At 36.9% G+C, this 144,179-nt stretch overlaps 2 protein-coding genes across 2 annotated transcripts; both read right to left on the bottom strand.

Moving 5' to 3' along the window:
• Positions 1 to 20,119: 20,119 nt before the first annotated feature.
• On the bottom strand, positions 20,120 to 30,151 carry LOC139723421 (uncharacterized). The gene is made up of 8 exons (XM_071634668.1): positions 29,924 to 30,151; positions 28,011 to 28,096; positions 27,260 to 27,376; positions 26,516 to 26,575; positions 24,633 to 24,785; positions 22,517 to 22,693; positions 20,791 to 20,857; positions 20,120 to 20,238 (listed from the first exon to the last, which is right to left on the bottom strand). The coding sequence occupies exons 2-8, from the start codon at positions 28,083 to 28,085 to the stop codon at positions 20,120 to 20,122; spliced, it is 768 nt and encodes a 255-aa protein (XP_071490769.1). The 5' UTR covers positions 28,086 to 28,096; positions 29,924 to 30,151.
• Positions 30,152 to 38,798: 8,647 nt separating this feature from the next.
• On the bottom strand, positions 38,799 to 122,224 carry LOC139723420 (uncharacterized). Its single transcript, XM_071634666.1, has 48 exons — positions 122,104 to 122,224; positions 119,897 to 120,099; positions 117,287 to 117,431; positions 116,247 to 116,403; positions 115,320 to 115,385; positions 111,762 to 111,911; positions 107,771 to 107,848; positions 106,919 to 107,053; positions 106,221 to 106,370; positions 98,140 to 98,352; positions 94,385 to 94,459; positions 92,825 to 92,893; positions 86,047 to 86,237; positions 85,365 to 85,464; positions 81,275 to 81,481; positions 79,590 to 79,759; positions 77,525 to 77,622; positions 76,648 to 76,885; positions 75,446 to 75,577; positions 74,728 to 74,838; positions 72,682 to 72,839; positions 72,057 to 72,229; positions 71,331 to 71,548; positions 70,899 to 71,033; positions 69,907 to 70,094; positions 68,422 to 68,575; positions 67,849 to 68,012; positions 66,940 to 67,002; positions 66,158 to 66,260; positions 64,829 to 65,008; positions 60,252 to 60,385; positions 59,562 to 59,702; positions 58,026 to 58,178; positions 57,392 to 57,619; positions 56,641 to 56,800; positions 55,437 to 55,614; positions 53,683 to 53,768; positions 53,075 to 53,170; positions 52,425 to 52,594; positions 51,333 to 51,506; positions 50,711 to 50,880; positions 48,945 to 49,088; positions 48,230 to 48,415; positions 47,382 to 47,476; positions 46,175 to 46,239; positions 45,521 to 45,589; positions 44,474 to 44,600; positions 38,799 to 38,986 (listed from the first exon to the last, which is right to left on the bottom strand). Exons 1-48 carry the CDS (start codon positions 122,222 to 122,224, stop codon positions 38,799 to 38,801), a joined length of 6,909 nt encoding a protein of 2,302 aa, XP_071490767.1.
• Positions 122,225 to 144,179: the final 21,955 nt, after the last annotated feature.

Raw genomic sequence — 144,179 nt, 5'->3', positions numbered from 1 at the left:
ATCCTGAGAACACTACAAAAAAAAAATCATCTGTTTCTTGTTTCATCATCAATTCCCCCTGCAATTTTCATTCAAATTCTTTCAAACCTTCCGAGTTATTTTGCAAACATACAAACCAACGCCGGAGATCCTTTACCCTCCTCCTGAAAATCTACAAAAATATTTCGCACTGCTAGTCAAATAATGGTAACCTAGATTATTACTACAGTTGGAACTTCATCCAAACAGAGTACTGTTCAATGTTTTGGTCCTGAAAGCCAATGCATTTTCTTCTTACAACTATCAACAAAGGAATTCTTAAATTAAAACCGAGGTGATTAAAAGGAAGCCAAGAGTGTCAAGAGTTGTGCAAAAGGAGTTTGTCAATTTGTGATATGTATGATTAAGCGTGCTGAACACAAACCAATTATCAAAGTGACAAGAAAATATGGAATGCTTTTGATCATAACTCAAAAACATTCCTTGTTATGCAACAAGTGGGGATTTGCTGCAAAGGGTTTATTTACCTGTATCTGATGGTGAACCTACTTTGAAATGTTAAGACATGGTGCTTAACGAGTTTTGCTCAACACACTCTTTAGATGTAAGTGGCCCCGTCATTTACTCAAGTTTGAGGAAAAAGAGAATAACCAACGCCAAGGTGAGAACGATGCTGGGTGTCACCACGTCGTTGGAATTGCACAGGTCGGAATCGCAACAATATGTGCACGATCCGGTTCCGAGTACCTTGGAGCATCCTTGAGAACATGTCCCGGTGACACAGTCTCGCGTTACAGAGGTAACCTTGCCCGCTGCTTCACTGACGAGTTTCTGAAATTATTTACAAAAGAATAACACAGAAACAAAAGAGAGATGATTAAGTAATTGAGAATGTGAACTGGATAACAAAGCAGGAGCTATTTAGAGTACAGTTTTACGATACATAGCCAACGGCATTCTGAGATTTAAACTAACTAACTTGCTAGATAATGACTGTGTACGGTTCACAGCTCCATGGACCCACAGCACTTGTCGACTTTGAATTGAAGTCTTTCTTTGATCCTATCATGATCAAATCATCATCGCCACCAAACGATTTTGTGCATCTGCATGAGAGCATTCAGATGCTTGGATGATGACAATTATTTAATCGTGCACCGTCATTGTCAGAATAACCGTTTCCCTCACTTCGGGCTCATTAAACTATTATGTGCATCTGCATGAGAACATTCAGATGCTTGGATGATGACGATTATTTAATCGTGCACCGTCATTGTGAGAAGAACCGTTTCCCTTTCTTCGGTCTCATTAAACTATTATGTGCATCTGCATGAGAACATTCAGATGCTTGGATGATGACAATATCTAATCGTGCACCGTCATTGTCAGAAGAACCGTTTCCCTTTCTTCGATCTCATTTGGCTCAGGTGCCTTTTGCCTTTAAAATGAACTTCAATGATGGGATGCGGCAAACCTGAAAGTAGGACAATTCCCTGTCACAAAATTAGAAAGTACTGTGAAGTGGACACTTGTGGAAAGTTGCTTAATGCATGTCGTCATACGTCACATAATATTGCCTACCGTTATTATAAATTTGCTCTTTAAAAATGCAGTTGTTTTGTTATTTTTTAACCAGACCGGCTATTGGCATTGAAGATGAGATCAAAGCAGGCAAATATGCTTTAAAAATGTGTTTTTTGTGTGACTTTTTTGACTAGAAGAGATGCCTTAATTGACTTAAACGAACGATGGATATCTATGTGTGTATACGTTTATTTGCACATTGTTCATTATTCGCTGACGGGCTCAATTATTCGTCGTTTTATAATGTAATTCAGCGGACAGCGAATGGATATCCATTTAATCGGGCCAAGTAGGAAATTCCACGCTACAGGGTCTCTAAAGGAAAAAGTGCCTCTTTAAACTAAAGTATTCAAATGAATCACTGAATATATGCATTGTTGGAATGGCCACAGTTGGAGTTTTTGCTGTCACCTTTGCGACCCCTTGCGAAGTTAAACCACTAATAATGCGGATGAATGCAAGACTGTTTTACATTTCAGTTCATCTATATGGTATTCCAACATAAACTGAAAGAAAAAAGAGTCATTCGTGTATGGTTGCACACCTCCCCTTTAATTTTCTCTATTTTTTGTTCGTTCGTTTGTTTTATACACAACTATACACAAATCGAACGACTTGAAATGCAGTGTCTTGATTCTCATGATACTTCTCCTGAGTCCTTACCCGGCATTTTCCGGAGCAGGTAGCGTTGTTTAGAGACGATTCATCCCCGGCAGAGATTGTCTCCCCGCAAGCCTGGTTGCCAAGACCCAACACCAAGCTTGTGCAATCGTAACATGTAATTGCTAAGGCTGACCCAGCTTTGAGAAAGAAAAACGATAAAATATGAAACGAGATTGATGGCAGAATTAAAGTTACAAGTAAGCGTTATTATAAAACATTACGAAGGAAGTACATCATCACGTAATTGATACAGTAAACTACAACCTTTCCTGCAATCTTACCTGCTACATAGGGATTATCAAGTCACATTTGCGAAACACCCCCCCCCCAAAAAAAAAAAAAAAAAAATCCATAGTTTCTTACTTTCTTGGAATATTTTTTGCCGCTTTAATCACAGACAACGCAACTTAAAAGAAAAAAAAAAAGAGTTAAAAACTCTTTTTTTTTTTTCATACATCAAGCCATCCCGGAAAAAAAAGAGACACCATTTGTCTATTTAAAAAACTTTTCGCTTTCTCATTTTTCGTCTTTTTTTAAGCCTTCGTCTTTTTCTAAATCATTCGTCTTTTTGCACACCTATCATTTTTTTTTTCACAGCCATTTTTTGTCTTTTCCACATCCATTCATCTCCTTTTTTTCCCCACCGATCGTCTTTTTGAAAACCATTCATCTTTTTGCACAACCATTCGTCTTTTTGCAAACCATTCATCCTTTCCACAACCATTCGCCTTTCTGTAAGCTGTTTGTATTTTTGTGATCATTCTTCTTCAAGCAAGTCAGTTGTCTTTGTGTTTGTCTCTTTCCGCATGATTCTTCTCACCAAACCATTCCTCTCACAACCCTCGTTCTTTTGAATCTTCGGGGATTCAAAACAGAGTACGTTAAAACAATTGTCGCTTTCGATTCCATTGTTTGCTCACTGTGTCTTGCATTTGAAAGAGCTAGTGCTTGAGACTTACTTATTATTTATAAGAAGTTCCGTGAAAATTTGAAAATATGTTTCCTACAGCTGACAGAGTTGTGGCGGTCGCGAACATTCTGTGGGCTCACAGTCCATCAATGATAGACCCGCGCATGATTTTTGTTTTTAGTATTTTTTCTTGCTTTGGCAAGCTCTTTTTTTTTTCTCTCTGCTGCATGCAAGGGCTATGACTAGACCATATTAGATATCATTAAGCTAATTGTGGCTTTTCTTTAATAGCCAAACAAGATACAGGATACAGGGTACACGAAACAGGATGAACATTCTGTAAACTTATCTTAAATCATGAATTGTAACGTAATTCATGTATCTGATTGCTGTAAAAGATTTTTATCTTTCTGTTGGAAATGGTTTAAAAAAAATGAAAAAAATAGACAAATAAATGGCTGATATTGGTACTTCCGTACGAGAAATGTCTGGATCTTGGCCTTTTTTTGAAAGAAAGCATGCATTCTCTGTCAATGTTAAGCAAGTACACTTTTTGAAACTTTGAGGAGTTGTACAATGATCGGAGTGAGACTGACACTGACTGATGGTGAGTGCTTATTAATAAAAAGATTAATAAAAGTTTTGGGTTTTGAATGTTCACATGTTCTCTTTCGAGCGTTCCGATATCACCAGCGGCAAAGTGAGTCGCAATGATCGAGGGGGAGGGGGAGATGGAGTGAAGGATCGTGGGTGTTAGGTGTGCGACTAATCTTTGTCTGGTTGCATAGAGTGTAGTGTATTGAACGATTACCTCTTTTTTATGTGAATAACCATGGGAGCCCTCCACCCCTACCCTCGGCGATGATGTAATGAAAAGAGGAGACTACATGTAAAAGAGAAGCCAGTGAAAGGAGGGGAAAAATCTTGACCTCTACGCCACCATCCACAATAAATTGTGTGTATACACCCGCATTAATTAAAAAAAAAATAAATAGATAAGATTTTCTTATTCTGTCAATGAGGGACCACATTAACGTGAATCTATTCTGCCCAACAACAGAGCAATCCCAATAGCAGCAGCAGCAGCAACAACAACAACACAATTCCAATTCCCGACAGTATTACGCATACAAATTCCCCTCTTCTCCACTTTTGCATTGTAAGGCTCAGGCTAAGATGATAAGATGAATATTACATAGTAGCTGATGCATGAACAATGATGACATCCAATTCCAATAATGATAATAATAATGATGATAATAATAATAATAATAATAATAACAACAATAATGATAATAATGATAATAATAATAATAATAATAATAATGATAATAATATTAGTAATGATAGTAGTAATAATGATAACAATAATTATAATGATAACCACGAACACTACGACTGACTGATTTAACTGCGTTTAGCTTCTCCAATGCTTGCACTGCTCTTCCACAGGGATCTGCTGCAGTCCCAGCTATATCGTGCAAGGACGTCACGAGCACCCGAGAAGAATCAAACTCGGTCGAGCGTCTCATCCACTGTAACACGTGACTCTATGTGCCGTTCTTCGCTCTTCTCTTCAATTATGAGTTTAAATCAAGTTTACAATAAGTCTCTCCAGCTAAAAAAAAACACACACACGCGGGCAAACACACACGCGCACGCAAACCCACGCACACACCCAAATAACTAGCATGAAATCATTTATCAAATCATTTTACCTACCGAAACAAGCAGTCAAGGCGGCGGCAAACAACATTGACACTTTCATTGTGATAAGAGGTGGTTTTTCCTTGCGTGCTTTGAGAATGTTCTGCAAAGTTTATAAAACAACAACAGAAGCATAAAGCAGGAATTACGGAAATAACTTTGGCAAACGTGTGTCATTATGCAAATGTGGTCTGCTTTTGGAGGCATAGGTAGGCATTGCCCCAGAATCTTCGGGTCATCCCACGAGTCACAAAGCCCACGAGTTCATTACTAGGTAAAAACAGCCAACGCGTCCGACATTGCAACACTTGTCAAACGCATAACTGTATGACTCGTGGACTGTATAACACGTTGCCTGTATGACTCGGGGGCTGTATGATTCGTTGGTGTCGGTCTGTGGCGTGCACCTGAAATCTCCAACCCATACCACAAAGACCAGAGAGCTTGCACCCAATCAGAATCGGGGATTCGTCAAATGGAATATTACAACATGTTTGTTTGTATGTTTCATTTCCATCTTTGAAGATGGCTGGATAGCTCATATTAAGCTACTATACCTGGTCTTCCACGCGGGGTACAGTTGGACCACTCCATCGGGTTAAACATCCTGATTTTTGCGATATATAAATGGAGCGGGATGTGGTACATGCATGAGTTGTGATTCTCTCACACAGGGGACCTCCATTATGTCCTATCCGTGGGACGGAGTGATTTGCCTCTTACTAGAGGGGACATCGGGATTACACACAACATCGCTCAGTTCAGATTCGGGTTCGAACCGGGGTCCTATGGATCGTTAGCCTTTTGACAAGGCCTTGCCAAAAGACAAGCCACGAGGCCTTGCCAAAAGGTTAATGGATCGTGAGACAGTCTAACGGATGCGATACCGATTGAGCTGTTAACACTTCCCTTATGCGATGCTACATGTTAACAAAAACTTTGCTTTGTTCACCGTTACATCATATTTCATCAAGACCATTATAATAAATACAATACAACACAACGCACAGAACACAATAATACACACAGTGTCATAAGAATTCGCATTCATTTTTACAATCAAGGAAATGTCCGTATTAAAGAATGTATGGACACTTAATGTAAATCGCCCATCTATGGAAGTCATTAGAATCTTGATTTTGTATTAAGACAAAACGAAATCGACTTTCTTTGAACTGAATCTTTCCAGTTTGACGAAAACGAAATGGATAAAAACCCGGGTTTTTTTTTTTTTAACACATCAATATCGCTTGAAAATATTCTCTTCTAGGAGTGGGCAAAATACTCGTTAGCCCTACCGCAAACACAGACTCAGACACAAAGATGTATCAATTCACATAATAGTGATATCACAACGCGTTTGCGTCTGACTTTAACTGCATCCTCCCTATTGGATTTGCATGCAGTATCAAACCGGAAGCTTTCATCGCTCAGAAATCTTAACAAAATGATGGAGAGATACTGGTGTTACCTCTTGCGGAGACGACAACTTGGGATTATTTAAGAAGAGATTGCTTACCTGAAACGACAGGAAATATCCGATGGAATATACAGACTAGGATAGCTATACGATATCCCAGCCTCACTGTGTAATCAGAGACTGAGCATAGGACGTTCGGCGTCTCCAGCCTGGAAAGCAAGTTCGTTCAATACTCCGATGGGATTGGTCAATGTCCCACCACTCCCTACATGACGTGAGATGGGCCTTGGGGAGTGCCTGGTAGCTGCAGGGGTGTATTATCTTAGGAGGTAATTAACATTCTCCGCCATGGCCTTGAGGCTCCTCACCTTCCCGCTGTATTCACTGCCCTTCGTATTTCATTCAATTTGTGTATCATCTATTTTTTACAGTTGCTGGGCGACGGCTATTAGACTCGCCAGGGGCGACCACTGGGTCGCGCGGTATAAACGGGCAACGGAAGTGCAGATGTCTCTCGATTATTGCGACATCCAAAGTTGATTTTACATACTCATTATCATTATTTTTGCTGTGTCGCCTCTCTAGATAATGAGCATAAAGCCAATTAGTACATGGGAGCACTGAAGCGACAATGACAGGAATCCGGTCGGTGGTCCGTGACTTAAAGTGTTTGTTTATTTATTTTTTATTTATTTATTTATTTTTTTTTGGGGGGGGGGGGGGTGTTGTCATTGTCGTTGCTGCTGCTGTTGTTGTTCTTCCTGTTGCCTTAATTGATTTTGTTCCCTTTAGGCTAACAGTTTTGTCAAAATGGCGAGCTTGACCCGGATACATATTGAATTGGTGCATGCTGTGTGTATACAGTTGGTTGATGACAATTACAGGACCCTATTGTAGAACAATATATGCTGTTGTTGAGGACAATGGCTGTTCCCGTATTAACTACTGAAATGTGATATCAATAACATTGGAGTACTTGATAGGTGCATGAGTAAACATTGTCCCATTTGTGTGGGGAGAGGGGGACACCGGTATCGTCGAAGGAAGGAGAGGAATGAAATATGAAATAAAGTATACATGTATATGGGATTTATATTACAGTACAAGGTGCAATGTGCAGTTTTCATTATATACGGGTATATGTGTAGTATTGAATATATGGAAACGGGATGTCAAGAAAAGTTGGCAACATATTGCCACTGTGGTTAGTGGTTCCACGAAACATACGTGTATTCCGTGGTGTGAAAAGGGCATGACTTTGATAACTGTAGTTTAACTTAAACGATTACGAACAATTATGTAATAACATTCATAAGAAATCATAAATATATTTTAGTCTTTAAATACCCGAATTATTTTTTGTGTCATCTTTTTAAATAGAGTGTGTCATTGAAATCATTTAACCAGGAATGGTAACAATATTTTCCGATTACTATGCTTTTTTATAACAACAATGAAAAATAATATAAATTAGTAGAGATATTACACTGTAACAGACACAGAACAACAACTACTACTACTACAAAACATCACTATTACACTACTACTACTACTACTACTACTACTAACTTAACTACTATCTCCTACGCATTATACCTACTACTACCACTACTACCACTGAGTACTACTATTTCTAGTACCATTACTATTACTACTACTACTGTTACCACTTCCACCACTACTACTACTACTACTACTACTAGAATTAGTAACCACTCCATAGTCAACATTCTGAGGTGCTCTACCAGATAAGCGGACAGCCTGTGTTATTTTTCCTGTTTTTCAACTATATCGCAAGAGATGTAATTAAGACGAAACAGAACATGGTGAAATCCCAGGAAGCGATCAATCCACAGGTCACGCTGTGAATTTTACGTATCCCTCCTATATCAATTAAAAACTACAAAAAAGAGGGATTTGGCTATCAGCCCAAGAGAGATCGCAATTAATGAGGACACGAGTCATGGCCGATCTGATTGTACGTGAGCGATCGGGAGGATTTTCGTTTTTGTTTTTGTTTTTGTTTTTGTTTTTGTTTTTGTTTTTGTTTTTTTTTGTTTTTTTGTTTTTTTTGGGGGGGGGGAGGGGGTCTTTCTTTTATCCCATTCAGGTGTGCAGACATTTGCCCATTACACGTTGTGATTCTTTACACATAAACAGTCAGTGGCATAAACTTAACAGAACAGAGCGAGCAATTAGCGAGGAAAATAGCTTACAAGTAGCGTCTGCAGTTGCCGTGACAGCAGCTGCTGCAGCACGCCTGCCCGGACCCGAGGCCGATCCGGCAACAGCCAGTGTGTTCTTCAAATTCATGAAACTAATTTGAATAATTACGCAGTACCCGCTGCATGTCATAAGCATTAGAACCAACACTTGCTGTCGGGCGAAAGCTCGGTGGTCTAGTAGAGATGACGCCTGTCCGGTGATCAGGAGGTCGTAGGTCCGAGTATGTACGCCCATTATTTTTTTTATCATGGCTACTACTAAAAAAAATTAATAATAAGATAATTTAAAGAACACTGATCAATTCAGTTTTAATTTCCGTTGATGTAGGGCAATTTGTCAATCACCCTGTGTGTTCTTTACCCTTTGCCGATAGAGGGCTTGGCAATTTATACCTATGACAGTGGTAGTAAATGAAGCGCTCGTTTACAAAACCCGCACTATACATAATCATTTTCACTTTATTACCATTTTCTTTAATCTGTACTTCATCACTATAGCCCCAAATTGACACTTCCAGTTTATTGAATTTAAATTTAGAAGTATGAAAATTGTGAGAATTTAAAATGACGTCGTTTCCAAAACATGCTACATCCAGTCAAACAACCACTTTCTCCACTATCATTTTAAATCAGTAAACACCATTTTGACCTATTGACTAACCCCCCTGTGGAGAGTGTGGTCAATACATACACACTGGGAACATACATTATTTGGCTCACTGCTCAATGTCAAGTTGTGCAAAATATGTTTGCAACAGCAGTAAAAGGTTTGTTACCATGGTAACAGCACATAACAGTCTCAAAGTCAGTTGAAATAATTTCAAATTGATTTTAAAGATTGAACCATTGTCAAACATAATGTGTACAGTTTTAACAGCAGTGTTTTGCCGGCTAACAACTCATCGTATCATATCCTCAAGATCAGGTAAATGGCAAATCGAACTATTCGTTCAGTTTCAAGAGACTGTAAAATGAAATTTGCCACACATGATGTTGAGTAATAAATGGCCATGAAAAACAGTACATTCTGGCTTAAAGATCAGGTAAACGGCTTCCGGATCGAACTGCTTCTTTGGATTTAAGCGATCCAAAAGAAAATTGGCACACATGAAAAGCTCCACATAAAATTGTGCAAGTCACTTATTTTTTTTTTCCAGTACTGGAAAATACGTAGTCTTGCTTCCAGAACCCCTGCTCGTAATATTTTGCTATACAAGATATTGACGCCCTTAACGTCGAAAAGTGGGTTAGGGTTAGGTGGTTTGTTCCGCAAAGGCGGCGACTTCGTCGCGGGACTGCAACTTTCGTCACCGCGGAGTCCAGTTGAAAAAGGTCTGGAAACCAGACTAGATAATATGTATCTATGAAAGCTCATCCTTATCTTAGATCTCTAATCATTCCATACTGTTCTGCTCGCCCTGGACTACGTTCACGTGCAGATAACACCTTACTCCATGTACCCAAAACAAACAGTGGAGCGGGGGACAATGCTTTTGTGACGGCTGCACCGCGATTGTAGAATGATCTACCTCGGTTCGTCCGCATTTCCCCATCCCTTGATGTCTTCAAGAGGAATCTTAAGACTTTCCTTTTTGATGCCAATCTGTGACTGAATTTTGTTGTAAAGTGCTGTGAAACCAGACATTAACTGTGTAAGGGCGCTATATAAATGATCTGAATGTATTGTATTGTATCTATGATAACTGCGGATTATGCCCTCAAAATCTCAGGCCAAAGGCTTGCAAATCTAATACCTCTTAACGTTTCCACGTATGTTGCTGCCGTAAGAGCACATTCCTTTCTGTTATTATTCTCGGCAGTTTACATGTGCAGCAGAGTTAAGCGGGGATACTATCCATGTTTAGTTGTTATCTCAAGTTTACACAGTCATCTTCCTGTAGCAGTAATATTCGCAGTACAATGAAATAGTTAGCTAAAGCGTTCCTAAAGTTTAAACAAATTATATTTCTACCAAAGTTAAATACTATTCTTATAATCTTATTAGTTTGACCTTTTACCTCTGACTTCAGGTGGATCTCAGCTACTCGTCACGGTGCACCTTTCTGCCATTCGCGTTAACGAGGAAAAAAGCCAAGCATATTCAGGCAAAATTTCTTGACGTTCAACCTTGAGCATATCTCGCTCGAAATCTTATGGTTTTATATATTTCTAGTTTTGCACCATACCTGTACCAAGTTTGATGAAAATCAACGCAGATACAAATTGAATTAAAAAAAAAAGAAAATTACACTTCCATTGACCTTTACCGTTATTTCGACCTTAAGCAGATCACATCGAAAGTCGAATTAGTTCATTTAATTTGTGTTGGTCACTCACATAGGCCTATTAAGTTTGATAAAGATCCACCCACACGGTCTCACTCAGACCTTTGACCTACGACCTTTGGCAGATCCCACATGATACCCACTAAGTTCATGTGCTCACTACGGTGCACGCTTGAGTGAACCACTTAATGATACAGATTTCCAGTACTGACAGACAAATACATTGTTTGTTTCCAAAACATGTTTATTACATGTTTGCTTCCAAAAGCAGGTAAATCCACAGAATTCAAATCAAAGTTTAAAAGCCATTGCCACTGAGTAATGAAAATTAAACTACCCTAAGAAAGGCAAAAAAACAACAACAACATGAAACCCAAATATAACCACAATTATATGATTTAATCTGACTCGTGTTATGTGTATATCTTCCTCTTAATTAATCTTTCTTCATTATACCTTACCCTTTATGCATTAAAATGCTGAGCATCATTTATACTTTGTTGTTGCCTTGTCTGAATACTTGTGATAAACTTAATAGGAGGTTCATGTACGTGTCACCTATGACTGACGTTTCACACCTGCATAAGAATTTGACCAGTTTCGTGTAGGGAGAAAGGTTCAATGATTATGATCATCAAGTTAACTGTTTCTGAGCCTTGTCCGTTTCATAAGACATTCTTACTTGCACAAAATAGAGAGAGGGGAAAAAATCTCCCCCCCCCCCAAAAAAAAAAAAAAAAAAAAAAAAAAAAAAATATATATATATATATATATATATATATATATATATATATCCCTTTTATAGGCGGCTCGCAATGGACTCGCATACGGGGGTGGGGTGGACTCGCGCGCACACAGCAATCGGATGTGAGCAAGCTATTCTCGCAGCTCGCCGGTCGATCGCTGTTTGTACGTGTGCTGAAATTATAGTTAGCTGCATTTGCAAAAGGCTATCCCTCTCGCTTCCAGAGACTTTGAACAGTGAGTACAATATGTTGTGGAGCTTCTGAGAAATTGTCACAGGGAGCACTCAGAGCAGCTATCAATGATATAGTGTTTATGATTGTGAATGCATTATGTATAGTGTGCATAATAGACCGGGGGCCCAGAGCATTTATTCAGCTGAAAAGGGTCACACTTTTTGATGGTCTCATCATATAAGGATGTGGCTAAGGGTCAATAAAATGAATTGCTGGCAAGTCACATCCTGTACCGTAAGCCTAGGGGCCACAAAAAGGGACCCCGAAAAATGGATTTATTCAGCCGAAGGGGGTCACGGACAAAAGTTGGTGGATATTGTTCCTTTGGGTGTACTTATCATGAAAACAGCAATGCCAACTATTTCATCCTGTACGGGGCCCCAGACAGTAGCCCCAAAGGGCCCCACAAATATGGTGTTATTCAGCTGAAAAGGGTCACGGCTAATTTCTTTTGCAATGGAAGTAGTTCCCATCAGAGATATCCAAAACACCAATGCCAGCTATTTTATCCTGTACGGGGCCCCAGACAATAGCCCCAAAGGGCCCCATCCTCCATAAGCCATACGTACAAACACACACAAACACTGATTTTATTCAGTTGAAAAGAGTCACGGCTAATTTCTTTTGCAATGGAAGTAGTACCCATCAGAGATATACAAAACACCAAAGCCAGCTATTTTATCCTGTACGGGGCCCCAGACAGTAGCCCCAAAGTGCCCCCCCCCCCACACACACACACACACACACACATACTCACACAAGAGTTTCATTCAGCTGAAAAGGGTCACGGTTAATTTCTTTTGCAATGGAAGTAGTACCCATCAGAGAAATCTAAAATACCAAAGCCAGATATTTTATCCTGCACGGGGCCCCAGACAGTAGCCCCAAATTGCCCCCTTACCCCCTTCTCCACCCCCCCCCCCCCCACACACACACACACATTGATTTTATTCAGCTGATAAGGGTTACGGCTGCTTTCTTTTGTAATCGGAAGTAGTACTCATCAGAGATATCCAAAGCACTAAAGCCGGTTATTTTATCCTGTACGGGGCCCCAGACAGTAGCCTCAAAGTGCCCCTACACACACACACACAAACTAACACACACACGCACACACACACACACACACATGCAGATAGACATTCGTAATGTCCTTCAAAACGTACCTATTATAGCTTTTTTAATTCTTCAGCAGTTTTTTTTTCTGATATCTAAAATACTGTTCAAGTAACCACATTCAAAAAGTTCATGTATAAAATCATGTTTGATTTTATGACAATTTTGTATCAATGAAAACAATCTAATACTTTTGTGAAAAGTGCAAACAAAAACTAAATGTTTCCTTTTTCATTGAATAGGAATGTTTATTCTTACGCAAACCATCAGAATGTACCCTGTTAATGCAAAATCATGTAAAAACAATCTATGCCAGTTATTTACTAAACAAAGTCTATAGGGGGTACTACATACAAGGAACTACGTTTCAGTCAGAGAACCAAGATAAGTATTTTAAATACTGTAGAAACAGAAATGCTCATGTGCATTTTAATGTCGTGAATTTAGAGACAGCCAAGTTTTGGGAAATTAGAATACCCATGCGAAAGTTCTTTAATATCTACATTATATGCATTGAGTGCAAGTGGCGATTCACAAAAATTTCATACTGTGAAAATATCTAGCTTTACAGTGACTTATAAAGGGTGTGTTAGATCAAGGAGGTACACGTGTATATGTACCTCCGCAGATAGATGATGTATTATAGTAATAAGCAGACAGCCAGCTGTTGCTTAAAATACATATCATTTTTGTTTCAATTCTGTATCCCAGTTTTTGATGATGATTTGTGTGGGTTTACTTGTTATAGCATTATCAAATATCACATAAAAAGCTAGCCATGAGAATAGCACACAGATGTTTCATCCGTTCCACTGGATATCTGAATAGACCTTGATTATCATTTTTTTTCAAAAAATGAAAAAAAGAATAAGAAGAGAATAATGCATTACCGGCTGGTATGCTATAGTGATGGGAGGGGTTGCATAGGGTGTCATTGTTACAGATGCTCATTTTGCTACCTTTTGTGTGATTTATTTGTTTGTTGGAAGTGTTAAAATGAAGTTTGTAGTACAGACAACTGACCCTGAGATAATCACAGCATTTGGGAAAGGGACATCATGGTAACTGGATGAAAATACAGAATAAAATATAAATAGCAAACTTTCCACATGTAATGAGAAGAGAGAGAGAGAGAGAGGGTGCGTGTGTGGGGGGGGGGGGGGGGAGGGGTGGGAAGAAAAAAGGAGACAGGTTCAAGTTTCACACTTATCCCCTGTAATAAGTGTCAACATCACCACGGATTCTCCCAGGAATCGCACCTCTCAACCGGTTTTATCCTGCAAAGAGAATTTATGCCGGAGACCACATGTTTCCCTGGGTGTGTTGCAATGTGGTGTTTTTGATATCTGTGTTGCAATGGTTACGGCTACTTTCTTTTGTAATCGGAAGTAGTACTCATCAGAGATATCCAAAGCACTAAAGCCAGTTATTTTATCCTGTACGGGGCCCCAGACAGTAGCCCCAAAGTGCCCCTACACACACACACACACACACACACACACACACACACACACACACACACACACACATTGGTTTCATTCAGCCAAAAAGGGTCACGGCTAATTTCCTTTGCAATGGAAGTAGTACCCATCTGATATCCAAAATACCAAAGTCAGATATTTCATCCTTCACGGGGCCCCAGACAGTAGCTCCAAAGTGTTTTGCTTTATTCTCTTTATTGTTTGCATCTCTTCTTCTTTTTAAATATGCTCTCCTTCGTCTTCATTTTCGCGACAACGACAACGTCCTCCTCATCATCATCAGTTTTGCTGTTCTGGCAAACATTTTCCAGCGTATCGGCTACGTTCGATTTTAGAGCGGCGAGAGCGGAAGACATGCGTAATTGAGTCTGGGAAATTGTCGGAACAGCGTAGCTAAAGCGGCCAACAGCGTTATCGAAGCAGGAATGAAGCGTCGTAGGAACAGGCCTTGATTTTATACGAGAGTAGAGAACTTAGTGAGAGCGTCGTTAAAGTGGGAAGGTCGTGCTTTGATCAAGAAAGCGGCGCAGCAGCGGGACCATGTCGTCGGTGTCTAGTTTAGACTACTTCCCGTTCTTGTGCCGCTGTTACTACGTTCAGAAAAACCTGGAATTGTTACGCTCATCCTACGGTATTACACTGTCACTGCTCTCTCCCCGTTTGAGCTACGATTCAAAATAGGTCAATCTTGATGGGGAGATGAGGAAGAAATTTTGAACCAGTTCAAAATTTCTTCCCGATCTGTAAAATTGCCAGATCCCACCCCATCACCCAAACGCTGCTGCTACGATGCTCCCGGTCCCAGTACCATTTTGCCGCTCTCTCCCGATCTGACAGATGGAATAGATCGGGATGCAGATCTTGATAGTGGAATTACATGTGGGGACACTTTAGGAACACTTCGTGGGGCCCCGTACAGCTATATAACTGGTTTCGGTGTTTTTGATACATCGTTGAGTACCAAGGTACTTCCATTGCACAAGAAATTATAGCAGTGATTCTTTTCACTTAGAATAAAATAATACGGCAGCAATTTCCAGCTACTGGCTGGGGGCCCCTTAAAGAATGAAAATAACTGGATGGGTTTGTGTTTTACGTATCTCAGCTGATAATTCCACTGCCAAGGAAAATATGCATACATAACTCTTTTCAACTAAAAACACTTAATTCATATGGGGTGGGAATACCTTGGTGCTATACCTGTCAAGGGCCCTGCATCCGGGCCAATTTCGCACCTCTTTTAATCGAGTTCTTTAATGTTGAATTAAATTTAGCAAAAATTTCGCCTAGATGACATGGTAGTTCAATGTCATAATCTCTTCATTCAAATTCATTTTGAAACATTCACATTACCTCTAACCTTATTCTAAATAACACTTTTTCAACTGAAATCCATATATAAGACAAGCACCATTCCACTATCTGTTCATTCATAAATTCATAATGATATAGTCACGTGATCACATGCTGCGCTCGTTCATTCAAATCAATTTCTGGCCTTCTAATTTAACATGTTCTGCAGTCTATTAAACAGATATGTTCATGCTTGACCTCTTTCCTTATTTTCTTTCATCGTAGTTATTGTTTTGTAAGCATCATAACATTTCATGTTTTCGTATTCGTTTAAGAGACTTTGACAGCAGTTTTTTTTTTGTTTTTTTTTTTGTTTTTTTTTTTAACGTGCTTTTTAAATCCGAAGAAGTAAGAAGCCACAAATTATCTGGCCGTTACGAGCGCTTTATTACGAACGGTCGGCCTGTTCCAGGAAGTCAAGGTTATGATCCTCAATTTTTTTTTAAATAATTCTTTCTATGTTTTCTAGAGATATACGTCTGTATCTATTGTGCTGTCATGACTGTAAAAAATGAAGTTAATCTGCATTACTGGTACACGTATATGCCTATAATGACATGTATAAATGAAAGAGAAGGAGCGTTACAGAACAACCAAATCCAGTTATACTAGATAAGAAATATGATACTTTTACTGCTTTATAACAGTAATTTATAGATGAAACGAAAACACACATAGAAAGACACGTTAAAATGATCTGAAACAAAGAAATAGCATGATTTGAATATGAATGAACACGTTTGGAATTTGACTGTCTTTCGCGAAATGTAATGACTGAAATACCCTTTTCGGCAAGTCAAGGTGAATTTGAATGAACGTAGGGTACCAGCCAATTTGAATACCCATTTTACGAATTCGAACCTTCTATCAAATGAACAGACAAAAGTGCGAAATTGGCTGGGAAAACCTAACTGGCTTTGATGTTTTGGGTATCTATGATGTAAACTAAGGCCTACTTCGATTGTAAAAGAAAAACAACTATGACTCTTTTCAGCTAAATGTTGTCATAATAATCATGTGGGGAGGGGCACTTTATGGCTACTGTACTGGGCCCAGTACAGGATGAAATGACTGGTTTTCGTAATATGGTCATCTCGGTTGTGCACTATACAGAACTATGCTTCCTTTGCAAATTTCTTGGGTGTTTTGCTACTGTAACCTATAGGACCCCGTATACAGGATAAGATGACTTGCTTTGGTGTTTGTGATATCTCTGTTCAGTAGGCCATGATATTTACGTTACAAAAGAATTTGTAAGACCATTTTCAGCTGATTCACAGTACATGTAAAATGGATGGGACACTGTGGAGCTAACTGTCTGGGGCTCTGTACAGGATAAAATAACTGGCCTTGGTGTGTTGAATATCTCTGATAGGTACTTCTTCCAGCGCAAAAGAAATTACCCGTGTTTGGGGCTACTGTCTGGGGCCACGTACAGGATAAAATAACTGGCTTTGGTATTTTGAATATCTCTGATGGGTACTACTTCCATTGAAAAAGAAATTAGCCGTGACCCTTTTTAGCTGAATGAAACTATGTGTGTGTGTGTGTGTGCCGGGGGGGGGGGGGGGGGGGGGGGGCTCCTTTGGGGCTACTGTCCGGGGCCCCGTACTGGATAAAATAGCTGGCTTTGGTGTTTTTGATATCTCTGATGGGTACTCCTTCCATTGCAAAAGAAATTAGCCGTGACTCTTCTCAGCTGTACGAATAAAGTTAATGTTTGTGTGTGTTTGTACGTATGGCCTATGGGGGTGGGGCACTTTGGGGCTACTATCTGGGGCCCCGTACAGGATAAAATAGCTGGCATTGGTGTTTTGGATAACTCTGATGGGAACTACTTCCATTGCAAAAGAAATTAGCCGTGACCCTTTTCAGCTGAATAACACCATATTTGTGGGGCCCTTTGGGGCTACTGTCTGGGGCCCCGTACAGGATAAAATAGCTGGCATTGCTGCTTTCATGATAAGTACACCCAAAGGAACAATATCCACCAACTTTTGTCCGTGACCCCCTTCGGCTGAATAAATCCATTTTTCGGGGTCCCTTTTTGTGGTCCCTAGGCTTACGGTACAGGATGTGACTTGCCAGCAATTCATTTTATTGACCCTTAGCCACATCCTTATACAATGAGACCATTAAAAAGTGTGACCCTTTTCAGCTGAATAAATCTTCTGGGCCCCCGGTATAAGGTTCAGACGAAAATGGTGTTGATTTTTTCATCCGTTGTACATTTTGTAAGCTTAGCTTTGCTCTCATGCATTATTGTAGATATTGACAGAATAGATTCAAAAATGGAAAGAAAAAGGCACACGTTCAACCCAAAAGTGTTAGAAATATTGGAGAAAATTGTTCTTGTTTTTTTTTTTCTTCAGATTTGTAAGTTCATTTAAGAAACTATGCAAACCTATCATGCAAACAACATAAACTGCATTGATGTTACATTCTGGTAAACCTCGAAACAGGACAATTTATGTATATGAAAATACCCGATGTTATTTCTCATGTTACATCATACGTCTCTTTCAAATGTCGTTTATACCGTGTAATATCAATTCAGTAGGCAGTGGAACCGATGTTTCGCTGCAAATAACACAACTATTTACACACACACAAAAAAAAATAGAATACCACATTAAAATAGCAGACCGTGCAACAAGAAAATATAGTTTATTGGCAGAGAGCCGATGCCATGATTTACACACACACCCAAAAAAACATTACTTTTCAAGAAGTGCTCGCTCGTCATTGGTGATGAAATCACAACAAAATATGTACACCTAAAGTATTACAACACTGCTGGTGATAGATTTAACTCTTGTTTATCCCACCTCATTGTAAAAGGTGATTAATCGCATGACTCTTAGCGTCTCTCCTTTGTTATCATAATGAAAGCTCCAGTGCTTGACAAGGGATACGCTCTTTTTCTTTTCCTCCTTTTTGAGTTATGATAATATGCTCCTTATCAATAATATTGATTTAGATTCATCAAGGGGGGTTAATGTAGTGGCAGGTTACCGCAGTCGTAATAGTTTTGGAGGAGAACGAAATGCGTTTCCCTGGAAAATGACCTTGTATAACATACAGCAGGTTGAACATCGAAAAATCTGTACAATTTTCATTGATGTTTTGAGAGATTTTTAGTACGCTTCGTGGGATAGGATGTGATGGAAGAATGAAACGTATACTTTTGTTACGAAACGATATATTCAAAATAGAGCTGGTACCTGATTGGGAGTTTGTATGAAGTCAGGAATTATTCACAGCATAACAAAAATTATATGAACTTTGGAGCAAACCGAAACAAAAAAGGAAAAACAAACCCAACCAAATTGAACTAACAAGCAAACTAGCAATCGAAAAAATCAAACACAAACACCCCCCCCCCCAAAAAAAAAATGCAATACAACACAATGCAAAATGAAACGAGTGTTAGTTCAATAATTCTGGTTTTCGCCTGGTCCATTAGTTAACATTGAACAGAATATGCTCAGGTATTTGCATTCCTGTTCAGAAGGAAGACCACTCCGTCTGCGGTTTATGTGACCGTTCACCTCAAAACGAACATTAAGTCGCACACACTGATTTTGCGTGAGGACTGAACATAAGTGAAATGGGTCAACCTAGCCGAACTTGACTTTTTCATATTTTCTGAAAGAGCGGGTCTTCTTTTACATGATGCTAAAATTTGGTATCATAAAACGGGCAGGAAAGTGTGTTTTTTTAACCAGTTTATCTCGAACATTTTAGGTAGAATAGTGTGATTAAGTGTGTCTTTAGAATCCCTTTTTCATTTCAGAAAAACCTTGTCCACACTCTTCACTTTCAACTCTAATAACTTTTGAAAAGATAGTGCTACTGCTTTGAAAGTTGGCATTAATTATACACAGAATGTGTTAATGAGGCATATCTAATTTCAGTTTAATCTAATAATCCCTTCATTGCTGTTACTCTGGTGGTTTACTTCCTGTTTTTTGTCCCATTCATCGCACAGCCAGCACAGTTTGGTAGAGATTAAGCGCTTGAGTAAATACTGTACTTTAGAGCCTCCTTTCTCAGTTCACACTTTTCCTGAGTTTGTGCTTTCTTTCCAATATTTAGATAGGTTAAGAGAGTCCATTTGATTTGAGTTACACATCATTTTAAAGCTTAAAGTCTGCTCTTTCTCAATACGGTCTTAACTAAAAATTCATGTCTGGCGACTTTTTGTTTGTTTTGAGGTGCAGGGTCACATATGCCCGACCTCAAGTTGCGTTTGTGAGCTTACTGGTTTGTATGATTGTATCTGTCTATTTAAATGACTCTGCTTATTTTGTTATGTTTTATATTTTTGTAAGAATAATGTCGTTTTCCGTTATTTCTCCTTTTTGTTGTTGTTGCCTTTTTTTTTCTTCTTTTTTTTTACACTCCCGCATGCCCTTAGGGGTCCGAGCATGCCTGTGGTAGTGGCGGGATCTTGCTTGTGAGCTGTTCTGGCATCGCTTCAAAGACTCTATCAGAAGCTTCTTTCGCAGTCTCGTTTTGCCAATTTCCACTGCCTGTGGAGAACAAAATAACGAAACAAAACAGTTATAAGGCTGCCCCTTAAATATCCGAACATATTTCAATAATTTAAGAGCGTTTGATCTCTTGATATTGTCGTGTGACCGAGGTGTATCCCTCATCGATCCTGACGGACACAATTTTATTTTAAGCAAAAGATGGATGAGTTTACAAACAAATTTAACGTAGACCAAAAACTACAGAATTATGAAATAAGAAAAGTTAGTCATTAAATGTTCTGTCGTCATCTCTCCAGATCGCACGCTGTTCTTTCCGTCGTCCTGTGCAACAGATCGGACGCTACCTGAGGAAAAAAAAAGCGGGCTGGGCATCTATGGCTATAAGAGTCAGTACTCGTAGTTTGATCATAGGTAAATAGTACCTCCTCTCAAGAAGTTTTTTTTTTATCTTTTTTATTTTTTATTTTTTTTTTGGGGAGGGGGGAGGGAAGGGAGGTGTGATAACTATAACCCCAAGTATAGGGAGATGCCTTCAATATCCAATGCAGTCTATACACGCAAAGCAAGACTTGAAAGAGTCCCTCTTACCGTAATAGGTTTGTAACATTTCGATCTTCTGGGGATTCTGACGCTGAGACTCTTGTGACAAAAGAGCCTGTAAGGTACAATGGAATAAAAACACATGAATTTAAAACAAATGAAGTTAAATAACATGTGTAAACTGAAATATTTACCGACTAATACAAATGTTTTTTTTTTGTTCTAAGAAAAAAATGTAATTAAGACATTGTTAACTTTAGTCTACTCGTTTCCATTGCATTAAGATATAGCACTTAAAAAAATAAGACGTGCATTATTTTTTTGCATTTAGAACTCATGGAAATGACTTAACACTTTTAGGATAAAAACAAAAATCTTATCTCAATAATCTGTGTACCATTTATATGGGCCTACCTTTGTTGGTGGATTTGAGCTGTTTACATTGAACTAAGATTTGATTTCTTTTTTTTTACAAATACTGATTGAAAACCTTGAGGCTTAAAGACGAAATTGAGAATCTAAAGTATATTTCTTGTAAATTTCAGATCTTAATGACAGATGACGTTTACAAACGGATCAATAGAAATTACAAAAGTATACGTATGGAAATGAATGAATATCGTAACATACACACAATAAAGCAATAATCAAATTACAGTCCATCACTTTACAGGGAATGTTCAAGTATTTTCTCATCAAACATTGTTGACGACATAAAACACGTGTTTGAATAATAATTGCTGTTGTAAACAACACATATTATCTCTGAAGAACGTTCACTAGTATATTCCAACTGATTTATGAGCATCTAGTTATCATATAAGATAAACAAATATAACAATGAAAGTTTAGGCACGATCGCCCACAAGAAAAAGAATATGTGTTTTATATGTGATATTTCAAAAAAGAACCAATTTCAACCCATCTATTTCTAGAACAGAACAAATGATAATGTTTACTTAATTAGTTGTATCCGTATTTAATTAAATGTTTGTTTGTTTTTGATATTTGTAAAACGCTTCCAAACATGTGTGTACATCTGTCTATGACAGTTTTATTGTTATTTAATGATTCATCCCCATCCCCATTCCCCCCCCCCCAAAAAAAAAAATATATATATATGCATATCTGATAAAACAAAATAAAGTGTTTTGACGGCAACCACTGTGGTGTTGTCAAAAAAAAACACAAAAAAAAACCTGCAGGCATGGTTAAAGGAATGATATCGTATTGATTGAAATGAGGATTCGACTTTTAACAATTAGCAAGATTCTTAGATACCAAGCTATGAAATGTTATGGAGCGTAAAATTTTCAGAAGAAGACAAACTTAATTAAATGAAGATAGGTTTTTAAAATGGTTGAGATATCCTAACACAAAGTAATGAGGGTACCACCTTTTTCAATGGAATGTCTTGTGTGGAATGATAACTTTGAATTCCATTGTGAATTATATGCTCTTTCATATTTCATAACAGATTTATCATTTCATATTTCATAACAGATTTATCATGTTAAGAAAACATCATCAAATAAACGTTAAAAACCTTAATGCTCATCTCCTCCTAATGTGTACCATCCCTTTAAGCAATGGCATTTTCCACTCAACTCAGATAGGCATGATATATTATGACAGTTTGTCGATGACAATCAAACAGATACGTAACTTGTTAGCAACAAAAATAATTCGTGTCTGTTTTCATAATTTGTCTGTTTTGTTTTGCTTTGCCTATCAATGTAAATTTTAGTGTGGCTTGTCAAAGAGCAAATCCTACCGAATACCCCGGGGGTGACGAACTGTAGCATGTGTCGGTGACGCATCGTGCACATGCGTCGTCGGTATATGTCGTCATCCCGATGAATCGCAATGCGCATGCTAGAGAAATGAGAGTGAGGGTGAGCAGGTAGATTGAATCGACAACCACGAGGATATCCGTGGTCCTTCGCTGAGACTGAGGAATAAAGATCAAAATCCAACACAACACGTGTACACAGACAGGAAAAAAGATTGGATATTAAATGGAGCTAAATTGAAATTGCCGCTAATACATGGCTTGTAATATAACAAAGAATCATCTATATAATTATACAATTACAGATGTTCTCCTTCATGTTCTTACAATTTTTCTTTGTTTCTGAAGTTTTGTATCCAACAATCTCGACTCAACAAGAATGGAGTTCACTCGGTTTACGACCAAACTCTTCATATTTGTCACTTCGAGTCATACGCATTGATTGCAAAGTTTTCAATTATATATATATATATATATATATATGTATATATGAAGAGTTTGTTCGCAAAAACCGATAAGTCCATTTTTGATGATTTTGAAGTACAGTCTCTCTCATAAAGTACAAAATGATATCTTTTAAATGATATACTGGTCAGTCCATAAAAAGGAACATTTTTGAAGTTATGGTCAAAAGAAGCAAAACATTTCTTAGTATTCTCTTTATTTTTCTTGACTTTTAATCGCAAATATCTCCATTTGGCAAATATGGACTTATCGGTTTTTGCAAACAAACTCTTCATATATATATACTGCTTTTTTGAAAAAAATGAACAAAATGCATCTTATACCACTAAATACTGTATGTTAACGAAAAAAAATGTTCTTTTTTTTAATTTAGAACAATCAGATATACCTATAATTATTCTCCCCTAAAAATTGTATTTAAGGTACAGTCCTCAGACTACACACCCTACGCCATCTGTGTCCTACTTTTGATAAGTCCTTAGGCCCCAGATCACTGATAAGGCATTGAAGGAGCATTGCTTCCTCTTTTGAGCAAATTCTCGCTAAAGATACCTCAATTTTGGACGATATTTGTCATATGGACAGTGATATATATACGAAGAGTTTGTTCGCAAAAACCGTTGAGTCCATTTTCGAAGATTTTGAAGTACGGTCTCTGCCATAAAGTACAAAATGATACCTTTTAAGTGATAATTATATTTGTCACTACAAATAAAAGTACATTTCTGAAGTGATGGTCAAAAGGAGCAAAAAAAATCATATTATTCTCTTTATTTTTCTTGACCTTTAATCGCAAACATATCCATTTGCAAATATGGACTTATCGATTTTTTCGAACAAATTCGTCATATATATATACATATGAAGAGTTTATTTGCAAAAGGGGCTAGATCCACTTTTAGTACTTAAGAGAAAAATTGGTTTGTTCGTGAGAATTTGTACACAAGTGTACGGAAAATCAAAATCTAATTTTGCAAGAATTTCTATTCAAATGGTTGTCTGGAGTTGAAATTTTCACTGTAACTAATTCAGATAAAATTCTGTGCAGTGATGCTAATAACAAAATTTTCATCAAAAATGGATCTAGCCCCTTTTGCAAATGAGCTCTTCATATATGTATGTATATATATATATATATATATATATATATATATATATATATACATATAAGGAAAAATGAGTTTATGTGACTCAAATTTTCGGTGGCCTCCACCTTCTTCAGGAGTCTCGACAATGACGATACCAAAACACAAATTGAACATGTAGAGCGCGCACTATGTTCAATTTGTGTTTTGGTACCGTCATTGTCGGGACTCCTGAAGAAGGTGGAGGCCACCGAAAATTTGAGTCGAATAAACTCATTCTTTATTGGCAAAAACATGCACTACCACTTCATTTCTTGATTCTTCGTTATATTGGAGTTAATACGTGAATTCTCAATACATATATATATATATATATATATATATATATATATATATATATGTATATATATATATTCTTGTATATATATATATATATATATATATATATATATATATATATAATGGGTGGGTATTGTTGGTTTCGTTGCCTACTGTTGGTGGTCATCCTAAACGAAGACAGAGCAACAATAACAAAATAAAGCACTTACTACTGGGGAGCAGTTTTTGGCGGTTCGATGAGGGAGTATCGAATCCGGCTGACACCACAGAGCCGACTCCCTCCTGGCTGCTATAATGTAGACTACGATCAGCACGCACGACATCAGGCATCCAAGGATCGAAAGTAAAATGACTGCAATTGTCTGTCAGAGATAAACGATGACAAATACAACCTAGCCCAGGTAACAAGTCACACCTTTTCATGAAAGTTAGAATTTTCCTTCTCTCTTTCTTCCCTCTTACTGCATGGGAACGACTTGTACTGATTTGTCCAGGCTGTTTGTTTAGGGATACTAAGTAGTTTAGGTCATACGTCTTGTATTGTCTGTCTGGTAAATCCGCTTCTCCGCTTCTAATGTATAACAACATGTTAGTTAGATGATTTGTTGTATTAAGTGTGGGAAATACACCCTACACGCATTGTTTTAGCATTCCTCCCCATTTACGACACTTTCATTTACCTTTAAAGCTCTGCAGACATTGATTGTTGTTATCATACACTGTGCCATGCATTAAATATCTTTCAAAATGTATAGACAATATCATGATTGAATGTATGGATGATTTATGTCAGCGAGATCGCTTATAATAAATACTTGAATGCAATGCGTGATTTTTTATTTCTTTTGTGTGTGTATTTGTTTGTGTGTTATGTGTGTTTGTTTCAAATGCCACATTTCAAATAATGTTCAAGTAATGAACAGTTAGTTCCAGATACGTTTCTATTGACAAAGCTTTAATGCAACGTGGATTATCCGCACGTGAACATCAGATTTTACCGTGAGATCAGTCAAATTACAATGTGATCAAACCGGAGTGATTTCATTTTAATGATATGGCTCACTTTTTCAGTGTTAAAAATTCAAAATATCCTGGCTTTGCACTTTGAGAATTACAACATACTTCATTTCTTTTAATGAAGGTATGAAATGACAAGGAAGAAGGGTAAATCGATAAACACGAAAGAGAATACTAAACGATATTGGAAAACAAATGGACTGTCCATTTTCTTTTTGGATATATTGTAATGACTGCGTTTGAACAATGAGATTTGGAAAGTAAATTGAATCAGGCATGAAACGCAAATTCATAGAATGTGGTATTTGACAAAGAATATGAAGTTGCAAAAAAAAAAAATCAGAGGTAATTCTCAAACAAGAATAGTGGGCAATGTCAAGGAATGATCAAACTTTTTCCCTCAATCAAACAGTAATTGTGTAAAAATCAAAACAAGACAAAACAAAAGGAGAGAGAAGTTTAGTTGTTATCCAACAGTAGGTAGTTGGTACTAAAAGCGGATCAAATTGTACGATTATTCAGTAAAAAGTGTCATGTACATGATTTATCACCTGTATCAAAAACAAAGGTGCCTACTATGAAAACAGAGAGAAAAAATTAATAACTGAAGATGGGGAAACCCCACCACCTAACGTGTGAAAAGAAAACTGGCGGTAGGAGTTGCACCCCCCCCCCCCCCCATGTGCTGCAAACTCAAAAGCACATTAACAGTAGGATTCACATTTATCAGGTGCTGACATATTCAAGGAAGTACATTTATTATTACATTCAGTAAAAAGTGTCATGTACATGATTTATCACCTGTATCAAAAACAAAGGTGCCTACTATGAAAAAAGAGAGAAAAAATTAATAACTGAAGATGTGGAAACCCCACCACCTAACGTGTGAAAAGAAAACTGGCGGTAGGAGTTGCACCCCCCCCCCCCCCATGTGCTGCAAACTCAAAAGCACATTAACAGTAGGATTCACATTTATCAGGTGCTGACATATTCAAGGAAGTACATTTACTTTTTTTTCAGCATCATTAGGGCCCAATAATCACATGACCACGTACGTGACCTCAGGAAACCTTACCGTTGATCGCTTTCTTCTCTCGACCGCCATGATTCCAAGGATACTGTTGGGGACGAATATCTGTAAATCAATAAGTTGATAGCAGTAGCAATTACATAGCAAAAGTAATGAATATGGGATACTGCTGGACCCCATTGGTCCCTGATACATGGTACCAAGCTCTGACTGAAAGTAGCTAGTATTGCAGACAACAAATTCAAGTTAAACATGTCTCTTCACATGCAAATCATACAAGCTAATCGATATGCTTGGAGAAGAGTGCGATTCCAACTGGGAGAGATGGAGAGAGATGGGGTGGGGGAGAGAATGGGGCTTTAACATCAGAAATAAATCTGACAAACCACTCGTCATAAAGTCCACATGAGGTTGATGCAATGATATCCCGAGTTCCTCATTAATTTATTTGTTATAATCCTTTACAGGTGATCATGAAATTGGAACCGATATCAAACTATTGAAATGTAAGACAGATTGGCCATTTCCGTACAGATTCTGTCTCATATCGTAGATCTAAAAGAAAAGTGAAATGCAGGCAATGAAAACAAATTTGATTATTTTCCAATTTAGCAAGTCGGTTGTTACAACCATCAGGAACGTGGTTCACAGGGAAGAACGTTATCTAATATAAACATTTTATGACAAAAACAAAATAAAGATCAAAATACATGGGAGCTTAATAACATTTTAAACGTAACGGTCGTTAAAGGTATACGCATTAAAGGGAGATGGCTCAAGTTTGCTTACTAGTAGAGAGCTCCAAATAGGCATGGCAAAGTAGGAGAAACACGCCATCAATGGTATTGAGAAGATGCCGAGGAGGAGAAGAAGGAAGCCACCACCTAGCTGCAACCTCACGACAAGCTGGAGAATGTAACATATTGTATTAAAAATTTAAACGCTGAAACGGAGTCAACACCCAAGCATGATAAATCTTCACAACCGAAGCTGACATCACGAACAGTTTATTTTGTATTTATAATGCAGTGTCATTCAGGCAAACGTTAGCATAAAGCGACGCCTGACTTTGATCTTGTTGCTGTAATCAATGGATTGATAAGCGCTGGACAGAATGTAGGCTTACTGTGGCAATGCAGTGATCTGTTAGGGGTTTAACTTCGTCCAATGATGCACATATTGGGGAAAAAGGCTATGTAAAATGAAATTAAATAATGTAACGGCATATACGAAGTATCATCTATGCCTCATAAACTGAACTGTGCAATCAAAATCAAACAAAAAATGGAGAGAAATAATTAATGATAGAAGTATAGGTATTACGGCTTATACGCAAATGGCCCATTCGTGCTCTTCAGATTGCTATATTCGCAGTTCTTAGTTAATCCAGTATTATATGCATTTTGTAAACAAAAAGATTATGAACGTATTGACTTATTATCTTCAAAAACATTTTTTTTTTTTTTTTTTTTTTTTTGCAGTCAACCTCGTGAAATGAAATCATCGTTTGGGTGTCATTACACAATTACGTTACGTTTACCTTTAGGCCTTCAAGAATAATTCGTTCCTTCTTCTCGCTGTTAAGTGAGCCCAATAAACTGGAAAAAGCTTTCATGTTGACGATTTCTGTAAAAGAAAAAAAATGACAGCCATGGTACAACAATAAAAATAATACTCGTCCCATTTGCAAGATTTCACAGCAAGCAACCGGTCATAATTATTTTCAAGGCACGTGAGAAGTAGGTGTATAGTTGTGAGGGAAGGATGTGTACTTTAAACCAATTAATCACTAAATGTAGGTGGGTAAAGAATGTAAAAGAAAATAATGATAATACTAGTTGATAAAAATGATAAAAATGAAGCCCGACAATTATTCGTCTTTGATTTTGAAGAGATGTACATGTCCTTCGTCATCGACTTAAAAGTATAAAACTTACTCCGTAATGAAAGTATTTGTATCGGACTTCTTCACTCGTAAGGAAACCTCATGAACGCTTACCTCTTTTCATTTCAATTTTATATTTATTTATTTATTTTCTTTGGGGGGGGGGGGCTCAATTTTATGACTTGTGCCCTCACATTTCAAGCAGGTCGCTAGTGCATGTTCATCGCAGTGTATATGCACAATTCCCCAGTTGACACAACTACTCATTCATTTTGCTCGGGAAACGGAAAGCTTGTGCATTACAAAATAAGGGGCAATTGATGTTCAAGACGGGAGAAATAAATGCGCGTGTGTAAACTAAATCAACTGAATTTACACCAATCGGGACCCCGTGGTATGACCTATGTACTTAGCACCATGCAGTCGGTAAAACGACATAACAATGTATAAACATGAACTTTAAGCCTTGAGTTTCTTTAGAAGGGAACTGCGTAGGCCTTTAGATTGCGAAGTGCACACACTGTTAAGACCCAGCACCAGATCACAATGCCATGTAAGCCTCCTGCAGGGCAATTAATATGAACCGGTTTGTGAATAGCAGAACAACGTGACCGGAAGAAAAATCCATAGGCATAAGTTCCTTCCTCTCCGCATACCGTTTTAGACTTGAGTTTCCTTTTTATGAGAGGCAACTTATTCCTACGTGTGATCATTTTCGTGGCATGAACTATCATATCATCTATACGATCGTGTAAACAAGAACCAAAATGTGCCTAATACGTGTCAATTGGATCAACAAATTTAATTTCAATTTACATGACATTTATCTAAAGCACTGTGGTCAATGCCCATTTGTGCAAGACTCAAGATAAAATTTCGACAGTAAAGAGAGTTGAAAACTAATACACTGACCCCCTGGCGATCGCTGGCCGGTGCTTTCTGAATGTCTATTGCGTAAAAACGGAATTTTGCTAATTGCGGATCTCAAGTAGTCACTATTCAGACCATTCTTTCGCACATACTATAGCAAACTGTGTTTAGAACAGATTGGTTATTGGTGTGAATATGGAAATGAGAAGCACATTGATGAGGAAAAAAAAAAGATTTAGAAAATAATTTGAGCGTGAAAGTACTACACTGCACTGTACCTTCATGCTTCGAGTATCCCAACCCTGGAGTCAATATTATGTCATACATTAGAATATAATAACGAAGGATTAAACACTGGCAATAATGTAACCTCACTTATGCAATACATCATTGCTGATACAATGGCACACCAAACCGTATTGTCGCACAGCTCTCCATAAAGTCAGGTTATACACCAGCACCAGACCATATCAGATATGAATAATAACTGAATAATCATAACTTCGAAATATCTTTTGCACGGCATGCAGAACCTATTACACTGTAACGACATGCCTATAAATAGTCACGCATGACATGGGCGAGGTTAGAGAATTGGAGATGACTTTCGTTATACTGGGTTTCGAAACATAAGAAATCACAATATTAAGACGTATAATACATGTATCTAATCCCACACATAATAACGTGATACTTACGCCGTGTTTTCTTTAGATCCCGAGGTATAGATCAACGTAAGGAAAATGGCTCTCAGAACACTCTTGTCATCATGTGAAAATCCGTATCAGAAACCTCTGGTCGTTATCTTGTTAGCTCATCCATAATCATCACGTGGGCATCACTATCGCCTTAGGAAACTTGGTAATATGACGTATACGACACAAACACTTGAGTTGTTTCTTGAATTGTGGGGAATTTCAGCAATTCCACCTTCCTCGAAAATACTCAACTACATGTGACCCTGCTATGGTTTTAGCAGGAAGCTCGCACACACGAGTTGGAGAGACAGAGAGAGAGAGGGAGAGAGAGACAGAGAGAGAGAAAGAAAGAGGGAGAAAGAGCGAGATAATCGGATACTGTCTAATACATACAATTTTCTCCGTGTTTTTGTTTTGTTTTGTTTTGTTTAGTATAAAATCATATTTTTGGAACACCACGTCTTGCTAAATACAATGAGAACAAACATCATACAATTATATATTACTTGTTGCTGTTTTCTGTATTCGAATGTGTTGTTGTACAAGCGCAAAGTATGTGTCATATCACTTTACATCATTGAACGGCTTCGAGTTATGGCAAACGTTTGTATTTTTTTTCAATCATTGAATTGCCTTTGCAAAAAGACAGGCAAAGATTGCAGAAAAGCCTCGGAGATCTACTGCCACCAACCGTGTATATAGGATTACGTTCACAAAACGAAAGACAATTAAAACACACTGGAAAGAGGGAAAGAGAAAGAGACAGACGTGCTGAGAGGGACAAACAAACACACGCAGGAATAAAGAGGGAGATAGTGTGCATGTGTTAAGTTAGTCTTAAACTCCCTTTAACAAATTTTATACATTTGCATTTTCCTGGTACACTGTGCCAGTTATAATATAGCAACATCTTAAAATTGCTATTGACATTGTAAACATCATTGAAGAGGTCATACCTATGCAGCACGTTGTCGTTAAATGGAATAACAGTTCATGTGATTGGCATGAGTGTGCCTTATATTGTGTTCATCGTATGATAAACTAACACATGCCACCCCCCGTCATGGAGGACAAGTTTAATAGCCCTCCTTTTTTTGCATGCAAACAAACTAACTTATATGAGTGTTTGTCCGAATGGCATAATTATTCTAACATTTTCTCGTTGTTGTTTTTTTGTGATGTTTCACAATATCTATCAGAAAATGTTACAGTTTCTGATTCTATTCCTGTCATTCCATTATTGGTGCACACTTTCTATTGCCCATTTTGGTTGCGGCTGTTTTAAGAGACTTAAAACCAACCACATACCATAGCCAACGATATAAGAATCGGACACACTTTTGAAAGTTTCGCACATGTTAGTTAAAGAAGTGTACAGGAAACTCTTTCGATGCCCTAGTTTGTCTCTAGAATTGGGCTCCTGCTAAAAACAGTCCACATAGAACAGGACTATAGAGTGAAAACAGAATGTGGTATTATTAGCCCAATTTCAGGAACACCAAGCTGGTTGTTACACGTAAGAAATGTTAGATTTCAATCACATACTTAGGAGCGTGCTTATAACTCCGACAGGAAAATGTATTGTGTTTTATTTTTCTATGATTATCTATCATGTTGACAGATCTATTCAATTTCTGAATAGTAGATGCATATTGGACCATTATGTGGATTCTAAAAGCAGAAACCAAATGCAACGTGCGGGACTAAGTGGATTTGCGATGAAATAGAGCTCATCGTTAGAATTCCGAATTAAATTTTGAAAGGTACATGATTATTTGCTCTGAAGCACTTAACATAAAACTGAAGAGTTTGTTCGCAAAAACTGATAAATCCATCTTTGAAGATTTTGAAGTACGGTGTCTGTCATAAAGTACAAAATAATACCTTTTAAATGATATATTGGTCATTACATATAAAGGTACATTTTTGAAATTATGGTCAAAAGAAGCAAACATTTTCTTATTATTCTCTTTATTTTTGTTGACCTTTAATCGCAAAATCTCCATTTAGCAAATATGAACTTATCGGTTTTTGCGAACAAATTCTTCAACTCATTGGTTTCTGGTTTCAGAAGTGTGAGCTAAGTCTCATCGGTTTTTTATACTATCATTTTTTTTCATTATTCTTTCGTTTTCCTTCTTTTTTTTCGACAGGATCACTTTCAGACTGCATATGTGTACTTATTATTTGAAGTTAGCTTCACATAAAAGTGATTAATATTGTCACACGGATTAAACAAAAATGTACCGTACTGAAGGAAAATTCCGCTGTGTGCGGATTTGCAGAGAGAGCGAGTTGTTATTGCTGTTTATTGTCGCTTTTTTATTCAGTATTCGAATGGTACACAGTACAATTAAAAATAAAAGTGCAAACACATTACCAAAGAATGGAGGATTGCCCTTTTAGCCGTATATTGTTAATAAAGTACGATTGGTCTTCCTTGTGACCCCATATTTATTACACAGTGTGATAAAAAACATAACAGTAAAGAGCAAGAAAAAGAAAGAATATTTAACCCCCCCCCAAAAAAAAAAAAAACGAAAACAAGCACAAGAAATAAAATTGGATGCTACGTTTGCTATGTCATCAGTGATCAATGTGTATAATGTTTTACTTCAAATATCAATTTAAATACTCAGATAATAGCATTTAAAAAAGCAGCGAGTCATGAATGCATTACGAATTTTATGGTGACAGGTTATAAGATTGTTACATTGTATCATATTCCGAACTAGACGATGATAACTATAGCTTCCGATTGCAATAATTAGAATTTGGCTTAGGGAGATTCAGCTATAGTACAAACAAAGTGCATTGAAAGTTTTAGAAATATTATCATATTCCGCGATGCGGGGAGAAGGTGGGTGGGTTGCATCTCTATCATTGTATTCATGCTTTTTGTTTGTTTGGTTATTTTTTATGAGGGCGTTCCAGTCGAAATATATTCTCTGACGATCAACAAAATCTTGTGCTAATTGTTTTTCAACCAATACGTATGCCAACAATCATTGCAAGGCAAACTAATGTCTTGTTTGCCTGTAAAATAGGTGTGGAAAGACAACAGAATGCGATAATCAAACTTTGAGATAGAATCAGTCTCGTTGTACGACTTAGTATGTATCTAAAGGCAACATATTCATAAATTACAACTCGTATTCATCAAAGAAGGAAATATTACATTCCTTGCACACACACATATTCAATACGAACACATATCTATATTCAATACACTGTACATTATGTACAAATTTATGTAGCATTAACATTTTACAGAATAACATATCAGGTCTCTGTGTGGTTAACTTTCTATTTTGCATAAGATGATGTAGCACAGAGTTGGGATAAGTATAAATCATAAATTTTGATGTCAAAATTAGGTCTTCAATAATTTGAAGTCAACATCGCTAATGTGAATTTAATAAAAAAAAATCACCTTGTTGACTTGCGATTAGAGTGACGAGATCACAATATTCGATCACCTGTTAACCAATAAATTATGTATACATGTTCACAACTCAAGTATATCTCTTCATTCTGCTTTGCCTGCGTTTTCCAAATGTCGAATAATTCTTATGACGAAATTTTATGCAGTGATGAATCTCGATACAGTGCACCCGCGTTATAACGAACACGGCTATAACGAAATTTCGGTTAAAACGAAGAAAAAATTCAGACCGAAAATCAGCCATTCTATGTCATTTTATTGTCTATGTGTTCGGTTATAATAAAATTTCGCTAATACAAAAGAAACCTAACGGTTCCAAGGACTTCGTTATAATGGGGGTCCACTGAAGCTTCCATTAAGAGGTAAACAAACACACGTCGTAAGCATGTCTACAAACAAACAGACAAACAAATTGGTAAAAAAAAAGTATAATACACTCATTCAACAAGCCTACATACCAAGGCATACATTCATCTGCAATGATTTTTATTTTGACGATAAATCATTCAAAATATTATTACTCTCTGCTTTTCTTTCTTCATGTATTTGCTCATTCGTTCATTGCTATTGCTGGGTACGAAAAATTAAAGGTTTTTAATTTTGTATTTCCCCGGCATTAAAAAGGGAGTATGGAGAAAAACATTCGAATGCAGGCTAATTAAGGTCGTGATTGCGGAGACCCACAGGCCCAACTAGACCCAACGATAGACCCACGTGAGCGTTCTCTGACTTAGATATTAAAAACACATAGTCAGTCTTATCTGGACTTTTCTTCTTCTTCTTTTTTTTTTGAGGATTTTAAGCCCTCTGGCTACTTTATAAATGGCATGTCATTTTCTGTATAAGAATTTTTCGACTCCCCCATACTCCACCTCCATCCTAATCTTTTTCAGCAAATTGGGTAAGGCATGCGGTGATAGGATATGAAAAAGGTTCCCTTAAATGGGACCTCCGGATGATTTTCAGACTTTCACATTTGAACAACTACAAATTAGTTAACTCTTAATGTGCCAGGCCCAAAACCCCTAACGTGCCAGAGGTTTTTACTTAACGCCAGAATGTTTCGAAACAGGACTGACAATGTAATTTAAAACTGTCATATCTTTGAAACTATCGACTGTTTTGAATTAAGTTCTACACAACAATTGTCAAGAAATGATTGTTCTTTCGTGCCCTGTAGTCAGTTTGCGGTAATATCTATCTGAACTTGAAATATTGCAGAAATTATTAATATCATCAAAAAATTAATAGAATTTTTTGTGTAGTATGAAAAGAAAGAGTCAGTCGTGGTTTTTCTTCAATAGAACGCTCCCTTGACTCTGTGTGAAAGTTTTAGAGCTACATCTCCCCTTTCAAATGATAGCAATTTTGTCTTCTAGAATTGTATGATTCCAAAGATACAAGCAGTTTATTTTGTCTTAGCAATTTCTCTTTCTGCCTCAGTAATTCATTCCCAAATCTGAGTCCTTTAGTCCCAGATCCTGTATTTGAAACTAAAGTAATTGTCCCGGGGCCTGGAAAGTGTCTTTTGTCCACTTGAGAAGGAAGCACCTACTAATCCTTCTTTTGTCTATGCGAACTGCGGGCGGACGTACTCTATTGAAATCGGCAGGCCTTTGTCAGCGAAGGATTTGTGCGCGCGCAATTCCTTGGTAATGGCGGAGATAATCCGAGTACTGATTGAGTACAATACATACTAGCGGTTGCTAGGGGCAGCTTGGAGGATGAACATAACTCCTGATCGAAAGCGAAGATGCTGCCGTGATCTGACTGATAAAAGTGTACACGCCTTCCGGATTTTATTGTTCTAACGCCGTACCCAATCAAGAATGTTGATCCGATCAACCTATCGCCAGCCACTGTCCTTCCGATCACAACATTACTAAAATATTATAACAAAGTTAATTCACGATAGTATACCACTTACGTGTTTATTATATTGCCAATACAGGGAAATCAAACTGAAGTGGGTTTTGCTAGATCTGACCTGTTCAATCTCAGCACCACGAGGTCAGTCGCTCGGAGTAGCACACCACGTGCTTGCAAGCCCAGCGCTGTTTTTTTGAAGCCACGTGCGTGCAACTGGAAAAGCTCACCATTCATTTCATGTTTCGGTAAAATAGCGCTACGTTGGGCGGAGCCCTCTCATTCTCGAAACGATCATCCCACGTTAAAATAGTAAAGTTCAATAGCGCTGTAGGCCTACTTGTGAACTATGCAGCCAGAGTTGTGAAGTAATTGCATCTTGCAAACGAATAAATTCAGTCAGATTTGAAATTTTCAAAAGCCAGATCAGAACAGCGAAAATAACAAATTGTGACAAGACACTGAAACATGACACAGATAAACAGTGAAAAGAGAAGCAGCTTGCACATATCATGATGAAGGGGCAAACAATGCAATTACAATTAACAAAATGATTATGGTAAAGAATAACACTTTGAAAGAATCAAAAGCCCCCTGACAGTAGGCCTGATCTGCATAGCAAAATTGGTGACAAGAAGACAAAACTGTACGTGGTGATATATTGAGCCTACACGTGCGTAAACGACAAACATGAAATCAAGTTTTACATTACTGGTATGCTTTTTCAATATTTGCTGTCTTTGATTGTCTTTAGTCTCATTCGCTAATCACATTTGATTATCTGAATATGAAATTATTCAGCGGCACATTCCGTACTTTCACATGGCGTCGGAAATCTCTAGCTCCTGCCAATATAGGTTTCATACCGAGCGATTTGTTACCATCAGAATCATTTTGATTGTTCATGGAAATTATAACATCACTCTACTACTGAAGTTCCTTCATCCGTTTATAATAGCCGATGGATGTTAGTTCCGTAATTGAATTCAAACCTATCATTTACCTTCATTGCGCTGTGACACAGTTGTCATGAAGCAGCATCATCCAACATTTCTTTCTTTTCTTTTTTTTTTCTTTTTTTTTGTGTGATCTCCAACACTGATTTGCTCCAAGGACTGAACAGCGGGATCTGAGTTTGAAGTTTTCATGATATGCATACTAACAAATAGTTTGAAGTTTTCAAGATCTGCATGCTAACAAATAGTTTGACGTTATTTTGCGTTGGTCATGCTCTCTCTATCTCTCTCTCATCTAAAGTTCTACGTAATAATAATTGTGAACGATTTGCTTGAGTTTGAACATTTTCCTCTTCACCTGCGACTCGGGGAAAATAATATGTCTCTATGATAAATGGTAGGAATAAAACGATAAGCAAAGCTCAACAAATAATATAAATACGTAAATATACTTTAATTCGGTGTCTCACTGAGCGATGAATGTTTGGAAACCTATCAAATTTTAGGTTTCGAGCTTTCTAAACAGTTGAAATCAAAATCAAACAAGAAAACCCGTTTGCGAATTTGATATAGGCTGTCTACGAATTACTGATCGAATTATGTTCTACTTTATTGAGCCTGTGCTGTAGGGATTGTGTCTGCATCATCGCTTGGCGATAAACGATAAACAATACTGCTTCGATTTTTTCATCATGAAATGATAAATAATTATTGATCCTTTTGCGTGGTTGAGTAAGCAATTTCTATGATACACCAATCCACTGTCGATGGTACTTTTTTGCTTGTTTTGTTTTTGTTTTGTTTTTTGGCCAAATGAAATAAAATATATATTCTTGACGTTCGCAACGATTCTGGTCGCTAATTCGAGAGTACGTAGTTAGAGACATTTGCTGTTCCCATAGCCAAGGTTATTTACACGCTATTTATAGCAGGAAAGCTACAAGAACCAAAACATCCTCCAAAATACGGCAGCACAATGACAAATTATACGGATACGGAGACATGCACAATGAGTGAAAAATGGTTTTCTTCAAAATGTATAGGGAATGAAAGAAGCAACATAATAAGAGAGAAGGCACGCCGAAAAACGTACAGTATGAAGACCAATTGAAGAAAAACCCTAACAGAAAAAAAAAATGCAACGGTGGACACAAGCACAAACACAAATACTAGTACATAAAAACAACATAGTTTGACTGCTTTTCACGTGCACAACGTCACATACAGAGAATCAGGCGCTATAATGTACTATCATATCCGTGGAATAAAACCAATACAGTCAGTTGGCGCCACAATCACAGAGAATACCAGGTAGGTTTATTTCCAGTCACTTTCGTAAGTTTGAGAAGAAAAAAAAATCGGTTTTGGGTCAAAAGCAGTGTTGATTTGTATTTGTACTATTTGCATTTAGTCGCTCAAAACAACAGCTCTCTTCGCGATTTGCGAACGCTGCCTACAATTTTGAAACTGAACTAAGTAAAATAATGTTCATCTTTTACGCTCTATATTTTGTACTTTGAATTTCAATTCGCTTCGAACTAGGAGAAGATGATCACGCCAAAAACAAACTAGGAACTACGTGTGGTACCAAGCGGCATAGTTTACAGGTCTACTTTCCGTTCATTGCACACGTGCATAGACAAGAACAAAAGCGTTTTCTTCTTTTGTACGCTAGCGTGGGGCGATTAGTGAAGTTCACCAAAACAAAAGGATGAAAGACTTGACCGACGAACGAAAGCTGACCTTCTTTGAGGGACAAAATCAAAGCAGCTTCCCACCGGACAGCATCCAAGCGGAACAATACAAGTGGAACCGCATAGACAATACACGCAGATTCAATAGCATACACACGCGTGGTTTACCAATGAGACTTTTCATCTATACACATCTCGCAGAGGGTGCGCTCGCTGCAGATTTTCCCGACGCGAAAAAAATACATCTAGCCGAAAAATCACATATTTACTCAAAATTTTCCAATGTAAGCATTCTCATATTTTTAGTGGAAACGATGGCTATACTAGTCAGCTACCAGTACATATCATTGTCAGTTTCTTGGTGTAACAAATAATGGTACCACAAGAACTTAAATGATCAATGTTTTTCGCGCTCTTCTTTGTCGCCGATCGGCGACCATGGCACGTCAGGACTAAGGTCGCCGTTCGGCGACCATGGCACGTTAAGAGTTAAACTGAGTACAGAGTTTCCGAATTTTTAGTGATTGGGATGAGGAATGAGAATGTTTTCAAAATCTGTAACAAACTGCAATGAACAAGGATGATGACATGGCAGCCTCCCCAGAAGAATGCATAAGTTGGGGCTCAAGGAAGCAGAACAAAAGAAGACGGCATGCACAGATTCTTCACAGCTGAACTTGTTGAGCAAGCGGTGTTGTAGTGGAATACCACTGCTGCATTTCTGAAATATGTGTGGCTCTGATGTCATCAACACTGTTCAGTGTAATTTGTTTAAGAATATCATTTTATCGGTTTCTCTGATCAAGGACCACAATACATTCTACGAATATATGCACGGAGCTGTCGATTTATGTACTACATGATGTGAAATTATGCAAATCGTCAGGAATGCCCCTTTAATAGGACTGTAGCAACTACAACTCGGTGTGCTCGAAATGAACGTCGTTGTTGAACACGCTGCGCTTTTTTCGTCTCCGTTTGTTGTTCGGATGTGCTCGGCCGAATCTCGCGGTGTTGAAAGGTGAGTTCTTGGCGAATGTAATATTGCCGACTATGAGAGCGTCGTTCTGGAAGCTACTCCTATCCTTAAGTATCGAGGAACCTAAAGAAGAAAACAGAATAGTAGGTGGTGAAATCTGGTGTCCCTTCTAACGGAGATAGACAGTAATGTCTGAAATCATAATGCTCTTAATTTAATCCTAGTACAAGCTACAAAATGGCGATAAATGTGTGACAGCTGATAGGATGGTGCACGGCGAATGACATTTATACAGTTGTTTTAGCCATACAAAGTTTTCGATCAGGAGGATAAGAAGTTTCAGCAACACGAACTAGGAAATTCCCCTTCTTTTTTCAACAGATGGTAAGATTTCTTGCTTGAATAACGCACACAAAATGAACGAGACGTTCAGTTCAGTTCAGTTCAGTTTTTATTTCTGCATTTCAAAATCAATACAAATCAACAAATCAACAAAATACTTACATAGTCATTTACACAGCTAATGTTCGTAACGTTTGGATCTTACATACATTTTCTTTTTTTCAAGAACGAATATCATATATGAAAGGAAGCAATAGGAAATGATAAAAATGAAATGCAGGGGACCATCATCATAAGCCAAGCTTGACGAGGAAGATGGCCCCAGGTAAAGAGATACATAAAGAAAATCTTGCCACTCACTGAGTGGGGGGTAATTGTGCAAAGGGCACAATAAAGAGATACATAAAGAAAATCTTGCCACTCACTGAGTGGGAAGTAATTGTGCGAAGGACGTGCGGTGCAGTGCGGTGTGCATTGTGTTGGGATGAATCTTGGTTTGTACGTTGAGTGTTATTTTTTGTGTATCAGTGTGACGAGGTGAATGTTACTTCAGTTATGGCCGTGAACTCATTGTTTAGGGTGTTTGTTGACCAGGTGGTATGAATATTTATATATCAGAAGTATACTGGATTATGAGGGTGTTTTTTTTAGTTCTCGTTTGAAAATGTTCAACGACGTACATTGTAAAGAATTCCAAATATCTGGTCCATTATGTTTTAATGATTTTTGAGCTAAAATGATTCTGGGGTTTTCGAGATGGTAATCGGACGACTGACGTGTTGGATATGAATGAACGGTGGAATTTGGAGTGAAGAAGCCATCAAAAATTTTTGGAAGACAATTAAATGTATATTTATACATAAAAACAGCAGTTTGAAAGGTGTGAAAATCCTCAATTTTCAATGTTTTTAGTTGACGAAATAGGGGATTGGATGGGGATAAGTAACGGGAATTGGTAATCAAACATACAGCACGTTTTTGGAGGGTAAGAATTGGATTAATTTTAGTTGAGCCACAGTTTCCCCAAACGATATTGCAGTATGTGATATGTGGTAAGATCAATGCATTGTATAGAATAGTCAGGGAATTTTGAGAAATGAAGTTTTTCAGTCGATATAAAATTCCTACAGTTCTTGAGACAGACGTGTGGATATTATGAATGTGATCGTTCCAAGTTAAACTCGAGTCAATTGTGATTCCTAAAAATTTAGTAGATCTTACTTCAGTTAAGGATAATCCATCAACATTAATATTATAACTGCTGTTAATGTTCTGTGAAGCAGTAGGTTTGAAACGTATAAAATTTGTTTTAGAGACATTAAGGGATAATTTATTACATATGAACCATTGGGAGATTTTGTCTATTTCCGTGTTCAGAGTATTAAACAGTGTTTCGAGGTTCTCATGGGAGTAAAAAATATTAGTATCCGCAAAAAGTATAAATTTAAGAGTTTTTGATGTATTTATTATATCATTGATATATACAAGGAACAATAGGGGGCCAAGAATTGATCCCTGGGGAACACCACATACAATATTAGAATTCGGAGATTTAGATGACTTGAATAGTACATATTGCTTTCTGTTGGATAAATAATCAATAATCCAAGAAAGTGCTAAACCACGAATACCATATCTTTTTAATTTGTAAATTAATATATCATGATCTATGGTATCAAAAACCTTTGATAAATCCATGAAAATTCCTCTAAAGTGTTTTTTATTTGCAAAAGATTCAGTAATCTTATCTAACAATTGAATTATAGCTAAATCGGTGGAATGGCCCTTTCTAAATCCAAAGTGGTTAGGTATAAGTAGGTCATTTACATGAAGAAAAATGTACAGGCGTTTATGAATAATTTTTTCCAGAATTTTAGAAATACTAGGTAATAACGATATTGGTCTATAATTTGTTAAAAGAGAAGGGTCGTCTTTTCTTTTGAAAATTGGAACTACTTTCGCAATTTTTAATGAGTTTGGGCATATTCCAGAAGACAGTAAAAGATTGAAAATGTAAGATAAAGGTGTGGTTATTTGTTTGATGATTTTCTTCAGTATATAAACACTTATTTCATCATGGCCACTTGATCTACTTGGCTTTAATCTGTTAACAATCTCCAGTATTTCTTCCTCATCTGTTGGGGTAAAGAAAAGGGATTTGTCGCAGTTTGGTGGAAGAAATTCAGTAAAGTTTGAATGAACATGTTTGTTTTTTTTTATTTTTGAAGCTAATTGGGGGCCAATATTTGCGAAATATGAGTTAAAAGCATCAGATATTTCATCAGGGTTTGTGAGTTCTTTGTTGTCATTATAAAAAACGGACGATGTTTCCTTATTATTTTTACCTGTTATTTCATATATAGTTTCCCATAAGCCATTTACGTTATCCTTTTGATTATCAAACTTATCAGAATAATACATTTTACGAGAAATACGAATCAAATTACTGAGTATATTTCTATACTTTTTGTAATCTGTAAAATGTTTTGTATTGTGGGTAGTAATCGCCATACAATTTATTACGGGTTTTTATTGAATTGATGATTCCCTTTGTAATCCAGGGATGTTTGTTCTTTCTAAGTGTTTTTTTTTCTTAACTAAAGGATTGTTTTTTTTTCGATAATAATATAAAAGTTTATCTAAGAAAATATCATAAGCTTTATCGGCGTTATTTTGAAGATACACTTCTTGCCATTCTCCCTTCACAAAGTCAAGATCAAGTAATTCAATATTCTCGTCTGATTCTTTTCTGTACATTATTGACCTGGGTTTTGAAATACTTTTGACGTTTTCAGAATAACGAAGAATAATGAATATCGGTAAATGATCAGATATATCATAATATAAGATACCATTAATGAATTTATTTACAGAAAAGTTATTAGAAAAAATATTATCCAACAAGGTTTTAGATGTTTGGGATATTTTGTTGGGTTATCAATATGGGAATGGAAAGCATATGAAAAAAGAATAGTTTTTAATTTCACCGCTAAAGTATCTATTTTCGTCATGTCAATATTATAGTCGCCCATAATATGAATTTCCTTATTTTCTTGTGTAATCGTGTGGAGACATTCATCAAAATTTTCTAAAAACGTTTCGGTTTTATGATTTGGTGGTCTGTATATAACACCAATTATCTTATTTTTCATTTTATCATTGATGATTTCCACAAGCAGGCTTTCACAACCTTCAATATCAATATCAGTTCTTATTTTTACTCGCAATTCGTTATATATATATATAGGGCTACCCCTCCCCCTCTACCTCTCTTACGATCAGAGCAAAATATTTTATATCTATCAAGGCTAAACAAATTTGGAGACGTGTGCCCTAGCCAAGTTTCAGTTATACCGATTGCGGAAAAGGGAAAATTTTGTAAAGAAAGAAGAAGTAGTTCAAATGAATCAAAATTTTTGTTTAAGCTTCTAGCATTCCAGTGGAATAAGCTAAAATCTTTAATCGGGTTATAATTAGTGTCATCATTCCTATTTGTGGAATTACTACGGGAATTATTAACATGACTTGCAGTGGAATCAAATGAAGATTTGAACATATTATTGAAATCCGAAATTGTGTAGTATTTACTGTGATTACTTATGATACCCTGGTCAGGATGATCGTTGTTATGAGTCATTATGAGGATTTGAGTGGAAAGTTGAGAATGGTTGTTCTGGGGCCATGTATTTTTGTGTAGTACGTTGCAATGTCTGTGCGTGAATGTAAATGTGAGTGTGTGCATGTGTGGGAGTGTGCGGTGCATGTGAGTTGATAATAACAATAATGATACTGATACATTTTTACGTTATACAATAAAACAAATGTTACATCATATAGTGTCGCTAAATTTATGTCTACAAAAGTAAATGAATCCTCCTACACGTAACGTTGGTGAGGTAAATTCGTATGCGTAATATGAAATAGCAATGATTATAAAAAAGACAAGGCGCTTATATGGTAATAACAGAAATATGATTACTCCAATAATAGCATACAAACGAGGTGTTCTAACAGTTAAGGTAAAAAAAAAATAGATTGGTTGTTTTACAGAGTCATGCTGACAAGCCCCTTCGAACGTCTATGCATTTACGTAGAGATAGTTTGTGAAGGTGAGACATGAAGGAGGAATGTACATCTGGAGGAAAATTCTTGTGTCAAACTACAATGAAAGGGTTCACAAGTTTACAAGAGTGCAAACGGGACATTCTTGAGTGATTTATAACTGTGCACGGACACTGTCTTGACAAAAATAAAGAATTCATTCCGTATACATTATCTACTGGTAGTTTAGGAAAATCCAGACCAATTGAATTTGTCCCGATCGTCAAAAACATCAGCCATTTGTTTATCTTATATAAAATTGTTAGAATCTGATTTAAATGTTAGCTGGTATGTTATTTAATTCGTCAGAAGCGGAAATAAATGATACTCTGCTGATCAATAGTGCTCTATGGGGAAGAAGTTCAGTTAAAAAAAAACAACAACAACAAAAACAAACAAACCAAGATGCGGCCAACTGATGTCATTGTCAATATCAAGGTTGAAAGGTAAGTGCAGTTTAGGTATAATCAGATATGCACGTAAATAGAAAGTCTTTCCGGTAATGCAGCGGCGCCGGCAGGGCGCCGCTGTTACCACCCGCTAATAATGCGGCTACAATGTTTTCTTTCGTTTTCTTTAAATTTCTTTCACTTCGTTCCTTTCTTAACATTTTTTTTATAACTGCAACTCCTTACAACTTAAATGTCATCGTTTATTTGTAATGACGAGTCTACAGCCAATTAATTCCCTGGGATTCACTGATAAAGTCATTGTGATTGATTTTATTCAGATTTTTCATGTCACAAAGACAGATTATTTGGTTGAGATACACATCATTGGAAAGGGAATTCCTTGAGGTACATGTAATAGTGCTGTTACCTCTCCCTGTGATTATACAAGTGAAAATATTGTTCGGAGAATTATTATGCAGTGCACTTCCATTACATGAACACTAACAAAATTCTTGTTACAAAACATCCAGAAATGTTATCATCTATAGTTCATTTATTTCCATTACTAGTTGGTTATGATCATATTTCGATGTAGCGAAAGGACACTTCCATGCCTGATCATTTTGTTAGAATAGAAATGCTCTGTACAACTGCCGTATCCTTTTTGTTTTCTTCATTCCCTAACTATCTTTGTCTATGTACGAAATATATGACATGTCGCCAATTTTGCATGGGAATTTTCATTCTGTCTATGAGTGCCAATCTGCACCTATACCTCTCTCATGTTCGTCCATGGTGAAGTGAGCGGTGATGATTTTATTCTCGTGGTGGAAAGAGAAACCAGCTTGCTTCATACCCGCCTCGATATCGGACTGAAAGAGAACTGTGTGGAAGATGGCCACCTTGGAACCAAAAGCAAATGGACAATCAAACGATGAAAAAAAAGCAAAGAAACTGATAAAGTGGCTGCTAAATAAAGAAAAACAATAAATGAAAATGACGTATATAACAAACAATGCACGGGAACGCCTTAATTGCCTTTCAGTTTTACTTGACCTGCTACCTATGTAGGATAATATGTGACAACCAAGATTGTATATCATGCAATCATGCATTTGTCAATGAGGTGCAAATAATATATTTGATAATAACTGAAAACTCATCGACCGATGCGCAAAATGTACTATTTTCTTTCTTGCGGCTTTTTTTAGGAAAATATTTTCCTTACATCTGTCACGCCTAGGTGAGTTACGTTACTCTGCACGTACCCATATGTCATTGTTGTTTTTTCTTTGTTTAATAGATATTATTCTAATGTTCTAATTTTACATGATTCTGTCTTCCGTCCATTTCCCTCTTTTACGAGGAACCAATTCCATTAACTTTCCGCATGCTACACTGGTTTCCTGTCCATCACATGCATCCGTGTGAAATTTGTGCGCATTTGACTCATAAGTATAGAAAAGTGCTCAGTGTACGTTCTTCCATCTAAAAATTAATGTAGTGTAGTGAGGCACGATCAAGTTCAATTTCACATCCGTATGTCCATCATATTTTTCCTTCAATTCTGAGTGTAGAGGCATGTTCTTTGAATTCAGTTAAATCTGGTACTTACACTTTTTTTCTTTTTTTTTCGTTAGGTTTTTCAGCAGAAAGTAACATTTCTAAATGGTAATTAATTGGTTTTTCTTGTATGACCCATCCTGTAATCTGCATTATCATACAATATTCAACGTCAGACACTATCAGATGATGTACACTGTGGATTTTTCATGCTTGCTATGCAATCCCTGCTATGAGAAAACTTTGTTACGCTACTCACCTCATCGAATTTCCCCTTAAAGAACCTTCCTGAACTATCGTGACCGAGGTACATTTTTGTGTTTGAATCCTGAATGGAAGAGACATCAGTGATCAAAATTTTTGTTGTTATCGTATTCGTTTCTCTTTTTATTTCATTTTTTCTTAAACAAACAAAAGAATGCGACGCTACACTACCTGATGAGCGGTTAAAAAGACAAATAAAAGACGAAAGCAATTTAAAATATAGCGAGACAAAAGAAAATCGTAACTTTTTTGGGGGCAGAAAATATTCTTTCTTAATGATCAACACAACAAAGTGTCGATTTCTGTTTCAAAGTTTTCAAACGGCGAAACTGAATTATTTTTTCCCTTTTTTTGGAATATAAATGGTGTAAACTTGCTTCGAATTGCACTGTAGAAGAACTCATTTGCTATAAAGCGCTAGCACGTTTAATACACACACTTTACATGCACAAATATATATACTGACGAGCCCTATAATTTGCTAGAAGATTAATTCAAAGCAAGACATATCATATTTTGCAGAATTTCTTGATTTTCATTTATGTATGTGTTTTTTATTTCTTTTATTTATTTATGTACGTATCTATTTATTTATTTATTTATTTATTTATTTATTTATTCATTTATCTATCTATTTTTACCAACTCACCCAGCCTTGGATCATTTGCAGGCTTGTCGACTGCATTACCCCATCAAGGTACACTCTGAAATCAACTGTACATTGGGAGTAAAAGAAAACTACTTTACATTTTTTACCCCGAGTGAATCATTATAGTAAAGGAAGCAAGAAGAAGAAATGAGGTAAGGGAGAATAAAAGAAGAAAGGAGTGAATATGATGTAATATAATGGAAAAAGTGATGCAGATTGAGATTGGATCTTGAGGAAGCGGTCTGATTGTTGGAAAGAAAAAAAAAAACGAAATTTGCATTATGCAAAGGATAAGATAAGTATCACAAAAGACTAATGGCGACAGTACCTTGAAAAATATGATTGAAGTTAAAATAATTGACCTAACTGTTTCACTTATGCTACTAATAGATAATATTTGTTGGGACGGTATAAGGGAATGAAAGCTTTCTTTTTTCTATCTGTCACTAATAATACCTATGCCTGCCTGCCTATCTTTCTATCTTGAATTAGATAAAACGGATTAAATTTCTTCCGTTTAATTTTTGCATATCCAAAAGAGAAATCAGAAAGAGTTAAAGGTACATACGGAACAATTTCTGAGTATAAGAGTCATAAACATATGAAACCTGCACCATGAAAAAGAATAAAAAAGTCGCCAGACATAGACTATTAGTCAAAGGCAGATTCTAAAAGGACAGATTAAGCTTTAAAGTAATGTATAACCAAACTCCAATGGACTCTCCTAAATTATCTAAATTTTGTAAAGAATGCACTCTGGATAAAACAGGCTCTGAAGTACGATGTATATCAATTTCAGCTGAATCTTACAATCCATTCTTTGCTGTTGCTATAGTGGTTTACATCTTTCTTTCTTTTTCACCCCCACTTCTGACAAAGAGAGAGAGAGAGAGAGAGAGAGAGATGAATATATTTTGCATTAAATTGATACTTTATACACTGGCATAACTAACTTTATCTTTTATCTTTTTGAGACCATACAAAAAAAAAAAAAAACAGGCATGTTCCCCATAATGAAATAGGTACGTCTTAAGGAAGACTTTCTCCCTCAGGGAAAAAAAAGTAGGGGAAAAAAAAGTAGGGGAGAGAAAAATCAATTAGTTAAATGTCACCCCAATCCCTAAAAACAAACAAACAAAGAATAGTATTTATAAATATAAAAGACAATCATTTGCATCCCACATATAATCACGATGTCACTTCTCACCGCCTGGCTGACAGGAGACCGCCACGTAGATCCATTCATTATAAGTGACCCCTGACATCTCAGCTGTGACGTCACCATAACGTCCAATGAGCGTACTGCAGAGGATGAATGTTGTGTACGTAGATTATTTTGAATAAGACTGGCAATTGAATAAGACCAGACAATCACAAACATTTCTTTTATTTTTTTTAAGCCAGCTTAAGATTACCTCTTGTGCACATTAATGTTTGTTTCTTCTTTTCTTTTTCACATGTGATTATATGCATTTCACTCGTGATCAAAATATAAATCCTATTCAAAACCAACATCACAGATACTGGCCACACACACACACACACACACACACAAACACACAAGAAATCTTAAGGTACCTGCATGACGGAAAATTGTGTCGAAATTTTTGTTTCAACAAAGAATGAATTTGCGCACAGAATGATCCGTCAATATTGGCATTTCGGCAGATATCTATTCCATGGTGTTGTACTGAATGCCCAACAACTTTTCTTTTATTTTTTCTATCTATTTTGTCAGATAACATCATTTTTTATCATCAGGTGGATATGCTGGGAAGCACTATTCATAGAGATGACAGGAATACTTACACCACGGATGCTGTTAATCTCCTAGTGAGCTCAAAAACAATGTGCCTAATTTTACGAAAGCCCTTCGTTGTCCTGGGCATTATTACTGAAAATTGGACATTTTAATGATTAATGTGGACTGGCCTGTAATACAAACTGTAGTCACTGAAAATGTAATTTGTAAACGATATGTTTTTGTTTGTTTGCTGTATTTCCCCCTTAGGGCTTTACGAAGCATATCGACGAGTACTTGAAAAATAAACTTACTGGTTCTGGACATACAAATTGAAGAATCCGTCGCTGGTCCCAAAGATAGGAAAGATCTGAGAAGGATCCGATCCATCGATGAAACACCAGGCAATCATGGTCAGGTGAATGTCTACTTTTAGTTTGGTGACGTCACCGAGCATGACGTAACCTCCTACGTCACCGAAGACGATGGCATCGTTGATACTACAGGAAGATACGAGCAAGACGTCAAAGTTCCGCAATCATTTCACACACACATACGCGCGCACTGTCGCGTACTAGTACACTTCGCACATATTATTTCAAATGGTAACAGTGAATTCATAAGGAGGTTAAATAGTCGAAGAACGCAAATGGTTTTTGGAGTCTAGAATCTAGCGTTTTCCGGATCAAGAAAAAAAAGTGAATGAATAAATGAAAGAGGAAAGTGAATGCAATGGTAAATCCCAATCATAACAAATTAGTTGAGTGAATAAACCGATATTCTTCCATTTTATGGATAATTAAATGTTAAAGTCTATCATACAAACACAAAGCAATGGATTCCTCTACGTTGATTAACATCGATCTATTGCAACGACGATAACATTTGTTTTCCTTTGTTTAGCTGCAAATGCGGTCATTGTGGATTTAAAAAAAAAAAAACCCGTTTTATGGAGGAACATTATGATTTTCGATTAAAAGGAAAAAAAAGACATGAAATCATTGGGGAGGTGAAATATTTTTTCCATACCTTTCCAGGCACTGGTAATTGAGATTCGACCAGATGATATTGTGTTGATCCAGCTGAAAGAGTCCCACCTTACCACCTTGAAACGCGATGTCAAATACTTCCCCCGAGTCAACTATCAGACCATTGTTTGAATAGATGTACAGCCTTTGAAATGCGGGGAAATATAAGACAGGGAAAATGCAAACATTCTATACAGTTTAAGCTCTGCATTGTAAAGATATGCGAGGCAATTACAATTTCCTGTTGACGTGAACGCCGGAAGACAAAAATAATGCAGATTAGGTGTGTTTGGACAAAAACACAAAAAGGAAAAAAATAATTTATGGAAAATCTAAAGTTTCATATAGTGTTTATAATTCCCTCTTTATTCTGCTCCGGGAGATATAACGTTGATGTCTTAAGAATAATTTGAGATCTTTATAAGGCACGCTACCTCAATATTTTTGATTGATCCCTTCACCAGATAAGGAAAAGAAAAGAAAGCTGAATTGTAAATTGGAATACAATGACTCGTGCAACAGAGCACAGAACTGTCACAACCATCGTAAATTGAATAACAATCTGTTAAGCAATTTGACATGCCCAGAGGTTACATATGGTTGTTCGCTCATGTTTTCAGACAGTCCATAAACTTAACTCTTTATGTGCCACGGTGGAAACCCCTCTGTGCCACATTATTCTGATATATTAAATATTTATGGTATATTAAAACCATAGATTTGGTTTGTAAATTACCGTGAATTTTCATCACTATTGTCCAGGTGACTTATCGACAAGACCCGCTTCGCTACAATGGCATTTAATAACCGGCTTTTTGAATAGCTAATTGTGACTCTGCACCTCAAAACAAACAAAGAGTCGCCAGACATGAATTTTTAGTTAAGACCATATTCTAAAAGAGCAGACTTTAAGCTTTAAAATGATGTATAACTCAAATCAAATGGACTCTCCTAACCTATCTAAATATTGGAAAGAAAGCACAAACTCAGGAAAAGTGTGAACTGAGAACAGAGGCTCTTAAGTGCAGTGTCTAATCAAGCGCTTAATCTTTACCAAACCGTGCTGGCTGTGCGATGAATGGGACAAAAAACAGGAAGTAAACCACCAGAGTAACAACAATGAAGGGATTATCAGATTAAACTGAAATTAAGCATGCCTCATTAACACATTCTGTCCATAATTAATGCCAACTTTCAATGCAGTAGCACTATTCTTTCAAATGTTATTAGAGTTGAAAGTGAAGAGTGTGGACAAGGTTTTTCAGAAATGAAAAAGGGATTCTAAAGACACACCTAATCACACTATTCTACCAAAAAGGTTCGAGATAAACTGCTAAAAAAAACACACTTTCCTGCCCGTTTTATGATACTAAATTTTAGCATAATGTAAAAGAAGACCCGTTCTTTCAGAAAATATGAAAAAGTCAAGTTTGGCTAGGTTGACCCATTTCACTTATTTTCAGTCCTCACGCAAAATCAGTGTGTGCGACTTTATGTTCGTTTTGAGGTGCACAGTCACAATTATGTTCTTCTGTCTTGTCGACTTTCATACTGCTTTGCCTTCCTTAGCATGTTGTGTTTTTCACTTGCGAAGCAACGGAGGAGAGTATCCTTGACGTACCATCGTAGAGAAGATATCGTTGACAAGTTCTATTTTGAAGAAGTTACAACTATTACAATCAGAAAATTCATTCCCAACAAAGAGTTAATTGGGTCTCGTGGTTGTCGAGAACTAAAGTTATCTTCTCACTTTGATTAAGTGTATACCTAAACATGCCGATTGACGGTCTAAAAATGAGACGCCAGCGGTAAGACGTGCGGTATTCCCACGTCGTGCTTGGCCTGTCATGCCAGAGAACCTTGGTGTAGCCGCCATGATTATCATGCCGATAGAGGGCGTAGTACATGGTGTCGCCTGCGTTCGGAGCCTGCACTCTCTGAAATAATAATTAAAAAAATGCGGACAGAAGTTACACGTATACAACCGGTAATACGAGACCATAATGCGTGATAGTCATAGGACATTTTTAGTGTTTTCATCACAATGTATCCGATGGGTGTTTTTTCCTTCTTTTTTCATTCGCCACTGTTAAATCCTATCTCTGTTCACTCACCACAGCCAACTCAACTGCATGACAATACAATATTGTGTAATGAATGTTATTTTTGTTTTTCTTTATTTTGCAATCACTAAATCAGCATAATTATTATTCTACCTACACGTTTTTATTACAGAATAATGATTACTGAACAGCAATAGAATACGTATCATTATGATGTTGTACTAGAACGCGAATTTCCATACCTTTATCATAACTCCTTTCAAGGAATGGATGTGTCGGGAATACGGCGACCAACTCAACAAGCGGTAGTCCCGCCACCACTGTACCAGGTAGAAGTCGTCGTTGCTCTGGTAGCCGAACACGATCCCGATGGAATTGTCCTGTCCCGACTCTGGCGACTGGTCAACGTACATCGTTCCCGTGAATACCATGTCCCCGAGATTGTCCCGGCTGACCAGGCTGGACGGCTCGGCGTTGAACGGACCAGTGACCTCCCGCCCCTTGTATAATGATAAAATATTATGTTCATTCCGATAAAAGAGCAACTGCTTCTAGTTCTACTCCTTCTAAAAATGAACAGTAATGGTACTTTTGCAGTGCAGGGCATTTGAACTTATGTTGCAATGGTTAAACGATTGATAAAGAGAAGAAGCCTGATTCTACTGTAATCATTATTATTATTACATATCTGGATGAACCAGGACGCATCAAATTAAGAATTTAGTTTTACTTGCCAAAGTTACGATTGCAAAGGAAGAAAAAAAAAGTAGAGGAAAAATGGAATATTTTTTTTTCTTTTTCGCATCCTCAACTAGTTTCAAGCTTCATAAAAAAATGCACGAAATGGGCATATTTTGCTCAAACGCACAACCGTGATCATACAGATCAGTAAATCGAAATATTACAAAGTACAAACAATCAAACGTCTATTTGTCACACAATTCTGTCTTCCTTTTAACATTCATTTCGTAGAAACGTTAATATCAGAAATGCCATGCAACTCACATCACATGATTCTTACAATTGCCTTATAGATTTTTGCTGCATGGCATTTCTGCTATTACCGTTTCTACGAAATGAATGTTAAAATGAAGACAGAATGTCTACAAAATTCGTTCATGTCTATGTGGTTTCGGAATGCCGGCAAACCGCATGAAATTCATCGCGGCACACTGAGTGATATCGTATGTTGAGATTCAACATTAAATTAGTCAAGACTACATATCAAAAAAAATAAATGAAAAATAATAATTAATGTGGAGAGAGAAAAAAAAAATTATCTCTACGATACAAAAAGCATGCCTACTGGGTGAGTTCAATTAGTGATCATTGGGTGATCACTTACCAAAGGCAAATTACAATACGTTTAGCTGATACTTAAAAATAATTATCATGAGTATAATGAGCATGTCACGGACCGCGTGTTTGAAGTACCACGTTGGGGTGTATGCGTTGGCTTTAAGATTCGACGAGTATCCGTCGATGAAAGAAGCTGTATGATACTGTTTGCTCCGGGGACAGTTGTCAAATGGATCCGGATATCCGTCCCCGTCCGTATCCTCTTCGCAAACGTCACCAATCCAGTTTTCTGAAGAAAATCATGATTCAACTTCAGGTTTCGTTCAGTCCAAAGATAATATTACAATTATTAATATTCAAATAATTGTTCTCATTGCTTTTGTTGGGTAAGATAAGACAAAAATCTAGTATAAATGTACAATTATAATTATACGTGCATTAATCTATCGTACCGGATAGGCACGTTTAAACAGAGATACCATGGATACAATTTGATCGCACCCTTACAGTAGTGTCACTTGATTATTACTCTGCAGTACGCCACAGTCTCTCCAACAGAAAGACTTTGTACATGCCACTCAAAAACTTGAAATACAGACTGGATACAATTATGGAATCCCTACAACTTCATTGGACGAAATAATAATAGTTGACATGAATTCCACAAAGACGCTAGATCTACAGCCAAGAAAGAGAGGCAGGGAAGGAAATTAAGAGAGAGAAAATAATAGAGAAACTTATTCAGGGTGGGAGTGAGACAAATTATTACGGTTGGTGTCTTCCTGATCAGCATTGGCCACCAGAAGGCAGTTGTCATTTTCATCGGGGATACCATCGCCATCCATGTCATCGTCACATTCGTCCCCTGCATTGATTGAGACATTTACAGTTACATCGCAATGCAGGCTGGGACAATGTTGTCGGCCGAATTGAAATTTCATACAATACGACTCATTGCAGATGTTGCCTTGTCAGAGCTCTCACAAATAATGCAGTGTTTTCTGACCCGGGTCAAGAGCTATCGCATTCTCAGTAATATGTCTTCTTCTTCTTCTTCTCTTTCTTCTTCTTCTTCCTCTTCTTCTTCTTCTTCTTCTTCTTCTTCTTCTTCTTCTAATATTTTCAGGGACACTTGTTAGTGTTAAAAACAGAAGGAAGGCGCAAGCTATTGTTGTTTGTTTTTTTGCTTTCTTATAAATATAACTCAATGAAAAACAAATGTATGCATGTAGTATATTTTGTTTGTTTAATACAATTAATAATTTCTTTCTTTCTTTTGACTATATGAAACGCCTAAAATACGCCTGATTTCTTTAATCACTTGTGATAAAAATACGAACAAACAAAGACGAATGTGTCTGCGTAAATTGTGTTCACCTATTCCATCATCGTCCGTGTCCGTTTGGTCGCCATTCTGCACGCTAGGACAGTTGTCATCATGGTCGAATGCTCCGTCACCGTCCCTTTGACGAAAAACAATGAGCCTTTTAAACATTTTACCTTTCCTTATACTGTGCTACTGACGGGTTGAAATAACCAGTAACATGCCACACCATAACAGATGTAGATACACATTATGCAGTGTGTCCAAATGCTGTGCGTTTGCATGTTTATGTTAATCTGTAAAGGCAAGCTACATTTATTTTTATTAGCTACGATGAAATGTTGTTGTCAGTATGGTCATCAGGATTTGCCGTTATCATGTTTGCACAGTGTTAGATAGCTTTGAATTCAATCAGGACGGATGCAGCATCCTTTCTTTTTTTACTTTTTTTTTTTCGTACATGCATAGCACATCAAGTATATCCAGAGTGCATAACGTTAAATAAAAATAAGTAGGTAGTATGCGTTTTGGAATATAGAATTAATTCTGAAGAATGGGAAAGCAAATGACAAATGGATCTAGTCAATGAAACAGATAATTGTTGTATTCATCACTGGTATCTGAAGGACATAAGAAGAAATCTCATCACCCCATTCACGCTGTATAAATACGTCATACCACAGCGTCGCCAAATTTAACTTGCACGCATTTCACACGAGGTATGACCATAGACTGTCATCAAGATCACGTGATGCCATGTGCGCCGTTCCGGAAATGTACTGGCCAAGTGCGTGGCAAGATGGCAGAGGGGTGGCTTCAAAGCGATTGATGAATGAAATATCCAGGTACTTATAATAGAGATCATTGGTACGAATGTATACCTACTTTTCTGATGATGCTGGATATAATTATGATTGATACTAATAATATGGATAGTGCCACTGCTGCTCAGGTTGTTTAGTTCTTCTTTCTTTCTAATTTTCGTTGAGGGCGGTTTTTTAACATTTATTTGCTTGTTTGTTTGTTTTTTTGTTTGTTTGTTTCTTTATTCCATCTGAGAGATGGCTGAATAGCCCATATTCAGCTACGTTAAAGGACAAGCTCACCTTCATATACATGTGGATTGAGTGAATGCAGCAATATCAGTAGAACACATCAGTGAAAGTTTGGGGGAAATCGGAAAATCCGTTCATAAGTTATGAATTTTTAAAGTATCTGCCCGTTACTGTTGGATGAGAAGATTACTACAGTGTATGATATCACATGCGTACAACGACATGAAGAAAATAAAAAGAAATTTCACAAAATTTTACTTTTTGCAAAAAGTGTACATTTCCTCAACTTGTCAGGGGCATATCATAAGGGTGATACTATTCCCCTTGCCTTCTGAAAGAGGGGAGTCAAAAGACCTTTTATTAAGCGAGGAAAGTGAAAATATGTTGAATTTTCTTTATATGTTCTTTATATTGTTGTACTGATGTGACATCACAAGCTATAGTAGTCTTCTCATCCAGCCTTCAGTGAGCAGAAACGTCAAAAGTTCATAACTCTAGAACGGATTGTCTGGTTTTCCTCAAACTTTCACTGATGTGTTTTACTAATATTGCTGCATTCACTCAACCCACATGTCTATGAAGGTGAACTTGTCCTTTCAGCTGGTCTTCCATGGACTCATAACATAATGTTATGAGTCCATAAAGCTAATCATGACTGTCAGCTATAAACTTTGGGAAGCCTGCACACTTAAAAATAAGTAAATATATAAACAAATAAACAAGGCCGGAGCGCCATACGTGGTGTATCTTACTCATCAACGTTGGAATCGTCATCGCACGCGTTTCCGTAGCCGTTCTTGTTGGAATCCGTCTGTCCGTTGTTGGCCTCTAGAGGGCAGTTGTCACAAGCGTCTCCCACGCCATCACCATCTGTGTCAGTCTGATCAGGGTTTGGCTTTTTCTGACAGTTATCCGAGCCGTCACTGATGCCTGGAATCGGGAAACGAAGAAGAGGATAAAGCCAAAAATAAACAAAAAAAAAACAACCAACAAACAAACAAACAATCAAAACAGATAATCAAACAAACAAACAAGCAAAAAAAAAAAAAAAAAAAAAACAGCCAAAAAAGACACACATGCACAAAATGTCCAAATTTGTTGTCCCGGAAAATGGGGTTTATAATAAGGCGATTAGAATATCCAAACGCTTTCAATCTTGGGTCTTGTTCAGCTTTATTGTCTGCAAGGCAGCCGTGTGTTTGTTTCTTGGGTTGTGTTATAAGCAGTTTTTCTACAACCCTTTTAGTGGGAGAATAGAATGATCAGGTATGTCTCGGAATCCCCATTTCATTTCTTTAAATCCTTTCTCCACACTCTTCACTTCCAAGTCTAATAGCTTTTGAAAGGATAGTTATACTGCTTTGAACGTTGTCTTTTATCATGGACAGAATGTGTTGATAGAACATGCCTAATTTGAGCTTAATCTGATAAATCTCGTCATTGTTGTTCCTCCAATAGTTTACATCCTGTGTTTTGTCCCTTTTAGAGCTGCAGCACGGCTTGGTAAATATTAAGCGCTTGAATACACACTGTACTTCAGAGCCTCTATTCATAGTTCACACTTCTCCAGAGTGTCTGCTTTCTTGTTGGTATTTAGATAGGTTAGGGGAGTCCATTCGAATTAAGTTATATATCATTTTACAGCTCAGAGTCTGGTGTTTAATAATCTGCCCTTAACTAAAAATCCATGTCTGGCGACTTTTTGTTGGTTTGGTGATGCAGGGTCACATATCTAATATATCGTGTCATAGTAGATTAGATATCGCTTGGCAGTTTCGTTTATTTTACTAAGTGAAGAGCCGTGTGCCATTATCATGTGGATGGTAAAAGAGAAAGGGATGCAAATTTATTTTGATACGGTATTTTTTGTTGCTATTTTTTCCGCATCAAGGACAGTACATACTTCAGTTTGTATCCTAATCCTACTATGTGGGTGAGTCCTTTATAGTCGCGTACCATCGTTGTCGTCGTCGGAGTCGCATGCGTTCCCACTGGCGTCATCATCATCGTTATTCTGTTTAGCATTCGAAGTTCCCGGACAATTGTCGCAGGCATCGCCGACTTGATCTCCATCGCTGTCTGCCTGGTTATAGTTGGGCACTAGAGGGCAGTTGTCCTGATTTAAAGTTTGTAGAACAAAAAGAAATCTTAAAAGTAAAGAAACATCAATATTAATGGAATTATGCTAATCATTTAAGGGAAGATTTCGTGATCACTTTTTTGAGAAACATTATAAATCACAGCTAATTCTCGTTGATTTTGCAACCGTATCTATACCCTGTTTCATAGAGCTGTTCATAAAGTTACACACGACGTATGTGCCAATATGTGTGCCCACTTTTCCCCCTTCCCTAAAGTACGACTGTAAGTCATTATTTCATGTTCATTGGGACAAAAATACTCTTTCAATGAAACGATGTGTAAAAATGTAAGGATAATCATTATCATCCGCAAATGTCAGAACCCACTTGGCTTGCCATATTCCATTCGTTCGTGAAGAAAACTGTTGTGCGTGACTTTGCGAACAGCTTTATAAAACAGGGCAATGATCTATTCATAGTGCTGATGTCCAGAAAACATTCTGCACATTCAGTACACTAAAAAAAAAAGGATACTTAAAGCCCCCCCCCCCCCTTCTTCAACAAATTAACTTCTAGATAGGCCTATCAAGAACGAACAGCAATACACAAAGGTTTGGGCTCCACACCTCGTCGTTCTTGATGAAGTCGTTGTCGGCATCGGGGTCGCAGGAGTCGCCAATCTTGTCATCGTCGGCGTCTTCTTGCCCGCTGTTAGGATACCCGGGGCAGTTGTCCCGTACACAGCGAGTGTCGTTCGGCTGTCGGCACGCAAGCCTCGTGTCAACCTGCCCGTCCAGGTCTTCATCTCGACCGCAGACATAACCGTCCCCAGCCCAGCCCATGTCGGCATCGCACTGTGGATGTCATGAAATCAGTCGAGAACAACCAATATCGGGTGTTAGTTTTTTTCGTGGTCTTAGAGAGAAACATTACTGCCCTGTAACGCTGAGTACATCCATAGAATTTAGATTATTTGATTAATAATTGACTACTTCCTTTGATTTAAATTAACAAGAAAAATGATAATTGACTACTTACTTTGATTCAGATAAAAAACAAAAACAAAGGTAGGTTAGAAACGTAAATCAAAGAAATATAGGACATTCTACAACTGAGTAACGTCACAAAATGTGAATAGGTTAGAAAGCTGGTTCCATCTTTGCAAGGCTTACGTACTTGGCAGATTTGTATTATTAATGCTAAGTAAAAAGCTAAAGATTGCAAAGTACTCCAGACTGTATAGCTCGGACCTTCAATTACCTCGCAGTAGTACGTTCCTGGGCCCGTGTACGTGCAGATGGCGTTGGGGTCGCACTCACTAGAGCTTTCGGCGCAATGGTCTATGGGGAGGAAGCAGCCTTCCTCGTTCGTCCCGACGTAACCATGGAGACAGGAGCCGCAGAGATGTCCTCCCTGAAAATTGAACGCATTCACACGTTCGGCAGTTTGCTCTTTTCTGATACTATAAGCCTACTGTCAATTCAAGTGATTTGTGTTATTTCTCTCATTGAAATGAAATGAAATAAAATGAAATTAAATTAAATGAAATGAAATCAAATCAAATCAAATCAAATGAACTAAAATAAAATAAAATAAAATGAAATGAATGAAATGAAATGAAATGAAATGAAATATAAAGGCGAAAAAATAAGGGCTACTTTGCAGTGGCTTAGTGGATCATTATTGACCCCTCATAGTGGCTGGAAATTTCGAGATCTGGTGCTTTTTTATGACGGTGGCGAAAAATGTTTGTGTTTCCATTGTGAAGCTCTGATGAGACCTAAAACCATGGGATATGTGGTATCTCGTACTGTTTGAGCATCTAACTATACTGGACCTACAAGTTGTTTACTTTATTTGGTTGGTAAAAAAAAAATCTAACACGTTTAAAATTCCAAATGACCTGTCACCATAACTACAACAATAGAACGCAGGTGTTTGAGTGGTTTCAACAGATCTCTATCTTTGTTTACACATATTTCTGTCAATTAAAAATTACACCAGATTAGATATCCGAAGGGAGAGGGAGGTAGTGTGTTGCCAGCCATATTCTGAGATTGACAAAATTGACTAAAAATGTTGACGGTCTTTTTCCAACGCATACTGCTCGATGGAAGCATTATGGCTTAGTCACATACAGTTTTTTTTTTAATATATGGGATTCACTAAATATTAGTATGTCGAACCTTGCAGATAGGTAAGAAAGACAAGCATACAATAAAAATACAGTCAATGACATATAAATCATGACTACGCACAAGATGAAGGAAAAACGTCACCTGCGTATTTATGCACTCAGCATTTGGATCGCATCCTCCATTAGACATTTGACATTCGTCAACGTCATTACAGACCTGTGAAAAAAAAAGGAAGTGAAAATGGTCCAATAACTCTAAGAATCATTGTCAACTTGAAATCTGGTACCTGTTGCTTGAACCCCCCCCCCCCAAGAAAACTCACATTACTTTTAAACAGCGTTTCTTTCTTTGTGAAAAAAAGTGTATCAATAATCCAAGCTATCATGTCTTGCCCGAATTTTCCCAGGAAAAAAATAATGAACGGGTAAGTGAATATAATGATTAAAATGAATAAGTGAAATGAAGTAGAGAATATAGAAAAAAATTGACCACATAATCAAAGGAAACTAATCCAGAAGCATCAGAGGACAAAACATACTATACATGATCACTATAATTGGTAAGATAACCTTGAGTGCTTTTTTATTTGTATTTATTTATCCTTATTTCTTTTTAATGCCGCTGCGTATGACATTTATTTGTGCCTTTCCCACGTTACCTGGCGATGGTTTCTGGTGTGTTCCAGCCCGTAGCCGTGGGTGACCTCACCCTCGTACCCAGCGGGACAGCGTCCGCAGACGTATCCGGGTACGAGGTTGAGACATTCTGCCGGCTCCCAGCACGGGTTGTCGACGGCACACTAATAACGCAGAATAATAGAGAAAAAATGAAAGCAATAAAAAGAGTCCATATTTTCCTAAGTACAGTACTATTCATTCCTATCACAATAAACACGGATATAACGAGATTCTCGTTATAAGGAACTAGAAATTCAGGTCCTAGAATTACCATCTCTACATTTTTTGTAGATTGTACTTTATTATTTGACTGTAATAAATTTCGATAATATCGAAAGAAAACTGTAGGTTCTGAGGACTTCGTTACTCTCAGAGTCATCTGTAGCGTTAACATGAGACGTCATGTTAGTGATTAGCTCTTTTTTGATGTGGAATTCACATTTACCTTTTGGAGGAGAGATCTCTTATAGAAACATACAGATACTGTACCTCTCGTGCGTGCTTAGAAGTTTGTGATTACACTTTCAAAACGGTTATCAATTTCTAGTCTAATCGGGACTTTCACCTATCAAACATTTGACGTTTGAACCTAAATTACAAATGCATTCACTTCAACTGGAGGAATTAAATGAATAGATGTTCTTCTTATTTACGTTCTCTATTGATCTTACCTCATCGATATCAGTACAGTTGCCTTCTGTGCCATTATAACCGGGCGGACAATCCAAGCAACGGTGCGTGCCGCTCCCAACGTTGACACATCGCACACCTTCAATACACGGTCCGGGCTGCTGCAAGCATGGACCTGTTAAATGCCACGTGTTATCTTAACGGTCCTGGCATCATGTAATTCGCGTTGTTAATGGTTTGACCAGATGATGATGTATGTGTTTGCATTTGTACGACCATTGTTCCCTTATTCCAGGACTGTCTTTTTGTCGTAATATTTTCAATGCATAACAAATTAGTCTTTTTTTTTTCTCTATTTGACAACAACCAACAAATAAACAAACTTTAAGCAAAACAAACTGGAAGGAACGTAAACATGACTATTAACTTAGAGGCTCGAGTTACGAAAATGCTTTTGAATAGGCCAGCGTGAAAACTTGTCGCTAATACTGTCGATTGATCGTGTAGGACGTCGGCACGAGAATAGCATGTTCCGATCTGAATATAGTGACTTTCATTTAACAGAAGAAAGTTTTCAAAACCTTTACACAAAAATGTATTTGGGGAGAATAGATGAAACAGTATTGCTCATCAATCTAAATAAAAGTCTAGACGTGACAAAGTGAGGGCAAAATATGAAGAGTTTGTTCGCAAAAACCCATAAGTCCATATTTGCCAAATGGAGATATTTGCGATTAAAGGTCAAGAATAATACAGAGAATAATAAGATTTTTTTTTAGTTTTTTGACCATAACTTAAAAAATATACCTTTATATGCAGTGACCAATATATCATTTAAAAGGTATTATTTTGTACTTTATGACAGAGACCGTACTTCAAAATCTTCAAAAATGGACTTTTCGGTTTTTGTGAACAAACTTCTCAGTTCAGTTCAGTTCAGTTCAGTTTGTATTTCTGCATTTCAAAATCAATACAAATCAACAAATCAACAAAATACTTACATAATCATTTACAGAGCTAATATTCGTAACGTTTGGATCATACATACACTGCAAAAAGTCCGGTGTTAAATAGTAAACACCAAGCTGGTGTTAAATTTTCGGTGCTCATTTATGGTGTTGAATTAACACCTACGGGTGTCATTTCCAAATTTGAAACTGTTTTTTGAAGAGTTTCTTTGTAACTGCACTTCTTGTTGATTTTTGATTTAAACAAGACGATCAAGAATTTTACATTAAAATACTACATTTTTGAAAAAATGTGAAAATAAATTCACACCAAAGTAACACCAGCTGGTGTGGTCCCTTATTGAAGCTGGACGGGTGTTAAACCATTGATATTAACACCAGCAAATATCAAATCAACACCATGTGGTGTCATTTTTGAATTAACACCAGTACAGTGTCAAAATAACACCAGGTACAGTGTCAAATTAACACCACGAAGTGTCAGGTGAACACTTTTCAACACCAACACAGTACATTTTTAACACCTGTGGGTGTGGTCCTTTATTGAAGTTTGATCGGTGTTAGATTTAACACCCGTGGTGTTAAATCTAACACCGATGTTTTTACAGTGTACATTTTCTTTTTTCAAGAACGAATATCATATATAAAAGGAAGCAGTAGGAAATGATAAAAATGAAATGCAGGGGACCATCATCATAAGCTAAGCTTGACGAGGAAGATAGCCCCAGGTAAAGAGATGCATAAAGAAAATCTTGCCACTCACTGAGTGGGGGGTAATTGTGCAAAGGGCACAATAAAGAGATACATAGAAAAATCTTGCCACTCACTGAGTGGGAAGTAATTGTGCGAAGGACGTGCGGTGCAGTGCGGTGTGCATCGTGTTGGGATGAATCTTGGTTTGTACGTTGAGTGTTATTTTGTGTATCAGTGTGATGAGGTGAATGTTACTTCAGTTATGGCCGTGAACTCATTGTTTAGGGTGTTTGTTAACCAGGTGGTATGAATACTTATGTGTCAGAAGTATACTGGATTATGAGGGTGATTTCTAATTCTCGTTTGAAAATGTTCAACGACGTACATTGTTGTAAGCTAGGGGGTAAAGAATTCCAAATATCTGGTCCATTATGTTTTAATGATTTTTTAGCTAAAATGATTCTGGGGTTTTCGAGATGGTAATCGGACGACTGACGTGTTGGATATGAATGAACGGTGGAATTTGGAGTGAAGAAGCCATCAAAAATTTTTGGAAGACAATTAAATGTATATTTATACATAAAAACAGCAGTTTGAAAGGTGTGAAGATCCTCAATTTTCAATGTTTTTAGTTGACGAAATAGGGGATTGGATGGGGATAAGTAACGGGAATTGATAATTAAACGTAAAGCACGTTTTTAGAGGGAAAGAATTGGATTAATTTTAGTTGAGCCACAGTTTCCCCAAACGATATTACAGTATGTGATATGTGGTAAGATCAATGCATTATATAGAATAGTCAGGGAATTGTGAGATATGAAGTTTTTCAGTCGATATAAAATTCCTACAGTTCTTGAGACGGACGTGTGGATATTATGAATGTGATCATTCCAAGTTAAACTCGAGTCAATTGTGATTTCTAAAAATTTAATAAATCTTACTTCAGTTAAGAATAATCCATCAATATTAATATCATAACTGCTGTTAATGTTCTGTGAAGCAGTAGGTTTGAAACGTATAAAATTTGCTTTAGAAACAACAAGGGATAATTTATTACATATAAACCATTGGGATACTTTGTCTATTTCCGTGTTCAGAGTATTAAACAGTGTTTCGAGGTTCTCATGGGAGTAAAAAATATTAGTATCATCCGCAAAAAGTATAAATTTAAGAGTTTTTGATGTATTTATTATATCATTGATATATACAAGGAACAGTAGGGGGCCAAGAATTGATCCCTGGGGAACACCACATACAATATTAGAATTCGGAGACTTAGATGACTTAAATAGTACATATTGCTTTCTGTTGGATAAATAATCAATAATCCAAGAAAGTGCTAAACCACGAATACCATATATTTTTAATTCGTAAAGTAATATATCATGATCTATGGTATCAAAAGCCTTTGATAAATCCATGAAAATTCCTATAAGGTGTTTTTTTATATGCAAAAGATTCAGTAATCTTATCTAACAATTGAATTATAGCTAAATCGGTGGAATGGCCCTTTCTAAATCCAAACTGATTAGGTATAAGTAGGTCATTTACATGAAGAAAAATGTACAGGCGTTTATGAATAATTTTTTCCAGAATTTTAGAAATACTAGGTAATAACGATATTGGTCTATAATTTGTTAAAAGAGAAGGGTTGTCTTTTCTTTTGAAAATTGAAACTACTTTCGCAATCTTTAATGAGTTTGGGCATATTCTAGAAGACAGTGAAAGATTTAAAATGTAGGATAAAGGTGTGGTTATTTGTTTGATGATTTTCTTCAGTATATAAACACTTATTTTTATCATGGCCACTAGATCTACTTGGCTTTAATCTGTTAACAATCTCCAGTATTTCTTTCTCATCTGTTGGGGTAAAGAAAAGGGATTTGTCGCAGTTTGGTGGAAGAAATTCAGTAAAGTTTAAATGAACATGTTTGTTTTTTTTATTTTTGAAGCTAATTGGGGCCAATATTTACAAAGTATGAGTTAAAAGCCTCAGATATTTCGTCAGGGTTTGTGAGTTCTTTGTTGTCATTATAAAAGACGGACGATGTTTCCTTATTATTTTCACCTGTTATTTCATAGTTTCCCATAAGCCATTTACGTTATCCTTTTGATTATCAAACTTATCAGAATAATACATTTTACGAGAAATACGAATCAAGTTACTGAGTATATTTCTATATTTCCCTTTGTAATCCAGGGATGTTTGTTCTTTCTACCTGTTTTTTTCTTAACTAAAGGAATGTTTTTTTCGATAATGATATAAAAGTTTATCTAGAAAAATATCATAAGCTTTATCGGCGTTATTTTGAAGATACACTTCTTGCCATTCTTCCTTCACTAAGTCAAGATTAAGTAATTCAATATTCTCGTCTGATTCTTTTCTGTACATTATTGGCCTGGGTTTTGAAATACTTTTGATGTTTTCAGAATAACGAAGAATAATAAATATCGTTAAATGATCAGATATATCATAATATAAAACACCATTAATAAATCTATTTACAGAGAAGTTATTAGAAAAAATATTATCCAACAAGGTTTTAGATGTTTGGGTATATACTTGTTGGGTTATCAATATGGGAATGGAAAGCATATGAAAAAAGAGTGGTTTTTAATTTTACCGCTAAAGTATCTATTTTCGTCATGTCAATATCATAGTCGCCCATAATATAAATTTGCTTATTTTCTCGTGTAATTGTGTTGAGACATTCATCAAAATTTTCAAAAAACGTTTCAGTTTTATGATTTGGTGGCCTGTATATAACACCAATTATCTTCATATTCTTCTTTCGATGAAGGTTTAAATGAGTCCGAGAAGGAAGCAAAGTTTCTTTTCGTAAAATGGTTTTCTGATCGCATAAAATGAGACGGTCATGACTATACACAAAATAGTTTGTGCTCTCGTTCTGTTGTCACTAATGATCGTTTGTGTTATCGATATCAGTCAGACTTACACTCGTCAGCCGAGGTGCACGTTTGGCACTTGCCACACTCGCTGTCTGAGAACTGGTTGACCTTACAGGGGGCACACTCCGTCTTTCCCTCCGTGCTGTAGAATCCGGGCGGACAACAGTGACACGAAGTCTGGCGGGGAAGCGGCTGGTACGAGCCGTCGTGACACGGCAGGCACTCGTCTGCCGATATGAGTACACAAGGTAATGATGAGCAGTACGTTATAAAACAAAGGGCAAAAAAGTGGTATGTAGCTTCATTGAAAGTTCTCTTTTTTACTTTTACAGGAGAGTTTGGTAAGAATGCTTTAAATAACAAGAAATTTAGTATGCTACCACTGCCAATCTTTTGCTATTTTCTTCCAGATGTCTTTTTCTTGTAATTTGCATGTTTTACGGTTAAAAATTATTCGTTTTCTCTGGCAAAAGGCATATGGTGATGCATTTATGACAATTCAAAGAATTTTGGTATTTCCATAGAAACTCATTATTATGTAACTCGCTTCCTTTTGCCAAAGCATTATAGATTTGTAGCAAACATGAACAATCTGGCAAAAGGAAGCATGTGACAATCATATCATGAGTATGTTACTTGCTTCCTTTTGCCAAAGTATTATAGATTTGTTGCAACATACAAATTTGGCAAAAGGAAGCAAGTTACAATCATATTCATTAGGATATCACTTGCTTCCTTTGGCAAAGTATTTTAGATTAAGTGCAAATAATTTGGCAAAAGGAAGCAAGCGACAATCATATCATATGAGATCGTAACTTGCTTCCTTTTGCCAAAGTATTTCCGATTTTTAGCAAAGATGAAAAATCTGCCAATTGGAAGTAAGTGACAATCATATCCTGAGAATGTTACTTGCTTCCTTTTGCCAAAGTATTATAGATTTGTAGCAAACATAAAAACTGGCAAAAGGAAGCAATTGACAATCATAATATTATAATCATACGGATGTTACCTGCTCCCTTTTTGCCAAAGTATTTTAGATTGTGTGTAAAATATAAATGATTTGGAAAAGGGAAGCAAGTGACAATCATATCATGAGGTTGTTACTTGCTTCCTTTTGCCACCTGAATATCTCAGAAATGGGTCAAAATTGTAACTTTTGGATTTTTCATTTAAATAGAGCATGCCTCAAATATGCCAAATAGAAAAAGTCAATATCCATGAAAACGTTACTTTCTTCTTTTTGCCAAAGTAGGGCAGTACTGATGTAATAAGGTGTGTCACTGCAGCATGATACCATTACCAATGGAATGGAATTCGGAACTTCGTCATTATTCACATCTTGCATCTCATGCTCGACACTAGGTGGCGCAATTTACCTTGTCCGTATCCCATGGAGTAAAAGCCTGGCTGACAGTCTGTCTTCACACCGTCAAAACAGGCCGAGCCTGACGGGCAGTCGAAGCAATCCTTCGAACAGTGCTGCGGAGATGATAGATAGAAAAATTAGACGGAGGCTGAGAGGGTGAGAACTCGAAACGATCATTATAACGTCATGGTTTTTATCCTAACATATGCCAACAACATCAGAGTGCTTAAGAAATGCTTTTATGAACACGAAAAAGGTAAATAATAGTATATAGTGTAGCTATAAATTAATTCATTCATAAATAACATTCCCAAAAATAGGGAGTCCAAGAACTCCTGTTTGGTTATAATTTCAGTAAAGATATGGGAAGGAATCACTAATCAATCTCTTGCACTGAAAATCATACATTGTATTCCCATTATAGCGAGCACGGTTCTAACAAAATTCCGGTTACAACGAAGTAAACATTCGGGCCGCAACATTATCCACTCCGTGCTTCTTCTTTTTTTTTTTTCAGTTATAACGAAATTTCGACATAACGACAGAAAACTGCATGTCCCGAGGACTTCGTTCCAGTGGGGGTCCACTTGAATACGATATCCGGTGAAAACAAGCATGAAAAGAGAGATTCCAAATTGCTGACTGACAAAGTTCCATCCACCATGTCAGTCTCTCTCATAGCTACCAAAAATACTATTTCATACTAGTCACCAACGTAGCGTGTCTTTAATTCGCTCAATTCAACTGGTAATTAATTGTGTACGCGCCTTTCTCGGAAGTGCATTTACTCACAGTCTCGTTGCATACGGCGTATGTGTAGGATGGACACAGCCAAGCATAACCATCGTGGCAAATCTATGAGGGAAGGGGATGAGCAACAGTGCAAAATAGTAAAGAAATAACCAAACCAAACAAAGAAAACAAATAAAAGGGGCTCGAAACTTTGGGCCACTGGTCATAGACTACAATAAAGAGATCGTGGCTTAGCTTATATTCAGGAAGGTTCTTCACCTACATTTTGAGATGCAGAAAGAAGTTGGGACGTTTTGACTGTTGAAGAGAAATAGTTGATATGAATTCAAAAAGACACCCTACATTTAACTGTGACGGAAAATACTCAACAAACAATCTTTCGTAATCAACTATTAATTTTCATCAGAAAGTGAGACATCAAGAGCAAAGCTAGTAAACTTCTCACACTTAGCTATACTCGCCGAAATCTGGACTTTGATGTAGAACGGGAAATGGAGTCTGTATTAGTATTGTTATCAATTATGTTCTACCTTCCTTCAACACCTCATCAGACTGCGTTAAAATCGATATTCATTATAACAACACGAAATCACTTTTGATGAGGTATGCTCTGTGCAAGTACAGAACATCCAAAATTCAAAGAAAAAATGGTGTGGCATCACTTGATTCTTGGCATAAAGGCAAGATCATTGGCTCACTCGTTTACTGAGGGAGATAAAGATTTGATTTGACTATATTCCTCATATCATTTCACAACAAATGCAATTTATTTCAGTGGACAAACAATGATAGTTTATCAAAACCTAATGGGAAGCAATAAAGCAAATCATGAAATATAGGAAACGAAGGCAAAATAATGATATGATGAAGAAAAGAACATGACAGGTTGACGGTAAACAGTTTTCGTGGAAGATAATTGTTTGAATCCGAGAACGATAACAAACTTACGTGGCCCTCGGGGCAGGGGCTGCACTCGGACGCATGTCCGTACGAATGCTCGACGGGTGAGCGATCACATTGGTCCGATGGAGGGTCGCAACGGCCGCACGTGTATCGCGATCCATTCCCGGGACAGTAGTACGTCGTCTCACAGCGCACGCAGTCCACTTGATCTAAATAGATTTGATTTGTTTTTAATCTTATATCATACAATTTCTGCATTCCATTACAGTGAATAAAAAAAAAAAACCGTAATGTGTCATTCATGGCAGGAAATAACATTAGCAATGACCTGAATACATTGTAATACTAATAATTGGATGGAACAGTAGGAACCGAACACTTTGAAACACAATTATTTCATCATGATTCTACATCTAATAACATCAATAATGGAAGAAAGTACTGTACAATGGTTTTAATCACAAATTTTATCAAAGATAGATCGTTGTCAGTGCCCCTTTCACCCTTTAACTCTGCAGAAGACAAATTCTCTATCTAACTGAATGCCCGTCACACCCAGTTCTTGGTATGAATGGTTGAAAGCATTGTAACGCAATATTCTTCAATGCGCATGCTCACGTTTGAACATCCTAGCGTTCGAGCAGCCGATGAGTTCGAAGCGGAGCCCGATTCGTAGATGCCAGGTGAGCGGGATGATGCGGAAGACTAGCCCGTATGCATCGGGGAAAGAGTGGGATACCGTGGAGATCTGGTCAACATTACCGCTGAAAACCTGCCATCCAAAGCCAAACAGTGTTGTTAATGTTGTAAACAGTGAAAAAAATATATTTATTTACTGCACAGTATATTCACAATATTTATAGAAAACGGCGAGTGAAAATTTCGGCACAAACAAACTGGACGTCGATAACTTGAGATGAACATTTAGCCGCCAGTATTAGATACAATTCATGATTTAAATCAGTCATGTACTTATATCACAATTTAAACACTCAATGACTTAAAAATAATGGGATAATCATTGTCCCTGTGAATACCCAATCGAGGGCAGTAGAGGACGTCGTTTTGATATTATTAAACTCACGTGATTTTCTGTGCAATGGAATTTCAACCTGACTTGCGTTTTTGTTTGCATGACTTTGTCTATGGGCGTATGTATGTATGTATGTATTTTTGTATTATCATTATCATCATCCTTATTATCAATGATAATAATACTGCTATCGTTATCATTATTATTATTACTATTATATTATTATCGTTATAAGTATTATTATTATTATTATTATCATTATTATTATCATTATCATGATTACTATCATTATTATTTGTGACCGTGCACCTCAAAACGAACATAAAGTCGCACACACTGATTTTGCGTGAGGACTGAAAATAAGTGAAATGGGTCAACCTAGCCGAACTTGACTTTTTCATATTTTCTGAAAGAGCGGGTCTTTTTTTACATGATGCTAAAATTTGGTATCATAAAACGGGCAGGAAAGTGTGTTTTTTTAGCAGTTTATATCGAACATTTTTGGTAGAATAGTGTGATTAGGTGTGTCTTTAGAATCCCTTTTTCATTTCTAAAAAAACCTTGTCCACACTCTTCACTTTCCACTCTAATAACTTTTGAAAGGATAGCGCTACTGCTTTGAGAGTTGGCATTAATTATGGAAAGAATGTGTTAATGAGGCATGTTTAATTTAAGTTTAATCTGATAATCCCTTCATTGTTGTTACTCTGGTGGTTTACTTCCTGTTTTTTGTCCCATTCATTGCACAGCCAGCACGGTTTGGTAAAGATTAAGCGCTTGAATAGACACTGTACTTCAGAGCCACTTTTCTCAGTTCACACTTTTCCTGAGTTTGTGCTTTCTTTCCAATATTTAGATAGGTTAGGAGAGTCCATTTGATTTGAGTTATACATCATTTAAAAGCTTAAAGTCTGCTCTTTCAGAATATGGTCTTAACTAAAAATTCATGTCTGGCGACTTTTTGTTTGTTTTGAGGTGCAGGGTCACATTTGTAGAGTTGCTAAATTTCTGTACGGATTTCTCATTTTAAAACTTACAACCAGCTTAAAAGAAATGATATGACCCTTTACCTCTGATCCATTATCGAACGTGGTGACTGATGTCCAGACTACGGTATCATTAGAATACTGTAGTTTGAAAGACTCCACCCAGGCTTCTACGTCACTACTCCCCTGAGTCTGTATTCCTCTGAAGAGAGTGATCTCTAGCATGGTAGCCTGGATCCACTGGTTGGTGTCTGAGACGCTTGGTATCCAACCTGTCGGGAAATGTCAGAACATTAGCCAGTCAAGTCACTTTTCAGTTCGGTTCAGTTTATTTCAATATTTCTAACAAATAAATTAAATATAATGACAAACACACACCAAAAAAAAAAGAAAGTGTAGCTTGTACAGGAATTGCAGATTGGCAAGGAAAAAAAATGTATATATTGCATTATGATTAGTCGGAAACGAATATTAATATGAAAACAAAAAGAAAGAAACGAAAAAATCGGTTGGCGTCATTATTATAATTCATAGAAGTACAGTGAACACTAATTACATAAAGCATTCAGGCTTACTTCAAGTGGCAAGTCACTTTTTAAGATTTGTACACATAATTACATTTTGACCGTAAAGTATTTCACTTTATACGCGCGCTGGATATGTTGGTAGTTGGATTTTTACTATCTGTGTGGTCATTTGCATATGCGTAGGCACGTTTGTGCAAACGTAGGCCCACATTTTCGGGATATAGGTATAATTCCGTACTTGAAAGCATCGATCGGCTGTATGTAGTTACAGACCAGCCTTGTCACGTATGCACTCGTGACGGTTCGGCCTGAATGCATGCTCAATATTACAATAATAAATTATTGCATCAAATATGTATCGTTACCGAGTACCAACTCGACAAAATGACTGTGCAGTCGAGTGTTGTCCTTGAATGGAGTGTCGGGAAATTTTTGGATGAGAAAGATGTAATGCATGCTTATGAGTGGTGTATCTGCCTCAGAGGCAACAACAACAACAACTACAACAAAAGAACTACTTGGATACCTATACTTTTTTCAGATGCTTACCTGATCCGTACCTGCCATACGGTCGCAGGTGGAGCCTCGCTACATCCGGGTCATGACCTTCAATGCCTTCATCGGATGCTGTCACCCGATCGAAGCTGATCATATGAGACTGCATGCCCAGCGGATGACGACAATCTGAGTATTGAAGGTAGGGGCACTTTTATCAACGTATAACATAATCCTAATGGAATACCATTCTGTTTGCAATTTTTCCACTAATAAACACAAAATCTTATCAGGTCTTAACATTATAACCCAGACAGGTATTATTGGTAAATTAAAAATACCAAACAACAACAATAATAACAATATAAATAGATCTACGTGACGTGATGCGAGATTTTGTTTTGTAAGATTATTTGAGTTAAAGTGTGATAATAATATCAAGAAAAATATACACACATCTTACGCTGTCATTTTGGTCAAACATACCATAACTGTACATGTAATACTTTGGGACTTCAATGCCGTAAGATCCACCGTTTTCGTCCATTGTTATGTGTAGAGGTGTGCGTTCGCCTTCCGCGTCATAGACGCAGGTTTCGCTGAACGTCATGTTGGCTATAAGGATTGTACCGCGAGGTGGCGCACCCGCATCAATGGCCGCAATGCGAATGGCGACAACGTACATGTAGGAATCTGGTATTCTTCTGAAATTGTATGTTGAAAAGAAAAGGCATACATAATGAGAATAGAAAATAATGTGCCCAGATTCATATTCAATGTTTTCATTCATTTATTTGGATTTAAACTGAAACATAATTCAATGTCATTTCAAATTTGTCGATACTAAAATTGTGTTAGTTAGCTCTCTGTGTGCACATCATTTCCTGTCCATAGGTATGTGCGTGAACTTCGTGCATATTTCACTCACTGGCACAGAAAGGATTGGTGATGACTATTCTGCAGAAAATATACCGTCATTTTTAGTACACGACAAAATGATCATAACTTTGTGTTGGCATCCTGTTATATCCCTTTGAATAGAAGGATTTGAATGCAGACACATCCTTCAGCAGCTCTGCACACATTGGAGAGAAATAGCGAACAAAGAAACACAATAATATATTCCAAACCCTGAAGAAACTCTATCCCACGAATTTATGTAATGATTTTGTGCAAAATTAAGTTTCTTAGAAGGCACGCCTATAGTCTTACGTAGCATCTCCGGGTTCTGCGTAATACGTCAGCTCTGAGTTGACTCCAATGTCTTGATTGTCCGTGGCACTGACGTTTCCGACGTAACTCTGGAAAGGTGGAATTGGGTATAATGGTATGGCGCCCTCATCGCTGAATTCAGGGCAGTTGTCATTCGCGTCATCTACATGGACCTTGCGTAGAATGGAAAGAATTAAATGAATTAAAAGGAAATCCCAAAATAACTTAATCTATTCATTACACTTCATTCAAGTCATTTCTGCGATGACAGAGTATTATATTAATATCATTATTGTATCGGGCTTCAGCGGCTACATGTCCACAACGTCATCAGCTTTAACAAAACCATTCCTAACAAGAGCAGTAGCATAACTGCTAATTGTATACGCGTTTGTACTTACAACAGGTGATATGAAAACATAATTAAAACATGCTAATTTAAGCTGCATTCGCACGATTATGAGAGGATGTCTTTTCATGGTATAGCTGCTCACACGAAGATATTTTTTGTTTTCCCTTCACTCATGATAGACCTGCGATAGCTGACGTGAATTCTTATGTCATTTAGCCCCCCCCCCCCCACATATAACATTCAGTAAGTGATATACATTTCAGTCTCCATTACCTCGACGAACAAGTCAACGTAGTTTGATTGGTTGGATGACATCATGATCCGCACTTTCACAAGAAAGACCGACGTGTTTTCACGATCGAAATGGATGTTGGTAACGAGCACGGCTGTACCACTCGCGATAGTAGTTACCTCGTTGAGATCACTAGAATCTGTGTGAACAAAACAAATGAAGTACATAGATCAGGGAGGATGCAGGGATTCCGTAAAGAGGGGGCGCCTTTATGAGATTGAATTGGGGCGCACCCCGCCCCACCCCACTTTATTTATTTATTTTGTTAACATTTACGGATCCGCCACTAACAAAACAAAGAAACCAACCTACAAAACGTCGGTATACTTTAATAATCACTGTGTTCTTAAGAATAGTGACTGAAGACTCAATTTGGTAAATAGGCATGTATTATTTTTGCTATGAAATCGTGTCGTGGAAAATACAATGCTGAGACAGCTGTCACTCTTGACTCAGTGATTAGCGCTTTAACTACTTTAGCTGCACAACTCTCTAGACCTTATTACAACGGCCAAGGGAGAGATTGGTTTCATCGGCGTGTGTTTGTTTGTCTGTGTGCGAAGTGAATCAAAACGTTGTAAAGATCTGAACGGATTGTCCAATTTTCTTCAAATTTTCACTGATGTGTTCTGTGAATATCGTGGTATTCACTCCATTCATAATGTTATGTACACTTGTTTTCCCTTCCTCCGTTGAAAAAAAAAAAAATTATCTCTCTCTCTGAAATTCGGATTGAGTACCTTCAAAATAAGATCAGAATGGTCAGGATATCATATGAGGAGTTTGTTCGCAAAAACCAATAAGTCCATATTTGCCAAATGGAGATATGTGCGATTAAAGGTCAAGAAAAATAAAGAGAATAATAAGAACACTTTTTTTATCAGACTTTTTATCTGACTGCATTTTAAAGTATTTTCTTTCACTTTTTATGACGTATGATGGTAACAATGGACATCTTGGTATATACAACTATAATCATATTACGAGGAATATGAAAGTGCCATTTTGAATCTATTGTATAATCATATGATTTTTTGGTTATGTGTATGTGGAAAGTAATGCAGTGTGATTGTTATATAGACTCTGTTATGATAATAGTAAAATGAAAATGCACCATTTGATGAATTATACTATGTTAGATGTTTTTGGTGTTTAATAATTACATTGATTTTTTTCTCAATATTTTGTTAATTTTAGCTGGATGGTTGGTAAATAATTTTGTAATTGCTGTGCAATAACGTCTCCTCATTTTTTGTATACTCCTGCATATGTATTCTTGTTGTTGTTGCTGAGATTAAGGGTTTTTATAAATATTCATAATCCAGAGTTGCAAGGGAAAGTGATTGTATTGAGTATTTTTTTCTCCGTTGTTGTACTGTATACATGTATGTATGTTTTTGTGGTTTTCGATTAATAATTGTATGATTTTATGTATAATTTCTCAATATGTTTATTGTAAACACCTTAAAATGTTATTTGTGAAGCACTGTGATTTCTATCTATATACATGTACTCTGTAAACTGAATGTATTTCAGCCTCTGTGCTGCTAATTTCAGGAACAATAAACCTTATCAACAAATTTTTGCTTCTTTTGACCATAACTTCAAAAATATACCTTTATGTGTAGTGACCAATATAATCATTTAAAAGGTATTATTTTGTATATTATGACAGATACCGTACTTCAAAATCTTTAAAAAATGGACGTATCGGTTTTTTTACGAACAAACTCTTCATATTATTTTACTGTTGGGATTTCAGATCTTTATATCCATTTTTTTTTTAGTGTCACAAAATCCTTATAGATGAGACAGTTGCATATTTTATCTGACTCAACACACTGGGCATAGGGCAAAAGTAATATGGTAAAAGCAAACAAACAAGCACACATTCGGCAGACTGTAAAACTAAGTTCAGCTTCGGGCAGCCAGACTATTATTAACACGTTACAAATAAAGACAGATGGACTTCGGACGACACATTTGAAAATTAGTTTTGTGTGTAGCATACTGCAGCAAATACTCACCTTCAGAACAGTTTTGGCCCGTCCACGTGCCACCACATAAGCAGAAATACGAGGGGCCGTTGCTGTAGCACGTTCCGCCATTTTGACATACGGCGTCTTCACAGATATATTCTATACAAATACAAAGACAGCAATGAAAGAACTTGGAACAAATCTGGAAGTCTAAGGAGTTCTTGAACTTGATCAGAAATATAATAAAGACATGTTATAATTCATTCTGAGTCATTTTTTTCATACTTTGTAAAAATTTTGACTTGTTTGTTTGACTTCGAAAAGAAAGGTTAGACGTATTCTAATTAAATGACAACCAAAGAATGATTCCGCGCACTTGATTGTTTAATGGGATAGCTTATCGTTCACGGTGATAGAATGAGTGAGGTACTACCTCCCTATCAGTAATCAGATCTCGGAGGGGGGGGGGGGGGGTGTTCAAGAGGAGGGGAAGGCACATGGTAAGGCTATTATAAGGTGGGTTCCCACTGTCAATCTGGTCAATTTGATCAATATTAATCTTTTTTTTTTTTGGGGGGGGGGGCTGGTACTGCTTGATAGGCAAGGGCGATCGGGGGTGATCGGGGTAGATCTACCTCGATTTGCATGGTCCGGCTTCCTACACGAGGTTTTATTTTTTTTTTCCACAAAACTAATCAGCATTTGGACCTTACCTTAAGGCTCATTTCAGATACGAATAGGAAGGGCTGATTTTAGCTATACTCACGTGGTACACAGGACAGGAACAGCTGATCATCAACGCTGTCCATCCACGTGTCATCAAGAAATGGAAGGCTCAGTGGGTTGAATTCAGTCCACGATTCATTGCTAGGTCTTACCGCCATCTCCGGCCTCTCAGCTGAAAAAAGAAGAAGAAGAAGAAGAAGAACAAAAAAAAAAAAAAGACGATGTTAAACCAACCAGAGTATTACATCAAAAACTACTCTGTTGGATGGAACACAGTGCCCCACAGTGTGAAACACAATTTGAAACACAATGTGTAAACGTTATGAAATCTCCTCACACTGTGAAATTCGAGTTTTTGACCAGAGTGAACACATTGTGACTTATCCATTCGCCTTGTGAAATTCGTGCGTCTTAACAGTATGAACGCATTGTAAGTCATCAATACCCTTTGTGAAACAAGACATTGCTATGTTAACTCTCTCTCTCAAACACACACACACACACACACACACACTATAGTGTGAACTTGACGTCAAACTGTTAAATTCGAGCTTTTTTACATACATGACAAGTAGTTGACTGTGTGACCTTAATGATATAGTAAACACACAGTGAGACAATGTGTTTTTTCCTGCTGGGTAGACTGTCACGTGACGTTTAACCTCTCTTCCTTTCTTCTCTCTCTCTCTCTCTCTCTCTGCTTCTCTTCTCTTCTTCTTCCACTTCTTATTCTTCTCAATAATATTCTTCTTCTCTCAACTTTCATTCCTCATCATTCTCTGATCTCCAATAGTATTCATTTTGTTTTGTTTTCTTACTCTTCTGGCGAATGTTCGTCTGCTGTTATCCTTGTTTTTTTTTACTTGAGAGTGATATTTATAGAGTCATCTTTGCTTCAAGTTAATTCCACATTGACTGAAGAAAGAAGAGATCTTTCAACTTATATCTGATTTTTTTTATTTGCAAAAGAGAATAAAAAGAAGTGTACATCCCTTTCTGATTTGAAAATATAGTCACATCTGTGACTTGTGCGAGGTAGAATTAGGGGCGTTTTACATCAAATGTTATCCGTATGTTGTTACAGTTATGTTGTTGTTTGTTTGTTTTTTGTCACCACAATTGTTGGCTTTATACGGCATTTTTACCAAGAAGCAAAAATCATAAAGACTGCAACATGACCTACAGTCCTATTTTCCCTGGAGTAATCGTATATAGGCCAAATTGTGATAACTTTTCACTCACTATCACTGTCGCTTCTTAACACTTCCCCGAGGTATGTCTGGTTGTCGTCGAAGAACTCTGTGATCGTAATGTTACCCACAGTCATTCCGATGTCGGCCCACTCGTTGACGTGGAACGTGTAGTCGATGTCGGGCTCGTCAGTGGTCGGAAAGTCGACGTATTTGAACTCGAAGAAGAACTCGGAGGAACAGTAGGATCGCTCAGTCATGAACAGGTCGAAGCGATATGCATACCCAACCTTTGGAAGAAATCATGCATTCCAAGAGTGTATTCACTATTTACAAGGTTTTAAAATGAAGAAAAGCATGCAATACACGTGGTTTAGAACATGATAAAGACAACATAATGGCATGGAGGGTGGAGGAGCAACTTTTACGTTTGTTGTTTTATATTAGTGTATTACTTTACCAATTATTCAACCGCCATTTCCCATAAACACGTTCCCGAGTATACTCTGTCCGAATATACTCGGGACTCGTCCTCAAAGGGGTTGATAACAGAACACCTAACTGGAATAGTCGAAATAAGTGCAAACATGAAGGTATTATGAAATATTGTGATTAAATCCTATACATACCATGTGAACCAACATGTTGGTACGAATGAATTATAAAAACATAACTGCATTTTTTCTATATATGAGCTTAAACAGACGAAAATGTGAATGCTTTGTTTTCATTCTACTATTGTTTTTCGCGCTAATTTTCTCTACATAATAATCATATTCTTTTTCATAATTATTCACTCATTAGGGTGTCTTGAAAACATGCACTTCTCTGTTCAATGCATTTTGTTCCTGTAAAGACTGAAAGACAGAAATGAAACAGTGGAAAGACAGAGTCAGGCAGCTGAAAAGAAGGGTCCATAAATTGCTGACCTTAAAGGTTGCATCCACGGTTCCGTTGGGTTCGTGCAGGCTGGGCACGCATCTCTCATTTGCGATTGTCCCCTTCTTGACGTTGATGGCGCCTCCATCTGAAAATTGACAAGTGGCAGCAGCCCCGATTTAACCGAGGAGTTGCACGCAGTGGTTCATCCGAAGAATACCATACACCAGTAGATACAATGTTTATGCCACTGAACAAAAAACAATGCATTAACTGTCTAAGACAGAACCTGATTATTTGATATTACTTTGCATTTGATAATTACTTCGTATAAAATTAATCTTCAATAAAAGGAGACAGACCGCTCCTTTCCCTTTCTCCTTTCAACTATCCTATTTCTATGCAAGTCAACCCTCCCTCCTATTCTCCTTCCGATGTGTATTATGTACGGGGGCTGCACGCAAATCAAGACACGCTTATGCTGTAGCCGTACTGTATAATTCATCAGTTGTATTACTTATACGTTTTGCTGGACATTGTGTAAAGGCAATGAAGAATACATACTGTGAACAACTTATGTTTATGTATGTACATGAATGTGCATGTACAATGATGATACAGAAAGCAATACATCAAATCAAATCAAATCTTATTATGGTTTTCAGTTTTTAATGCAAGAGACATATCGATCACCCCCCCCCCCCCCCCCCCATCCATTCGATTCTGGACCCGTAACTACCATAGACCACGTAACCGTAATACAGTGTATGTAATATCCGCAGTTATCATATTTCTAATGTAACCGATTAAGATATAATATGTGACACTGCACCTCAAAACAAACAAAAAGTCGCCAGACATGAATTTTTAATTAAGACCATATTCTGAAAGAGCAGACTTTAAGCTTTAAAATGATGTATAACTCAAATCAAATGGACTCTCCTAACCTATCTAAATATTGGAAAGAAAGCACAAACTCAGGAAAAGTGTGAACTGAGAAAAGAGGCTCTGAAGTACAATGTCTATTCAAGCGCTTAATCTTTACCAAACCGTGCTGGCTGTGCGATGAATGGGACAAAAAACAGGAAGTAAACCACCAGAGTGACAACAATGAAGGGATTATCAGATTAAACTGAAATCTAGCATGCCTCATTAACACATTCTGTCCATAATTAATGCCAACTTTCAAAGCAGTAGCACTATCCTTTCAAAAGTTATTAGAGTTGAAAGTGAAGAAGGCGGACAAAGTTTTCCAGAAATGAAAAAGGGATTCTAAAGAAACACCTAATCACACTCTTCTACCAAAAATGCTCGATATAAACTGCTAAAAAAACACACTTTCCTGCTCGTTTTATGATACCAAATTTTAGCGTAATGTAAAAGAAGACCCGCTCTTTCAGAAAATATGAAAAAGTCAAGTTCGGCTAGGTTGACCCATTTCACTTATTTTCAGTCCTCACGCAAAATCAGTGTGTGCGACTTTATGTTCGTTTTGAGGTGCATGGTCACATATATCCCCCTGTATGAATATAATATTGCCAACAAAATGTGTCGAAATATATTGTTTAACTGGGTACATTAGCTCAATTTCGAAAATAGTCGTGCTAAATTACTGTTAAATTTATGTTTGTATGCGATACGATTCGTAAGTTTCCTCAAAAGAAACAAAAAAGCAATAGGAATCTATTAAAGGTATCAGAAACTGAGTGATGGGTCAGTATCGAGTCAATTATTAGGCATACGGCATCCCAGTTATTGTAGATTACACTTTTTTCTTACTTAAATAATTAAAGTCTCATTAACCAAAAGCTGCCAGCAGACTTAAATGTCTATGTCAACCTTGTTGTATCATAAAATGCATATCCTCAAAAGTTGAATACCAAACACTGCAGGTGAGCACCAAAAAAATAAAATAAAAAATGCAAAACTATAAAAATATTCTACTATATTATTATCATGTGTTTATTGACCAGATTGCACCAAACACACACACACACACACACACACACACACACACGCTATAATGAATATATAGGCCTATAATGTTTTCGATAATAACAACGACGATAACACCCTCGGTAATGTCTTAGATCGAGACTGTAACAATGTACTTGCCGTCAGCATCGACGAGGGATATCTCTGCGCACTTCACGACGTTGACGTCATCGTTTATGATCTGGAGAACAAGTTGGCGGTCTATGAAGAGCCAGAGTTCGTCACCACCACCAACCCTGATCAGCTCTGCCCCCGTGTAGTGGAAACTGGTACGCAGAGCCGTAGTGAATCTGGAGGAAAGACGCCATGACGTAACAATGGTCTACATGAATACTGGTCGGTGATTGGGTTATGATGCGTTCACGTGATTGATGAAGCGATGATGAAAATCAATATATTGCAAGCAATGGCGTCTTTTTTAAGGTACATGTAATATCATTTAAGAATTCACCTGGCTGTCGACGGGCTGGAAAGAAGTGGTTTGTGTCAGTGTGACAATATAACATGACAAGTAAAAAGATTTTGATCGCAGAACTTCTTAAGCGCCTTTTCTAACTATTCTAAAAAAAGCTATAATAGAAGTACAATCATCCCACATGCTCTCGTTATATCAATTTTTGTTCTAGCAATTTTAATTGTAAGTATCTCAGACTAACAGATAATGAAATTAATTCATTACTGTTCATATCTCCTGAAGATAGCTATTTCATACAGTCCAGACACATGAATGAATGTAATTTCGTATGCACATCTATAGGCCCACACCTATGTACATATCTCTATGTACACAAACGGTTCTCTACTTCATCATTGTAAAGTGTCATCATCACTTTCGTTTTTTCAGGTTTCCAATTACACTTGTATATCATATTATAATTAATTAAAAAAAAAAAGTCTACCGGAGTCAAGGATCTCATAAATCGGATACTGCCTGTTGCACACTATTAGACTCACGATTATATGAATGACAGACTTTGGATCTGAACTAGAAAATCACAGTAGCCTCAGAATTAACATGCTTGTTTATTTGAGATCCAAAGTCTCTCAGTCGCATGGTCGTGAGACGTGTACATAGTGTGCGGCGGGTTTTAATAATTCTTCTCCCACGAGTGCTCTGACCGGCCTCACGCGTTTCGTAGCCACATTGCAATAAATCATGTACAGGTGGTGTTAGAAATTTACTGAATATCTCAATCCGCATGCTCCTTTTTTCGAGATTAAAAAAAAAATCCAACAGACATAATGCCCTCAAAGCTCCGTTGTACATTGTCATGGCCTTGCAAGAAGTTTAGTACTGAGCATTATGTCAATAGGCATGGATAACGAAATAATACTACTCATTATACACAGAACAGATGAAATGCTGTAGGCAAGCTCACCTCATATTTCTGCTGAGACGCTCGCAATCAAGTTGTCCTTCATCTCCAAAGCCTTTCCCGTCGATTGGAAAATAATTCGATTCCCACAGTCTTTTGGGCAGAGCAAGAACCAACGACAAAAGTGGCAACAACATAGATATTTGAAATGGTGTATCTTTAAGGCCGTGTTATCACAGTTGCTTCCACCCCCATAAGCAGACACATCATACGGACATCTTTCAAAACGACGATATCAACTCTATAGGAATTTTTAAGGAGAGAACTTAATTTGCATCTTTGATGTCTGTACGGATCAGTAGGTTTTACGAATCATAACAAAAAATTACCACTGATCTATAAAGACATTATTGACAACAAATAAACTTGACATAGAACGAGAATCAAAGCACTTGTAGCCATGTTGCGCTCGTGTTTGTTTGTTTTTACCTGTGTAGGGAGTCAGTGGCTATCCAGGGTACAACGAGCGTAGATTTGAGTACTTTGTTGGTCACGTGAGATCTGAACCATGACGTAATCGTCTCGTCATCTGGGCTGTCTGTCATGCGAAGCCACGCCCCTTCAAACGCATCGATGACGTAACTGGGACTCTTCGTGTCTGAGATGCTCAGTGAAGAAAAGTCGTTCGCGGCGTTGCTGTGATAATGGAATTGAAATTAAAAGGTATGAAGGGAACCGCTACGTGTTGTTATCTCAACTGTATCTGAATTTGTGTTTTAAGAATTGGCTGAATACCATGACAAGCGGTGAGAATGTGTTGCGGTTGACTGGTCTGAAATGAACAGAATACACAGCAACACACAATAATAAAACCTTGGTATCCGTCACTTAATAACGATGATAATGGCTGTAATAATATTGTTAATGAAAACAATGACAAAAATAATTAAAAATAGTCTTAATATTCATGGTAATAATAACAGTAATAATTACAATGACGATGATAATGATAATGAAAATAACAATAATAGTAATTGTTATTATAATACTAACAATGACAATTTATGTGACTTAAGGCGCTAAATCCATCTAACTTACCTGAAATCATAATGCGTCACGGAGACCAAAGCGTCTTGTCCGTAGAATCCTGAAGTGTAAATTAACAAAGAGGGTGTTATCGTTCTTTTCTTATCCCTAATAAAGATAAATCATAATTTGTCTCGACGCTCTTTTTTGTGTGTTCTTATACGTGGGATTAATTGCCAGCGAGGTTATCGAGACATAGCTGAAAACATGACACTTAGCATTTTTGAAAGCTCTTGGGGTTAGTAAATTTTGGAAATCTTACACTGTACGATTAATTAATATTGTCTATATAACATTCTACGTTATGAACATAAATGGAAGAGCTTTAAAAGCACGTTTCCTTTCTGTTCAAAATCACACAGAAGGAAAATGAAAATGGACATATTTCTTTTTATTGAATTCAAAAAATGGGATAGAGATAATTTTTGTCTAAACGTTCTTTTCACCGTCAAAGTCCCTGGAAGCAAAGATGCAACGCAATTAAAAAAGAATGGATAATACGATGCCCGATATTATCTGAAAGTAGGCGTTTTTCTACTCCCCTGACAATAACCTGATTTCTGGACTGCTTTGAAATGCGCCCTTCTCTTGATATTGAAGCCAGGAAATATCTTTAAAGAGAAATATTATGAAAATGTTCTATTCCTCTCTAGTTGTGTATCTCGGTGAAAGTTTCAATCGCCTCACTGTGTTTGAATGCCAAATCTCCCAAACAAAAGTTAATCGATATAACTTCAAAGGATACAACTATAAAATAATGAAGGTGATACCAAAATCATCCATGTTCAGTGTTGAAGGAACAGCCCGTGATATTTCATTGTCCTCTTCTACAGAAACGGAAAAACCACGAATGTGAAAGGGGGAAAAACAAGAAGGAAAGGAAGAGGGAGGTCAATAATGACAGCAAATATAAGGTTTTGTATTAAATGTTATGTAATCTTGATATTGATCTACTTAAAAGAAAGTTATAATATTATTTGTGATATGGATTGAGCTTTTAACTTTTGGGAAGATACTAAGAAACCCCTTGTGAAATAGTACAGAACAGACCTAGAGAAATTCAAAGTTTGTTTGATAAAAATCAGCTATGGAATGACTGAGACATTCGAAAACAAATTAAATCAAAGAGATCATAATAAAAGGTGTGTCCAATCTTTTATTCTGATTGCGCTATTTGGGATATCCCAGCCATTTCAGAATGGATTTCTACCAAATAAACATTGAATTCTGCTTGAAATTCCATGCTCTTTTGTGTTCCATAATACGTTTTTGACTATCTCACCAAAAATTGTTTAAAAAAAAGACTAGTTAGATCTCAACCAAAATTATACGCTTCATTTAAAGTTCGAAAACTATACGATTCCTAAGTAAAAATTGCGAATGAATATTTCACATACCAAAGGAGGTACCTTGTACTCTTATCCTTTTTTTTTATTATTTGATGGAATCAAATAAATAAAGAAATGAATCGTGCAGTGGAAAGGTAACAAACCTTGCAATCTATCATAAAAGTAGTCAGCAGCCAAGGCATAAGAACTGTCATGGTGGTATTTAAGATTAACAGAAAACTTCTCGAACATATATGGATTAATTATTTCTAGTTCTCAAAGCATGCGCCTATCATAGCTGACTGGACAAGTGGTGTCATGCTATCACATTCCTGTGTAGGGTAGATAGGTATAAGCAATGCACAATAACATTATTACATATTGCATAGTTCTACTTTATCAGTATTTTGAGTAACTGCAGATTTCATTCCCCTGAAATTGTGAATTTCTTTTTTAATCAATTTCTTATGCTACTTTGTTGGACTTCACTTTTTATATTAATCATCACAATATTGTATTTTTCAAGTGTCACTGCAATCTAGTGCAACAAATGACCAAAGACAATTTTTGTAAGATTTTTTTTTTCGTTATAAATAACGAGGAAATGTACTGTAGAGTCTACTAGAACGCAAAGAACCAGCGCAATTTCTGCAGAATACTATAAAAATGTTAGTCCTATTTTCAGATAAATTTTGAGATCTAGACTCCTTGTGGAATACTTTGGAAAGACTCATTGGAAGTCAACATATTACTCTAATATATCACTAATTTATCGAAAATCTTACGAATTCGAGGAGTGGTCACGGGAACAACTAGGCCCCTCCCACTATCTCGCCCTCCAAACTTCGTCGCCACGCTACAATGGTACACCGTGTCATCTTCTACACCGTCAGTTTCGTTGAACACGTGGAAAGTAGAGTTTGAGATCGTGGCTTCGAGATCTGTCGCACTGTCACTCGTACACAACACATGAAATTCACTGAAGAGAGAGAGAGAGAGAGAGAGAGAGAGAGAGAGGAAAAAAACAACAGCAACAATAGCAGGAAGAGAACACCCGGTGATTTGAAACTGCACAGACAGTGATGGGTAATATTTATAGGGGAGGAATAATATTACGAGAAGTAAGCATTTGGTATTCACGTCTTATCTTGCCTTTATAACTCTCACCGACAAAGGAACATAAACGTGTTTCCTACTGGATTGGATATCTAGGCTAAAAAGCTGTTGCACTGTTCGGCACAGCATGACTTGTGTGTTAGATCTCGCGTCCGTATGATTTTGACGTGAAAGAGCGCAGACATTTTCTCGTCTCCAGTTCTATTCAGAATGTTTGCACTACCAACTAAGACTTCGCGGTGAGTGTATGTACAGGCACTTCCTACCTTACCGTCTTCATGTTTCAACTTTGGAATTTCTGCAAGTTATGTCTTTTACTAACGCGACGATGGTAGCACCGGACATTTTCATAGCGTCTCCATGCAGAGCAAACCGCCAACGTTTAACCACGCAAGAAAATCGTAAGTAAGAACAGCATCAAACCTGACAAATAATATATAACCGGTACTAGTTAAGTAAGTATAATCATCATTGCAGCGCTTTCATAAAGAACGTATTAAAAGCAATTAAGATGATAATAATGAAAAGTAGTGTATGATCATTGTTATTAATAATATTATTAATATTAATATCATTATTGTTATTATTGATTGTCATTTTTTATTTCAGCAATTTCAAAGCAGAAAGGACTCAAAGCAATCAGTGATTATCATTACTATTACCATTATTGATGTTATCATCATTATGGTCACATCCAATCAGCATACTCAATGGCCCGAATTTACGAAGGTGATACAATTGAAACCTATGGTTTAAACCATGGTTTCAATTTGTATGAAGCGCCAAGTGTTACATGGCCTATTTCGTTACGAAGTCAGTCATTTCGTCGACGAAATGACTGACTTCGTAACGAAATATTAGTCCATGTAACACTTGGCGCTTCATACAAATTGCCAATGGTTTAAACCATGGTTTCAATTGCACCTCATTCGTGAATTCAGGCCTGTGAGGTTGGGAGGGAGGGGGGGGGGGGGGGGGGGGGGTTAAGGCGTAGCAGTCATTAGTATTGATAACATCTTAGTTTTAACATGAAGTGATGGTACCGGTACCTGGGCTGGTCGACAGCCCCGGGGTAAGCCTCACTGGGAATATCCCAGGTGACTACGATTTGACGGTCAGCGGGAGTAGTGACGTGGAGCACCTCCGGAGCTGGGAAGGTTGAAGAAAAGGTTGAAAGGTTTGAAAGGAGGTTGAAAGAACGCCACAGGGAACTGCATCATTTCAGGGAAAAATAATTGTATATTATCCTATTGTAATTTTCTCGTACTCAAATGAAGATTTGGCCAATCAACGTGCGTTTAGAGAATCCAATGTAGATGCGAAACATTCAGAACTCTTTATTACCTTGAGAAAAAAGTCCAGGAGCCCGGTATAGATTCATGGTTAGTTGTTTGTTTTTTTTGTGTGTGTGTGTGCGTGTGTGTGTGTGTGTGCATGTGTGGGCGTGTATGTGTATTTAAGTTATCTTTAACATGGGAATTCATCATGCAATTCACCTGTTTATGGGATTTATATGATAATATATGATTTCATAATAAGATAAAAACGTTATCAACTAGATAAAAACAAACCACCAAATTTTGATTCTGCACAATTGTATGCTCTGGGGAATCCTTATATTAGGCCTGCTAGGAAAATGGTATTGTTGTTCTTTGTGGTTTAGTAAAAGTTAGAAGATACGGAACTTTGATGTAGTTGAAAATATCTTTTTTATCACAATTCGACACTTACTGCACAGGAATTCAGACACGCTGGTTGAACTGTTAGTGGAGTTATTCGCAACGCTCGAAGAAGCTGATACAAAGTCGAAATCTCTAACATATTCCGGCGAGGTGCAGACACCATCTTGAACAGAGCTTGCAACGGGAATGAGTGCGTTATACACGGAACACGTGCAGTCCAGTGGAGCCCCGGTCAGTTGGCTAAAAGCAGAAATAGTAAACGATAATTAAATGTATTGGCTATGATATGCTTTACCTAGTATTTGTGTTGTTGTCGTTGTTGTTGTTGTTGGTATCCAGCAAAACTTTACATAATAAATGCTATTGCTAATTAGCTGTGTGCGTGACAAGGCCTGGAAAGTTTACATAAAACAACAAACGTTAGAACGGAGAATTTTTAACAAACGCCTCAATAGTATTCTTCTCCAACAATCATATCAGAAGTTGTTGTATATCGTTATGATATGCGCCAGTTAGCCACAAGCCTAGTTGTGTGAGGTTCCGCACAATGCTGGACAGTCAACCATCAAAGAAGGAGAAGTGATTTCGCTTCTGCCTTTAAGATGCTAAATACGCTTTACCAATACTTAGATTGCAGTTATGCACTGCAAAACCATTGAGTTTTGACAATATTACACATGACTTTTCAAGACTTCCACGAACTGAAATTAGTCAGGTAGCATCTTGGCTGAAATAACACTGACTAAACATAAAGCAACGTAACAATTGGTGTTGCATCTGATTGACAAATTACCCTCCATCGACATAAATAATATTTTAGGTCGATATAAGGCAATTTGTCAATCAGTCGAACTGAAAACACCTCGACGGAAGAATTTCATGAATTTGAAGAACAATTATTTTTATTTTTTTTTTATTTGAAAAAAAAAATCTATAAGATCAATTTTGCTTGTATTATCATTCACTGTCAAAATACGGCTGTCATAGTTGAGATACATGCGAGTAGTTGACTGTCAAGAGGACTTAAGGCCGTGTCACACCAGCCTTGCGTGCGACTTCCGAAGAACATTTTTGCTATCCGGAGGTCCCCGCAGATGACCCGCAGATGACAGTACCTAGCATGTATCTCAAAAGTAGTTACCCGGAGGTGCGCACGCTGGCTCTATTTACCCGCTGCCAAAAAAGGCCCTGTCACACCAGCTAAGCGGGCTTATTGCGTATGGGGATTTTTCAGCACGCAGAATAATTTCTGCGGCCGGACAAGGTTTAGGGCGAGTTTGGCGTGGGTATTACATGATAAACGCGTGATACCTAAGTCCTTCTTGCGTGTATTCCGTTGAACTGCATGTTAGGCGCGTGGGTGTCACGTGATAGCTTCGTGATAGCTTCTTTTATGTCAGTTACGGGCGACATACGGGCTCTGCGAAGTATCTGCGCCACAACTGGGTGTTATCGGCGTACTAGTCGCCTGCGAGGTGAGTGCTAGCCTGAACAATAGGCTGGTTCGAGTGGATGGGCAAACAATCATTTGTCAACTAGCTTTCAAGAAGTGAAGATGCCCCGTAGACGGAAAGTGCACAAGGGCAGAGAACGTCCAGTGGATGGACAGCCACAAAGCCCGGAAGATTAACAGCAAATGCATCAAATTGCTGCTGAAGTCCATTCGGCGGATGAAGTCCTGTCCGAAAGGGACCAGGTAGTCCTCGACGCCACAGAGGACAGAGGACAAAGAAGAGAATGAGCCCACAAATGGCACGCACTCCCTTCACATAGGCATAGATCAGCGGGCAACTTACCTACTTCAAGTGGGTCAAATGCCTGTGAATTGCGGCGGCTACGGCCCTCCTACGGGTGTTCTGCGTGGAACTCTTCGGGCAATCCTCGCGACTCATCCGGAAATAGTTTTGGTCATGCTCAAAACTTTGCTGCGGGAAAATTGGACTAGCGTGCGCACCTTCGGGCAACTAAGGACGAGATAAGTGCTAGGTATTGTCAAGTTCGGGCCAACTGCGGAGAGCTCCGGGTAGCAAATTTGTTTCCCCGCAAGTCAAGCCGCAAAACTTTCCCAGATACGGTATGACAAGGCCTGGAGCATGCTCAAAACTTGTTCCGGAAGAGTCACGGGAGTTGCCCGTAGAGGTACGCGCAGAACACAAGTAGGAAACCCTTACCGGTAGCACCTCACAGGCAACTCCACAGCAGGTACTTCGCAATCCCTGTAAGTCGCTCGTAACAGAAAATGGATCGGTTTCAAAGCTCTCACGCGAGTCACACGGAACGCACGCAAGTAGAAGCTATGAAAGCAGCACGCGTCTAGTAAGTAAGAAACAAGTGCGAAAATTGCAAACATTCTTGTCCGCCCGCGGAAAATCTTCTACGTGCTTCAAACTACCTCCTCGCCACAAGCCCGTGTAGCTTGCCCGGACAGGTGTGACACCGCCTTTAGATTGTGGCTTTTATTCTGTAAAGAAAACGTTTTGAATTCCTGCATTGTACTTACATGACGTACAAAAGAAAATACTTACATAATTGTCAAAGATGGGAGATCGTCAAAAGCAGCGCTCCCGATGAAGGTGATAGGATTATATTCCAGATAGCTTGAAACAAACAAAGAGAGAGAGAGGAAAGGAAAAAAAATAGTGTAATTTGAAAGGTAAGCATAAAGCCATGAGTGTTAGTGACACGTACAAATATTATATATATATATATATATATATATATATATACGTTGTTAGATACGTTTTGCACTAATTTGAGTCATTTAAAAAAGCAATAAAGGAAATAATTACGTTTGATATACATTTCAGTGTACTATATTCACAGTAGCTGTTGTTCTGTAATGGCAGCATTGTTAAGAAAATACAAATATTTTTGATATACAGTTGATGGTGTCGTCACAATACAGATGGAAATCAAAATGACGTTTATCTACTTTCACATTCAAATTCATCATGTACGCAAATATTAGTAATAGGGACAGATCTCGTCCTTTCTCGAAGAAGGCTTGGCAGGTTATGATTGTAAAACTAAACAATATATAAGATTACATTGGAGATGTACGTGTTTCTGACATGATGATTTTGTTTGTTTGATATCGCGTGAGGGACACCTATTTCTTGTTTTGATAACTTGATGGTAGCAAACAGAAATACATGGGGGGGGGGGGTTGTAATAGTGTTAGGATGGGCCATCAATATTATGCTTAGTGCAACTCATTCACCAAATACTGGGACTAATTTCATAGCCATTTGACCCCTATTAAACAACAACAAAACAAAAACAAAACAAATAATACAACGAATCAAGAAAAGATCAAGAGACTACATAACGGAGCTTACATTGCTCGAAGCTTTGGCAGGTTTTGAAATAGACCAGCTGGTATGGAAGTGATGTCGTTGTTTCTCATATTTCTGTCAACAAAAGGGTTGAATTCTTATGATATCGATAAAACATGAAAAAATAAAATAATGTCAATGACATCGAAAATGCCTAGATTCGAAAAAAGGCTTACACACATGTATAACTGCTTATGTTACACTCGGATGGTTATGGTACCATAGGTAGGTTTGTACATTTTAATCCATTAAGATTAACATTAACTGAAGAATATACGAAAAAGAAATCGTATTAAACTAAAACATATGAAAAGTTTGTTTGCAAAAACCGATAAGTCCATATTTGTAAAATTGAGATATTTGTTATTAAAGGTCAAGAAAAAATAAAGAGAATAATAAGAGAAAATTTGCTTCATTTGACCATAATTTCAAAAATGTACCTTTATGTTGTGACCACTATATCATTTAAAATGTATTATTTTGTACTTTATGACAGAGACCGTACTTCAAAATATTCAAAAATGGACTTATCGGTTTTTACCAAAAAAAAACCTCTTTTCATTAAACCGTTGCACACCACCAATGACATACGCATAAATGACACTTCACCTAGTATGTCATGTATATGAAGAGTTTTTATCACAAAGTTAATTCATGTTGATTAGACACATTTTGATAAAAGCTCCTAAAATCAAACATACAAATAAAACAGGATGTATTTCATCATGTTCTGTAGAATATATTCCTTGTTATTTTACAGGTGAAGCTTACTGAGAAGGTTTAATTTTTCTTTATCTGTTGACGGACTTACTTTGAAATGTCTAAAAACAGCATTTATCTCATTTTGCAATCAGTATAGAATGTATACATACATACACATAGTATTATAATTGCACTGCATGTAATTTTGCTATAAAGTAGGAAGCATTATTTTGCGTGTGTGTGTGTGTGTGTGTGTGTGTGTGCTTGTGTACGTGTGTGTGTTTTTGTGTGAATTGAGGGAGAGACAAAGGATTAAAAATGGACGAACTGGGAGAAGAAAATGAAGTTTAGAACTTAAGTAAAGAGATACTTACATTATTTCTACCTCCGTCATTGAGTTGAACACGTTCCCATGACGAAATGAATGGATGTTGTTGTTTTCAAGTACCAGTGACGTCACAGATATTGCTGCAATTTCAGGCTGCTGTGTAATCCTGTTCCCTGTAATTGTTCTTTATTGTTTGTTGACGTGGACAAAGATTACATTAGTAAACTAGACATAACGTACATAATTGATATGCGATTATCATTGATCGTATTTTGTTGTCTTTCTTTATCTTCCAAATATCTTTTGTGACCTGTAAGAAGCTAACACGAACAACAAATAAAGATAAGCAGAAAAGAAAAAGAGCATTTTCTGGATTCAATTTTACATTTTTTGTGTAGTGATTTTTTTTTTTCATCTTGAATATCTCATAAACCTCAAGAATGGAAAAAGTGCATTATCCTGATTCGGATTGAGCACGTTGGAAATGTAGTCATACCTAATTTTTGTGTCCTATTTTTCACTATTTATAAGGAAACAGAAAATTCAGATTTGGACTGCTTTTTTGGCGACCATTCGGAATCATCTCAAAACCCTCAAGGATGCAAGAATTACATCATTCGGATTTTAATTCAGCATCAGCGAAATATGGTGAAAACATCACAAAAAGGGGGAAACATAGGGCAGACGGTAAAACAATGATACGCCCAAAAACTGACTTTGGCACTCAGACTAGCAGGCCTGGGTAAACTATCACCGTATAAAGGAACATATTGCTTCGGTGCACTTACCCGGTGAGCAGTGAATAGTGATTGAAACCTTAAAGTCAACCCTCGTTCCCACATTAAACCCAGTCGTTCAATTTCACTATCACTTACACAGTAGAACACGATGAGAGGTCTTCAAAAACTCGACCCGATAGCCACTCAATATTAGTTGAAGTCATCGATCTGCACAATACAAGGTAGGTTTTTCATAAATTGAAATTGAATAACATACATAGTGGTGATGAAATAGCTCATGAAAAAAAATGTGACATGCAATGCTAGCCCGTTGAGGATTTTGCTACAACACGCATTTCCCATAGACACCTGCCCGAGTGTAGTCGGGACTAGTCCTCAACGGGCGAGTAAAACCACACGCACAAACATCAGCACACACATAGACACCCATCATCATAATGTTAAGATTGATGTCTTACAATGTTTTCGCATATTAATTTTTACCTGAGAAAATTCAATTCCCTTTATACGATATAGTTTTTGTATTTTTCTGTTTTAGAGCCAATGCCAGAGAACAATGATCTAAGCGTTTTTATCAGAAATTCTCTGGGGTAGAAAAAGAAAGAAACTTATATACAATAGAACATTGCTGTATTAAAGGATATATTTCAGAAAAGTAGATATAGAGACGCAGGGGGTCATAAAAGCTGCACCAGAGCCCACAATCGCCTCCATAGTCATGACTATCCATATTATTAAACCTATACATAATATGTTGTAACATGTAATCGTTTTTCTTGTCTGAAAAAAAAGGTCCATGTTTGCCTCTCCATTACAGGGGATGTCAACGAATAACAATATTAGCGTTAACCAATAAACATAATGAGATCATAGACAACTTACAATTCAACAACCGTAGATGAACCCCCCAACAGTCTGTCCTCTATACTCGTTATATCAGCGTCAGCGAATACCCTTGAAGAGATCACATGTATCATTGTGTTTAATGTACCATGGCAACGACGCTGATGAAAACTGTTTTTCTTTTTTTTTATCATATCCTCTAGATGAACAAAAAAAAAAACCACCATACAATTAAACATCATACATGAGTCAAAGCATAACGCTACCATCACATTGATGAGAGATTACAATATACTTCACACTTCAACTTTATAGTGAAATGTTTTAAAATGTTCAACTAATGATACCTTGTACTGGAAACTGTCGAACGTTTCACATGAAACAATGTTACCGCGATGATTATTGATGGGGCTTGGCAAACGTGAACGTATATTAACAGTATATATTGAGGGATCTAACAAACTGGTAGTAATTTAAAAAACAAATGAAAAAAAAAGAAACATCAAAATGGTCATCGTGTGCGCAAAACATGTAATTTCCAATTCTTAAAGGTTAAACAGATAAACAGGCATACATTGTACAAGCGGCATAATAGCTGTCGTAATTCCTTACTTAAAGGAACACATTGTAACACAGTGTGTTCATAGTGTGGTCACAACATAATCAACTACTCTAAAATTTACAGTGTGGAGATGATTTCAAGCTGATGTTTGGTTTCCACACAGTGTTCACATGGCAATGTCATGTGTCACACTGTGATCTGATGATTCTTAATGTGTTCACACTATTCAACAGTGTGAAGAGATTTCATACTGTGTTCACACTGTGTTTCTCAAGCTGTGGGACACTGTGTTCTTTCCAGCAGTATACTGTACTTACAGACTCTCAAAATTAACATTGTTGAATGCCATGTCATCAATGTGCCCGATCTGTACATCCTTGAAGTCTCTTGAATGCAAAGACATAAAAACAAGAAATGTTATTATGAATATACATTTACTACGCATAACAAGCATGAACAAAATATTATTTGTGTAATATAGGTTAAACGTATGCACAGCAGGACAATTATCATCACATAATGTGTATTACATTTTAAACAAGCTAAATGACTCCCACCATACGTGGAAATGAAAACAAAAAACAAGAAGAGAACAAACATAACTATTCCGATTGTTCTTATTAAAGTTGTCCGGGTGGAATAGTAACAATACTTGAAAACATACTTAACGAGAGCTGTCTCTACCTGTTCAATTTAGGTAAGTGTGTGTGCATGAATGTGTGTGTGTGCATGTATGTATGTGCGTGCGTGTGTGCGTGTGTGCGTGTGTGTGGATGAGGTGTGCGTGTAAAGTTTGATATAAACAATCTTGATATTCAGAGAGGCTTCAGCAAGCCTCTTGTGGGTAATGAAAACAATGAACTACAGACAAGTAAAATGAAACAAAAAAAAAGCTAAAGGAATATGACTTATACTTTCTCTGTGTATGTATTGAGAGGAAATAGTTTTAATATATTATGACATTGTATGCTCACACGTAGTTCGAACTTCGAACATTGTCGAAAGCGGCTGACGAAATGTTCATTACGCCATTCCCATATGTGAAAATCCTGTTATGAATAACAAAAGCACAATTATAGCGGGTTAAAAAAAGGTAAATTTAAAGGATGTTGACATATGTCAAACATGATTGAGGGTAAATAAAGAAGGTAAAGAAAACCATTCGTGAAATCAAAGAAATTGACAGTTTTATCATAGCGGAATTGAGATCTTGATTTTAGTTTCATAGTTATTATTAAATTTTGTTTCATAATAACGCCGAAAGTAGACCCTTGTCATTTGATGTTTTATTAATGTAGAAACACGAGAGAATCTAGGAACGAGAGAGTGTTCACTGAGCGCTTTACACAAGCGCGCAGCTGTTGCATACACACACTGCAAATGCGAGCTTTTGTAAACACGCGTAGCGTTAGTACCGGGCCCTCGGCGGGCGTGCAAGGGAGCAAATCGTATGGATCCAAAATTGCATGGATATTGACGTCATAGTGAAATAGGACGAATAATCAATGTCAAACAAAAATGACAAGAATCTATTTAGGCGTTTTATAAATCTATGTAAATCTCTCTCTCTCTCTATCTCTCTCCCTCTCCCTCTCTGTCTTTAATAAAGAGAGAGAGAGGGGGAGAGAGGGAGAGAGAAGAGTAGGTTGTCCACGTTTTGTCAAGATAACAAGATAAGAAACAAAACTGGAACAAAGTTCATGCTGTATTCACCAGAAAGGGCGGAAAAAAAGAGAAATAGAAAGGGCGGCGAGACGCTCGAAAATTTGTGTGCAGAAATAAACCGATGGTGAATACAGCACAAACTTTGTTGCAGTTTTGTTTCTTATCTTACGTATGTATTCTATTATCATAAGAAGCATAGGAGCAATACATACAGCTTGTCGATACTGGAGTCAATAAAGGCGTAGGAGTCGATGAGGACAATTTTGTTTCCCTCGAGATTAAATGTCCTGCAAAAATAAATACACACACATACAAAAACAAATGATGCAAACTATTCAAAGTTTACGGAAGGGTGGGGTCGTTTTAGTGGCCTACAGGATCCACCCCTCCCCTCTCCAGTCCTACAAACATACAAAATGATGACTGGAAAATAGGGGGTATCGAGCCCTTTTCCGTCGGAGGGCGGGAAAAAAGTGCCGACGCCTTTCCCAGCATGATTACGATTGCACCACACTGTCATGCACCAACGAAACACACGTCATGCACCGACAAAATATCTGTCCTACACCGACAAAATATTCTTGGATCAGCACCGAATGAATACAAGCTGTTCACGTCATGTTTGTCAACTCCAACCCTCGTGTCCCGGATGGACAATTTTATTCCACCCCACCCTGGTTTCACGAAGGCACATCACGGTTCTCCATCACAACACCAAACCATATTTAGTCCAAACATGTGCCGAATGTACCCCAGTCTACAAATCCTGTAGCGGTCACCCGATATCAGTGTCGCTTCTAAGCTGCAGCTGCAGCGCTAATGAATTGTTTGCTGAATAACAACACTGGACGTATCAGTAACCACTCTACAAGACTTAGTAGTTATACTGTGTATTGCATACACACACAAACACACACACACACACACACACACACACACACACATATTTTGTTTTCCATAAAGAAAAAAACACATAATGTAAATGAGGTAATAAAGAAGGTTAGTATATTCACTAAAGAAATCAATTTTTCTGCTCTCATCTCTTCTCTAAAGCAAACTGAAACAAAAATTTGAATTGACTTGAATTGAATCCATAAGAAATTAGGACATTGCTGAAGTTTAATATGATCCAGCTGCTATGGAATTTCTAGCATATTTCAGTGATTAAGTATTATCAGAAAAGGCCATACTCACCCAATGGTGCAGTCTACTATTGCGTGACTCTCGATTAGCGAAATTCGGTTCCATCTCAAATTCCTATCCGAAAGAAATACACATTACATTAGTATTATACAGTTAGAGAGAAATTTATTGTACAGAATAAAGAAAAATAAATAGAAGATATAAGCGATTAGTTACTCTAAAGAAATCGTCGAAACATTAACATATTGTAATTGGTATTCGTGTAAAGAGATATATTCTTATTAAATGTACAGGTCATATAGGCGATGTACTACAGGGCAATCCTCAATAAAGATGTGGATCCCTGGTGCGAGGACAAATGCATGGGTACAGTAAATGTCATCTACTTTAAATCTAATACACTGTGATTAGAACCACAATATCATGACAACTCATTCATTGTGTGTAAAAAGAATACGGAACAAAGCATTTTGTGGCAGAGTTTTTGGTCAATTAACAGTTGTCCCGTATTATAGTGAAGTGTTCATTTATACTCACAGTGATGTAGACCTGAAATTGTAGAATGTCCCATTCCTGATAACACTCAACCTGGAACCATAAAACAGGCTGAGAAGACATAGAGAGACCCATCCAGAGAGAGAGAGAGAGAGAGAGAGAGAGAAATTACAAACAAAAACAGAACAACCAAGAAATAAAGAACTGCGACCGGGCCCACAATAGGTTTTTAATCCCTTTTTAATAAGAGTATATATATATATATATATATATAAGAGTAAGATATATATATATATATATATATATATTTATATATGAAGAGTTTGTTCGCAAAAAGCGATAAGTCCATATTTGCCAAATAGAGATATTTGCGATTAAAGGTCAAGAAAAATATAGAAAATAATAAGAATGTTTTTCTTCTTTTGACCATAACTTCAAAAATGTACCTTTACATGTAGTGACCAATATATCATTTAAAAGGTATTATTTTGTACTTAATGACAGAGACCGTACTTCAAAATCTTCAAAAATGGACTTATCGGTTTTTGCGAACAAACTCTTCATATATATATACATGTATATGTATATATGATAAAGAGATACATAAATAAATAAATCAAAATACAGATACATAAATAAATAAATAAACAAAATATTTACACGTATATATAACACGCATGCACACACACATGCACTCACGTATATACGTGTATATACATTATATATACATTGAAACAAAGAAAGGAAAACTGACCAGAAATAAATAATAAAAATAGTGACAACTATGAGCATGAACAAAGAAAGTGGGTTTTAATCGGGATTCGAAACCGAGACCTTCGGATTACTAGAGCAGTGCTCTGCCGACTGAGCTATTGAAAGCCCTAGCTCGGTGTTCGTCCGAAGCTATAGTGTGTGCATTGGTATGTGTGTCACACACACGCACGTTGATCTGGTATAAACCCAAAGGATGTGAATCGACTTTGGAATAAATGCGAGGGATCACCGAAGCGATGCAGTTTTTTTTTTTGTAATATATATTGAAACAAAGAAAGGGAAAACTGACCAGAAATAAATGATAGATAGTAAAAACTTTGAGCAAAGAAAGAGGGTCTTTTTTTTTCTCCGAGCTGCTTTGTTTCTGTTTGTATGTTCGTAGACTTATCGGTTTTTGCAAACAAACTCTTCATTTTGTCTCATTTTATCGGGGATGGCTAGTAACTGATCAGTTGGAATCAGTGGGAATGCTTGGGAATGATTGTTCCAATTCTTATTGGGTTCATTTAAGAGTACATTATTGTTGTGTGAAAACTATTTGCTTCAGAACGGTCTCATATTCAAGTAATGTGCAGTATAATGCCCCGCCAATGTACAGGCATGCTAGCCTGGAACCACTAAACTGCACTTTAACTGTGTGAAATAATTTTCACACAACAATAGGGAATGTACTCTTAAATGAATTTTACAAGAATTGGAACATTGAAGTAAATGACGTGCATTAAAATAACATCTGAATATTCAAAAGCACATTTTACTTTATTTTCTTTATATGCGAATGTCATATTGAAAACTTTCGCGGGAAATGTGAAAATTACTATGTTTGTGTGAGGGAGCTGTTATTATTGTTGATGTTGATGTGTTTTCCGCTTTTTCGCATAGAAATGGAGACGTTGGTAACCTTGAAACAGAGAGAAAGAGAGAAATGAAATGAAATGAATGTTTAAAATGTTGAATTTGGACAAAAATGAAATTTATTTGTCATCATGCACTGTAAAAACATCGATGTTAGATTTAACACCACTGTTAAATCTAACACCGATCAAACTTCAATAAAGGACCACACCCACAGGTGTTAAAAATGCACTGTGATGGTGTTGAAAAGTGTTCACTTGACACTTCGTGGTGTTAATTTGACACTGTACCTGGTGTTATTTTGACACTGTACTGGTGTTAATTCAAAAATGACACCACATGGTGTTGATTTGATATTTGTTGGTGTTAATATCAATGGTTTAACACCCGTCCAGCTTCAATAAGAGACCACACCAGCTGGTGTTACTTTGGTGTAAATTTATTTTCACATTTTTTCAAAAATCTAGTATTTTAATGTAAAATTCTTGATCGTCTTGTTTAAATTAAAAATCAACAAGAAGTGCAGTTACTAAGAAACTCTTCAGAAAAAGTTTAAAATTTGGAAATGACACCCGGAGGTGTTAATTTAACACCATAAATGAGCACCGAAAATTTAACACCAGCTCGGTGTTCACTATTTAACACCGGACTTTTTGCAGTGTGTTCACGATTATATTCTGAAATTAATATAGGCACTTACAGGTAATATACGCGATTGTTGTGGAATGTTCCTCCCATTGGTAGTTCCGTGATCCTATTCCAGTAGAGGTAGAGATAGGAGATGCTGCTTTGGTAGGAGAATGCACCTTCCTCTATAGTGAGTGTGTCGGCATACCCCATCTCGAGGTAATGAATTTTGGTGTCTCTTAGATGGTCCTTCTCTAAACGTGGCATATCGTTGGCGAAAACGTAGCTACAACATATGAGATAATGACGGCAATGTTAATTACGACCGAGCTCCACAATATGAACAAAAAGTATGACCCCTTGATTTTATGTCAGGACTCAAAAATTTCGTATCGAGGAGTCAACAAAATTGATATTGGTTTAACTTTTTAATTGTTGTTTTACTACCCTTCTTTTCCATTACTCCTGAGTTTGGTATCATAAAATCAAAAGGAAAATACATTTGAGCAATTGTTCTTCAACATTTTTTTTTTCGAGTAGTAAGAGACCCTTTTAATGTCTTGATATTAAAAACCCTTTGAGGATTCGTCACGTTCATTTCTAGTAACTTTTAAAGGGATGATTTTACCGCTCTAAATGTTGGCATTAATCATGATCAGAATGTTCCCATAGAGTATACTTAATTACAGTCTAATCTGACAATCCCTTAATTATTCCCTTTAATACACCATGTTTTTGTCCCATTCATCGTGCAGTTAGCGCTGTGTGGTGAAGATAAAGTGCTTTGATAGATCCTATACTTCAGAGCCATTTTTTTTTTGTCTGTTCATACTTTAATTTCAGAGTCTGTGTATTCTTTACAGTATTTCGGTAGGTAAAGAGAGTCCCATTGAATAGAGTTACACGTTATTTTAGAGCTTTATTAGAGTCTGCTCTTATACAGAATCTGCCCCTAACTAAAATCCCTTACTGGCGGTCTGTCGTTGCTTTTGTGATGCAGGGTCACATACATTGTATGAAATAATACGTCTTCTTTGTCTGTCTCTCTCTCCTTTTTTTTTCTCTCTCTTTTCTCATCTCTCTCTCTCTCTCTCTCTCTCTCTCTCTTGCAAAAGTGTGATGAAAGGAATAAGTTTATTTTTTATCGTAAATAATAAAATAAAAAAGGTAACAAGATTAAGCATCTTAAGTGAGAGATCGATTCAAGAACAACAACTTAGAGAGCATTTTAATAGTTTTACAACGTTGCATTTGCAGCAGCCATCACGGTGGCAATGACATGGAAACAATGCCATTGGAATCGTTTATTGGGAGGCTCTGCTGTATATAACATGGCTTTTATACGGGCATTGCGGGTCGAAATTGGGTAGAGTTGTGACAGCGTGCCGAAATAGGAACAAATGAAGGAAGCGAGGAACGACGTCAGCCGTAGGATTGTACAGTATTGTGTAGGATTTTATGATATATACACACACAGCTGAAACATCATCTTTGCTTTCTTTGCAAATAATCATACCTGTAATAATATAAAATCATACTCACAACGTATTAAGAGATGTACACCCCCACAATGCATCAGTAGGCAAGTAGTTCAAGGAGTTGTAAGCCATATAAATGTATTTCAGATTAGGTAGGTTTCGAAACGGCCCCGATTCCGTGAACCGGAAGCTGTTGGACCCAAGATCGCTATGGGGAAGATGGTTCGTGGAATAAAAGGGAAATAGAAAAGCATATTTGAAATAACGGGATATTTTTCCATCACGTATTGGTTTTCTTTTCTAGGCAGAGGGCATAAGGTAAAATAGTAGTCAAGTATAGGTAAACGAGTGTACTGTCAATGAAGTAGTGAGAGCCTCGACGCCATGAACAGGCACGGCATTATCGTAATCAGAAACGACAAATAATCACAATTTCAATTGACAAATATGTAAAACATGCTTTATTGTGAAATTATTCATCTTCCATTTTATCGTGTCATTGATGCCATTTCTTGATATATACATTTTTTTCATATCATGACGACGTATTCATCACTAACATGCAGAAAGAATAATGGCAATTATATTGCAGTGTTCTATACTTTTAAACTGCCATCACAAAAACTACAGAAAGAGAAATATAATCGTCATAATACTAAAAAATATATATACTTTAAAAGGATGGTGTATAAAGTTCGGTTGAGAGCTATAACTTCATGTTTCTGACATTCTTTGGTGAGAAAATGCAAAACCTTATGAAATATGTAAGAGTATGCAATTCAAAGAAAGATTTCATGTTTATTTGATTAAAGGGTTTTGAAGGTTTCGATTCAATTCAATTCAATTCATTTATTTTCATTCTTCTTTTTCCAACAAAACATAAGATAAATCAGGAATTACATTATAAACACAAACATTTTCCTTTACAAAAGATAAATGATACTTATAGACATAAGAGCGCATACTGGCAAAAAAAACAAAAACAAAACAAAACAACAAAGTCATGCTTCAGTTGAAAAAAAAAGAATTGAGATGTCCACTAAAAACAAAGCTTGTATATTGTGAACCACTCATAAAACTTGAATTACTTATTTACAAACACTTGTCACAAATGTGATATACGACAGGACGCCGGGACAAAAGAGGAGAAACACAACAACATGACACAACTTGCCTGAATAGATGAAAAGAATGGAAGGAGAGAAAGAAAAAAAGAGAGAATGAGAGAATGCCTACACGCTGAATAAGGGAAATGGAACAGGGGATGATTGAGAATGTGCTTCATAGAGTTGGTGCTACATGCAGCTGTGCAAGGATTGTGATGGCTACTTCATTACGTAATAATGAATTCAGTGATTGAATGATTGGTGGATGGATGATGAACCCTGAGGTTGACGAAACATATAGCTAATGGAAAAAAAAACATATCAGAGAGGATTTAATAGAAAAAAATTCAACTTGCGCTTAAAAGAATACAAAGATGGGGATTTTTTTATCTCACATGTTAGTGAGTCCCAAAATCTAGGACCGGTGTATATAAATGTATTCTGAGCCTATAATGTTCTCAAGAGGGGTAAATGAAACTCATTAGATGAAACTCATTAGATTGTCTAGTGGAATAATTATAAAAAGACTGGTTCCGTGGGAACATTGAATTGAAAATACTGGGAAGTGCATTTACATTGTAATCAAACATAAGCTGACCAAGTTGAAAAAAGTACAAATGTTTGATTTTCAAAATCGTATATTCAGTAAATAATGGCTCTGTATGGGAACGTGGCGGGACACCACAAATAATGCGAAGAGCCATTTTTTGTAATAACAGTAGTTTATTTAGTAAAGTTTGATGGGCACTACCCCATGCTAGGAGTCCGTAATCAAGATAAGGAAAAATTAGGGAAAATACAACGTCAACAAAGAGGGCAATGGAAAAGAGGACAAAGAGGACAATGGAATATGACATATGGTTTGAGATATCCCAAGCAGAGCACTCGTAATCAAAGGTGGAACCCACTTTCTATGAGGATCGCTTTGTGTTACTTTGTTTTGAGGTGACTCAGCCATTTCAAAAAACCGATTTTTCACCTAATAACCTTCGAATTAATCTTCGAATGGTATATCTTATGTTTTTTCTTTCTTGGTATCTCTCAAAAAGTGTACCGAATGGTTGAAGCAATTAATATCTACCTAAAAACAAGAAATGAAAAAAAAAGATGTATCGATCATGTAGACATTAAGGTCTTCACACTTTCTATGTACTTCGTGAGCCGGAAGAGAAACGAATTGACCTTTCAACTCACATTTGTACGATGCTTTGAGGGAATGTGTGTTCCTCTATCGTCTCAATTTCACAGTTTTCGAGTCTTAATGTCTCCAAAGTTGTAATCTCGGTGAAAGTTCCTCTTTCTAGGATGAATATCTCGTTATGTTCTAATCTCCTGCAAGAAATACAAGTTCACGGTGCACAAGTCGGAAAGTTGGATAAGTCGCAGAAGGAAAAACAAATGTTACGTGATCATTCCACTGAAAGACGGATATCACAAAAGTCAACTTTTTCCTTTTGACTTCAAAATCGACATCACGCGATGCTGACTGTATTAACTATTTTATACAAAAACAGTATAACAGCGATATGCACATTCACACAGTTATGACATTATAGAGAGAACATCCAAGATTTGGCCTGTAGAAATATGTAGAAGTATAGAAATATAATATGAACTCGGTAATAATACCCCCAAAAAAGAAATGAAAATGCACAATATCCGACGCTCCTGTTCGTCAATATGACGCTCACAGGAATTTCACAAATATATATTTTTGAAAAAAGACATGACGAGATACAGTATAATAATACATACCTTTTCCGTCTTTTTCTGAGTAAAGCGTACAAAACATTGTGTCGGTTTCATGCGTTTTAAACCTGAGAGTGACACGCTCAAGAAATTTCAACCAAGATTCCAGTCTGACTTTGCGTCCACGGTGACGTTACCAACTTATCCCGTTTCGTGCCGAAACCTAGTGGTCTCCGTGTTAAGTCTATGGGCATTTCAGAATTCAGTATGGAACTGGTTAAAAAAAAGTTTCAGCTGACCGTGTGAGATACTCGAGTAACTTACAATGTCTTCAAAGCAATAAGATTCCCTTTAGACGACAGGCAATCCGGAATGTACAGCAGGTCATTGTAGTCCATGTCTCTGTGAAATGAAAATATTTGTGCTCGAAAGAAGTTCGTGTCGAACATTTGCTTATTATTTCATGTTAGCGTTTCTCTTCATTTCATATGATTTATTATTCGTGTCTATGTGACCGTGCTCCTCAAAACGAACATAAAGTCGCACACACTGATTTTGCGTGAGGACTGAAAATAAGTGAAATGGGTCAACCTAACCGAACTTGACTTTTTCATATTTTCTGAAAGAGCGGGTCTTCTTTTACATTATGCTAAAATTTGGTATCATAAAACAGGCAGGAAAGTGTGTTTTTTAGCAGTTTATCTCGAACATTTTTGGTAGAATAGTGTGATTGGGTGTGTCTTTAGAATCCCTTTTTCATTTCTGAAAAACCTTGTCCACACTCTTCACTTTCAACTCTGATAACTTTTGAAAGGATAGTGCTACTGCTTTTAAAGTTGGCATTGATTATGGACAGAATGTGTTAATGAGGCATGTATAATTTCAGTTTAATCTGATAATCCCTTCATTGTTGTTACTCTGGTGGTTTACTTCCTCTTTTTTGTCCCATTTATCGCACAGCCAGCACGGTTTGGTAAAGATTAAACGCTTGAATAGACACTGTACTTCAGAGCCTCTTTTCTCAGTTCACACTTTTCCTGAGTTTGTGCTTTCTTTCCAATATTTAGATAGGTTAGGGGAGTCAATTTGATTTGAGTTATACATCATTTTAAAGCTTAAAGGGATTGTACAGTTCTGGTTGAGACATAATTTCAGGTTTCTAACATTTTTTTTCAAATTTTTGGTGAGATAATGAGAAACCTCTTATAAAATATGAAAAAGCATGTAATTCTATGAGGAATTCAACGTTTATTTGATGACAATTGGTTTTGGAATGGCTGAGATATCCAAGAAAGAGCGATTCTAATAAAGTGTGGGACCCACACTTTATTACGATCGCTTTGTTTTACTTTGTTTTTTGATGTTTCAGTCATTCCAAACCCGATCTTCGTCAAATAAACTTTGAATTCCTCTTAAAATGGTATGTTCTGTACTATATCATATGTGTTTTCTTGGTATCTCGCAAAAAGTTAAAAACCCAATTTTCATCTCCACCAAAACTGTACTATCCCTTTAAAGTCTGTTCTTTCAGAATATGGTCTTAACTAAAAATTCATGTCTGGCGACTTTTTGTTTGTTTTGAGGTGCAGGGTCACATATGCAATCTCATGTCCAGGACTTGAATCATTATTGAGAATACCAAACATTAAACACACAAGGCTGGTGCAGCCGTGGGGGTCGTGGGGGCCCGGGCCCCCACACTTTTTGTGCACTATACAAAGGAATACATAAGGTGTCATCACTTTGGGCCCCCACACTTTTTGTAACCGGAAGTATCGTGAAGTTTTTTTGTTTTTTTTTTTGTTTTTTTTTTTTTGTTTTTTTTTTTTTTCTTGTTAGCTCATGAAACCCGGAAGTGGGCCCCCACACTTTTGAAAACGCTGCGCGGGCCCTGACACAGACATAGAATCCTTACTATTGTATTAAATATATAGGTAAGACTTGTTGAGTGTTTGAAATGGAGGGGGCAGCTGATCAACTTGATAAGCTAGCATACTGCAGTCCCCCTCAAAATAAATATTACGAAAACGCATAGGTAAGGGAAGGAGATGACAAATTAATGAAAACATTGCGAACAAAGTAAATACAAGATCTCAGCATGGCAGAAGATGATCGGACCAGTCAGATTCGCGCAAGAGCCGATTTGTGTTTGAATGCAGAAAATTCATTTATGGTATATCAACTACATGCAATAGCTGTTTTCCAGGGCATTCCGGAACGCATAGATTCAACGGGCCGAATGCATAAAACAAGCAATTGCTTGTAAGCAACTGCTTCAAGCAAAAGCACAAGCTCGTCTAGCAAAAGGTCTAGTTCAAGCAATTGCTTAAATCCATAATTATATGCATAACCTTTTGCTTGTGCCCATACCTTTTGCTTGTCCCGCACAAGCAATTGCTTGCGTTTTCAACAAAAGGGACGTCACGCCTGTGCGAACACGAGAACAAAGGAGTGTGGCAGCATGTATTTGAAAGGGCGTGTGTGTGCGGAAACGTTTCCTGACATGATAGCAGAAGAGCTATGAAATGACACTCATAAATGCACGCACAGACGCACACACACAGCTATACACACACATGTATCGCTGGCTGATTCCCACCACTGCTTACAGTATTTCGGATCTTCCAGATCGCACGTGGAGAGAGGTCTCCTTGCTCTCCACCGAAGTCAGACGTCCTACCTGTTTTTTATCACGTTTTGGGTGCTAACCACTGGACATTCCCGTTGTTGAAATGAAAAAGTTTCTTACTCTACTTAATTTCTTGAAGATTTATACCACTCATTCACAAGTGTGGTCTTTCTTTCATAGATTTATGTAAATGATACTTAAAATGGAACGTCCCAGTTAAGCAAAAGCTCAAGCTCATTTTACAGAGCTTGGAAAATCGTAAGCGATTGCTAGCAAGAACTAGCAAAAGGTATGTTTTATGCATAAGTTTTTAAGCAAATGCTTGGTCTAAGCAATTGCTTGCGGGCATCAAGCAATTGCTCGTGCTTGCTAGCAAAAGCTTCTGCTCGCAAGCAATTGCTTGTTTTTTGTTTTTTGTTTTTTGTTTTTTTTGCATACGGATTCGAGTAAAAGGCTAGCACAAGCAATTGCTAGCGTTTATGCATCCGGCCCACTGTGACAGCTTAGAGAGTGACAGAAACTTGTTTTGTAAAAGTTGTGCGTGACAAGGGTGAAAACACACGACACGTGACCATAATATAAGTAACTGAACTCTGTGCATTGGAAGTGGTTTGTTTAACCTGCACTCTGCAGCTGGTGGTGAAATAGGTAAGGAAAGACGACAAGAAGAAGGAATCGAAATTGGAAGGGTTGAGATTAATGAGGAAGCGGTATTGTCATTTTAAAGCACCGATGTCTTCCGTCAGTATGTACAACGCTAGGTAGTTCCATGTGTTGGTTTCTAACAGCATACAAAGTGTAACTGAACCAAACTGTAATCAATGTGGGAGCCTGTCATCCTCCCTGATTATAAAACAAATACTCCATTTTGTTTCAGGTCCGGTCCCGCAGAGAGAAAACCACTAATCCTTAAACTGAAGTAAGCCCACTCTGGAGGTTTCAGCTCACCTTTCTTCCCGGGCTAACGCCAGTCTAAAACCTGACCTCAATTGCCCAACGTTCATCAATGCGTTTCCTTTTCGGTGTTTACGCTGATGGACAGACTCATTGTTTTGCACTCAACACTGCTTGTGGGAATGATAGTGATAAAATAATTAGGCCTACTTACAAATTCAGAGATGAATTTTGGTTGTCTCGCTTCAGAAGCTGGCTAAGACTGTGAGCATTATAAAACGGGGTTAAAACGACACAACAAACAAAACTGCACACAAAAACTTAAAAACCTGCTGCGAGTGTGCGTTACCGCACTTACATGTATTCAAGCACAGGCAGACAACCAAAGACATAGCCTTCCATAAGGGAGTCGGTGAGTAAGTTGGAGGCCATGTAAAGGCTTTCCAGTGACGTCATCTCACAGAAGGTCCAGTTCTGAAGTGACGTAATCACATTGTTCTCAAGATGCCTGTCAAAGCAAGTGAACAAACGTTTTTTATTACACCATAAAGAAGAACAAGATAAAGAAAAGAGAGAAAGAGAGAGTAATGACGGCTACAATTTGAGGAAATTGTGTTTGTTTTTATTCACATTGAGAAATGAAACGGTCCTCCAAGACTATTACCAATGAAGTTATATCTTGTGACAAGACAAGACAAACAAGCAAACAAACGAACATTAGCATACATCTCCGTCTTGTTATCTAATATGAAATGACCTCCAAAAATGACCGCACTCCAACTTGTTTTATACGTTTTATCATTTGACAAACTTCAAACGCACTCAACGTAATGTCAGTAAAATTGGAAACTATACATCTTCACACAATATCCACTTTCGTTTCGGATCAACTTGAATAGATTTTAATTTATCTCAAAGTTTGGGTACGAAAAAAAAGACTTCCATTTCCGTGTTTGTTTGTTGTTGTTGTTTTTAAGTTGTCATGCATTTGTTCTTTGATATTTAGATTCATGAATTATCATTCGGCACATTTCGATTTTGTTCCTTTTCACTTACAGCTCGGTGGTACTATTGAGCCCTCGAAAGGGTCTGGCAATTTGCAGTTTGGCGTCGTAGATTGCGTCACTCTGACCTGTGTACTGGTTTCTGCTAATCTCAGTTGCGTTCCATATGAAGTTGTCGTCCAGGTGTCTAAATAAACAGAAAAGAAAAAAAATGTGAAATTTACGTTTTTGATGTTTTTTTCTTGTTGTTTTTTGTTTTGGGTGTTTTTTGGTGTTGTTTATTTTTGGGGGTGCTTTTCTTGTTGTTGTTGTTTTTGTTTGTTTTTGGTCACGAACTACAATTCTGCACATTTGGATCATATCACGCTTCAACTTGACTTTCTCGAGTGCTGGCAAACAACAAAATGCATTATACTTTTTTTAACACAGCATAATGATTTGAAGAAGAAACGATATATACAGGCCGACACAACTGCGTACAAAATAATACAGCATGAATCAATACGCGTACACACAGTAAATGTGGGATACAACGACTGAACAGCGAATTTGAATTGACAGTATCAGTACGAAATAGCTCGAGATGTTGACTCAACCCTTGCCTAGTCGGCTCACCTCGAAAAAGAAAATAATATGTTTTGTTACAATACAGTGTAGTGATTGTAAAAGTCATCACACTCTGATGTGTTTTCCCCATACAGTGTTCACGTAGTTATGCTCTATTTCACGACGTGAATAATTATGTTCACAATGAGTTCACACAGTGTTTAATATTGTGAGACACTGTGTTCTTTCAGCTGCCGCATGCCCTCCCCCCCCCCCCCCCCCCCCGTCCATCTCCTTGCATGTCCGCCTATGGTTGTTGTTGTTGTTGTTATTATTATTTTGTTTCAATGATACTTACAACGTTTCCAGTTTATGGAAGTCCTGCTCGTTGAAAATTCCATGGGGAATCGTTGTCAGGTTATTTTCGCTGAGATACCTGCCGGTTTTGCAAAATAGAAGTGTAAAAACCAGGAAAAGGCCTGCCTGAAACAATAAGTGCATTTACACATATAGGCTCATGGCAAATCGACGGAGTTGCCACAGAGTGTAAACAGTGGAAGAATTTGCACAAAAAAAAAAGAAAAACCACACACACACACACACACACACACACACACACACAAGGACACGAGCAAGCACATACACGTATAAATGTAATATTCCAGTCACATGGCAAATGGAGATAAAAACACTCACCGAGGATTAAAAGAAGCACTACGGCAACTCAGACGAGTTATTCGGTGAAAGTAGAGCAAAAGCTCGGTGTGTAAATTTATCGAAAGTCTGAGAATTTATCCCTCCTTTGATTTGTTTACAAAATAACCCAATTCATTCTGTTTGGTTTGGTTTTGTGTCGCCACTTTAGTTTCATCTTGATCGAATTGAACTCTCTTTAGAGTGCTTGACAAAAGCCAGAACTGTAACTTACCATAAGTATTGATATAATGTAACGACTGACTAATTATCCTGTTTGTTATATGACGATCCAAGAACATTTTTGAACTTCTGATTTGGTTGTTTGTTTGTTTGTTGCTGTGTTTGTTTTGTGGTGTTTGTTTGTTTGTTTTTGTTTTTGTTTTTGTTTTTTGTTTTTTTTTTTTTTTTGCTGTATTATATTACAAACGTGTTTTGGTCTTTGTTGTATACCTGGATCAAATCATTTTTGCAACTGGCTATGTAGAGGCATCTTGACTTTGGACTACATGGTGATCATAACATTAATCATAATCAACTTACAATGTTCTCATTTGTTGGCCAGTATTCTTAAAAGCTGCGAAGGACACGGTTGTAATTTCGTGTCCATTCTTCTGAGAGTGCAGTCGCCTTCAGCAGAATGCGAAATCAAAATAAGACATCGTTATTAATAAATGAATCAATTCTGCGCAACTACATTAGGAACAAAAAAAAAAAGAATGAGGGAAGGTATATGACATACAATGACTCAATTAAATTCAGTTATTGTATCTATAAACATGAAAGATGATATCTTTTCAATCATATGACAGTGTCTTTTGAATAAATGAACTATTCAAATGAAAATTGATTGTGATGACTATGCTTGTATTTTCATATTGTGGGAAATATTTCCCAGATTTTCGTTTTATATTGCGCTGTATCGAATTGACACACAGTAATAACTAACGGTATTCTATTTCATTTTTTTTTTAGAAGCTGCTTGCAATTGCTGTCTGTAGAGTTTGCTGAAGATACATAACTGGCAAACTACGATTCACATACAATGTAATCAGTCTCGGCAAATCCACGAAAGATTGTCGGTCGATCGTTTTCAGCTTGTTGTTGTTAAGATCTCTGTCAGGAATAAAACACAGGGTGATACGAACATTGAAATCAGTCATTTGATAAAGTGAAGCTAAGACATCGATGGAAGTAAGTTTTATTTGCATATGACACAAGAAAAAAATCTGCTGTGTACTTTGAATGTATTTTTTTTTTCGTATCCTTCGAGCATAATATTATGAAATTCTGAAGTGATAATCTTATAGAACCATGCTATGGAAATAATGTAACAGACTAGTCAAAGAAAACTAACAAAATTTGCAACTATAATTATATAATCAAATAACTGCTTTTGAAATGCAATTCAATATGTATTACTCTCAACATCTCTACAGTGATTTTAGAATCAGTAAACATTATTGTCAATACTGCCAGATAATATCAATCCTTGGCGTTTTGATATTATTTGTTATGCTTACAATTAGATTGTGAAATGACAAATCAAATGAAAGTTGAACAAACTTACAGGTGAAGGAGATTTGGCATCTTATCAATGATAAGCTGGCCCAGTTTCGCGATGTTATTTTGATGAAGTTCTCTGTTAACGCCGACATCAGAAGAAGAGTAACAACATGAATTTTAAAAAAAAATGACAATAATGATTATGAAACTAATGAATGATTTACAACGCACAAACATTCAGAATATGATCCTATCCTCCCTCCTTCATTACCATGTTTGCAGAACTAAAATTATTTCAATGTTCTCCGCATTAACCTTGTTCTTCTTAGATGCGTTGTTGCTCCGTCTGTCATTCTGTTTGTCTCCTTCCCTCACCGTCTCTGTGTCTCGTTCTCTTTATTCGCTTGTCTTTAGTTACGTGTACACTTCAAAATAATGACTTCGTTGCAAATTAACATCTTCTTCGTCTTGTATTTTTTCTTCAGTTGATTAATGTAACGATTGTATGCAGCAACAACAGCAGCAGCAAATATATATATATATATATATATATATATATATATATATATAATATTTATTAAAAAAAATCAGTGGATAGAATTCATGGTAAAAGAAAAAGGGGATAATTTTGTAAGTCAAAGATGAACGAAAATCCTCATTTTAGTTTTGTTAAAATAATTACATGTACCATGCAAACCGTTCCCTCTATACTTTCTGTTCACCTACTCTGTAATGATTAAACTTGTCTTTCTTATTTGATTGTGCGAACTTAACTGAGCCAATGAATAAGCGCAAAATGTACGTGGATGAAAGGAATGAGTGGACAATACTCACAAAATGTGAAGCTCCTTTAAAAGTCCCAAAGAATTTTGAGCGATGTACGTGATGGCGTTGTTGCTAAGATTCCTGCATGAAAATCGTGTAATTAATGAATGACGTCATGAATGCAGCAAATCAGTGAAAAGAAACACATGTCTTCTTGACAGACAGACAGACAGATCCGTTTGCTATGAAATCATTAACTACCTCACAACGTTGAAGGTACTATTTTTTAATTAAATAAGAAGAGAGGCACCTTTCAAAGCATTTCAAGTGTTTATAACTTGAAACTGAATCAAAAACTTTTTTAGACATGGATCATACACTGGAAAGCCGTGGTACCAATAAAAGGGAAACAAGATTAATGACACGATGACATATTCATGGTAAACGTTCAACAGTTGTTCAAAGGGAGAGTAAATAAAAGCGATAAAATCAGAGAGTCACATAACAACAGTACAGTTGTCTTCTTCTTCTGTCGTATGATGCGATACAATGGGGCGGGTGAGGGGTTATAGACTTATAGGTAAATGATTAAGGTGCGGAACCAGTTCAGGGCAGCGTCACTTGCTTGAGCAAGTTCTTCAATCTCGTCTGGGAACTTCCGCAGGTGGCAATCTTCCACAATGTGGGGTGTGAGATTTCAACCTTCACTTGTATGGTTCACGCTGTTCTTTACTAATGCAGTCAACCCGATGCAATACAACCGAAACAGTCAAGTAATTGTACATGAAGTGATACTACGATACCATTTCATTACAAATATTTTAATTCTCACTGCATTGCAACTGTATTTTAATGTCTTTTTTTTTTCTTGATTGGCAGGTGCAGTGTTCCTTTCTCAATAAACGCAATGTGTAATTTTCTGATATTGACTTAACCGTATCATTGTTATTATACATTGCCTCATTTTGTTATTACTGCCAGAACGACAATGGTTCATTCGCTTATAGCATGAGGCTTATCCATCCCCCAAACCTTCATTAGAGAAAAATTTGCCATATCCCTGTACATTTGTATCTTTTTATTTTCTTTTTCTCTATGTTTCGGTCATTTGTTGTACCCGTGCTCCTTATCTCAATCTTTAGCTCGATTTTAACTGGGACCTACGCTCAACAAGGTCCTTCATATTTCTTTAGCATTCATTCCAAGATTCCAACTTTCATAGATCGACCACTATATGTTTAATTTATTTGCAATATTCGATATATGTCTCCAAGCTGGATATCATGTATTTCATTTAATTTTGTTATACTTGATGTATTCTTTCATCGAGAAATATGAAAATAAATTGAAATTGAACTGAAATTGAAATTGTAGCTACGACTCACAAGTGTCGGATGTGACTCTGACTGAGATACTTGCAGGTACGTCTGGTGATCATCTGAATTGCATTCATGTCCAGTCCGAGGTAAATGAGGTTGGGAATGTTTTCGAGTGCGTCGGTTGGGATCATCTTAAATCTATTGTTGCTCAAGCTCCTTTGAATAAAGGGATGAACGAAGGGAAGTTAATGCTACAAGATAATCAGCTAGGTCCTGGTATAGAGGTGCAGGAGATAATTCGTTTCTCTCCCTCTCTCTCTCTCCCTGTCGATCAATATTTATATGTTACTGTGCATCATAAATCCGGCAAAAGTCCCCATGCGAATTCGTATGAATGAATAATATACGACCCTACGTAAGCTACATCCTTTAACATTACTCTACATCCTCCATTGGACTGGTACAAGTTTTTATAACCCACTGGCACAAATTAAATAAGAAAAAGGCAGGAACTCTCCTTGAATATGCTTTTAAAGTAACTCACTAATTTCGAAAATATTAAATGCATGATAATTCTAGTAAAGTATATTGACACAATCCAAAATGGCTGGATGGACATTAAAAAAGACGTTATGAATACAGACAGAAAGCAAACTAAATAATGAATAATCAAATGTTACAGGATCAACAGCGTCTATATCTATTCGCTCAGAGAGACGTGTCACACATAAATGCTAAGCCAGCGAAATTCAAGTAAAAGGTTTCTGGCTGCAAGTACATGATATTTTAGGTACACTTATTGAAAGTTGGCAACGTGTCACGAAAGTGAAAAATAAAGGCCAAAGCAGTACAAGAAGAAGACCAATTTTCATACAGGAGTTGAATTCGTGTGTCGAAAAAGAATTTTCTTGGGAGCGCTGCCATGTGGTTTGTGTTGAGGTTTCTGTAAATACAAAAAATGAAGATAAAAGTTTGTCATAATTGCCCATGCACATTGCATTATTCATTGAAAATAACAGGCTTTCAAGGTTACAAAATAAGCAAATACAACGAAGTGCTAAAACTCCCATATCAATCTGAACAACGAACTCATCGCATTGTAACTTCATTATAACATTTTACAGGTAGCAGGATCGTAGATTGTACCATGATTGTCCATGGTTTTTTCATGGCTACTACTAAAAAAACTGATCAATTCAGTATTTATTAACGTTGATGTAGGGCAAGTTGTCAATCAGTTGTAATGAAAACATCTCGACGGAAGAATTGCACGAGTTATGGTGTTTCTTTACATAATGATAAAGAATCTTGGAATTCTGCATCCTGAAACTGTTTTCTATTTTATCTTATTCCATTATACCTTACATTTTACGTTTCCCTTGGGAGGGAAGTAAGGGGCGGGGGAGGGGGACAGGTAACAGTAGTGTAGCGTATGATGTTTCTTGATATACGATATAGAATCTTGGAATTCTGCATTGTGAAACTGTAAAGTATATTGCCTTTTTTTTCATACTGATGCCTGTGAATCAGAAGCTATATCATACCGTGCAATCAGGACTATCGTGTTCTACTTTAATAAGGGTACTTACAATTTAGTCAAATTCGCAGGAAATATTGGTACCGGGTCAGTAGAAGCGTACGAAATTGAATTGCTTGAAAAATCCCTACACACAAACATGAAAAAGAGAAAAAAAAAGGTTTAATCAAAACGGACGTATACCTGAAAAGAATAAAGTGCTGAGTGAGGGAAATTGATTCTCATTCAATATTGAGATTATACTTATAGTAGCTCAGGTTCAGAAAGTAGCAAAACACAGTCAAAGCATGAGGTGTGTAAATGCTTTAATAATCAAAATCGGCACTTTCATAAAGAATCTTAAGTGTACACATTTTGATAGAGAAACAGGAAAAGTGACTTCATTATGACAGGAAATAAAGCACTCTAAATGCTTCATTTTGAGAACAAGACCAATAACAAAAGCAAAGAAGCAAACTATCAAACAAGTTTTAAAAATAATAATAACAACAACAGCTGACAAAGCGACAAGACAACAACTCATATTTCGCTTATGATAGTCCTTTATAAAAAAGCAGGCATGAAAAGTTTGTCTTCTTCGCACAGTGGTATAAAACCGATTTGTAAACCCACTTGTTCCTTGGTAAGACATTGTGTTATGAGCTTTCTCTCAGAATGATTAACAAATTTCCTCTGTGTCTCATGTTTCTTACGCCCGACTCATAAGAAGCTCAACAAATTCAGTATCAAGTTTGTTTTGCATAAAACGTCATCCTTTAATTTTAAATACTTTAAAAGCACTTATATGTATATTCTGCCAACATGTTTAGAGAAATATACAAGGAGGTAGAAATGGTAATACTCACGCTTCTTCTAAATTGCCGCAATTGGACAGGTCAGGAATTGTCGTAATGCTAGTGTTGTGAATCGTTCTGGAATATCACAAAACGAGAGAGGTTTTACATACATTCCGGAACTTCATCAATATTTTGAGTTTATCACAACCCATAAGAACTGAGAGAGGAAAACAAAGTATGGAAATTGCACTTACAATTTATTTAGTGATGTAGTTCTCAGAAATGTGTCGGCAGCAATTGTGTCCAAGGACGATGTATAGATGGAACTACCAGAGAAAGAGAGGAAATATTAAAGCATACCAATGCTTAGTGAATTAGTCAATATAAGATAGGAGAAAGTTCTTTAGAATTGATTGCAAGATTTAAAAAACACCTTGTTTGCTGTGTATTGTTTTTGAAATTCATCCAGCGCACTGTACAAAATTATCGAGAACACGTCACACACAGAAAACACCACCACCACCAACAACAACAACAACAGACACAACAACTCAGTCTTTGAAGACCTAGTTCATGTTGGTCACATACATTTTCAAATTTTTCGAAATATTCAATCATAGGTGCTGTCGATTTTGACATACTAAACTTCCGGGATTGCTGTATGTCCAATTTTCTATCCTGTTTTATCTAGAGTATAAACGTATATGCCTCAATGTTTACAATATTCCGGAAATCTTACATACTAGGCCCATTTTGTAAGCAAACTTTTCGCACAAGCAGTACACGCACGCACACACACAAACAACGTACATTATCTATAATGTGGGCCTATGTTGATACACATGTTATAGAGGAGAACATCAAATCTAACATTGAAATAACTTGTATATCAGAACACAAAATGTAGGGCGTACTGTATTCAAAATTAATCAGAGAATTCCCATGTCTCGTATCTCGTGACTCCACTTGAAGAGTTTGTTCGCAAAAAGCGATAAGTCCATTTTTGAAGATTTTGAAGTATGGTCTCTGTCATAAAGTACAAAATAATACCTTTTCAATGATATATTGGTCACTACATATAAAGGTACATTTTTGAAGTTATGGTCAAAAGAAGCAAAATTTTTCTTATTATTCTCTTTATTTTTGTTGACCTTTGATCGCAAATATCTCCATTTGGCAAATATGGACTTTTCGGTTTTTGCGAACAAACTCTTCACTTATACCTTCTCACTGCAAGATGCTGACATTATGTTTTCTGAATTGGGTCTACTCGACAGTTTGTTTGTTTTTTTTTTATTCATAACCACTTACAGTTCAGTAGTCTTGTTCGAAATCATGGCATCTGTTAACTGTTGGAAGTTGTGTCCAACAATTTCTCTGTCATAGAAAAAAATATATGGTGCAAGTGTGTTGCAATCAGCTTCACACACACACACACACACCGTCACAATATAGAATCAGTATACCTACAGAAACCTTCTTTTTTCATAGAGACAACCAAAATAATACACAAAATTAAAACATTAACGGGAGACTATACTTTACAATACGTAAATTATGAGTATTGCTTTGGTTGTTCCAAGTGTTGTTGGTTTTTTTTTGGAAGAAAAAAAACAAGACTTGTTGAATATCATACAAATAAGGAAGAAAAATCGATATGCAACTGCAGCTAAGAATCTGTAAAGAGAAAGTAAAACATAAAGTCTTAAAAATGTGAGCTGAGAGGAGTGGCTACATTCGGCTGCTGTAAAGGATGTGTACCTAAATCGCTGTGTTGAACGAGTAGCGTTTTATTTTGAAACTTTGAGAATGATGCAAAGAGCAAAAATAAGGAAAATCCATATTCAATTCAATTCAATTCAATTCAATCAATCAAATTTTATTTTCACTTTTTCTTTCCAACAGAATGTACAAGAAACAATATTTATGATCAAACAGTCAAACATGGGGTTACAGTTCCATGGACCTAAATAAATAAAATTTACCCGGTATGCTGGTTAAATTAATGATTTTATGAAGTCTTATTATTATGAAGTGTATAAACGATTAGAACAGATATTTCCATCTTATCTCAACAGAACGAATGAAGGGATGCATCGAAGATTGTGCATATGAAGACATAGATAATTTCTACTACGTTGCATTGGATGAGAATAATATAGGAAACTAACGAATTGATGAAAACAATTAATGAAAAATGAATAATGATAATCAGTCGCATTTTCAAGAGGCACTTACACACTTGTCCCAGAGCAACGAATGCCTGCTACGCCGTTACATGAACACCCACTGCAAAGCTTGCCGGAGTATCTATCGTTGTCTAGCAAGTAACCACCCTCTTGCGGCCGATCGGGCTGATGCGACCAGAAACCTGGCCAGTGCTCAGGAGTAGTCGCTATTAGCACACAAAAAACAACACACAAACAAAACAAAACAAGCAAACAAACAAACACACCAAAACAGAACAAAAAATAATTAAATAGTAATAATAACAATACGTGAAATGAAATAGTCAATAGCACTGATACTTATCATGATAAGAAATGATTTCATTAAAACAAATAAATGACAAACAGTAAACAACACGAATTTATAATAAACAAACAACGTGGAATGTCACATTGCGTTCCATGAGACACGGGGGCCTTCAAACGTGTTTCTTTAGATCGCTAGATATGGGTTTTATACAGGCAAGTGATCAATATCTATTCATGTGTTCACAAAATAGCATAAAGTTATCCTAACCCATAGGTCTAAAGCACAGATATGATATGGGTTAAAATAAAAAAGAAAAATGCGTTATGAAAAAGATATCCTGAACTGGTAAAGTATGGAATGAACACATTATTTATTCTTTATTTACGCTATGTGAGCATGGAAAATATATGGCCTGCCTGCCGCTACAGGCGTTAGGGCGCCGAAGACAAAACAGTCGTATTATAAGATGGAAACAGTATCCTTTGCCATTAATATTACGATGACTGATGAGTTAAAGGTGAAAAATACACTTATTCATAGCAAAAATCTATTCCATTCCAATATTCCATTCCAAATTTGCACACACTCGCACACACACACATACACACACACACACACACGCATACACACAGACAGACAGACAGACAGATAGACACACACACATACACATGCACACACGACAAGATTGCACCACACACCATTCACGATCAAAAATATAGACAGCGCACAAAACATACGCACATAAAGATGCAGAGAATAAGTAAGAAAAAAAAATAGCTATCTTGTCCTTCTTTACTTACTAACGACCTTCATTCCAATGATTTCCACCCTCATACTGATCCAGGAATACCAGGCTGTTGGGTAAAATCGAACGTAACGAGTCCGGCTTGGCTGCCAGAGTTTGTTGGTGACAATCGTCGTCTGGTCCGAATTGGCCTCAAATGTCTAGAGGTATTGTTTAGAAACGTCCCAGATATAGATCAGACAGAAAGAGTGAAACAAACAAGCAGAGAAGGGGGGAGATGGGGAGGGGGGGGGGGGGGGTAAAGGCGTGAAAAGATTAATGTCTACGTGGACATACCATGCCTAAAACATCGATTGATATGTAAATAAATCAATGAATATAATAATGTCATAGAAATTATACACATACATATTACACATTCATAAACTACGTATATCAGCACAGTGTACACTCTAAAAAAAAAAACCACACACAATCCGAGTCAGAACTGACCCGGAACTGGGTCCGTTGGGTCACACCCCGTTCCGGGTCATAAATGACTTGGTCATGAAGACCCCGAATGGGGTCACCCTGACCCAATTCATGATTCTGAATGGGTCATATCTGACCCCATTTCTTGTCATTTCTGACCCGGAACGGTTTGTGACCCCAACGGACCCAGTTCCGGGTCAGTTCTGACTCGGATGTTTTAAGAGTGTATGTGTCATTTCTGTGCTTGTGTGTATGTATGCGTGTGTTGGTGTGTGTGTGATGTGGTTATAAATAGTTTGATCGTAAAACATAAATAAAGATCTCTATTCTTCTCAATTTGTGCTGCTTGCGATTAAAGATGCTATAGAAAACACAGGCATTGATTAGAAAAAATAGGATGTTTTCAATTCCTCCAAGAATGTTCCTTTTTTAGGTAACAAGTTCAGTAGCCTATCTGTAGACAGATATCTTGCTCCATATGATGATGAACTTTCCTTAGCATGTTTAATAATCTTTTACCTTTTAAAAACTGTTAATTTATATAGTATATACACACACAAAATTAATTGATCATCCAAAGTTCCTGTTTATAACACCATGCCTCGTAATCAATCGAATTATCTAGTTATTGTCTAATTATGCCTCTATAATATTGCTATGAAGCTCAATAAGATGTCATACCGAATGGAATTGTACATAGTGATACAACAAACTTGTGTTATTCCCCTTGGCAAAATGACGAAAATGGTACGATAAAGTTTGTTGGTCAAAACATTGGAGCTATCCATAGTGCATGTAATGACCTAAATTAAATTTGCCTGTGTATAAAAAGATATGCTTTAAAGCTTATTTTCATAAACATCTTTTTTTTTTTTTGGGGGGGGGGGGGAATCTTTAAATTTCATGCATATTCTTTATAAAAGTGTAATATCTCCCTGAATCTCAAACTTCTTTTTTTTTTACTCGTATGTTTAACGATACTCAATATGACACTAATATATTGTATTACATCAAAAGGAAACAAATATTTTCATTGCCAAAGGTATCTGACGTCATGAACCATTTTCCCACGTTTACCTTAAATAGTCACTACTATAAAAATAAGATAATGTCTAGTTGCATTCTTAAATTATTGACAAAATTAGCATTGCAGTGTTACCTTACGTCTTTGAATACAATTATTTCTTTGAACTTAAAGGAACGATACAGTATTGGTGGAGATGAGAATTGGGCTTTTATCTTTTTGCGAGATACCAAGAAAACACTTATGATATACCGAGAGATTCGAAGTTTATTTGATGAAAATCGGGTTTGGAATAACTGAAACATGTAAAAACATAGTAAAACAAAGCGATCGTAATAAAGTGTGGGTCCCACACGTTATTAGAATCACTCTTTTTTTGTTGGATATCTCAGCCATTTCAAAACTAATTTTCATCAAATAAACGTTGAATTCCTCATAGAATTACATGCTCTTTCATATTTCATAAGAGGTTTCTCATTAACTCACCCAAAAATGTTAGAAACCTAACATTAGGTCTCAACCAAAGCAGTACGATCCCTTTAAAGGGATAGTACAGCATTGGTGGAGATGAGAATTGGGCTTTTAGCTTTTTTTTTTTTTTTTTAGATACCAAGAAAACACTTATTATATAGTACAGAGCATACCATTTTAAGAGGAATTCACAAAGTTTATTTGATAAACATCGGGTTTGGAATGACTGAAATATCCAAAAACAAATTAAAACAAAGCGATCGTGATAAAGTGTGAGTCCCACACTTTAGTAGAATCGCTCTTTTTTGATATCTCGGTCATTTCAAAACCAATTTTCATCAAATAAACGTTGAATTCCTCATAGAATTACATGCTCTTTCATATTTCATAAGAGGTTTCTGATTATCTCACCAAAAAATAATAGAAACCTGAAATTAGGTCTCAACCAAAACTATACGATCCCTTTAAGATGGTATTGAGATGCTTTTGATACTAATAACGATACTAATGAGGGTAATAATAATGATAGTAATGATAATGATAATGATAATGATAATGATAATGATAATAATAATGATAAAAATTATAACAATTATGATAATAACCTTACATAAGACGGACATTAAAAAAATAGATAGATATAGGGAGAAACAGCTGCATATACAAGAACAAGTTCAATTGATAGGACAGGGTACTTACCGTTGATTCATCACTGTTGTACACGGGCTCGAGCTCATTCTCATCGGTACCGAGGTGCAGCTGGAAGGTCGTTACCCACTGCGGGAAGTCGGACCGCCCCTGGGACTGCACGGCAAAGATCACGTGATCCGACTGGAGATCCACCTGTAGATACTGGTCGGTGTTAGATGACCACGGACTCCACGCCCCCTTGTTATATCCATCTTATGATCAGGAATAATGGAGGCAAGTTCAAGGATAAAAGAAAAAGAGAGGTCAATAGCCATTATAGCAACGCCCGATTCCCCCCCCCCCCCCCCCCCCCAAAAAAAAATAATAAAATAAAAAAATAAAAAAATAAAAAAATAAAAAAATAAAAAAAATAAAAAAAAACTCTTATCTCGCTACAACATCGTAAAATCAAAAGCAACCACAAACAATCAATATCGTTCATTTTTGCTTTCTTTGTTCTGTAATAAGCACATTTTTCTTTTCATAAATGCTGATGCTATATTGTCTCACAATGCATTTCGATCAAATTCCTGTATATTAGTTAGGCAGGTAGGCCAACATTGCTTAACATCTAGCTGGGCTGTCTAGAAAATTTACGACGAGATGCGGTTTGAAAGAATTTAGATGAATGTTTCATGCAGTTTGTTTGAAAAAAAAAGAGAGGAAAAAAAGTGTTATTTCAGTGATAATTGTGAGTGGCCTGAGGAAATGAGCTGGATTAACGAAATTTTGACATCAGAATATCAATACGTGTTATAGTGAGTATAATTACCGTTTTGGATATTTAGCCGAGCACGTGACGGTGAGTGGGTATTCGAATATAACGAGCTGGCTGATAGCTGGGAATCCATAATGCGTCCATCTTCCATGCCGAGGGGAAGGAAGTTATCCACTTTTGCATCAAAACGACAAAATACGAAAAAGTTAAAACCGCAGAATGATTCATCAAACACCCCTGACTTTTCTGATTTTCCTAACTTTTTACCTGCATTGACTTTTCACCTTAATTAAATTTATACGCGAAGTAAAGCGAAAAAATGAAAAAAAAATAAACAACACGACTTTTTTGCTTCTTAAATGAAATTTTTCATTCTTTCTTTGTCCGTTTTAAGATCATGTTATTCTACTTGTCCATAGCATCTGGGAGTCTTTCTGTTTCAATTCATGCGTAACTGCAAAAAGGATATGTAATATCAATCTATCCAATATTTCATGATGAATATATTATATGATATTACATGGTAAATACATTGCATACATTATTATGATACCATGAAATAGGTTTCTTCATCGGCGAGTCATTTCCAATGCGAACAAATACAACATCTTGCATTATTATTATCGAAACAACAATTTGAACTGCTTCAGAAACCCGTCGGAATAGAGTGTCAGCGACCTATAGTCTTATGAACCTTATTTTGTTTATAACTTTCAAGTAATATACAGTATATGTGACCGTGCACCTCAAAACAAACATAAAGTCGCACACACTGAATTTGTGTGAGGACTGAAAATAAGTGAAATGGGTCAACCTAGCCGAACTTGACTTTTTCACATTTTCTGAAAGAGCGGGTCTTCTTTTACATTATGCTAAAATTTGGTTTCATAAAACGGGCAGGAAAGTGTGTTTTTTTAGCAGTTTATCTCGAACATTTTTGGTAGATTAGTGTGATTATGTGTGTCTTTAGAATCCCTTTTTCATTTCTGAAAAACATTGTCCACACACTTCACTTTCAACTCTAATAACTTTTGAAAGGATAGTGCTAGTTGATAATCTCTTCATTGTTGTTACTCTGGTGGTTTACTTCCTGTTTTTTGTCCCATTCATCGCACAGCCAGCACGGTTTGGTAAAGATTGAGCGCTTGAATAGACACTGTACTTCAGAGCCTCTTTTCTCAGTTTACACTTTTCCTGAGTTTGTGCTTTCTTTCCAATATTTAGATAGGTTAGGAGAGTCCATTTGATTTGAGTTATACATCATTTTAAAGCTTAAAGTCTGCTCTTTCAGAATATGGTCTTAACTTAAAATTCATGTCTGGCGACTTTTTGTTTGTTTTGAGGTGCAGAGTCACATATGTACTATATGATACGTATATAATATTATATATATATATATATATATATATATATATATATATATATATATATATACATGTATAATTGAAAGTAAGCACGCAAATAAGTCAGGCTATTCACATTACACGACATATCTTACGTTCATAGCTGAATCCGTCACCGCTGTAACGTTGATACCAATAATCCTCAGCCCACCAGTCGCACAATCCTACACCGATCAAAGGAACGGCTAGGAGAATCCTTACCAAAAGATGTTCCATGTCGAATTTCCTGTAATACCATAAACCAGAAACTTTATCAAAGTGGTAAAAGAGATGATCCAACCTAGTAGGCCTACAAAGTAAATCTGTGTCTTTCAACAGACACCCTTAGTCGGGTATGGTAGCTGTGTGACAATCTTGAACTTTTTGGAATATGATTCCCTCAGTATTGAATATGACTATGAATATTGTTTATTCTTTGTAATTTCTGTTTCTTCCTGAAGCTGAAATATATTGAATCCAGTTAAGTCAATAGGTCTTTATTGCTTGTAATAGCTGACGGATAAACGTTAAATTCTAAGCTCCATTGAACAATACGCGCCTGCGACTTTGATAGATGGCACGTTCGTTATCTCTCCCACCATCTTATAATAAATGGCGCATTCCACACGTGAACGTGGCTACAAAAGCTGAAAAAAAAATCAATATTTCCAATCGATATGATCATCTATTCAGCATAACGAAATAAACACGGAGTAGAAATAGTATCCTGAGGGAAGATAAGATATCTGTGCGGTGCTGGGGCGTAGGGTTATTTTGTTATTTCTTATGTGTGTGTTTGTGTGTGTGTGTGTGTGTGTGTGTGTGTGTGTGTGTGTGTGTGTGTGTGTGTGTGTGTGTGAGTGTGTGTGCTCGCGCGTGCATGCATATTTCCGTACACACTATGCGTCTATTCAAATCCAAGTAGAAACTTCTTGTATCGATAGTATGCTTCATTCATGAAGATATGTTGTACTGGTATTTTAAAGATATGAGCGTACTCTTAAACTACGTGAAATAACACACACAATTACGATGTATCATCATTATTAAAGCAATGGAATATCTATATGTGACCGTGCACCACAAAACGAACAAAAAGTCGCACTTATTCTGATTTTGTGTGAGGACTGAATATAGGTGAAAAGGGTCAACCGAGCCGAGGTCGACTTTTTCATATTTTCTTAAAGAACAAGTCTTCTTCTACATTATGCTAAAATTTGGGATCATAAAACGGGCAGGAAATTGTGCTTTTTAGCCGTTTTTCTGGAACATTATTTGGCAGAATAGTGTGATTAAAGTGTGTCTTTAGAGTCCCGTTTTCATTACTTAAAAACCTTGTACCCACTCTTCACTTTCAAATCCTATAAGTTTTGAAGGGATAACGCTACTGATTTGAAAGTTGGCATCAATTAAGAACAAAATGTGTTGATAAGGCATGATTAATTTCAATTTAATCTGACAACCCCTTCATTTTTGTTACTCCGGTGATTTACATCCTGGTTTTTTTTTTTCCCATTCATTGCATAGCCAGCACGGCTTGGTAAGATAAGCGCTTGAATAGACACTGTACTTCAGAGCCTCTTTTCTCAGTTCACACTTTTCCTGAGTGTGTGCCTTCTTTCCAATATCTAGATAGGTTAGGAGAGCCAAATTGGTTTGAGTTATACATCATTTTAAAGCTAAAAGTCTGCTTTGTTAGAATATCCTCTTAACTAAGATTTCCTGTCTGGCGACTTTTTGTTTGTTTTGTGGTGCAGGCTCACATATATTCATTTTCAACTTTTAACTGATATTTTTTTCTCTTTTCGGGAAAAAACCACTTAATGTATCTTTGAAGAAAATATTAATCATGTATCTCTTTTGCTTTGACACCTTTAGTGTTTGGTTCCTGACTTATTTTGGTTTTGGGTGTGTAAGTGTGTGTGTGTGTGTGTGTGTGTGTGCGTGATGTTTGGAAAAATGTCAGGACATTCCTTTATTTGGAAAATGTACAGTTTGTAGCAACAATACAGTAGTACTACTTAACACTAAAAAAGGAAATTCGTTAATATCTATGATTTTTTATCAGTTGATTTCAATTATGGCACATGTTACCACTATACTATTTACCTGTACGAAATTGCTCGGTCGTCATTGCTACAAAATGTGTTGCCATGTTAACAGCATATTTTGAATGTAAATCATATAATTTTATTGTGAATTTATTTAACTCCCTCAGCTTTTGATCAATTTCATTTAAATTTTGGCACATGTGACAGCTATGATATATAGTTGTGCAGATTTCATCTTTTTTCCCATATTTTTTTCTTCATGTCAAACATTGTGTTGCCATGGTAATAGCATTCTTTCAAGTTGATTTATTTCACTTCCAAATAGTTAAAGATACAATGAAACGCTCGTATACACAGACGTCAAGAAATCAGTACCACAATGCGATGAACAGAATAACATTGTAAAAGAGATACAAATAAATTATTAACAGAGATACAAATAACTATTACGTCACTGTGGTAAATGCATAAACAATATTGCTGGCATTCTTTGAATGCATAAACAATATTGGTAGCATTCTTTGACGAAAATCATAAAAATTGTCTATTCCAATACCTTACGCGGACTATGAGCACTTGATTTGAGATATGGCACATGTGACTATTAGTGAGCAGAGTGTACAGTTGTTCAATGTTTAGCGGTACATTGCCATGGTAGTTTTTTTTTTTTTTTTTTTTTTTTTTTTTTTTCCAGTAGAAAGCATGCAGATAATCATTGCTGGTTGAGCTGGCCCCCTGGGTGTTGGGATGGGTTGGGTACGTTGAGTTAAATATTTAGTTATTTATGTTGCTTTTCTTCCTCTTCTTCTTCTTTCTCTCTCTCTCTCTCTCTCTCTCTCTCTCTCTCTTGCAGTTCTGTTTTGTTAATTGTCCAAATATAATGAAGTCAAAATGAAATGATGTAAAGGAATATGGTTACATGGACATTTCAAATTTATGCATTTTGCATTAACTGCATGTATTTGTGAGTCAGGTTTTCATGTCTGTAGCCATTTCAGAGGTAACAAACATATTCGTAATGTATTATTGATATTTTGTTTAGTTTTGTTATGCAGAAAATACCCTCTCATATTTGAATGGAATAAGAAAGATTGGTAGTTACACATATCTTAAATTGACACTTATAAAGAAACGGTTGTTTTGCTTTTGTTTTTGTTTAAATGTCTGCCTGTTCATGAAATTTGTATCTTTTATATTGTAAACTGACTGTTTTGGGTGCACCAGGTGGGTTGGAGAGGATGGCCTGAGGGTTCAAGTCCAGTTGGCTCTTCCAGACCCGGGCTGTCCAACCTGATGCACCCTTACCACTCAAGTATATGTTCTAATTTCGAAATATGTGTTATGATATTTGTGAATGAAAGCCGAATAAATGATAATAATGATAATGATGATGAAAATAATAATAATAATAATAATAATAATAACTTTGAAGATATAAACGATGCATAAAGATGACAGTTTGAATTTAGTGTCTCCGTTACCCTAAGGACGGTGTCTTCTAAATCAAATTGTTCATCACTGAGTAATCAAAGATAACAAACAGAAGGGATATTATAATAATATCCTTACACCAACACAGAAGTAGCATCCATAAGCCATCAAGAGGATGGAGATAATGAAAAATTCATGATGGGCAAAATTAGTCGAGGTCATACAAAGAAGATGAATACTTTGGAAGGCTTGCTTTGCTGCTTTGCTGCCCCCCCCCCCCTCTCTCTCTCTCTCTCTCTCTCTCTCCCTCTCTCTCTCTCTCTCTCGGCCTATCTCTAATTTTTCTTACTCTATCTCTCTCTCTTTCTCTGTTTTTTTTTTTTCCGTCAACCAGCTCTCCTCATTGGGTTCATCAACTGTTGTCTAAAGTTCAATGTAACATAATAATCGTGTAGGAAGCTTCTATCACCAACCACTTGCCTTCCCTACGCCGTCGCGTTGTTGCAAGGAAAGAAAGAAAATAAAAAACGCCTTTTTTTTAAATAAGGGCCTTGTGGAGCCAGTGTCGTTGTTGTATGTGTGTGTGTGTTTTTTAACATGATGCTGTATGTTTTCAGTTAATACAAGAAAAGGTTTTACGTTGCTGTATACCGAATTCCTTTCTCAAACTGGACTTTGTAAAGACGCAGTTGAATGATTATTAACGTTCATATACCGTGACCACATTGAAAGCATTTGTTCTCAAGGATCTATTGATCCCTTATCAATCACTCTTACTTGAATTTGCTGAACTGGCTCTCTTTGGATAATTATTTCCTTCTCTCTCTGTGGTATTCAGTTCGAATAATGGGTTCCCTTACTTTCATAGTAAATTGATATGTGACTGGGTATTACAAACCCAACAAAAAAGTGATTAGTGAGTTTAGGCGTGTCTCAGAGGCCCTTTTCATTTCCTGACAACTCTTTACATATTCCAGTGATAAGAAAAGTAGATACCGGTTTATGTGTTTGAATACTTCGTCATTGACCATCATGGCCATCAAGAAAGTCCTTAGTCAACGTGGCCGTTTTATTTGATGAAAATCCAAGATGTAAACGGATGGAACAAAGACAAAGGAAAAGAAAGTAAGACGGGCAAAGGATTGGAAAGTTAATATCACTGAAGGTTTAATGAAATCAATCGGTTAGGGGATTTAAAAGTTTTGTTGATATCCGTCTATAACATATATGTGACTGCACAGCTAATTTACTTTGACATACCTCTTTAAATGAAAGACGTCAGAATCACCGCTTGCTGTATTCCCGTGACAATAGAAACAGGGTCTAGTGAAAGTCAAGTGTCTCAGAAATGTTATGTCCGGTATATTTCCGTGCGAGTAACTAAAGATACAACATTTCCCTGCCTGTTCGTTTGGTGGGATAAATCCTATCTAAAGGTGGTGTAATACGGCACCAACATCCTTCGCTCTCTCTCTCTCTCTCTCTCTCTCTCTCTCTTTCCCTCTCTTGTTGTTTTTGGTTTCTTTTTTTCCTCTTTCCTGCTCGAAGTTGTTATGACAACCGGGTCATGTCCGGTATATAAACGTCTTAATCACCTCAACTGCAAAATGCCCAAACATCGACAGTATCAAACAAAGGGCGAAGATTGTATTATTTCTTTGGTCATACATTGTAGATTTCCTTTGATTTCGCTCTTTGTATGGCCCTCTGCATATGCTCCCCCAGGGGTTATTGATTTTCGCATAAATCATATCAGTGAAATCGCCCCTTATCGCAGCTACCTCGGTGCAGCATGATTAAAAATGAGATAACACACAAAAATCGATGAAAAACAAATTAAAAAAGGGGGTAGGGGGCAGGTAGTCAGATAACCAGACACACAGAAATATTTGTTTATAGAGTTAAAGAAGAATAATAGAAGGAGGTTGAAGACTATATCAGAATAATAAGAGAGAGAGAGAGAGAGAGAGAGAGAGAGAGAGAGAGAGAGGCCCCTGGGGAGAGTAGTTAAGCTAATTGGGATTTCTTGTCTCATATTGTTCGATTCCACGAGCAAAAACAATTTTCGGTTTCAGATGTGGTCAGTATTTGGACTCTTACATGTTTTGACCGCTATTTCATCTTCATCTCTATTTCACCATTCATTTAATACTTCCAGACTGGCCTTCAGCCTGATTTGTTTCTTACATGCAGCGCTACGAGTTCAAATGACCGGTACAATGAGCCTGTCAATCGAGACATGGTTGAGGCGCCGCGCGGATATGATTTATGAATGATTTATAAATTATGTCAGAGGTTTACTGATGATAATACAAGTATTTCTTGGGGACGCCAGAATTTATATCTCGTTGCTTTACTAATAACGAGCCTGAAACGTTTTCAGTAACTCACAATCATAGTCATGCAAAGAAAGCTTAATAGCAAGTATAAGTATTACGTATTTTGTGGTAGTTAGCGACAAAAATGTTGATGTAAATGATGTAACTATACTTATCATTGTTTGTTATTAAATGCGAACTATCTTAAATTTTTTTGTTAAGAGCGATTCATAGAATAATACATTTTTGGCATACAATGTTCACTTGGGTATTTCATGTGATATTGTTTTTTTTTTTTTTTTTTTTTTTGGGGGGGGGGGTAAATTATATTCATACATACAGTTGTTCTTAAAATGATACATGTTGTAATTACTGTACCGTTTGTATAGTATGGATAATCTTTTTGGGGAGATAGTGTAAATGCATTATTCAAACAGTTTTTTTCTGTTAATCATAATTAAAACAAACAACTTACGAAGCTGGCACTTCTCCAATTTTTCATGCACAAAAGATTGTAACGATGGTTCGTTAGATGTCTTCTTTTCACTGCACAGAAAGCATTAGCAAATCTCTTTTGAACAATTTCATTATGGATTGTCATTTACTCATCTTTTCACATTTCAAATTCATTCTATATGCTTCCTCTTTACGTTGAACTTTCTCATAAAAGCTTTCCTTATCTTTGATTGTTTTAAGTTCAACAAGAACTTCCATTCAATTCAATGCCAGTTTTTATTCATGACAGATGATCCAATAGTCTGCCCGACATCAGTCATTCAACACTAAAACATCGATGTTCCCATGCACAGGATGTATACTATGAGGTAAAGGTCACGTAATGGAAGTGTCTTTTAGATGATTATTAACTTGTCATTGAAAATTTGAAAAAAGAATGACAACACATCAACTTCAATATCAATGCAAAACCAATTTTAACGAATGTGTATCAGCACATGCTGCTGTATTCGTCATTATAGGGTACGGTACTTTAAATCTTGTGTCAGCGCAATGTCATGTTCTATTTTGAGCTGTTGTTTTTTTCCTGCTCTCCCCAAAATAGGTAGTCAGAGCACATGCCCAACATGCAGCGCATTCCACAAGAAGTGCCGCTGAACAAAGTGTCCAGTATTTGCGGCCACCTCATATAATCGATGTCAGTTATGCCTATGGAGAGAGGTGTTTTTTTTTTTGTGTGTGTGACAAACTAATCTAAGTGTGTGCGACTGCCCAACCGCGACATTTGTATTTTTTTTTCTGAATGTACTTGATTAATCTTAGAATTGCATGCTCTTTGATATGTCATGGAGGTGTTTTCTCACAAAAAGTTCCAACCTGAATACCCATCTCAACCAAACCTATATCATCCCGTTGAGCAGTAAGACGGGGTATTCCGTTTTTTATACCCGCACTGTCTGCGATTCCTGTGTTGCTGTTAGGTTGCTTTTGTTGTGCGTAACAAATTAAAATAATGAAAGCCAATCGTTAAATAAAATCTAACGATACCATCATTATAAGGCTTCGCTTGCCTTCTGGGAAGAACACAGTGTCCCTGTCTCTGTCATAGTACCATGTAAAGTCTGTCTGGAAATCTACACAACTGTTTGAAATTATAGTTATACTGTTAAATTTGAGTGTTTTGATGTAGCCCACCATATGAACACATTGTGAAGACACTGTGGGGCGCTGTGTTCTTTCAAGCAGCTAGGGTTGTACAGTGTATGAAATAAGGCTTCTATTAGTCTAGGTCGAGTTTGATGCATGTCGTATTATCAAAATTGCGAAATGACTTACTTGAAGAAATTGATTGTATGTAAAGAGTGTTTAAACACACTGGGGCCCGAAATTGAACTATGCTTGCCTCCGTCAGGAAAGGAAGTATTGCATGATATTTTTAATTTTCTGATGTCACGATGGTACCATGGCTCCTTCATAACCCATTTCATTGACTGAACTTTGAATCGCTATTTGTTTACTTTGTTTTATTCTATACTCCAGGAGAGCCCTGTTAAGCTTTCAAAAGCTGCTTTCCCAAGGCACCCTGTAAACACTGCAATAACAGTTAAAAAAAAGACTGTTCCTGTTATCATACCAAACAATATAAAGTGATTTCATGCAGATTATATCTTGAATGTTCATGATATGTCTATGTTTATGATATGTCTATCAAAGATGTGTCAACATCAGTTGCCACGTAGTCCTTGCATTCTTTCGATGTCGTATCTTTGACATTCAAAGCGAATGCTTCTTTTTGCTGAAGCGTTAAAGATTTGGAGACAAACTTTAATGAAAAGTGTGAGATTTCAAGGCAAAATATCGCTTCTGTAGGTCACTGTAAAGTAGTGTTGTTGTACACAAATTCCTTGTTATTCAAATTCATGATTTTCTTCCGTCGAGATGTTTTCATTGCAACTGATTGACAAATTGCCCTACATCGACGTAAATAAGCACTGAATTGATCAGTGTTTTAGTAGTAGCCATGATAAAAAAATCATAGGCGTACATACTCGAGCAGGATTCGAACCTACGACCTCCTGATCACCGGACAGGCGTCATCTCCACTAGACCACCGAGCTTTCGCCCGAAAGCAAGTGTTGGTTCTAATCCTTATAGCATGCAGCGGGTACTGCTTTTGTTATTCAAATTCATGATTTTCTTCCGTCGAGATGTTTTCATTGCAACTGATTGACAAATTGCCCTACATCGACGTAAATAAGCACTGAATTGATCAGTGTTTTAGTAGTAGCCATGATAAAAAAATCATGGGCGTACATACTCGAGCAGGATTCGAACCTACGACCTCCTGATCACCGGACAGGCGTCATCTCCACTAGACCACCGAGCTTTCGCCCGAAAGCAAGTGTTGGTTCTAATCCTTATAGCATGCAGCGGGTACTGCTTTTGTTATTCAAATTCATGATTTTCTTCAGTCGAGATGTTTTCATTGCAACTGACAATTATTTCCTTGTTGTATAACAATTATTTCCTTGAGAATGGTCTCATATTCAAGTAAATTTTAATTGTGCAATTTAATGTTTCCAGGTTAGCATGCCTGTACAGTGACGGAGCGATCGTACACGTATGAACTGCACATTACTTGAATATGAAACCATTCTGAAGCAAATAATTTTCACACAACAATAGATATAAATTATGACATATTGCGCTAATTAGCTGAATATGCTAATGAGACTAATAAAAATGATCGTTCAAGGTTGCCAAGGTACCAAGCAAGCTCAGATAACTTCAGTACCCATTTTAAGAATGTATCAACCACAACACCAACAAAACCTTGGGCTTAACAGCATTTTCAGGTCATATCAATGGTATGATTATATTACCATACTTCACTATTATGCGTATGCAAATACGCTCATTATGCTAATTACGGTATTTAAGACATTTACATAATTTGAAATTGAAAATTAATGTTACGAATGGATTCCTCGATATAGAAAACCCATAAAGAGTTTTATTTCCCATGTTTTCTGGTTCCCTGTATCAAAATTAGTAATATATAACATAACTTATATATGTTAATTATATAATTATGCTAATTAGGCTAATAAAAAGAGTTGCCCAAGGTTGCCAAAGTGGCAACCAAGCTAACTTTACTCCAATGCCCTTCTAGAACACGAGTCAACAACAACAACAACAACAAAAACTTGTACTTAAAAACTTTTCCAGGTCATGTACATGGTCTATGACATCGTCTACTGGACTACAATGCTTGCCCGGAAAGGTGTGACACGGCCTTTATGGGGACTACAATACATAACGGAATGTCATACATTCCACAGCGCGGACATTGAGCAATATTGTAAGTGTTCCTTTCATGGATTATGGAGTGACGATGTGAAACGACAAATTACTTGCAGCAACATCAGGATAACTGCATAACAATAAAAAATGCGAGCGAGCTTGAAAATTTAAAATTAAGGGGGCGGGGCGCACCGGGCGCAACTGCTGGCAGTTACTGGCAGCATCATCAAGTGAATAGCATAACGATTAAATGCGAGCGAGTGAAGCGAGAGAGCTTGAAAATTTTTACATTTTACAGTCCAAAAACTGCCGTTTGCAGCTATATTTTCTCGCTTTGGAAATTAAGGCTGGGCGCAACGGGCGCAACTGCTGGCCATTACTGGCAGAAACATCAAGAGAAATGTAAAACGATTAATTGCGAGAGAGTGAAGCGAGAAAGCTTTAAAATTTTGACATTTTATAGTCCTAAAACTGCCGTTTGTGGCTATATATTTTTTTTTCTTTGGAAATGATGGGAGGGGGGGGGGGCACCAGGCGCAACAGCTGGCAATTACTGGCAGCATCATTGGAAGCATCATTTGGGTATTTTTTTTTCCTTTTTGTTTACCAGGGGATGGAGTGGGGGGGGGGGGCACGATCGAGCCCCCCATGCCCCTAGTTACGCCACTGATTATGAGGATTCTTCTTGCCTTCGGGAAAGAGCGCAGTGTCCAACAGTGTGAATGATAATGTGAAGCACAATGTGACCGCATTGAAACACATTGTGAAATCTCTTCATACTGTTAAATGTGATTTTTTTTTTCTTTTCGCTTTATGAACACATTGTGTATCGTGAAGTCACAGCCTGGAACAGAACATTACCATGTGGAGTCTCTGCGGTACTCTTATTTATACTGTGTTTTTATAAGTGTTTTCATATGTCCACGATGTGAACACATTGTTAACAAACTGTGGGACACTGTGTTCGTTCCTGCGGCTAGGATTGTACATTGTATGAAATAAGGCTTATACATGTTTTATTCTAGGTCGAGTTTCATTCACGTCGTATTTTCAAAATTTCTTACTTGAAGGAATTGACTGCAGGGATGACCTTTATTGTACGAAAATAAGTGTTTAAATACACTGTGGCCCGAAATTAAACTTTGCTTGCCTCCTTCAGCAAAGAAAACATTGCAGGATTCTTTTAATTTTCTGATGTCACGATGATACCATGGCTCCTTCATAACCCATTTCATTGACTGAACTTTGAATCGTTATTTGTTTATTTTGTTTTATTCTATACTGCAAGAGAGCCCTGTTATATTTTCTAAAGCTGCTTGCCCAAGACAACCTTTAAACACTGCAATAACAGTTAAACAAAAAGTCTGTTCCTGATATCATAAAACAATAAAATGTGATTTCATGCAGATTATGAATGACGAATGTTTTTGATAATGTCTATGTTTATGATACGTATATCAAAGGTGTGTCAACATCAATTGCCACGTAGTCATTGCATTCTTTGGATGTCTTTAACATTCAATCTGAATGCTTCTTTTTGCTGTGTACGTGTACATATGTGCGCGCGCACACACACACACACACACACACACACACACACATTTAATGTCATTCGAAACTTGATTGTATCCGTGATTGTAGCCTTATCATTCTACCACTCCGCCGCAGCACTTAAAGATACAGGATCACATGTTCCACATGTCATATCCCGTATTATTTTAGTTAATATGTATTATACAACACCTCAGAATGATATCGAATTGTGATTGGCCAAGAACATGTCACATGACATTCAATAGAAAATACCTATCAAACTCCTTGAGAGTGACAGCCATTATAGGCCCCTAGCATGGGCCTATTGCACGGCTCGAAGGTACTATAGCACGGCTTCGCGGGGGGCTACTAATGCATGGCCGCTCACAGAGTTTTGTGGCTCACACTCTAGCAAAGCGCCAGCAAACTACGTGCTGGCCGGCTGCGCTGCGCTAGCGCTGCCGGTAAGTCTCACAGACCAGGCGCAGCGGAATACTGCAACGTTAACATGGGGTGTACGCGCAGCTACTTTGCCTAGCTAGTTGCATGTACTAGTATTGCGGCCTTTATACCTACTGCTGAGTTTTTACTTTTGACTCTGATCTGCTACGTGGACCACAGTGATCCCAAAATCAAGACTTCATTTCAAGTTGAAAAACCGTAATTTGATTATTTTTCTGTGCGTTTATACAAAATCATTTTCGGAAATAGAAAAAGTCTAGACCTACTACTAGATCTACCGACATCTCAGATCAGCCTAACACTATAACAGTCAGGCCTAGCTAACGTAGCGTAGAATGGGTATAGACCCTGCGGAGTTTGTGATTCCTGTGACTGTGTGGTCGAATCATGACGAGTGTTTGAAAGCTGTACACATGGTGGTTTACAATGTTCGGCCTAATTGTTACATTTATTTTGGGGCCTTCCTGAGTTGGCGGTCACTAATATAGTACTGTGATTGTGGACAATGTGTTCTATAAAACGAATAATTGATGATTTCGTTCGTGCACTGGGGCACGTAATACCGCACTCGGCGCGAGATTCGCCACTGGTCTATTCAACGCGGCGCTACGCGCCTTGTTGAAAAGACCAGTGGCTTATCTCGCGCCTCGTGCGATATTCGTGCCCTATGCACTCACAACTCATAAATTATTCGTATACTGTTTGCGCCAAGGGATCAGAGATACTGACAACCCGTCAACTTGGCATTGCATTTTCTATCTTTGTCCCATGATATCATCAAACGTAATGTTTTCTGATCCGTAAAGAGGTGAGAAGCTGCTACATGAACCAAAGGACATCGGTCTTCACATCACATAGGCTCAGGTTTCTTGCATTTCTCTATCAGCGAACAGGTATTTACGAAAAGTAAGTAGGCTTTTCCAAGCTAAGATTCTGGGTAATGAAAGATGCACCTTAATGTGGCAGAGTAGTTATAGCGTATAACTATGTACTTTAAAAGTGGACGTTGTTAATGTTGTAAATGTTCATTTTCACTCATTTTGGAGTGACGTCAGGGATCACTCCAAAATCTTCGAGTGATCCCTGACGTCACTCCATAATGAGTGAAAATGAGCATTTTCACTCAAAATTCACTCCAATTTCACTCGAAATTCGCTCTTTTTTGTATTCACTCTTTTTAGAGTGAAAATTTTCACTCGATTTTTTTTTTTAGAGAGTATGTGTAGACTCTACATACATTAACAAGTTTGAACTTCTGTTTAAGCTTTTGTGATCTTGCCTGGGCATGTCTGATTATAATGTTCCCCTCTGGAAGTTGCGTTGTGTGCGCAACGAAAAATATGCATAAATTTTAACTTCAAATTGATGATGTAATAATATGATTTTATAAGTTTCCAGGTTTGTTGTTTTGTTGTTTTTATTGTTGATGTTGTTGTCAAGATATATCTGAGCTACATAGATCCTACACCTCTGCAATATGTCAGCTTATGCAAGAAAATCTCATTTCCAGTGTTGCGAAAGGGACCCAAGCAATTTAAGTGCTTCAATCATTTCCAGTTCTCCATCAACCTCATCTGTTTTACTCGTTTTTTCTGTATTTTTTTTCCTTTGCCAGACGTTTTCAAGATGGCAACCATCCAAGTTCCAATGCTTCCTCAGCCTTCTCCAATGTCGACAAAGACTGAGAATTACGTCATGAAAGGAATGCGGGTAAATGATTATAATAGCGTAGAAGAGAAAATATTATATATACATATTTAGTAAAGGAAAATATATCCTGACCATGCACTTGTGCATGGAACGTTCTTATACTGATGATTGTATAATTGTTCCATCTGCTGGAAGAAAAAAAAATCTATACTGCCATGTCTTCAAAACATTGTAGTGTAATGTAGAAAAGTGTGTAACATCAAATAGCTAATATGCCTACGTAATAAAAAGTCATTTTTTGTTGTGATACATTGTGCGTGTTATTTTCTTTAAATCTGTATTGATAACAAACGTGTGTTATTGGATTCAATAACAGTTATTTGAATAAAATTGAATTGAATTGAATTGAGTTGAACTGAATAAGGAATGAATATGCATATACATAATCCATCTTTTATCTATTCTGCCACTGAAGTTTGATATTTTCGGTGTTATCTTAATATGTGTGATTTAAAATAAACAAAATTAAAAATACAACGATAACAAAACTTTTTCCAGGTGAAATTCAGGATTTTGTCATTCAAATTTCCATTCCTAGCATTCAATTTCACGCATGCAATGCTCGCAGTACTGAATCAGCAATCAAATTGAAAACCCTGTCAATCGAACTCACTATCGGAGCAATCAGTTGTTAGATAGGGGCACGCATTTCAGCATTTTCAAGCAGGCGACTTTAGTGCAAAAGCACTCATACTCCAAATAAATTCCTTCACTGTAAACAAGGAGTTTTGAATTTAGTTAGTTGGAGCGTATACATTGGCGGATCCAGCCCCTCCTCCCCTAAAAACTTGGTTTGTTGTTGCTGTTGTTAAGGCAAATGAAATAACACTAACGAAATTCGAAGGGGGTTATAATGGAAATTATTGACTTCACCATATATGTGACAGTGAATCACAAAGCGAACAAAAAGTCGCACGCACTGACTTTGTGTGAGGACTGAAAATATGTGAAAAGGGTCAACCGACAGAAATGTTTGAAGTGTGAGCGCGGTAAGGTCATGTTTTTACGCTGAAGACCACCCCCCCCCCCCCCCCCCGCTCATTTTTTTTTCTTTGAGGGGGGCTTGTCAGCTGAAGAAGCCCGGAAGTGGAAACAAAAAGATGATCTAAAGACTATATAAGTACATAATGTATATAAATATATATAAAAATGTATTTTTTTCTTTTTTTCTTTTTTTTTTTTTGCTTGTCAGGCTGAAGAAACCCAGAAATGGAAGGAGAAAGATAAGCTAAACATATTTGTTTGTGTTTTTGTTGTTGTTGTTGTTTTTCTTATTCGTTTATAGTTCATGAAACCTGGAAGAGTCCCCCCCCCCCCCAACACACTTTTGAAAACGCTCAGCCGGCCCTGTTTACATACATACATTCGTACTTGTTCATACATTATACATACATACAGCGGATATATTAACATTCATGGTCACTTTTTTTTTTCGTCAGCTATTGCCCAAGACGGTGTTTTACGGTGCAGCACTGCTTTTCATATTCGGAGTCTTTGCTATCCTCATGAGGTCATATTACTCTTACTTTGCCACGGCAATCTGGACATCACTGCTGGTAAGTTTATCTACTCGTTATCTGATTTTCAGAACAGCACCATCTTGGAGAGTATAATCTCAATTTATCGGAAATAACTGAAACCCCCCCCCCCCAAAAAAAAAAAAAAAAAAAAAAACTCAAAGAGAAACATGAAGTGAGAGAACGTAGCAACATCAGTGTAACATATCAGTGACAGTCTGAGGAAAATTGGAAAATCGATGCGAAAGCTTTGATTTTTTTTTTTTTTTAAGTTTTGGTATTGGAACCGCTGGGTGAGGAGACTACTAAAGATCATGATGTCATGTATGGACAGCAATACAAAGGAAATATGAAGGGAATTTAAGAAAAAAGTAAACTCTTCCTAGCATAATGAAAGAGCATTTGAAAAATCGCTTTCAGAAAGCAGGAGGACCGATTGCTACCTTTAACATATTATGTCAGTATCAAGTTGATGGAATGACCCTGCTTGCTGAGCTTGACCTACTGGTCATATCCTATTCCCACAATTTGTCGATGAAGAGGCTGTTGCTGTAGCGCCCCCCCCCCTTTTTTTCTCTTTCTTTGTAATTGCACTCCTTTCATTTCCGTCCCTTCGGTAGATCTCTTCCCTTGAATAATCTCCCTTTTGATAGGGGGCATACCACGAGACCGACACCCACGAGTCATACGGTCCATGAGACCGACATCAATAACAGGTTCATGAGTCATACAGCCACGAGTTATACGGCTCAGGAGTTCAACACTACGCACAAAAGACTTGTGAGACCGACACTATTTAATGCTCGTGCTTGTACTTATTTACATAATATATTGGTGATTTCTGCATCTTGTAGATCTACACACCGACTGGAGTGGTGGGATTGATGGCAGCGAAGGGAAAGAAGCGATCACCGGTAAGAGATGTCACACAAACACACACACACACACACACACACACACACACACACACGCACATCATATATATATATATATATATATATATATATATATATATATATGATTTTTTAGTTAAGACCATATTGTGAAAGAGCAGACTTTAAGCTTTACAAATGATGTATAACTCAAATCAAATGGACTCTCCTAACCTATCTAAATATTGGAAAGAGAGCACAAACTCAGGAAAAGTGTTAACTGAGAAAAGAGGCTCTGAGGTACAGTATCTATTCAAGCGCTTGATCTTTACCAAACCATGCTGGCTGTGCGATGACTGGGAAAAAAAAAACCAGGAAGTAAACCACCAAAGTAACAACAATGAAGGGATTATCAGATTAAACTGAAATAAGGCATGCCTCATTACCACATTCTGTTCATAATTAATGGCAACTTTCAAAGCAATAACACTATCTTTTCGAAAGTTATTAGAGTTGAAAGTGAAGAGTGTGGACAAGGTTTTTCAGAAATTAAAAACGGATTCTAAAGACACACCTAATCACAATATTCTACCAAAAATGTTCAAGATAAACTGCTAAAAAAACACACTTTCCTGCCCGTTTTATGATCCAAATTTTAGCATGATGTAAAAGAAGACCCGCTCTTTCAGAAAATATGAAAAAGTCAAGTTCGGCTAGGTTGACCCATTTCACTTTAATTTTCAGTCCTCACGCAAAATCAGTGTGTGCGACATTACAAAATGTATGTTTTGAGGTGCACTGTCACATATATAGGTCCCTACACATATATGTTTCCCTGCACCTCAAAACAAACAAAAAGTCGCCAGACATGAATTTTTAGTTAAGACCATATTCTGAAAGAGCAGACTTTAAGCTTTAAAATGATGTATAACTCAAATCAAATGGATTCTCCTAACCTATCTAAATATTGGAAAGAATGCACAAACTCAGGAAAAGTGTGAACTGAGAAAAGAGGCTCTGAAGTACAGTGTCTATTCAAGCGTTTAATCTTTACCAAACCATGCTGGCTGTGCGATGAATGGGACAAAAAACAGGAAGTAAACCACCAGAGTAACAACAATGAAAGGATTATCAGATTGAACTGAAATTAAAGATGCCTCATTAACACATTCTGTCCATAATTAATGCCAACTTTCAAAGCAGTAGCGCTATCGTTTCAAAAGTTATTAGAGTTGAAAGTGAAGAGTGTGGACATGATTTTTCAGAATGAAAAAGGGATTCTAAAGACACACCTAATCACACTATTCTACCAAAAATGTTCGAGATAAACTGCTTAAAAAACACACTCTCCTGCTTGTTTCATGATACCAAATTTTAGCATAATGTAAAAGAAGACCCGCTCTTTCAGAAAATATGAAAAAGTCAAGTTCGGTTAGGTTGACCCATTTCACTTATTTTCAGTCCTCACGCAAAATCAGTGTGTGCGACTTTATGTTCGTTTTGAGGTGCACGGTCACATATATGAAGAGTTTGTTCGCAAAAACCGATAAGTCCATATTTGACAAATGGAGATATTTTCCATTAAAGGTCAAGAAAAAAAAATGATAAGAAAAATTGTGCTTCTTTTGACCATAACTTCAAAAATGTACCTTTATATTACCGTGAGGACTGAAAATAAATGAAATGGGTCAGCCTAGCCGAACTTGACTTTTTCATATTTTCTGAAAGAGCGGGTCTTCTTTTACAGTATGCTAAAATTTGGTATCATAAAACGGGCAGGAAAGTGTGTGTGTGTTTGTTTAGCAGTTTATCTCGGACATTTTTGGTAGAATAGTGTGATTAGGTGTGTCTTTAGAATACCTTTTTCATTTCTGAAAAACCTTGTCCACACTCTTCACTTTCAAATGTAATAACTTTTGAAAGGGTAGTACTACTACATTGACAGTTGGCATTAATTATGGACAGAATGTGTTAATGAGGCATGCTTAATTGCAGTTTAATCTAATAATCCCTTCATTGTTGTTACTCTGGTGGTTTACTTCCTGTTTTTTTTTGTCCCATTCATCGCACAGCCAGCACGGTTTGGTAAAGATTAAGCGCTTGAATAGACACTGTACTTCAGAGCCTCTTTTCTCAGTTCACGCTTTTCCTGAGTTTGTGCTTTCTTTCCAATATTTAGATAGGTTAGGAGAGTCCATTTGACTTGAGCTATACATCATTTTAAAGCTTAAAGTCTGCTCTTTCAGAATATGGTCTTAACTAAAACTTCATGTCTGGCGACTTTTTGTTTGTTTTGAGGTGCAGGGTCACATATAGTGACCAATATATCATTTAAAAGATGTTTTTTTATACTTTATGACAGAAACCGTACATCAAAATCTTCAAAAATAGACTTATCGGTTTTTGCGAACAAACTCTTCATATATATATATATATATATATATATATGTGTGTATGTGTGTGTGTGTATGTGTGACCCGCTACAACAAAAGGATCCTAAAGTCGCAGACGGCCGAGCCGAGAAAATCAAGTTTAAAGTCACATCATCAAAATTAGTCAAAACAATCGGATTTCTGTTTTTGGCTTAATTTGTAGTCTAATGTTTTGTCCATCATCTGCCGAATTTTCGAAGCTAAATGATCAAGGTAAAGGCAAGAAATTAGCGTTTTTCTGGGCCATGATTTTCCGACTTTCAATGTAAGAGAAACGTGTCCGAAGGTTTGGATTGAGCGCCGCAGCTAAACTCCGCCCCTAGCAACGAGGGAGTGATCTTATTGGTCAGTACGTGGCATCCTGATTACCGATTGGTTGTGCGTAGACCGCTGGCGCTAAGCTTGACTGAACATTGCGGAGGTCACTAGGAGCGTGCCTTCTATGTGAAGCTGTGAAAACTGTCTCGCCTCCCCATGACTATGATAGCGTCGGAAGGACAACTTTGAAGGTGTTTTTCTCGAAACTCTTATTTCCTCAACCGCTTGACATGCGCTGATAAAATCATCGATATCTCCGCAACCGAGTATTTTCATGAGTTGTGCTATATATGAAATTAAAGTAGAAGGGTACGGGAATAATATCATGCCATCAGAAAATTGTCCTCCCCGACTTTCGGATCCTTTTGTTGTAGCGGGTTATATATATATATATATATATATATATATATATAAGCCTGTATAAGCATAAATTGCGATGGAGAAGTCATCGTTGAGTCTAGAGCCAACAGTGCTGAATTCATCCGACAGACACGTCACACTATATATCATTTTCAAAAGAGAATCCCTAAAGATGAAAGTGCTCAAAACTTTCTACCAAGGCCTCAGTGGTAAAGTTTAACTTTCAGTTTATGCCGGATATGCTGACAACACCTTTGTAAGAATCATTGAAAATTTGTTGTCCGTATTAAAATTTGCATTGGTGTTCATTTCTCTGTTACTATCTAAAAAAATGTTGAATGAAATGATGGAATATTAAAGAGTGTGAGCATTATCGTAAACAAGAACCCTCACACACAGACACACAACACACAGACACACGCAAACACACATCCGTTCTATCCACATACCCTCTTCTGACATTACTCCAACCACTCACTGGCTAATTTCAGTTTCGTTTTAATTATGCGATCCATAATACAGTGTACCAAAACAAGATAATTATGTGCAACTTTGTTCTATAATTATGTGAATTTGTTTGTGTTATTGTCTTGTTAAATTGCAATCATAATAAAGCTCGAAATAGATAAAGTGAGCATAAAGCAAACAGTACGTCAATATTAGCAGGATTGAATTCGTACGCCTATATAATGTCTCTACCATCTGACAGTCTAAATGTTGACACAATGTATCAATCGTATATTAAAAATATCATATAATGATGTCTATAGTCCTCGTCTTCGTACAGGTATAGAAAAGATGACGAAGTAGGGTGGTTAAGCATTTCAGTCCAATAGTGCTATTCATTCAAACCAATCTTCGACGCATACAACTAAGTGTTCATGTCGAACAATAATGTTCATGTCAACCTTGAAGAAGACGTGTGTATGCGTCGAAAATTTGGTTTTAATAAATAGTAGGAGCCTAATGTTGGACAGGAAATACATTACTACCCTACTTTGTCGTCTTTTTTATATACAATTATATACTGTATATAATATGTGTGTTTGCGTATGTGTGTGTGTATGTAATTCGGAATAAACATATTGCAGATTTCATTATGCCTTATTCATATTCAAAATAATAAAATTTTAACCCAGTTTTTAATGGAGATCAACGTTTCGACAAGCTGTCTAGCTAACGAAAATGATTGTCGTTTAACACGTAACAAACAAAATATCATATATTTCTCACACCGCATTACAGACTGTTGCCTTCTTGATACTCTCGGCACTCTGTTGTATCACTTCGGTGACGCTGATTGGTTTACACATCGCTGCCGCCGCCAAGGATTCTCGCTGGGATTGTGCCCCGTCCGTATATTATTATGGAGACTGGATGCTTCAATTTTGCGCATCAGAGGTAGGACATGAGATTAAGATAATAATATTAGTGGTTTTAGCCCAAAAGGAAGAAAGCTGGGAAAAAAAGAGAAAGAAATAAGGGCCTTACAAAGTGTTCTTCATTTTTACATGTACCTTGTCAATATAGTGTACATTCATTTGCTACAATTATTTCATATTATCATGTTAAGGATATATGTTGCAGGTATTTTTTCTGTTTATTTGATGGAAATTTTGATAAAGTTGAGTCTTGAAACTTACAAAACAGTATGTAAAACTCAACAGCAATAACAATGGAAAAATTATCAGCTTAGGTAAAAATTAAACGTGCTCTATTGACACATTGCATTGATGACTGATACTAAGTTTCCAAGTAGTGGCATCATCTTTTCAGAAGTTACTAGAGTGTGTAGAGCATTTTAGGAAATAAAAAAAGAAACGACTGTAAGACACACGTGATCACTTTCTATCAAAAAAAAAATGTTATGGAAAAACTTCTTAGAACAAAATTTTATGTTAGATCCAAAGTCCGACATTTGTAGGATAATGTAGAAGAAGAATTATTCATTAACAAAATATGAAAACCTCACGATTTACTATTTTGACGAATCTTTGATTTTGTTCCCCATGTTTCTGCCACAGGAGGCTCGGAAAACTGTGAACATTTTCATTGTTGTCGTAGCATTTTTTCTGCTAGTCGTGAACGTCTTGTCTATTGTTTGCGGCGTGATATTCGCTCGTACGACCACAACTACCAGTGACGCTTGTGCACTGTGGGTTGCACAAGTGTGTTGCTGCAACGCGCCGTCGCATTACACGGTATGTTAACTCTGTATGTGCCACGTCACACGCCCGACTCAGTCGACGGCGTGCCAATTTCGTGTATTTTGCTCCGATCCACAACTCGTCCAAACCCATCAATAAATCGCCAAATGTCGCAGTAGAATGAAAGCTATTCTCTCGCTTCCGTTCGTATCTCATGTAGCTGCGATTAATGTGGTAATTAATTATCAAACGGTGTTCCCTAATAGATTCGCGTGTAATTTCTACGTTTCTGACACTGTTTTGTGTACAAAAGTCATGCCATTTACATTTATGTAGCTACTGTTCATTTCAAAGAAAAACAACCATCGACTTTTCAAACAATTTTCAAAAATCAAAGCTTGGTATTTTCTCAAAAACGTTGCTCACTACATGCCTAGCTTTAAACATAGCAGAAACGTAAATAGAAGTTACATAAATTTGAAGAACATAATGTTTTCTGAAAGAATGACTTGGTTAGTGTCTAATGTTGCACACAGGCCTGGGGCTTCATCCCCATAGCCACATAAAGAGTTAAGCGAAAAACACAGGAAAGCTAAGTCAACTATAGATATTACATCTGTAACGTCACGTGTGTAATATAATACGATTTTTTTTTGTGACAAATGGACATTCTTTGGACCCATACATGGCATGTTAAGAGCGGTATTTCCTCGTTGTTGAAAACGTTCAATTATTTAAGTGTTTTGTTATGCTATCGATGTGAAATTATATTTATCTGTATCTATTCTTCATATCGTTGTCCATACGAGATGTCACAAAATGTTGCCGTGGTTCCATCCCACATGTAAAGACAAAGAAAACGAAAACTTTATGATGAATACCGATCTTCGTCAAATTTCACATGTGTTTTTAAGTCATAATATTTGTTGCATTTCCTGAATTCGCATATTGAAATAAGATTCATTCTACTTTTAATAAAGGCTTGCTGTTTTTCAATCAATATTCTATATATTCATCATTATACTGACAATTGAATATCTAAATATAAGAACGACCCATGTCCATGGAAGGCCATTTTGAGTAAACTTACAAAAACTTCATATCTTTTTCATTTGTCCAATAATATTCTATAAAACTGTGATGGGAAGGCAACATTGTGTATACAAATTAGAACATATTATATTATCATGACAATTATCATTTACATTAATTGTGGAGAGGCCATTTTGTGTGATGGACTTGGATCGTTTTTTAAATCATATACAAGATAGGCTGTTATATG

Source organism: Diadema antillarum, unplaced genomic scaffold, assembly GCF_040938485.1.
Source record: "Diadema antillarum isolate AM-2024a unplaced genomic scaffold, OU_Dant_1.0 scf00000189, whole genome shotgun sequence".
NCBI lineage: Eukaryota > Metazoa > Echinodermata > Echinoidea > Diadematoida > Diadematidae > Diadema > Diadema antillarum.
The sequence above is the reverse complement of the archived record's forward strand: the minus strand, read 5'-3'. Positions and strand labels throughout refer to the sequence as shown.

Coding starts and splice junctions, on each gene's coding strand:
- LOC139723421 (XM_071634668.1), bottom strand. CDS start 28,085: ATGAAAGCTTTTTCCAGTTTATTGGGCTCACTTAACAGCGAGAAGAAG. Junction 20,858..22,516: donor CGTCACCCCCGGGGTATTCG/GTAGGATTTGCT, acceptor TGTACCTTACAG/GCTCTTTTGTCACAAGAGTC. Junction 20,239..20,790: donor AATGTTACAAACCTATTACG/GTAAGAGGGACT, acceptor TGTTCTCCACAG/GCAGTGGAAATTGGCAAAAC.
- LOC139723420 (XM_071634666.1), bottom strand. CDS start 122,224: ATGGAACATCTTTTGGTAAGGATTCTCCTAGCCGTTCCTTTGATCGGT. Junction 81,482..85,364: donor GGGGCTGTCGACCAGCCCAG/GTACCGGTACCA, acceptor CCATTATCACAG/CAACGCCGCGAACGACTTTT. Junction 52,595..53,074: donor TGATCAGGAAGACACCAACC/GTAATAATTTGT, acceptor GATTTTCTTCAG/AAAACTGGATTGGTGACGTT.